The 121896-nt window shown below is 42.4% G+C and overlaps 1 protein-coding gene across 1 annotated transcript; it reads left to right on the top strand.

Annotated features, from left to right (window-relative positions):
- The first annotated feature begins 877 nt into the window (after positions 1–877).
- On the top strand, positions 878–97563 carry LOC137296575 (major facilitator superfamily domain-containing protein 4A-like). The gene is made up of 11 exons (XM_067828380.1): positions 878–1597; positions 68557–68752; positions 69429–69662; positions 84384–84480; positions 86560–86669; positions 87756–87851; positions 88732–88812; positions 89915–90062; positions 90704–90774; positions 91215–91332; positions 91748–97563. The coding sequence occupies exons 1-11, from the start codon at positions 1260–1262 to the stop codon at positions 91936–91938; spliced, it is 1680 nt and encodes a 559-aa protein (XP_067684481.1). The 5' UTR covers positions 878–1259; the 3' UTR covers positions 91939–97563.
- Positions 97564–121896: the final 24333 nt, after the last annotated feature.

The following is a 121896-nucleotide window of genomic DNA, read 5'->3' as shown; positions in this document are numbered from 1 at the left end:
ACTAAAGAATCAGACTGCCAACATAGTAAGAGACTGCTTAATTTCAGGAATACACAATCTCTTTCAGAGAACGGTCAAATCTGATTACATTTTCTACGTAAAGATTCTAGTGCTTATGAGTTCAGTTCCATCCGGGATTCGAACCCACACTGTTAGGATAAGGAACCGAATCCCTTGCAAACGAAGTCAGTGATCTAACTAACTCAGCCACCGTGACTCCTACAGGAATGGAATTCTGACAACTGGTAGTCTGTATCACGTACTTTGTCCGTATCTCTGCCGAATGCATATTGTCACGACTTCCACGAGAGAAACAATGATAACGCAGTCCCTTTACCAAAATGGTCTGATACAAAATATATTATATTTAGGATTACACATTCATAGTAAAGTAGAGATTCTAGAACTTTTGAGGGGTTAAGTACTATCCGGTATTCGAACGCACAGTCAGAATTAGACATCTAATAGCCAGCACAGAATTGTTATCGATCTAACTCACTGCGGTTAGATCGCTCGGTTTGCGTGCTGATCTTTCCGTTGACTTTCTGTCCGTCTATCCGAAACACCGTAGCGCCACTTTACACCATCATAAGTAATTAGAATAAGAACCAGATACAAGCTCTGCTTCAAACCTTTGCAAGGAACAATTCTGAACTGCATTTAGACAACCATTTTTTGTACTTGAGTTAACACACGTCAGGCTATCAACGTGTACGTAAGTATTTCAGGATGTGAGAATAACGTCTTGTTTACGATTTCCACTTGGCGGCTTCTTTCTCCATTTACAACTGAGTCCAGCAAATTACTTCTGCCTTTTTATATTGCCTAAAACCATTGACATACAGCTCTTCGCGTTATGACATCATTTTTCTTCATTACTGCTCTGCAATTTGTATACGAGAATTTGCCACTGAGAGAATTAAATGGAACTTCAAAAACGTCAGTCGAATGAAGCGCCAAGCGGCAGGTGAAGCCAAGTAGATAGCTTCTACTGTGTTGAGGTAGCTTGTAAAATCAATAGGACATGTCATTCCGTTACAGTTTCCGATCCAAGTTTTCATAGCCTCACGTGTTCAATAAGGCAGCCTATGCATTCATTGCGGCAGATTGTGTCGGCTGCTTCTGTAGTCAGCTGCTCGAGTGGATCACGCGGAATGTGGACATGCTCGCCGAGGCCGACGTGGTGAAGCAGACGAACAAAACCCATGCCAAGTAATACAAGCTAGAGCAGAAGGGAGGAGGGGACGATTTGAATAAAAATGGATGGAACGGACGAAAAGTGGGGTGAAACCGACAATAGTTTGAATCATTCAGCCTCTGTGGACGGAGCGCAATGGATAACCCACAACGAGCAGACGACAGCGGGAAAAGAAGAAAAAGTTTCTTTTTGGCGGTTGTTTATGGACAACCGGCTTCAGGTTGTCACCTACTGTCTTGTGTTCGGCAGTTTTGGAGTTTGTGTTGGATTTCTTGGTCCTACAGTGTTTGATTTGGGATGTCAAACTAATTCGGATCTGAAGGAAATGAATTGGGTGTTCTTTGTCCAACTCCTTATGACCCTAGTGGGATCGATAACGTCAGGCTGTATGGCAGACAGGTAAGTTGACATACTGTCTTAGAACGCAACACAGTTTTGCTGACGGCTGTTTGACAAATTAACGCCGTGCCCTTTACTCCAGGTACTTGCTGCGGTCGGTGCACGATGACCAGCACATGCTTCTCTGAAATGAACGGTCAATGCTGGCTTTTGTCAACCCGACAGCCATGTTTCACACATGTTGAGGAGTATTGATGTTATTGAAGCATTTAATTCATATATAGCGCATGAGCTGGGTCGTCCTAAGTATTGTAACAAGTCGATGCTGATGAAACTTGTTTGAAATGCTCTGTGCTTTTCTTGATGGACCTGGCAACAACACCCGCAATAACCAGCCTCGTTGATTTATCTTCTATGGAATAGCCAGAATTAAAGCATGATACAGATCCGTTGTAAATAGCCCGTCAAACATAACGCTGACATCATTTGTTTGAATTATCAATCGTCTAGTTTGCCTTTTATTCAGCTTGGTAACGATTTTGCACCCACTGTTCTGGTATTTTAGCATAATAACACATGTAGGCGTAGTGATGAATTTGGTAGGTAAACATGACATTCACACAGAACACGTCCCGTTACGGAAGTCTTAAACAGTTGGTCCGGTATCCCAGTCTGCCTTATGTGATTGGCGTGCCCTAATCGTGCATATGATTTCAGGTGACAACGGGTGACTACGAGGACCTTTAAATCCACTTCTTGTCTTTGCATAGATACTATTTAGATTCTCTTTTGAAGTCTATGAATGTCGTTTCACCATGGGCTAGTTTGACCGCGTTTCTTTTATTGAGCCTCAGCAATCTTCTCCTTTATAACGGCGCTCCCGGAACATGTTTGTATGACCACGTGCCATGTGTTTGTCCTGCGAACGATCTGATTCGAGGTGATGAACCTCAAGCTATGATGAGATGGATTTTTGGACGCCATTTGAGCACCCGAAAGATATGTATGTTTAGAGTTATTCTTACGACTGTGCTGACACAGTTAACCACACTGAACATTTTAGTTATGCCTTTCCTTGTATAAGGTTTGAGTATTATTTTATAACTCCGGCTAAACACTGGTTCTTTTCTGAGGCCTTCTCTTTTCCATTCTCTACGCATGACGGGAATGGACAGTTGTGTTTAATCCACAGTCCTCCCTGCTATTGACTGGTTCGTGAAACAGTTTCTTATGTCAGTGATGCGCCATTCAACCAATGAATGATTAAGTAGATAGTTCCCTCTAACAATGATTTGTTAGCTCCATCTGCAAGTGATTGGTTAAGAAAATACATGTGGTTCCTCTACCAATGATTGGTTAAACAGATAATCCCATCTGGCAGTGATTTGTTAAAGAAATGACTTCCCTGCCAATGATTGGTTAAATAGATAGTCCTATCTGGCAGTGATTTGTTAAAGAAATGATTTCCTCTGCCAATGATTGATTAAATAGATAGTCCCATCTGGCAGTGATTTGTTAAAGAAATGGCTCCGTCTGTCAATGATTGCTTAAATAGATAGTCCCATCTGAGAATGATTGATTAAGTGAATAATTCCCTCGGTTAATGATTTGTTGAAAAATAGTTCCTTGTACCAATGATTAGTTAAACATATATTTCCCTCTACTAATGACGGACTGGTGAATCATTCCCTCTTTCATTGATATATGAATCCCTCTATCAGCGATTTCTTTACTCAGTAATGTCCTCTACCGATGAGCAGGAAATGAAACGTATCCACATGTCAGTGGTTGAATAATTAAACAGTTCCCTATCTTAGTGACTGATTGATTACGTTTTTTCCGTCCTTGACATTCAAATGTTATAGGATAAATCATCCGGTTGCTAAAATAGACCCTCATCGCATCCTTTCGTGCCTCACAGGCAGACCGGAAGTTGCATGATAACGATTGTTATCATGATAACCATCGTCGGAAATATATAGCGACTCCAAGACAACGACCAGACAATCCAGTGATCAACAACATGCGCATCGATCTGCGTAACTGGGAACCGGTGACATGTGTACACAAGTCAGCGAGCCTGACCACCCGACCCCGTTAGTCGCCTTTTACGATAAGTAAATGTCGCCTTTTATGGCAAGCATGGGTTGCTGAAGGCCTATTCTACCCCGGACCTTCACGGGTACGCAAGCATATGTGGCATCTGACAATGAATTACATACACATGCATTCAAGGTAGTCTGGCTCTTGAGACAGATTTCATGAGACCCATGGAAAGGGTTTGTTGCTTTTATTTAGGCAGTCATATGGTTATATATACAGACAGAGGATCTCCACCTCAAGACAAAGGTCAAGGTAATAGGTATTTTAATAGCGTCAGTGGAATAGCGCCATGCAATAATCCTTTGTATGCCTATCTTCTCAAATCTGAAGTGTCATTTTCCCCTGTATTCACGCAAGACTATTGGACTGCTCAACGTATCTAGCTAGAATGGGTATAGATTGCAGACTGTAAATATTGGCTGATTGCCATAATGTATACAATATATACAGATCGCATTTGACAAAAACGTCACTGTATCTGAACTGTATAAACCAAAAAAAAAACAGTCGTCAAAACACTGCAAACATCAGGCAGAAAACACAACTATAATATCCTCATGGAATATATCGCCATTAATTATTTTAACATTTTCCCATTGGTGTCATCTGTTTTCCTCATCACATTTGGTGTATACTTTCTTTTTTCCGCTGGTTTACCCCTTAACATTTGAATCATCCAGCAAAGTGCTTGAACGATGGACAGTTCCGGTGAATATTTTACTTTGACTAAATTACGAAATAGCTAAAATAAGACGTCATGGTCATGGATCCCGGTCGACGCTTTCTCTTGTGGGCAATATGATCCTGATGACTTGGGACTGGCTCGCGAGCAGGATACCTTGTGCGTGATGTGCACAGAGGGATAGACACGCACCATGATTCCGTCTGACTCAGTATAGCGGCTGTAGCGACAAACCCTTCGTGTTGAGATTTGTCTCTGACCGCGGCTGTCCCTGTTGCTGGGTTTCCGAATTCAACAGGAAAACAAGTGAAAGTTGTCTTTTCGTGTGAAGTTAAAATCAAAATAAAGTTGGGATCAATTGGGTGTTTTTTTAACTAAACGTGTCTTGTCTCATACAATCTTGGTTAAAATGGTGAGTGAGTTGAGGTTAACGCCGCTTTAAGCAATATTCCAGCAATATCACGACAGGGAACGTCAGAAATGGCCGTCACACAGTCTGTATCTATGTGGAGAATCCAAGTGGGTCTTCGGCTTGACGAGCGGACGCAGGGTTACTCTCGTCTTCGGCTTGACGAGCGGACGCAGTGTTACTCCACTTGATAACGTCGATATTGCTTTCGGGTGTTACAACAGACCGCAGTTATCGTTAAAGTTACATTGTTTGAAGGTGTTTTTAAACAGATACATGCTTGGTTAACTCAACGATATGCAGCTTGTAAACATTTCTTTTTGTCCATGAACAACGTGAGTGTGTTTCTTCAGAGCTCCTAAAAACCCAGATGGTGGAAAGGAAGTATACCTTGTTACTGGAGTTATCAAAATGTCATTAGGTCGAAATCAGTCATCGATAACAAAAGGCCATTAACAAAGGTATCATATCCCTATAAAATGCATCACCATTCTTGTTTGTTTCGTTTCAGTCACTGTGAAATATACCTGTATGTTTTCATTTGCCCGACGGCAATTCTACAGTATTAAACAGGGGCCGAATAATTATTGTTAAATGTTATTGTTCATGTTAAAATGAACGCGATACAATTTCGTTGGATACACAGCTTTAATTAAACAAATATTTCTGTATTATCAAAAACATGTGGTTTGCGTATAATCAGTTTCTTTTGTCATGATAAAACGGCAGTCGTTGGGATGTTAGCATATGTCAGATTCGAAGCACATTCGTAACTACGAATGATTTGCAGCAATCCGATCAGTGATGTACGGAGCTTGTCGGTATTTCTAAACACCGCCCTGTGGTGCGATAACACGCCATATTGTCAGTGTCAACACCATCTGGCAGTGGCTAAATAACACAACCGCTGTCACCTCGGGCGCGTCTAGCAGTTCTGCGAAACCAACACTGGAATCAATACCTTGCAATGATATACTCGTTTACACTGATCTTCGTTGATAGGACTTTCGTCACGGTTAAGCCGAGGCATTATGTCCTTGCCTGATAAGCCGACGTATTGTTGTTCGACCGGAAGAGGACATCACGGGTGGAATGCACGTGCATGTGGCAAACATGATTAGATGCTCAAAAATGACCTGGGATTTTACTCAATATTTGACGTCAGTTTTATTATCTTCTCTTATTTATAAACTGTTATATATCTTTTTATAAACTGTTTAAACACTGATTCGTCAGTGAAGCGTAATATTAATATTAATATAATAACGTGTTCATAATACCCGTACAGTGACGGGTTAGAATTGATCTTCAGCAACCCATGCTTGTGTTAAGAGGCAGCAAAAGGGATCTGACTCGCCGACTTGGTTGACACTTGTCATCATATCCCAACTGCTTTAAATCGATAATCATGCTTTTAATCATTGGATTGTCTGGTCCAGACTCGATTATTCACAACAGACCGCCGTCATATAGATGGAATGTTGCTAAATGAATCTTTAAACAGAGAGACAAAGGAAAACGTGGTCAGAAAAATCAGTCGTGTAAGGTAAAGTCAACAGCATTGCCGCTCATGATCGATTCCAGAAGTTGTAGTGATCGATATGTTGTCGATATGTTGGGGATATTGAGGACAATTTGTCAACAAGGACACCAAGTCTGACCACCCACTCCTCGGACTCCCCTCATCATGTCCGCGATCTGTTTAGGTATCGCAATGTTCACGGTACTGTTACACGTTTCCTGCCAAACACTCATTACTATGGTTGGGAACTAGGTAACCATGCTCGGTTACCATGGATGAGATTGTTCTTTTGTTCGCTGCATGGTTTACCTCCCCTGTTAGAATCAGCATCTGCTGATCAGTGGTTCTGTGATTGCCTTCTATAACGATGAAGGGGCAGGGAGGTAGCCTAGTGGTGAAAGCGTTGATCTGTCACGCAGACAGATCGATTCCCCATATGGCTTCAATTTGTGAAGGCCATTTCTGGTGTCACAGGCCGTGATATTGCTGGAATATTACTAAAAACGGCGTAAAACTGTACTCACTCAGCCATTATAACGATGTTCTTTTCATCTGCACCGCACCTTCTACAACATCCTTTGAAGTTACGGCAGGATTCACTTGATTAAACATACCTTCCACAATATTACTAAACTTCAGTATAATTCCGAGTTACACAACAGCATTCCACCAATTCCACACGACCAGTTTTACTTGATACGCGTCATGAAATGAGACAGGGGACGACTCGGGATGAAATTGTTCGATATCATCACTTGTTTCTGACAGCTGACTGGTCGATACTGAGATGGAATGAGGCCATCTGGTTATGAACAGTCACAAAGGTTATATCACGCATCGTTACAAATCCTTCTCACTCCCCATTGTGACACAGCCATCTTTCATTTAAATCGAAAATGCTGAACTCGTAACCACACTCTGTTAAAACTGATGATCGACGGATACTGTTTATCACGGATACTGTTCATCACTTCAAACGATTGCTCTTTAAGTGAACTTAGTGTGTGTTTTTATTTTTTTTCTTTGAGTGTCGTGTTGTTTGATGTACCTAAACGACCTTACCCTCTTGATATGTGCAACTGGGTGTGGCTATTGAGGGGAGACAACTATTGCGATAGCGATAGTCTATAGCAATACTATTGCAGTATTTTGTTTCTCATTGAATCGTCTCATTTGAAGTCATTTATGAAATGAATATATGATTTATGTGAAACTAAAAACAAGCTGAAGTAGTTTCAGTCTCTTTTCATAACTGACAAGAAACTCGAAAGTAAACAGTCATGATTGTTGAATAGATAACAGGGAAGAATAACTCCAAATCAAAGTGAACGCATCTGGTACTTCCTGTATTGTGCGCTGCGCAGGTATTAATGGAAGTCACTAAACCTATGGATAGTCACACATACTATCGATGCATTGATAGCTTTTCGTTTTTGCCATCGATTCATTGCTATCGGCAACTCAACAATTGCATTCCATCGATAGTTCGACGCATCGATACAGCCCTGTATGCAATGTATGAAAATATTCAAATGCTTGTAAACCACAGATATAGTTGGCGGAGGATTGAAGGAGTCATAGTTGCAGGTCACTTCGGCGACTCTGCTGCCTGTCACTGTGAAAAACTGTGTCGTTGAAATTAAGTTAACAAACAAACACTGCTTCCCTTATGACTATTTAATAGTGTGCGCTGGAACATGTCAAAGTAAGCCATTGTCAGTCATTGTCACAAAGGATGGATTGTGCCCTGGAACTGTTGACGATTTACGCCAGTTGCTTGTTTGTTCTTTAACGCTGAATTACCAGTATTCCATCGACAGGACCAGACAATCCCGTGACTACATCCATACCTATAGAGTACGATGTCAAGCATCAACCATCTAACCATCCCATTCAAAAAGTCGCCTAAATTCCCACCCATATTTAAACAGTTTTTTCAGTTTTTCACAATTGTAGTGTAATATCTGGAACACTGGTTCCTGTAGTCTGTGTACAAATGTTATGCTCCTAGTATTTTCGGAATCAGTCTGATGTTTGTTTGGAAGTTGGAGAGATTACATGCAAAGGACGTCTAGGATCCTTCGACCTTGCGCTTAGTGATTTGACATAAGAGAAATGAATAAATACCACCACACAACTATACACTGCTCAATGACACAATGCGACGCACCTCAACTACACAACACTGTAGAAGACTACCACACTCCAAAACACTGTACAGAGCTACTACACAACACTGCCACACTCCAAAACACTGTACAGAACTACTACACAACACTGCCACACGACACAACACTGTATAACACTACAACACAACACTTCCACACCACATAACACTACTACACACCGCTGTATAACACTGCTCCATAACAGTGTATAACACTACTACATAACACTACCACACTACAGAACACTTGTACAACAGTACTACACACCACTGTATAGCACGATTACACAGCACTGTTTAGCACTTCTATACGACACTGTACAACACTGCTACTACAACACTCCAAGACACTGTGGCACAATACTATACAACACGGTCCGACAAAACACTTCACGAAACACAAAATGTTGGCACAATGCCACAGCAACAATACATTATAAAGCCTATAAGATACAGCAAGAATGAACACACAATTCTATATTGCCTTACACTGTACAATCATGAAGTACCACAGAAACTCTACGACTTCATGGTGCTTGATATTTCTTTAATATCACGTGACTCCAGACTGTTTATCACCTTGACAACCAAGAAACATCCACCTGGGCTCAAGTTGTTATTCCACATCCTGATATTCCTTTTCTTGCTATTGTGGTATGTGACGTCATTGTCGTACACGTGATACATATAGCTTAACGTTTACACCTGGCTGGTCTGAAAACAAGTCTTTACATTTAATTATTAATCACTTTCTGTCTATTTCGAAGAATTTTATATTACAGTAACATATCTTCCAATATAATCAGCGAATGTTCACAGTGCTATAATGTCAGGTCATTTTCTCAGCTGCAACCTGTACAGTTCAGATGGTGAATTTACTTGAGAGCATCAGGCTTACCCCTGGCTGTAGGTATTTCAGTGGGATATTGATCTCACGACCTCGCCCGTATGCTCTTACTCTGAATATATTTTATTAATGAATGACTTTCTTATTTACTTTCCATTGTTGGGTCATGTCACAATAGTTGATCCTTGAATGCAATTCTATTAATTCAAGAAATATTTACAGTGCACCAGCCTTGATCATCCTCGCTGAGGGTGGCTTATATTTCCTGAACTGTAAGGCCAGAGGGTGTGACAATTATTGGCGGCGCGTGGTCCTGTGTATTAGAGTGAAAGAGTGACCATGAGTGAGTGTGTGAGTGAGTACGTTGATGAGTATGGATTTAAGCTGCTTTTATCAAGATTTCAGGAATATTACGGCGGGGACAATAACTTGCGAAATAGCCACTACCTCGCTAAAACCGTGGCTAGTCAAAATCAGAGTCGAGCCAGTAACTCTCAGTCACTGGCTCGCCTGATTAGCAAATTTGGAAACTATTTCACATACTGGGCGCAAAGTAGATTATTAATATAAAAAAAACATATTTAACCTAAGTCGCTCGAACACCGCTTACAGGTGCATATACTCTCTCCGGAAGAAAAGGCACAGATATTTTCACGAATTTTATCTGCTTACTTTAAAGTGAGGTAACACATATAGCTCTGGATCAGTGGCAGTCACATGTCACAGAATAAAAGATCAAATGTCTGTTAACATGGATAGCGGCGCCCAATTATCGGAACCTTTTGAATCATTAAGACTTCGTCTCCTTACCGAAAAGCAGTTAGATTTCAGTGTGTAGGATATGTTCGCCCACATCATGACGCCCTCTCAACCATATCGGACATTTTCATCGACACAATTCTGGGCAAAAGTTTCATTTTGATGTCGATGGACGCGCACTCTTCCGTTACGGCACTAAACCTGAAATCGTGATTCACAGCTGAGTGAGTGAGTTTAGTTTTACGTGGATTTTAAGAACATTCCAGCAATATCACGTCTGAATTCATCACTTAACATACACCATGCCAGAATGGAAAGTTATTGCGCAAAGGACCGTCGACGTCGATGTAGTCGTCGCAGCACATATACAGGGCCAAAATAAGGTCTTATGGCGCGAAGTCCAGTGGGGTTGCACCGACACTGTCCTCAAACCACTCACTGCACTTGTAGTTGCTGTTGCTGCGACAGTTCGATTCCACAAGTGAAGTATCGGATATACCTGTCCTGTGCGGTAGTAGTAATCCAAGACCTACAACTTCGATACCGAGCTTTCATGGAGCTGGTTTGCTGATATCGGTTCCATATACGATGAACATTTCGAAAACGCAGCGATAGGCGGAGACTGTCCAGCCTTCAGACGCCCACCAGCAGAGCTTCGATTAACATCAGTTAGTCGTCATGCTGCCTTGAACTATACTGTTCGATCACGGCGTGTCTGCTTAATGTAGGATTACAACCCGAAATGATACAGGTCTTAGTTCATACCATTTGGGTCAAACCAACGAGCATAGATCTGGTGCTGACGAACCAAGACACATTACAGCACCTACGATGAAATGTTTTTGGGACGCCAAAGGGAGGCAACTCGAAGACGTAGGTGGTTGTGTAACGACGCCCCTACTACTCAGGGCTTGTAGGACGGTAACAAAGCCTTCTAATCTTAATGTCACACCCTGTCTAAATGCAAAGCCGATGCATGGCATGTCACGTTTAAATGTCAAATTTGCACCCAGACACAATGATCAGGGCATTATGACCTATGGTAAAATGACAACTCGTCATATACATGTATATCACCATTGCTGCAATTTCATCAGAATGTATTTGCTACGTTTGTTGTACCAGCATATGGCATCAAACGTTATATTGTCAGTCATAGATACACACTTACATTTGACACGAAATTCTTCCCGAATTAATCATATTTATGATTGCTATGGACATAAACTTAATTTTTCAATCAGTGGTGAACAGATGGATATACCATTATCAGCAATAGTATTAAGGCGAAAAGAGTCGCCCAGCAATCCAATAATTTCACATCGTCGTGTCAGTCTTATTAATCAGTGTAATTATTTATGTGTAATTTGAAATCTCTGTTTTGGCATTAAAACACTAGTACATCCGGAAATATCAATTTAATACATTGAATATTTTCAGACGTTCTAGTTTTATCAACCTCGAACATGAGATATTCCGAACAGTTTCAGTTACATCAACCTAGAGCATGAAGTATTCCGGACAGATGTTCTACTTATATACACCTAGAGCATGAAGTATTCCGGACAGATGTTCTACTTATATACACCTAGAGCATGAAGTATTCCGGACAGATGTTCTACTTATATACACCTAGAGCATGAAGTATTCCGGACAGATGTTCTACTTATATACACCTAGAGCATGAAGTATTCCGGACAGATGTTCTACTTATATACACCTAGAGCATGAAGTATTCCGGACAGATGTTCTACTTATATACACCTAGGGCATGAAGTATTCCGGACAGATGTTCTACTTATATACACCTAGGGCATGAAGTATTCCGGACAGATGTTCTACTTATATACACCTAGAGCATGAAGTATTCCGGACAGATGTTCTACTTATATACACCTAGAGCATGAGGTATTCCGGACAGATGTTCTACTTATATACACCTAGAGCATTAAGTATTCCGGACAGATGTTCTACTTATATACACCTAGAGCATGAAGTATTCCGGACAGATGTTCTACTTATATACACCTAGAGCATGAAATATTCCGGACAGATGTTCTACTTATATACACCTAGGGCATGAAGTATTCCGGACAGATGTTCTACTTATATACACCTCGGACATGAGATATTCCCGGAAAGACATTCTAGTTATATCAACCTCGGACATGAGATATTCCCGGACAAATATTCTAGTTATACCAACCCAGGGCGTGAGGTATTCTCGGAAACACATTCTAGTTGTATCAACCTAGGACATAAGGCACTCCTTTACCGACATTCTGCTTATATCAACACAAGACATGAGATATTCCCGGACAGACATTCTAGTTATATCAACCTCGGACACAAGATATTCCCGGAAAGACATTCTATATAGTTATATCAATCTAGGATGTGAGGTATTCTAGTTGTATCATCCGTTGAAATATGATATACCTGGACAGCCAGTCAGGTTACGCCAGGGGAGGCCGTGCAGTATTCACGGAACGTCCAGTAAAATATTTATTAATTTTTATATAGATCTACAATGTGGAGAGATCCAGTCATAATGTTTAGGCTGTATGGAAGCAGCTCATTATGTGCGTTTAAATCACAATAGTTTTTTGTATGGTGTATACTTGTGTATTCGTTTAAGATGAGAAACTGAAATTGACTTAGTATTTAAATCTAAAGTGTCATGGATGCGTTCACCTTCTAAACACATTACATATTGGACTTGGTATTCCCCCCCCCCCCCCCCCCCCCCACCCACACACACACACAGTTTGGCTTTATGTGCTTCGAACGTGATACACAACGCTAGTTAACATAGCATTACTCATGCTGAATTAACATGGAATATAAGACAGTTCCGGGCAAAAATAAATCTCTAGCAACAGATGCTTGTTAAACAAACGGCTTGTCTGGCTACTTACAATGTGTGATTTCCCTGGCTGTGTCATTTTGCACCTGCTCTGTCAACAACTACTTTGTCTGATATACCGAATTGGGATATTTAAGCGTGAGAGACAATGGGAACGGATGTTGTCCTACAATTGGATTCATATTTTGATAGTTTTGCTTGCAGGAACCCTTCCACATGACGTCAGACGCCAGTAGAAACAACATTGTTGTAGCTTCACATCCGTAGGAAACAGTGTTGAATAATTGACGAATGACGGCTTTAGGCATCGCTTCAAGCATGCCCGCTGTGAGGAAAGTGCTTCTATGTGGCCTAAATATTTATATTATGATTGGCTGGTTTAATTGCGGGTCTTGGCGTGCAGCCTGACACCAGCAAATATATGCAATTACTCCAGTTGCAAATGCCAGGTTGCCAGTCTTTCCTGTTAGTTGTTTAACGCCATCTCGGAGTGATAGCTGTGTATTGACAGCTTGTACATAATCGAGTGTTGAACGGATAATCTTGTGATCAATAGTGTGAGCAAGACCCACGGGGCTGCGATGGCGATTGTAAACAAGTCATTGACCTTTACCTTCCGATTCGTTTGGTCTCCAGTTCAGACCATCTTCGGTTGCCGCGACCTGCCTTAATCCTTACCCGAGATCGTCTTTAGCTCAGACCCATGAAGATCCGGGGTAGAATAGGTTTCAGCAACCTATGGTTGGCACAAAAGGCGACCATGCTTGTCGTAAGAGGCGACTAACGGGATCGGGTGGTCAAGCACACTGATTTGGTCGTCACATGTCATTGGATTGATCGATGATCACTGGATTGTCTGGTACAGACTCGATTATTTACAGATCCCTGGAATATTGCTGAGTGTGGCTCAAAATGCATGTTTGTATGCTGCGTCCAGTGCTGTCTGAACACTATGACCGGAAGTTTACTGCGCATGTCCACTGTACTAAGTCGTCATGTCCAGGGACCCATTCCAGTGCGATCGGCGTAAACCTAAGTTGATCCATGGGCCCCGTTCCACAAAGCATTAAGATGATCGTAACCCCCATACTTTAACATAGATTTACGATAGTCGTAACGCTACGATCACTCTGAAGAACGAAGCCCAGACTGCCGAGGTCCTGTAGTAACCGTTCATAGCATTTCAAAATAACTGTGTTTCATGATGTGTACCACATTGATCGTTATTTTCTACATATACATGAAACAAAAGAGAAATAATATTACAGATAAGAGCTGGTCGTCTCCCCTCCATAGGATAGGATCTTAGTCGTTTTCACTGTGCTTGACGTCACAACAGTTATACTCGAACCTCGTTATAACGCTGCAAATCGGTATTACCATTTTTACGCGCTAGAAACGCCTTTTAGAGGTGATTTTGTGTGTAAAGCAACAGCCTAACAGAGGTGGCTTATTTACGTTTTTAAACCGGCAGGGTGTGTCGAATCCACGTAGGTTTTATCCAGCGAAACATTAAACTCTGGAATCTGTCTGACCCCAATCCATGAAGTACCTGCTATAATATTTACGTTTCATATATAATCCTTCCACTCCATCTGAACTTCGTGGTCTACATATCCTTGTTGCCAAAAATATAGCGGAAGTTATGTCACGAGCTATATTTATCTTCCGGGGAATGAATTTTATTGTTTACCGCGATACGATGGAGTTCTCTCCTTCGGTAAATATTAATCGACTCCATTCGTCTAATTACTTTCACTGAAACACTACCAAAGCTAAAATAACAATGATTTCACAAATGTGTTGATTAAATGTCATGTTAATCGGATTTCACAATAAAAGAGGCCTCAATAAGCCTCAACTTCAGAATTTTCCAATCACGGATATGTCAAGTACCGCGGTACAACGAGATCGCAGGCTAAACATAAAAGTGAGTTTAGTTTTACGCCACTTTTAGCAATATTACAACAATATCACGGCGGGAGACATGAGAAATGAGCTTTACATAATGTACCCACGTGGGGACTCGAACCTGGGTCGAACGAGCGAAAGGTTTAACCACTAGGATACCATAAAGCCACCAAAGATAACAAGATATACCTCCCGATTTTCATGCTACCAAATATATCAACGGAGGTCGATGAAATTTAACGTTCCAACTCTTAGCATCCGAAATATTCTATCAATTGATTCACAGTCTCTGTAAACAGTAGTAGCCATTGTCTTGAGTGTAAAATATAGCAGGGATGCTAACGATGTCACTTGTTTATGTAGTCATGGTAACCGATGACGCAATGTTGTCTACGTAGCATTGTCGTGTAATTTCATTTCAGTAATATATTCCTAGATGATAAATTTGATTAATGACAGCAGCACTGCCACTGCATCCGACATCACGTCAAGAGTAGGATTATAAATACTCCTTGTAATTCCGGGCAAATATTCCAGTCAATAATTCCAACAATTTCAAAGAAAAAAACATATCAATTCACTCATGCCTCTGTTAGGGTATTGCACATTTGTTAATTAAACCCCGTGTCATGGAACTGGTGTTAAAATCACCATCTCTTTGATTGTGGAAGTATGCATGGTTGCAGCATTGCACTTGATTGATTTATAATGACGTTCCCGGCATAATCACTCTTCCAACACACACTCTCGCATGCCATACAAGGATAATAATGCCAGATCACTATAGGCCTGCTCAGGGTTCAAGGTGTTCGACATTTTTCTAGTGTGATAAAATCAAATGTCATTCACGCGCTGTGTTAATAGTTGTACGGATTATGTTGGTCAGCTTTGTGTCGTGGTTGTTCACTGAAAAATCCGTTGACATTTATCCCATTACATTTTAGTCTGATAATGTCCGTGCAGACTGAGGTGCAGTGTCAGCACTGTCATCACAATACCTCCGTCGGGATAGCAGAAAAGTGGTAGCACAGTGGATCAAGATTTCTCTGGTTTGAGTCCACATTATGCGAGGTCATTAAACCCATGTTCTGTTACTACTGATGATCACATCGATAGTTACGTCATGTAGCATGACGTCACACTGCAATGACGTCATAACAGTCTTATGTTTCCCTTGTTTCCGTGAGTAGAGATTTGTATTATCGTGAGATAATGCGCGTTGCAACTGATGCTAGCAGACTGCAACACCTCCATGATAGGAACTTGTTTCCTTTGTGGGTTGCACTATTTGATATTGCAACCGATGTGAATCGACGACATAGCGCGTCAAATGATGTCACCACGGAATCCACTTGACGTGCATATAGTTTATAAATACCCATAGAATTCTCATTCCCGTTATTCACAGGGCAGCGATGTCTTCCACAGACAACTTGGCTGTTTCAAGAACACATAGTTTGTATAGGGGATACCAATAGGAGATGTCTGTCGTCATCTTGTAATATTTCCAACCAGGGATAATAAGACTTACGAAGTTTCCTCTTAAGAGTAACTAATTTCCGATTGACAGCTGACGTGGGTGCGCCATCTTGATTGACATGAATAATAGCGCAACGTTACCATGGAGACCTACTGTCACGGGCATTAGGGTAGTGGAAGGTAATTTAAACTTGACGTCAAAACATTATGACGTAACACATAAACAGTTCTTCATCGTAGGACCAAGTACCGTCGCTGCCTTTGATCTTGGAAATAGACATTATATAACGTAGCTATGTTTAAAACCTGTATTACTTCGGGTTTTCCAAGTGCGGAGTTAAACAAGCCTACACACTTTTCGACGTAGTAAGCTGACACACTTAAATACTGTTATACCCAGCTCACTCACATGGTTTCGTTTGTTTGTTGTTTAACGTCCCACATAGGAATATTCCAGCTATGAGGTTTGTATGTAATCGGATCTAGGCCCGACAATCCAGTAATCAACAGCATGAGCATCGGTCTGCGCAAATGGGTTACGACATGTGTCAACGAGGTCCTCGATCCTGACCACCCGAGCCCGTTAGTCGCCTCTTATGACTGACATGAATTGCTGAAGACCGGATCTTTAAGAGTTAACTCTCTTGGTAAACTAACCCAGTGGCTGATGCCATGAGTCACCGAACCTTACCACCCGATCCACTTTGGTGGCATCTTTCGACAATGGTACGATACACTGCGAGTGGCGTGTGTACTGTCAGTGCCAAACAATATTCCAGCTGTACGATGGCAACATGGTAATGAGCGAGTGATCGATATAATGAGCACCATCTACCCACCGTGTGGGTATTTGGCTAGCAACCATGTCGCTGAACCCCATCCTCCATCAGGCACCTCTTACGACCAGACTATGGTATTAACCTCGAAATCCTCACGGTCAGGTGAGGATGCTTCTGGCATTAACTCATTTACTCGGTAACGTAGAGAAAACTGTGGAACCCTGACTTCTAGCATGTGTTCACCTTGGAGATAATATGACAGAATGGTCTGTAGGCGAATAATTTGCCCAATTTGCCGTATTTAGGCACGTGCTAATTGCCACTCTCTTTACTGGCAATCAATTATCATTTGTGACAGTAATGCAAAATGTAGTGCTATCATAAGCGGTTTGTTGTGCTCTGACGTCTGTGATATTGCTTCATATTTCATCTGAAATTCCCGAATATGAATCTGTATATATACGGAGATATCGTTTCCATCATTACTGTCAATGGGAAGTAGCATAAATAATAGAACAACTGTATCCTCCTTTTGAGATAGGGGCGGTGTGGTAGTCTAGTGGTTAAAGCGTTTGCTCGTCACGTCGAAGTCGTGAAGTCGATTTCTCACATGGGTACAATGTGCAAGTTCCATTTCTAGTTTCGTCGTGATATTGATGGAATAGTGCTAAAAGCGGTGTAAAACCCAACTCACTCACTCTTTTGTATTGGCCGGAGGCCTTTTGTACAATAAACCTCTTTTACTTTGAGAACGTAACAATGCTCTTTGCCTATAGGATGTGAACATCGGTCTTTAACAAATAAAAATAATCTCTCTCTCTCTCTCTCTTTCTCTCTCTCTCTCTCTCTCACTCACACACACACACACACACACACACACACACACACACACACACACACACACACACCACCTGCTAGAGTGTGGTAACCCCAGTTGACCTGTTGTGTTGACCAGGTCATTAAATGTTACTTATGTCGTGCTATGTAGTTGCAGTCGAGCAGTTCACTGCTGACTGCAGGTTCCCGTAATGCCTCATGGAGGTATTGCATAATACACGGCTGTTCGATGTTAACAATTCAGCGTTGAGTGGTTGTATATCACGCTGCTCTGTCCTGACACCAAGTTATGAAATATGATGATGTTTAGTTTGCTAGCAATCAATAAGCCTATCCTGGCAAAGAAGCTGTGCATAAGCTGAATGGAAATGGATTAAATGTTTAGCTCCAAGAGAAGCAGTCAAGCGATACAGGGTAATGGGCACGAAATGAGGCTGGAAAGTCGCAATTGTATCCAATACTTCAAACGGATGGGTATTTGAGGATCTCGGTTCACTATGGCAGATCTGAGCACTTTGACTATCGTAATTCTCTAGTTTAATGTCGGCTTACAACTATCGTTAAGCTGAGATTCCATATTGATGCTAGTTAATGGAGACAATATGGAACGGTATTATTGAAAGTATGCAATAAATATAGCGATAAGTTGATTATTGTTTCTATTGAAGTTCGTGTATAATGATTTGATTTTGCTGAGTTCACATGTAGTCGTTTGGTGTCTTGCAGAGGCGTTAACACATCTCTCACACAAACCAACCAGACAACCAACCAACCAGACACCCACCAGTCACACACACAGTGTTGCCTTGCCATCGTCCCGTCAAAGTGTCAGTATTACACGACTGTCCTGTACTCACCTGGATCAATGGGCATTGTTCGGGATGCTTTGTCAGTTATTTATTTACCCAATTTTCGCAATAATGTTCCATTTTGTCAACATCCACCTGACAGGCATGACAAGATGGATAGGCAGGATAAGAAATGGCGGCATTGGCAGGTCGAAGAGCTGCGTGGCAACGATTGGGGGGATATCATACTTAGAGGGACTTTATGAAACAACAAAAGACGGCTGAAGACAACAGGCTTCTGGATCATATCCAATCTGACAAGAATTAGGCTTCATTTGATGCACTGACGACAAGTTCAAATTAACAAAGCTGTATTTGAGCTGGTGCCAACTCAACAGTGACATGTGATAATGATAATTACCGTATCCTCCTAACGGGTGACGACTGGTCACTACGTGCGGTCGATGATTAAATTCATATAAGCTGAGTCAGCTGTTGGTACAGATCCCACAACCAATAGTGATGAGATTGAAACTGAGGTATCCACCATTTATTTTGAAAATCCTGGAGCAGTGCCTGAATAACAACTGGTAGTATGCATGTGTAGATAGATATACGATGTGGTTGCCATGGGCAACAGTAAGTCATCATTTACGGCTGTACCGCACTACTACTAATATCACACTGGCGCCAAGTGGTTGAGGCATGCCTCATCTCGCTGTAGATCTAGGTTCGATTCCCCACATAGGCACGATACATGAAGTCCACTTCTTGTCGTGATATTGATGGAATATTGCTAAATACGGCGCAACATTACACTCACTCACTCACTCCACTGACAAGGCTGGATGTGCACCTTGTGATTTGATGCCGTAACATAACACGGAAGTTCAAAATAACGCAGGGGAGGAGGGGTAGCCTAACGGGTAAGGCCCGGGTTCGATTGCCCAGATCGGTGCAATGCCTGAAGCCCATTTTTGTGAAGATCACATTCCACCGTCTGACGTCATCAGTCAAGCGTTAGCTTCTGATTAAAACAAAACAGGAAATTATTTGACAAAAACAATTTCCATTTAATATCTATAATATTTCAATGAAAACACGCTAGACATTCTTTAGGGATCGCACCGGCTTTCATATCCGGATGAAACGGAAATCAGTGTACAATACAGAATTCGTCTATTGCACGGCAGAATTGCTATGGTTAGGTTAGAAGGTGCACACTCCATTTTCACAAAGATTTCATTGGTCATTTAAGAAACTTTCAGGACAAAAGAGTGTGTGTGCGTGCGTGCGTGCGTTCGTGCTTGCGTGCGTGCGTGCGTGCGTGCGTTATGGATAACAACTTCTTTACATTATGGCAGCATAAGAGTGTGCTTCAAAGGGATTGACAACAATGGGTATTTATAATAATGCAGTAACTAAAGGGGGAAGCCAACACTTTAGGAGTTGGAGCAAAATTTACGCAGCGGGTTAGTGGTTAGTGAAATGAAACAAACAAAGATAATTATACTTTGTGATAATGTGTTTGACGCAGGTACGACAGTTATTATTTGTAACATGCAGTGTGTCGTCGGCTGTTTTCAGTCGTAATTTGTAATCGTTTGGCCAAATCCAGTTTTCAAGTTTATATACTTCATCTAATCAAAACTATACCAAACATGTACATATATATTGATAACAGTATATATCAGTGATGTGTGACATCCAATGGAATGGATATAGTTTGAATAAAAACGTCATTATTTTGCATGGTTAAGCTGTTGCATCTGTTTCACCGAGTTATATGCATGCATTGCCGACTTCAGTGTATGGAATTATGTAAATGTATGGATTATAGGAGATGTATTCTCCGTGTGCACCAGAGGGGACATAATACCCATAATTGGATATAACACCTGCGGGATTTTTTTCTTCACTCTTTACAGCATTGCTGTAGTTTATTTAGTTTATTTATTTGTGTATTTGTCTATTCATCTGTACATCATTCTACGAATATATAATTGTAGGTGTTAATAGACAGTCATGTCTTCCTGAAGAACATTATCATCTATCTCGAAGTTTGATGGGAATGCCTATGTTCAAGGTGTTCGCTTGTCAGGCCTAACGCAAGGGTTTGAATCCAGTCATTGGTGCAGCCCATTTCTTGTGTCCTTTTATCGTGATGGAGTTGAATATTGCTAATTTACTATATACTGTCTGAACTTTACATGATCAGTCTGGTGTCTTACTTCGCCGCAATTCGCATCGAAGTGTTACCTCCCTTTGCTGTGTCAGGTTCCTCTGATCAGGCTGTCGAGTTACCGTTCCTCCTACTTGGTTCTCGAGTTGACATTACAAGTTTGTTTGCCTCTCACGCTGACGTCGGTCTCTCACACATTCGTCAAATAAATGAGCGTTGGTATCTTCATACATAATTATGCCTAAAAGGTTTATGGAATGGTTGCATAAATGTTTCCCCAGATATCTCAACGTTGCCATGACGACTATGTAACCTGCTCGCACGTTGGTTTGAAGAAGACGTGACGGTGGATTATTGCGCCATTACATCTGGTACACCTCGATTTCTACATAATACGACCATTGCATGTATATACTATAAAATCGGTAGGAAAAGGGATAAATGTATAAATTTCATAATAAATTTGAGTTACGCATTCAGATGAAAGTGGAACCAACAATAACACGACGTTGCGGATCTTAACACTCGCATGCTGTTGCGAGATCGGCATCTTTACGAGGGACACAACGAAAGAGAACATCTATCATGCTTGAAGATTCTGTCTTTCTGTCAAGGACGCCATTTGTTCCTTATTATTATTTTATAGGTCCGTCTGGCTTTTGACGAAGAGTTTTATAATTACCCTCGGCATGTTTTCAGGAAGTCTGATGTTACAAAGGAGATCGAGCACTCTGTTTCTACAATCTGCTCTAAAACGTGATTAACTGATTTTCTTTCTTCATCTGGGGCTGGATTGGTAAATCCCAGCAGTGGAATACTACATGGCATGAATCCATCTACCTTCCAAATGGAAGCGCGGTGGTATATGTCGGAGAAGAAGAAATCCCTCAAGGTTCGTGTGGAACCGACATCACAGTAAGAGAATCCATTTTGTTTAGTGCTTGTATACACTTGTTTCCAAGGTTACAAGGTTACCCATGCGAGGACGCATGAATAAAACAAAATGGTTGTAATCCACAAGCTGGAATTGTCTCCCCTGGGAGCCGCTCACATTTTGTAGGAGGTGAGATCAGAATAACCCATGAGAAGGGTTAGTGACACAGATATTCAGTTGACCGCCATTATGTTACACGCTGATGCAAGGCATGAAAGTAATCAGTACACACGTACCTACCATCCGTCAAAGATCATACAACTTAAGTGATATTTAGTGACGACGTAAACAAACTTGACTTAAAGTATATTAAATAATTGCATTAACTTAATGGGAATTCAGTGCAAAAAGACATAATCAAATTACGTTTCTAAAGGCTAAAATTAGCAACAAATTTAAGTATTCAGTTCTTGATGCCGTACACAGGAGGAGAGAATGTATTAATTCAAACTTGAGAGAACGTTTGTACAACGGGATATATTAAAATATCTTAACTAGGGTTCGATTACTATATTGCATTTGTGTTATTAAACAAATTGGAGGATGAAGTAGCACTTAGAACGTCAATATTGAAAATGTTTTCATTCGTTAAAAGACGTTTGGTCACGATGGTTCAGTTTTCTACAAATCTTATTAAAATTAGAAAAAAGAATATTTTGGTGCAAGGTACCCCGTGTTACGGTTAAGAATTTACCGTGACAAACGATGTAAGAAACCCCTTGTGAACCAGCAAACTAGAACAAAGACAAGTGAAAAAAGACATTCAAAGTTCGTATTATTTGCAAAGAGAGGAAGTTATACAGAGTCACAAGTCAGTTTCACAATACTGGTTTCAAATGCAATACAAAATCTAAGGCAATGGGTCACAAAATATAATATAGCAAACTTACCAAAGTCTTAGTGCGAGAGAGAAACAGTTATGTAACACGGTGAGCGGTCTGACAGCAGTTTCAGTCGTTGGCGGATATTGATGATGTCAACTCCAGTGCATGAATGTGTGTCAGTCTCAACACAGCAACTAGCCTTTATATATATATATTCAGTCATTTCCCGAAAGTTCGGGCACATACGACCATCGCCAACACTGTCGAATGCTCAAGCAGAAAACCAAGGGCAGATAATTTACGGAAAACCTGCTGCCCAAATCCTAAAAATGCTGACCATCTATTATACGAAATGTGATCCATCATAATTATTATTCAAAACACTAAACGTTGTGACCCAATAATAATTATTACTTAATTAATAACAAAATATACAGAAAATACACACTTTCCGTAATGACGACATAGCGAGATACTTGCTGTTACCCTGACTAGCGATTTACCTTTAATATATGACAGAAAGGGTGACGGAATGAGTTTAGTTTTACGCATAAGGTGACATAAAATATGAGCCTCACACATTGTATCCATGTGGGAATCGAACCCGGGGAAGGACCATTCTAGACTTCAGCTGGACATGTTTTTCATTTATTCTCGAGGGTCTTGACACGGGTCATGTCAAGGTTGTATGTATCCAATGGCCTACTTGTTCCGGAGAACAGTATTGCTTATATCAACAGAACACGTCTCTGCTTAGAATGTTCTTGTTTTTATATAAAACACTGGGTAATCTGCGGTGAGCAGACATTCCAGAAACACCAGCCCATTACCACGAAGTAAGTACATGTATAAACAGATGAATGAAGTGCCCATGCGGTATAAGAGAAAGATATTTGCGCCCAAAGCTTGTTGTAATGCCTCAATATAATGTAGTAAAAAAGGCAGATCTGTGGTAGATGATCTTACACAAGGAATTGGTATAATATTAGTTCCACTTTCTGTGATTTTAATACTGGCATGTACGTTATGCATAAAGCACAGCTTCTGTGTTTGCAGTGCCGATATTCAAGCTGTAGCTCATAGCGTATTGAATGAGTGCTTGGGGATTTTTGCCCGTGTTCAGCAATATTTCCTCTACATCACTGCACATGGCACGACCCCTGCAGGACGCCATCTTAACGAATCTGTACCCTCGGACATTGGTATTGTTACGTTACTACAGATGACCGTTATCGTCGTCGGGTCTGGTCTGGTCTGACAGTTGCTATAGATCGTAGTTCGTGAACCCGTAGTGTGCCCCTTGGGATCTGAAAGGCTGTGACGTGGTTGACCTTAATCCATTTAATTGTATAACAAACGAGTCTCACGAGTGCCAGGAACAATTTGTCCATATCAGAGGAAGCTTCATCAGATATTCCTGTCGCCACGTGTGACCGTATTTATCTCCTTGCTGTGATTTGGGCAGAATGCCGATGCTGTTACATTTGGAAAGTAAATCCCGCCCTACAGAATCCCGCCCGTGTATTCCCTACTTTAAAAATCTGTATATATCATCATCATCTATTGCAACGTGCAATCACCTATATCCAGGTCTAGTAATACACTGTTATATGCAATCAGCTATATCCAGGTCCAGTAATACACTGCTATATGCAATCAGCTATATCCAGGTCCAGTAATACACTGTTATATGCAATCAGCTATATCCAGGTCTAGTAATACACTGTTATATGCAACCAGCTATATCCAGGTCCAGTAATACACTGTTATATGCAATCAACTATATCCAGATCCAGTAATACACTGTTATATACAACCAGCTATATCCAGGTCTAGTAATACACTGTTATATGCAACCAGCTATATCCAGGTCCAGTAATACACTGTTATATGCAATCAGCTATATCCAGGTCCAGTAATACACTGTTATATGCAATCAGCTATATCCAGGTCCAGTAATACACTGTTATATACAACCAGCTATATCCAGGTCTAGTAATACACTGTTATATGCAACCAGCTATATCCAGGTCCAGTAATACACTGTTATATGCAATCAGCTATATCCAGGTCCAGTAATACACTGTTATATGCAATCAGCTATATCCAGGTCCAGTAATACACTGTTATATGCAATCAACTATATCCAGGTCCAGTAATACACTGTTATATGCAACCAGCTATATCCAGGTCTAGTAATACACTGCTATATGCAATCAACTATATCCAGGTCCAGTAATACACTGTTATATGCAACCAGCTATATCCAGGTCCAGCAATACACTGTTATATGCAATCAGCTATATCCAGGTCCAGTAATACACTGTTATATGCAATCAGCTATATCCAGGTCCAGTAATACACTGTTATATGCAACCAGCTATATCCAGGTCCAGTAATACACTGTTATATGCAATCAGCTATATCCAGGTCTAGTAATACACTGTTATATGCAATCAGCTATATCCAGGTCCAGTAATACACTGTTATATGCAATCAGCTATATCCAGGTCCAGTAATACACTGTTATATGCAATCAGCTATATCCAGGTCCAGTAATACACTGTTATATGCAACCAGCTATATCCAGGTCTAGTAATACACTGCTATATGCAATCAACTATATCCAGGTCCAGTAATACACTGTTATATGCAATCAGCTATATCCAGGTCCAGTAATACACTGTTATATGCAATCAGCTATATCCAGGTCCAGTAATACACTGTTATATGCAACCAGCTATATCCAGGTCCAGTAATACACTGTTATATGCAACCAGCTATATCCAGGTCTAGTAATACACTGTTATATGCAACCAGCTATATCCAGGTCCAGTAATACACTGTTATATGCAATCAACTATATCCAGGTCCAGTAATACACTGTTATATACAACCAGCTATATCCAGGTCTAGTAATACACTGTTATATGCAACCAGCTATATCCAGGTCCAGTAATACACTGTTATATGCAATCAGCTATATCCAGGTCCAGTAATACACTGTTATATGCAATCAGCTATATCCAGGTCCAGTAATACACTGTTATATACAACCAGCTATATCCAGGTCTAGTAATACACTGTTATATGCAACCAGCTATATCCAGGTCCAGTAATACACTGTTATATGCAATCAGCTATATCCAGGTCCAGTAATACACTGTTATATGCAATCAGCTATATCCAGGTCCAGTAATACGCTGTTATATGCAATCAACTATATCCAGGTCCAGTAATACACTGTTATATGCAACCAGCTATATCCAGGTCTAGTAATACACTGCTATATGCAATCAACTATATCCAGGTCCAGTAATACACTGTTATATGCAACCAGCTATATCCAGGTCCAGTAATACACTGTTATATGCAATCAGCTATATCCAGGTCCAGTAATACACTGTTATATGCAATCAGCTATATCCAGGTCCAGTAATACACTGTTATATGCAACCAGCTATATCCAGGTCCAGTAATACACTGTTATATGCAATCAGCTATATCCAGGTCTAGTAATACACTGTTATATGCAATCAGCTATATCCAGGTCCAGTAATACACTGTTATATGCAATCAGCTATATCCAGGTCCAGTAATACACTGTTATATGCAATCAGCTATATCCAGGTCCAGTAATACACTGTTATATGCAACCAGCTATATCCAGGTCTAGTAATACACTGCTATATGCAATCAACTATATCCAGGTCCAGTAATACACTGTTATATGCAATCAGCTATATCCAGGTCCAGTAATACACTGTTATATGCAATCAGCTATATCCAGGTCCAGTAGTACACTGTTATATGCAACCAGCTATATCCAGGTCTAGTAATACACTGCTATATGCAATCAGCTATATCCAGGTCCAGTAATACACTGTTATATGCAACCAGCTATATCCAGGTCCAGTAATACACTGTTATATGCAATCAGCTATATCCAGGTCTAGTAATACACTGTTATATGCAATCAGCTATATCCAGGTCCAGTAATACACTGTTATATGCAATCTGCTATATCCAGGTCCAGTAATACACTGTTATATGCAATCAGCTATATCCAGGTCCAGTAATACACTGTTATATGCAACCAGCTATATCCAGGTCTAGTAATACACTGCTATATGCAATCAACTATATCCAGGTCCAGTAATACACTGTTATATGCAATCAGCTATATCCAGGTCCAGTAATACACTGTTATATGCAACCAGCTATATCCAGGTCCAGTAATACACTGTTATATGCAACCAGCTATATCCAGGTCTAGTAATACACTGCTATATGCAATCAGCTATATCCAGGTCCAGTAATACACTGTTATATGCAATCAGCTATATCCAGGTCCAGTAATACACTGTTATATGCAATCAGCTATATCCAGGTCCAGTAATACACTGTTATATGCAACCAGCTATATCCAGGTCCAGTAATACACTGTTATATGCAACCAGCTATATCCAGGTCTAGTAATACACTGCTATATGCAATCAGCTATATCCAGGTCCAGTAATACACTGTTATATGCAATCAGCTATATCCAGGTCCAGTAATACACTGTTATATGCAATCAGCTATATCCAGGTCCAGTAATACACTGTTATATGCAATCAGCTATATCCAGGTCCAGTAATACACTGTTATATGCAACCAGCTATATCCAGGTCTAGTAATACACTGCTATATGCAATCAGCTATATCCAGGTCCAGTAATACACTGTTATATGCAATCAGCTATATCCAGGTCCAGTAATACACTGTTATATGCAACCAGCTATTGCCACATGGTTGCTATATACCATGGTTACGAATTAGATATTATTGAGATCAAAAGCTTTTCATCTTCCTTTAAGCCTGAAAAATTATACACAGGCGAGTCTGCATTATTCAATAACAACAGTACACATTTCTAATACAATACAACTGGATCCCTAACCTAAAATATTGCGTCATAAATCTAAAGTTTTAACTCACTAAAGTATTGGTATTCCCTGTAAACAGAAGCATTAACTGAAGATTGTTGACAGCTGTGGAAACTTCAGGGTAGACGAGTCCTCTTTGAAAGAACGGAAACGCCTATGTTAGCGTAAATCCAAAGTAGTCCCACCATACAACTCATCAGCCATAAAAACACATCACACTATGACACCGCATTACTCACAGCATCCTATTGAAGACGGGAAGCAAACCAAAGGGGAAGCAACTCCTCAAAGCACACTTAACAAGTGAAAATACACAGCTTATATTCATGGTATGAGTTCAAATCTACACGCAGCGCTTTTGTGACCAATAACAACTAAACGTGAATCAGTGTGACACACATCATCATAACACTGTGCCTTATTTCCACCACTAACCAACTATTGCTTCATAATACCTACAGCCGCTACTAACTGTTGGTACATACAACGTGTTTCCATGTGCAACTATTGCTGAACACTAGTCCATCTGTTATAAACTATTACAACTTACAATTCCCACCAGCTCAAATAATTTAAACATACTATTTTCACCATCTACCAACTATTGCTACACACTATTTTCGCCAGCTACCAACTATTGCTACACACTATTTTCACCAGCTACTAACTATTGCTACACACTATTTTCACCAGCTACCAACTATTACTACACCACACTATTTTCACCAGCTACCAGCTATTGCTACACACTATTTTCACCAGCTACCAACTATTGCTACACCACACTGTTTTCACCAGCTACTAACTATTGCTACTCACTAAATTTGTTTCCACCAACTATTGCTACGGACTATTTCAATCTTCTACCAACTACTATTACATACTATGTGCATTGTTACATACTATTTATATCGTTACAGTGTAGATATATAATATGTCTTATCTCAAAATGCTATCAACTTTAGCTAATTATTATTGCCACCTATTATCCACGCTTTCTCCCACTTCCTCATATTAACACATTTGGCAACATTGACGTGCCGAGTTTGTTATATTGCTATGTTGGTGGTACAGGTGATTGGATTTTCTACATTGCGATTATTAGTCTGCATTTAGACACTACATCCTGATACTGCAGATTGGTTCAGCTCCACCACCCAAAGGAAGAGCTGATTGACCAGGCGTGATAACACGAGTACACAGTTATGGAAGTATATCCACCTCCTCGATAGTCACGACACAACACTCGCTGTTGCATGTTCTGATAGCCTTTGTCTATAGTAATGAACGCTTCATTTACTGATCAAGCATATCTGCTGTGAAATGTGCTGAATATTCTGACATAAATGAACAAGTTGGAACACTGTTTTGTTGACGTAATGGCATCGTGCGATGTATTGTTGAAGAACACAATGGTCTTTAGAGTATATACACGCATGAATACCTGCAATTGTTCATCTGGAAATTTTCTCATCCGTAACAAATTGAATTTATAAACGTTTCTACGATATGAATTGACAACAATTAAATTACAAAATTACAAACTCTAAAGGTGTTTCTAAAACTATTGAGTACACTAGCGAAATGCACTTCCTCGTGCCATCTCTCTGGAGTGGTAGTCAGTTCCCCGTACCATCTGTCTGGAGTTGTAGCTAGGTGCCCGTTCCATCTGGGTGGAGTGATGGTCTGTGGTCCGTACCATCTGTGAGAAGGGATATCTCGTTCCCCGTACCATCTGTCTGGAGTGATAGTCAGTTCCCCGTACCATCTGTCTGGAGTGATATCTAGTTCCCCGTACCATCTCTCTGGAGTTATATCAAGTTCCTCGTACAATCCTCCTGGTGTGGTAGCCAGTTCCCCGTACCATCAGTCTGTGCAAGGATTTGTTTGGGTGGTTAGGACAGACATAACAGAATCTTAAGCATACTTTAGCCAACCACATCCTCCCCTTCCCTGCTCCAACCCTGCACACCGACCAAACCTCATCTGTCCTGCTCGGACTGCGCAACGTCAGCGCATCATGCACTAATTTGCATTCCATATATTTCAAAGGCAGCCATTTCAGTATGAATCCAATGTATGCTATTAGCAATATCTCATTTTGGAGCAGGTGCGTAATACAATACAGCAATCCAGGAAGGACAGATGAATATACTGGAACACCAGATGACACAGGGACCTCGATACCTCACAATGAGGCATTCGCCTTCCTTTCTTAGCAGCAACGATGTAATGTGTTAACATGATATGCTTGACATTATTAGTCGTATGGAAATAGACAATTACAGGGTTTTCAGTTGCTCGTAAAATATATTTTTTTCTTTTTCGTGATTTAATTACAGTAATTTCTTTTAGAATACGAACTGCGTCATCGGTGAACGTATCATGTTAATCTCCCCAGCTGTTTAATCCCAATCAGAAAAAATATTATATCTATCGCTTAAATCAAGGTGTGTTTGTAAAGTTCAGCCGAAAATTAATATGATGGAAACAAAAATTCATAGAATGAAACAAGTAGCTTTGTCACATTATTAAACAGAATGTGTTTGACTTGGTGTTTACCAGTGTTACAGCACTATCAGTGCAGGGAACGCCAGACATGGGCTTCACACATTGCAACCATATGGTGATTCAAACCCGGAACTTCGAATGAAGGTTCGAACTGGGAAAGCTTCAACTTGCTATGCTACCCCACCGCCCCGAAATACAATAGTGAGTGAGTTTTACGCCGCACCCAGGAATAGTCCAGCTATTGTAGAGACGGTCTGTACATGATCGAGTCTTGACGAGACAATCCAGTGATCAACAGAATGAGAATCGATCAAATAACTGAGAACGGATGACATGTGTCAACCAAGTCAGCGAGTCTGACCACCCGATCTCGCTAGTCGCCTCTTACGACAAGCATGGGTTACTGACGATCACAGGTATTTCACAAGTTCGAAATACCATAGATTCATTGACCGAGGTAACGTTATTTACCTGTGAGTGCAGTCGTATTAGTTCATGAGCTTTATATATGATATTAAACAATGTTTTTACAAGAGCCTATGTTATTACGACAGTAGGAAAACATCTCTGTTTTTGACGACCCTGCCTCAATGTAATCCCATAATAGGTGGGCACTCGCCGCCAAAGATACTTATATATCACGACATCATTACAGCGAACAGGTTGTGCTGTGTAATCTATTTCCGTGGTAGACAGTCTCCCAGCCTAGGGCGATATCGAACGTATACCACTCAACTTATGATAGAGATAACCTGGGCATCTAAAGAAGCAAAAGTGACTGATTACTTGGAATCGTTGTCATGTGAATAGTATCTGGTAATGCTATGCAATTATTCAGTATATGACACACACGTGACATGGAATGGCAAGTGTTTACAAGACACGAATAGCTGAAACATTGCTTAAAACATACTATTTTCACCAGCTACCAACTATTGCTACACACTATTTTCACCACCTGAATAAATACACCTGGACACTTCCTTCTCCACCCGTTTGATTCAGACTAAATGACAAATGTGTCAACGAATCACGATTAAATCGTGATGACTCTAGGTGATCGTGAAGCAATGCCAGTGTCACACTTGTAACATGTCACAAACACACGCAATGTCAAGTCAATGGCTCACCTGGCATAATACAGGCATATCATCCATGCCAAATGAGGCAGCTGCACGGACATATTTTTCAGCAATGCGTCAATTCAGCAAATGAATATTGTAACCTTGATTTTTAAAAAAAGGCAAGAATCGTGACTGGCAACTTTGAAAAGAACTTTACCCATAAGAAGTATCACATTAGTACAACGTCTACGCCAAGTGAAGGCTGCAGCATGTTGATTCAGATAAATACACCTTCCAAGTCCTTGTCTCGTGAATGCTTCTGTATTTATCAAAGCAAAATGAAGACCATCAATCCAATACTTTGAAGAACTGGAAGAGTGCACTGAAATATCATGTTTTGATCGATCACATGAAGACAGAAATAGCATTCAGACTTGAACACACAATGGTGAAAATTTCACTCCAGACCTATGTGTAATTTGATTGTCTCATGATGAGAACGCAAGGTTCCGAGAATGAAATAATGTTCTTGTGGCGTTAATACCTTCACCCTCAACGCCGATGGAACTGAAATACCGACGGGCGCGACTACAGGTCCGCTAAATCCTCTACTGCTGCCGATCAGAATCACTTGTTCACAGCGCTAGTTTCGTAAGCTTCTGGCCAGATAGAGACATGTGATCGCATGGAATAATATTGTGTGAGACATTTTATTTTTTTAAACGTCTATTCAGAATTCAAACTGGCCAAATTTTCAAGTATTTAGTGTTGTCTTGTTTAACATGATGATATCTGCTGAATGTGTGTACAGATATTGTCAAGTAGGTGACATTTGGTGCGAAACTGAGAAGATGTTGTTTAGCTTCCTTCGAGCTGACTAAGCTTGTGTTTTTTTATTGCAGTTTTAAAGACAGACTGTATCTATATATACACATAATTGCAATTCACACCCTGGATAATTATAAAATATGTATGTAACGTTAATATAGAAGTCTGTGGGAAACATGGCTTTGTGGATCGCAAACAAGAATGTTACTTCCGTTACTTCCGGTTGACTTTGTAAGGACAGTAACCAGGGAAACCAAGTAAAGTGCATTCTGTGTCTGTTATCCATATTTAGACTTATAAATGAATAAAATTTAAAGTTGTATCCATTTGATGTTAGAACCAGAAGCGTGTTTGAATATACCAATATGTATGTGTTTTGAAATATATGGTAAAGGCAGAACCGTTTGCACTGTTCAGGTAGTACCAGAAGCATGTGTTTGTGATAACCGTCAGTCATTGATGACACCAGGTGTTTGCGATTTGGCATATCGTGTGAAATTTGTGTCTTCCGTCACAAACACTCGCAAAGCCACGTCAACTGTTCAGCTGAAAACCATTGGAACGATGTCAAAATATTAAATTTTGTTTGAAATAACAGTAAAAGAACATTGTTTTCACCGACACATTAAACTTGGAAATGTCCTCCACATGCTTTGCATACATGTTTTGAAAATATTTAGAGGATCTTAACGCAACTTTGCAACACTTAAACATAATATGCCCATGCAGCCCGTCCATCTTTGCCTCATTTTATTGTGTAGACACAGTGGAGTAGTCAAGTGGTTAATGTGGTAGCTTGAATCGATGCTTTTTATGAGCTTATTGCTTGTGTTTGAAGAGTCACCATGCCTACCCATTGCACCCGCTATGGTCCGAGTCAGAATTGGTTTTCAGCAACTGTAGCTTGTCTACCCTTGAAGACTCGGGTTAGAATTGGTTTTCATCAAACCATTCTTGTCGTAATATCAGATGGTCAGGCTCGCTCACTTGGTTAACACATATCATCGTATCCTAAGTGATCCTAGATTGATGCTCATGCAAATGTTCACTGGATTGTCTGGTCCAGACAGACCACTGTCATATAGCTTTAATATTGTTCAGTGCAGCTTTAAACAACAAGCAAATATATTCATTGGCAACAGTTGTGTATTGCTTTCCTTACTTGATACATCCTTGTCATTAGTTGAGCTGTATATTAGTCTCCGTCTACGTCACATACGTGGACAACATCCTCGACAGCTTGGAGACCGGTAACCCAGGGTCGTTAATGATGACGCCCCTGGCGGGATGGCGGCTCTTGAGCCATTATGGCGCTGATGGCTGTTTCCCTGCGCTCCTTGGAACTTTCCGAAGGTAGCTGTTGTCTGAAGTCTGTATATAGGAACATCCCTCAGTAATACGTGCCAGGAAGTGTAGACTGGGTAACTGAAAAACAGTAAGGGAGATAACTGACTACTTGTATGTGGAAGAACATAATTTATGCTCACTTGCAATTACGATGTTAGAAACAGATGAATTCCACTATATATTAATGTTTGCATATCATGAATTATGAGAAAAATATATTAACAGGTAAGTTTCTGGAAATACCCCACCCCCAAAGTACAAATGATGGTCAATTTGGGGCTCTCATCAATGAACATGTTCCTTAAACACCGTATTTTCTCACATTACTTATAGTATAACCTTCTGGAACACAGGGAATTAGTGAGCTGTTATAGCCGCTGTGTCTCGGTATTTGTGTATCTGTGAAGGGATTCACGGCATAATAGAATTTAAGAATAGCATATGTATAAAATGCAATAAAATGGAATTCGTTTTCCGTGTAACAATAAATATATGTAACTGATAGTTTAGAATATATAGGAACTCTGAAATAGACATGGATCGTTTGTGGTATTCTAGTATGAACGGACATTTGCTTGAATTCATACTTTCGGCAGTGTAGGAATGCATTCTCTATCAAATATGATCTTGAAAATAACAGACAAGCGGAACTTATGTAAAATGAAAGAAAACGTGTATTACCGCCTTTGACCAAATGAAAAATGCTTTAATTAAATGTACCCCACCCACCCCAACTCTTAAATCCAAATGTCTCACCTCAGAACATATTCTAATATCCTATCAGAAGTCGTCTAATCGTTCATACACAGACGGACAACAACTATTCTGTAAGCGAGCATTGATTTATTGAGCGAGTAACATGTTGCGTTTATTGAGTAGTTGAGCATTATCAGGTGACCTTTTGCGGGCAGATATGGAATACCGCTTCCATGCATGCCACTATGGGCGATTAGGCTTGAAGGCAAAGCAAGGCATTACAAGCACCATATGTCTAAGTATAGAACACGTATATATGACGGGGTACAGGTACTGTCCTGGTTGATACTGTAACAGTAATACCGAGCCTGAGGCACCTGTAATTCGTATCAAATAGTGCTGGAACATTAGTCAATGGAGCGAGAATAAACGTGGCTTATGAAGCAATTAAAGAGGCCAATAACAATATTTGTTGGTAGATTCATTTGTCCCGAGGAACTATATGAACCAGTAATTTACACATCCTAGTTCTAGGTGAAGTTTCAGTATATGGGAATATTTATGATGCTGTGATGGCCTTCACCTTTCCGTAGCTTGTACCATATGTTGGCGAAAGTGACAATGATCTGTATTACAGCGCTTGATGTATTCCGAAGATCGTCCAGGAGTGATAATTTAAAATGGTATTGTCAAACCTGATGGATGATTACTGTAACGTTTTCTTCTATTTAATTATATGGAATTCATGTATATTATGATATTATGATATCGCTATGGTTTTTCTTTAATTTGTATAAGTGAGTGAGTGTGGTTTTTACGCCGCAGTATCACGGCAGAATGGGCTTCACACATTGTACCCTTGTAGGGAATCGAACCCAGGTCTTCTGCGTGACGGGCAAACGTCCCAATGTGTATGAGGCTTCACTGAATAGGATACAGTAAATGAATTTGGTTTTATGTCACTCTGAAACGTATCTGTGTCAGCCATACAACGGCGGTTTTGGCTTGATGCGGCGAAAAGGACGTTCTGACGCAGCAGGTGGAGACATTTCCACGTTGATGAAACACGTGTGTGAGCACGGCGCTGATAGTTTGAGAATAATCTTCAAGGCAGATTAAGGATCCTGGAAAAACGAAATGCAGTGCCCCAGACGATGTGACAACACGTACGTATTAGAAACACATCGGAAATGGAATTAGTAGTAAGTATATGCTTTACAAACAGTAGACGGAAACCAGTCACACAGTGCAAACGCAAACTGTATGGGATGACCACATCAAATACGTCATCAAGACCATTCCCACTAGTCTCAGTCGAACACTGATATGATCTTTCTATTCGTGGCAATGTAACTATATTTAATTATGCCAATAGAAATCGGGTCTAGAGTCTAGAAAACTAGTGCTAGTCGGACGATGCGTTAAAGCCATTGTCTGCCTCTCATATTCAGTCTCGGTATGTTTGCGAATATGTTGTCGTATGTGATACTCATTCTGTGTAATAAGGGAACCAGAGACTTCTGGATTCATGTATTTCCTAATAGCTGCAAACAAATACCGTGCTGGCTCAAATTAACCTCGATAGTACCAATCAACCTTTCCAAGCTCCTCTTTTAAGGCAAAAGAAGGTTCCTTTCTTACTCAATTTGCGCGTTGTCAATCTTGTATCGTGATCGCCATCTTGCTTGTCAGACATAGTTACTGTCCTGTGCTGGTCGCCAGATTCCGTCGTTGATTGTATTTGACATCATGTATTAGACAAATGTCCGTCTAGACAGGTTTTATCAATGCTTACAGGCACGGCGGTGGCATCAACACCTTAACGCCAGTGACGTCGTCAATGCTGGTGAAATCCGCTCTGAGTCTCTGTAAGCCTGTCGACATTTTAGTTGAAGAAGGCAATACAAATAGTAGAGTGTCGTAGAAGATGGAACATCAAAAGATTTTCCTGTCTGTCTCTCTCGAATTGGCACTATCGCTTTGACGTACAGAAAGCAGTACTAGCAGTTCCCATATTGGGAGAAACAGCACCAAGAAGGAGTACCGCTTGTTGAACATCCTTAGAGCAATGAACGTAGGGATCAGCATTGAAGGATGTTATCTAACTCAATAGCCTCTCGGAACGCGAGAGTATACTGTCTTCTGTGTCAGATAGTGTGATAGGTTTACTGTGGTAAGGTAAAACCCTGTCAAGTGATTAGCGGCCCCTGGGAAATGTGTGTTCATGTGAAGACCTGTTTACTTAATGTGGACCGGAAGTTCACCGTATTTACCTATACCTCACCAGCATTAGATATTGTCCATCACTTTGCCGAATCTAGGAATTCCTACTCGCGACGATCCTGAGGCAACAAATGGCTGTACGTCCTACTCTCTCAGCTAGCGTCGGTGACAGCATCTCTGTGTTAGTCTTTGCATCTCGTTGCGCACACTAGAGTAGATTCCCTATCGAAATTTCAAGTCACTTTAGGGGCTTGTCACGCCGAAAGCCCGGGTTCGATTCCACACAATGATACATTGTGTGAAGTCCATTTCTGGTGTCCCTCGTACTGATATTGTGAGAAAATTGATAAAAAGCAGCATAATGCTTAACTGAGTTATATAACGGCATATGCTCTCGTACAGTCACCTAACGACAAGACTAACATAATTCACATCCTGATCTGCCTTCAAAAAGGAGATTTTTCTCTCCGTTACGCGATATGTACATAGACATCAATAGCATAACTGCACCAAAATGAAAGGTTTTGCATACATTCTAACGACAAAGGACGAGTATAATATACTAAAGCTAACACTATGTATTAAACGTGCGAGGGGTAAAAGAAATAAATCGTCTATACAACGGTCATCCGTGCAACTGTCATAACTTTGTTCTTATATACAAAACTCTTTTGTGTATGGTCCGGAGGCCTTTTGTACAATAAACCTCTTTTACTTTGATGATATACCTAAAACAATTTGAGCCTAACATTCAGGAGACTCGTGGTGGAAACAGGCAATTTTATTGAAAATGTCCCAATTGGATACATTTTAGAAACATAATACTACTGTTGATATTAGAAACCAACACAACAATATTAAAATAGTTTCCATCAGATCTGACAATGGGTAACATCTGCTGGCATATAAATCTTACAGACTGCTTAAGAATTCTACGTTGGGAACAAGCTTCAATACTGTGATCCAGCGACAGCAAATTCCAAAGAAATCTTGTTGACCAGTATCGCCATCAGCACCCACTCCAGGTATTCTGTCGTGTTTTATAAGTTGACAAGGAAATGACTGTTTGGCCTTGGCTGACTTGCGTGGCCATAAATAAACCGGTCGGCATGTTAGCAAACGTCGTTAAATAATAGTCGCGGTGACCTTTTCAGTAAACACGGTGACCTTTTCAATAAACACGGTGACCTTTTAGTACAGCTTCAGCGTCTTCGGTACTGTCGCCATTGTATTTTCTTGAGAGTTATCTACAATTACACCAATACTAATTGTTTGATTCGGTTGATGAGTCAAACAGTCTTTCAGCTGTGTTCGACACATGCACTGCCCCGTCGGTCCGAGTCTAGTCATATTTCTCAAAGACCACTTGATTAGCTTATACAGTGATTTCAGATCGGGAGATATTTCAGAAGGCTTTATAATGTTCTCCAAAATCAAAACATGGAGAAAACTTTGAAACGATAATCGCTCATTGGTTAGAACCATTAAATACCTGATTTTTTCTCAGCAACATTTCTTCTATATTATCACGGTCTGTAAATAAATGAATCTAGACCAGGTTGATGCTCATGTTGTTGATCACACGATTGTCTGGTCCAGACTTAATTATTTACAGATCGCCACTATACAGCTGGGATATTGATGAGTGCGGCGTTAAATAGCAAATAAACAATTCATGATAACACTATTGAAATTCATCGTGTGACAGGCTGTATAAAGTTACAGATTGATCAATCTTCTGACTGTCGCAAAACCATTGTTCTGGTCAGACCAGCTAGTTATTGGCTCTTGGGATTAAGCTAACAGTCAGACGTCAATTTTTTTTACTTTCAATTTGTTGTATGATATCAAAAACTCCTTGACTAGTGAACATAAACAATGTGTTTCAAATTTTAATTCAAAACCTTAAATTTTAAAATTTAACTTTTTGTGTGGGAGAAATTCAATGAGAATTATTTGAATCTTTAATTCAGCTCAAGGCAGTGTGAACCCTCAGAGAAAAGTATTAAGTTTTGAGTGATTGTGCTACTGAAACCTTTCTTAAAAAACATGACTACGGTCTTACTTATGCCCTTGAGTAAATGTCTCTGCTATCCATGATACTAGCTACAAAGATGTCTGAGTTAGAGGAATGTGTGACACGCGTGCCTTTGGCTGGAGCTTTAGTTGTCGTTAGAGAGACAGATGTTTCTAACGGTACCTTTGTGAAGTCAGCGTCTATAAAGGTTACGTCTAGTTGATCCATATCCGATACTTGCAGTCCGTCCACTCAGCACAACGCCGCGTGGAGACACCTGCTGAGTCAGCATTATGCAGAGGTAGTCCGTGTTGATGCATACATACACCTGATTTACAACTCTACACAGCGAATATACTGACTCACGGGGTGTTATTGTAGGTTATGTTGTCATAACTGATTTGTTGCCCTTTAGACAGATCGCTCTCACAGAGCAACGTGTTCGAATCCCATACACGTGTACATGGCGTAAACCGTTTCTGTTATCCCCGTAGTGATATTTCTGGAATATTCCTAAAAGCGGCATGACGCCACTCTCAGTCTCCCTTCACCCCTCTCGGTCACTCACTCACTCACTCACGCACTCACTCAACTCACTCAACTCACTCACTCACTCAACGCACTCAACTCAACTCACTCACTCACTCTCTCAACTCATTCACTCACTCACTCAACTCACCTCACTCAGCTCACTCTCACTCACTCACTCACTCACTCCACTCACTCACCTCACCTCACCTCACCTCATCTCACCTCACCTCACCTCACCTCACTCACTCACTCACTCACTCACTCAACTCATTCACCTCACCTCACCTCACCTCATCTCACCTCACCTCACCTCACCTCACCTCACTCACTCACTCACTCAACTCACTCAACTCACTCACTCACTCACTCAACTGCGTTATCGTATTACTGTTGGACATTTTTCACGTCAGATCAATGAATTTAAAATGTAGTCCAAAAGTAGTCAGAAATTCTTAAAGAACACTTTCACTGGTGTACGTGACTGTATTTCCCCCACCTTATAGCCAGCATCATCTACAACGCTCCATCATTCTATGAAGACCAATTCATTGTCACGCAATATGCTCAGCGAATGAAAATCTATTTTGGACTTGGTTTCTACATTAACAACTGTAGTGATTACACCACGAACATGTATCATGTGTTTTATAAAGGACATGTCAGTATGACTGATGCTGATTCCCCAAGTCCAGCGTGGGCAGATCGGTCTTTGCCAGCACCGTGGCCGTGGAATGCTTTAGGTGGAGTCGGATGGCACATGTGTCAAATCTGTGTCCATTTGGGTGTCATTTGTCTGGAGCAAGTCATCAACCTGCATCCGCTTGTCTTGGAAAAAATGAGAATTAGGAAATATCAGAACCTTCAGAAAGTAGATTAACAATGTGGATTGATAAATATGGCTCAACCGTGGCCGTATATTACTGGCTTTTATTCATAGAGGTACGCAAGGCGGAACTGACTTCTCATTATGGGATCCGTAGAATAGGACATGGCGTGCCACTGTGTAGAGTTGTGTCCCTTTTTCATGACAGGATATGCTAGTCTTGGGTTAAAAATTACGACGACCTATTGGTTGAAGGGTTTTGTCAGTACGATGGAATATATTTTTGGAATGTCTACTTAAATCATGAATTGAGAAAGTACTCTATTCCGATTGGTCAGTAGTAGGTTTCAAATACTAGTAATTACCTCTGATAGAAACAGATGGATAACCTATACACCGCGGAAACTGATCTTTGTGCATGGCACAGTCCATTGATTTTGAAAGAATGGAGTGTACAATTTCAAATGATGATCATATATTTAAAGTATGTTGAATGGCCACCACTATAAACATGGCATCTTCAAATGTTGAGTATTTTTTTGTATCACATTGTCATATCCTTTGCGTCATATGTCATAATAATGACTTACCATGTAGACCTACTTTTTGCAAGTTTCGTTTTGAGATGACACCTGTATGTTAAATGCAGCTATGCCTTAAACACATGTAAATACAGTATAGTGATACAAAAAAGAATTGATAAGCCTCTAGTATCTCTGTGTATCAGTTCTCTGTGTCGTTGGAGTGGTAGGGTAGCCTGGTGGTTAAAGCGTTCGCCCGTGACGCTGAAGACCCGGGTTCAATACCCAACAGTGGTGCCCTGTCTGAAGCCCATCACTGGTGTACCCCGCCGTGATTTTGCTAGAATATGGCTAAAAGCGACGTAAAACGTAAGCCACTCTTTGCGCGTCGTAGGAAAAAGCGCTCACTGCTACAGTCTAATGGTGTGTGAAAGAGCGGGAATTACGATCACATGAAGTCGTTTTGTGTCCTGATGGAAACCCCACGTTAACCGCTTCAGTCTTCCATTAGTCTCCTTCACAATTATATTAATGACAGCAAACTTCATAAAGTCATAACTGCTTTTTCGTGAGCAAGGTGGTTAGAAAATAAAGAGTGAGCAACTATCGCACTTGTACGCTTCTTGGTGCATTGTTAGAGTTTTCAGCATTGTTGACGTCATCTAAATTTAATTGTGACGCGGTTGTGACCTCACGCTCAATCAACGTCATTGCTGAAGATTTTTGACATGATTCTTCAATACTTTTCTGGGACGGAGGTTGTGACCACTGGCTCTTTTCCAAAGAGGAAAGGGTAATAAACATATAGGTTTACAATATGCTATTTGACCACATATTCTGGTTTACTTGTTCTTGTGCTCTTGTTAGATTACCATTGTGTATATAGGATAGGGAACCAGTTTAAACATATACTATTTAATATCATCCAAATCTGTATTCCACAGGAGATACCGCTTGTGTGAGATCAGACGATATCGCTTAGGAGATATCGCTTTGACAGTAGATTTTGCACAATGCCCTGACAAAGCTATGACGTCATGAACTTGATGACGTATAGAATCTCACCCAAGTGTCTACTGATATCATTTATAACAACACTCGTTGATAAAGGTAACTTTATCAACTCGTGTTGATATATTTGATGTCAGTAGACACTACTTTGTGAGATTCTCTGTGTATTCTCACCTTAATACAATTTTAATATTCGGCGCGCATGTTGTAGTAATGAATTGCAGAGGATATAGCATCGACGTGTTTACGTTTCAGTGATTTAAATATTAATGCGTTAATTCAATTTGTATGTATTCATCTAATTCAGTCATGAAAGAAATTAATTAACAGTGATAGAACCTGTTCAATTTCAACGTGACCATTTCCTAATTATATTATGTATTTCCGAATACGTCAACAGAAAATATTTAATTCCAAGAGTTCATGGTAATGGCATTTCTCATTCCATTTTATGCAGAAAAAAACTCCTCCATGGACTCAGTGTAGTGCGTTAGTGTTCTTGAATGCTGAGATGTAGTGGTGATGTGCAACTATCAAAAAGTGACTGTAAATGAAAACGAAATTCTTTTAAAATTATGTGTGCGTATCATTATTTTCAACGGAGAATATTTCTTACCAAGCTAAATATCCGGGTAATAGACTGTTGCTTGTAGTTGTATCAGGTTGGGTGTTACACTCTTTCGTTGGTATTGCTTTTCTAAACTTTGCTCATATTACCTAAATGGTTTCGAAACATTTCCCTTAAAACCTTTTCCGCATTACTTATTGAATTGACTCTTACCTTGTTTTTCCCCATTCCAAAATAAGGTGGCTCGCCCCTCTATATTTATTTGTTTCTTCTTTCAAGCCTGAATTCAATCGAGTCTGGACCAGACAATCCATTGATGAAGACCATGATCATCTGTCTTCTCAACTGGGATACGATGACATGTTTCAACCCAGACAGCGAGCATGACAACCCGATCCAGTTTGACGTCATGCATGCGCTATTGAAGATCCGGATCTTCAATGCTTTCGCTCTTATGTCAGCATAATGACTCACTAAACTGTATTTCAGCTCTATACGAATGTCTGCAAATAACTGAGACATGTCCACATAATCCAGTGATTGACACCAAGAGCATCGTTCTACGCAACACGATGAAATGCAGCAGACAGCAATCGAGGTCGCTTCTTACGCCAGTTGTAACATGGATCATGGCTTTTAGACGATCCTTTGTAACCCGCATGTAACCAGGATGTGATGGTTGATGATGTCATGAGGGTGTGTAATACGTCGGTATGTTGCTTTTCGACTAGTCTGGACACTGGTCTGTATAGAATATCACACACACGATTGATTAACAACATCAGTTATCTCACAATGCTAGCGTACGTAGACAACACGGTCTGTGTTTGTTCGTGAAGAAAGATAGGCGCTGACCTCACCATTTGGCCGGAGTTGTTTGCGGAAAGCCGGGGAACCCACCGGCAGATGGTACTGTGTAATTAACATGGCATAAACCTCCACATGTGATGGGGGTGGGGGTAGGGGGTCCTTGGAGATGAGGAGGATCTTGATCTGACTATAAGAGCAACAGAACTTCTTGGCAGAGTTATCCAGCTTTAGAAATCGCGGATTGTTGTTGCTGTTTGTTGAAATCTGTTTGTTTATATCTATGTATATCTTACCTTGTATGTACACACACGCGCGCACGCACTATGCAGAGAGAGAGAGAGAGTGTGTGTCTACGCGCGCGCGCGTGTGTGTGTGTGTGTGTGTGTTAAATACATATGGAGTCCATCATTTCAAAAATTCCTATTTGTTGTTTTCTCGCTGACCAGTCAGCAGTAACGGTTCAGTATTTCTTTAATATCAATCTGTGATAATATTATTTCAAAATGAGATTCCCCTTTTTCTTGAGAGATTGATATTCGCAGGGTAAACCTATTTACAGTATACAGCTATGCGTATTTCGTGGACACTCGCCGCCATATTATGTAGATACGATCGAAACACATGCGCACAAACCAAACCCCAAACAAGCAGATTACATTACACGTGGTATCCAATCTCACAGTGAAAACGTACAGCTCGGAGCTGTTCAACCCACATCGAAACTTTGTGTTGAGCTCACTTTTGGTGATATTGCAGGAATATTGTTAAATATGGCACTGAAACCAGACACCGACTCCTTTAGCTATTAACAAATCCTCTAAAGTCATTAGGAAGATGTTTCATTCCTTGGTTCTGACCTTTTGTCTTTGCGGTACCTCATAACATTACAATCACTGTTCACCACATGTCCAAGCACGTTTATTAAACCTAGCTGTTTGTTTGCTATGATGAAAGTACCAAACACTAAAGTTTAATCTGAGCAGTGACGCAGATTATGCGTCGTTCTCAGCTGCATCCAACTCAAAGAATAGTCTGTAACGACGCATGCGCAGACCGTGAAGCAATCAGCGTCAATTTCCCCTTAATGTAATTACCCTGAAATACAAAGAGCGCTGCACCAGTGTCTTCAGCTAGAGACAGTACAAGAATTACTCTGAAGCATCGATGAGCCATCTGAAACACAGTACCCGTCCGGAAAATATTCATTTGCACTTTTTGACCCTGGCACAAGCTCTCAGGCACATTAGAATCGCCATTAAACACTCCTGCCTCATCTAGTTTCGTTTACTGAAGGTCTAGATGTAGACTGATCGGTCGATTTTCGATTATTGAACATGATGCTTCCCGGGAACCTCTACATTAATGGCGTTACTGTCGTCGTCTTTCGTCGTATTGTATTGTGTGGATATGACAGTGTGACTGCTGTAGACAAAGGTTGTATAAACTGCACCCCGTCAAATAAATCGCTCAACAAAACTTTCACAAAAGAATCGGTTTCTGTGTCAGTGTGTCGTGTTTTGAATATCCAAACAGGAACCAAAACCATTCTATGTCCAACTACTGAGTTTTTCATTATAATCGTTGGAAGCTAGTGTAGGCTTCAGGGGTTCCAAAATTCCATCGCCCGACGGCCGAGACAAGTCAGTTTTATTTCGGGCAATCAAATAATGGTATCTTGTTTGTCCGTGGACTACTAGATAATTTCCACTTATGATTTCAAACTGCAAATAAACTTGGATTTCATTTCATATCTGCTCATAATGTAGCTATTACATTTCGCAATAATATAATTTAGGGCTATCGTTCTTTGAGTATTTCATGGCAATTTTTCAGAGCTAACAAACTCAATGCTAGTATTTCATGACAATCTTCAGAGCTGAGCTACTGAATACAGGTATTTCATGACAATCCTTCAGAGCTGAGCTACTGAATACAGGTATTTCATGACAATCCTTCAGAGCTGAGCTACTGAATACATGTATTTCATGACAATCTTCAGAGCTGACCTACTGAATACAGGTATTTCATGACAATCCTTCAGAGCTGAGCTACTGAATACATGTATTTCATGACAATCTTCAGAGGTGAGCTACTGAATACAGGTATTTCGTGACAATCCTTCAGAGCTGAGCTACTGAATACAGGTATTTCATGACAATCAGTAACCAATTTGCTTGCTGATGTGAACACATTCCGAAACTGACATCAGAAGAATATATTTTTCTTTGAAGATTAATCGCTTACTAGTTCTATTTTCAGCAGGTATAGGTGAGCAAGTGGTGAAGGTGTTCGATATTGTTGAGATTATCCATGTTTGGGTAGCGTGACCACTGCTGCACAGAAATATTTCGAAAGTCTTTGGTGTCCATTTTAAACCTGATTTCGGAGCCGTGGGGATAGTCAAGTGGCTATAGCTCAACCCTGTCCCAAAGATGGACCGGGTTCGATTCCCGGATGTGTGTGCATTGTGAAGTCTATTTCTGGTGTTGTCTCAAGTCATGAAGTAACTACAACGTTATTAAAACAGCAGAAGGCTCCTCTTGCTCGGACCAACTCTTCCTGTTCCAACTATATCCTGACCACCTGGATTAGCATCAACAATGAAAGGAAACCTCCCACCGATTGGTTCTCTGTCTCAGGCCCAATCACAATGTCATCTTTGCTGATTGGCTAATCCTTTGCTTATGTTAAAGGTCAACAGAAATAAAATGGCTCTGTCTTTTAATCGTGTGTTGGCTGTGAGGAGAGAGACGTGGGCGACCGAGACGTGAGTGACGACCATCATTAATCATAACATCCACTCTCCACACCTTCCATCTCATTACTACAAGAGAAGCGGCATCTCGGAACTCCAGCGGGCAATCTAACTAATTAACGTCACCACATGAGACCTGTTGCTGTCCCGTTCCGTTTGATCTCGGAAGACGTGACTTAACGTGGGCTAACTGTATTTAATAAGCATTGGAAACTTGTTTGAAAATAAACCAAACGCCTCGAAGGGTTCGATGTATCCAGAGGCGCTTTTAACTATTACATAGGCTAGGTGGGTAGCCTAGTGTTCGCTTGTCACGCCGAAGACTTGGGTTCGATGCCCTAAATGGGTACCTGGTTTGAAGGCCATTTCCGGTGTGATGTGCTGGAATATTTCTACAACGGCGTAAAACTATACTCACTCACTGTTAGATTTGTCGTACATTTCAGTTAATACTGCTTTATCCGACTTACCTTTGCCACTGGGCCCTCATACCCGAAAAGTCGTATTTGTCTGAGATGTGGTTATAAGGTACTTCCTAACTCTTCATCTTATTTATCCTAACTGTCATCTCATCCATATTCATCATAATCACAGTGGCACAAGAGTTAGTGAGTTTACTCTTGCGACGATCATCCATAGCGCGATCTGTCCTATTAACAATCGCGACAATAACCACCATTCCATAATCAGTCTTTTGAACATTTAGACTGAATGAGTGAGTTACGTTTTACGCCGCTTTTAGCAATATTCCAGCAATATCATGACGGGGACACCAGAAATGAGCTTCGCACATGTGACACAAGAGACAGTTTATCGGCTCAAGCATGTTAACCCTAATCCGTGCGAGAGGACAGGAGGCTATATTGCCGTGCTGAACTGAAATATATCAGAAATATGAACAGTAGTTTCCTAGCCATTCCGCCTGCTGATGTGAAAAAATTCCGATGCAGGATGTGTGTTCCGATGACTGTAGATTCTACGATCTTTATTACCGTTGACTGGGGGATTTTAAATGTTCTGGTCCAATTGCACCAAAGTGTACCAACACACAGCGTCATGTGGTCCGATGTGTTTTCTGTGTTGCCTACGTACAAATAGACGTCACGTCGTAAAAATCCGCCTTACGTTAAAGTGAGGCATTACTGTCGCCGCTACCGTCATTTCCTCTCTCGTGTCGTGCACGTATAATTTACTAAATCTGCATAGTTGTTAGGAAAATATTAGCTTCTCCATAGCGGAAGTTGTGCGGCACGTTTTTAGCACCCTGTGGATGGAAAGTGACAAAAAACATTAATACGATGGCATGCATGATTCAATTAAGACGGTCGTCGAAGATGGCATTGTAAAGGTCGTAGAGAGCCAGGGGAAATCTCACAGACGTTTTGTGGTTTCCTTTATATCTTGCACGGTATCCTGTCAGCTCTCAGGGCTTCTCATCATTGCAAATGACTGGATTCACTGCAAAATATTTGTTCATATAATTGGAATACCTTTAAAAATATACGACTTTCCGGAGAAGCTGGAAATATGTTGTGAGGGTATTAATTGATCCCTCTGACTTGAGCTGAAATGTTCACTTAGCGTGTATTTCACACTGGATGGAATGTCGTGGTGGAAATTCAGTTTTATATGTAAGGGATTTGCATCTTTCTTTCGAATTCTTCAGAAATTACTTAAGACGTTCACGCCATGTTCAGTAAATGACTGAATGACACCTCTAATGGCCTTGTCCACCGCTGTATTATTTCAGTGGTAATGACGTTAGTTTGGTGTTTTGTTTTGTCAAGGTACTTTAACATTTGGTTTTACTTCCTCAACTACGCTTGAATACTTGGATATTTCACGGGTTCTTGTTTAGCAAAAGGAATTTGTGAACTTTATTGACGTGGAAAACACTGTTGAATGAAGTTAACACTATTGAGATGGTGAACACTATCACGGTGGTGAACACTATTTGCGTAAACGCTGTTGAGGTGATAAACACAATAACAGTGGTGAACACTATTGAGATGGTGAACACTAACATAGTGAACACTAATCCAGTGGTTTTTGCAGTCGTGAAAACTATTTGAGTAGGTGAACACTATATGATAGTAACATTAGCAGTGGTGAAAACTATTTGAGTCGCTATTGTGAAAATAAAGAAGTTGATCATCCATAACATTTGTTCCGTCACCTTCAGCCCAGCAACTTCTAAAATGCCTCTAAAACAGCTTTTTTGAGTAGGTGAACAGTATATGATAATAACATTAGCAGTGGTGAAAACTATTTGAGTTGAACACTATAAGATAATAATGGTAGTAGTGGTAAACTCAGTTGCAGTGGTATCTAAAGATGCCATAAATATTTGCGTGCATGACCCAAGTAAACATGAGCATAGAAAAACAACACAGTCTGAGCCATTGGTCCTCATTCACTCAGATGATTTGATGAACCTTTAAATGAACCTCTTTGGGTTTAGATTTCACTATTAATGTAGTGCTGTCCCATTATTTGGTTTGAGGAAGTATGTATCTTCCTTCACAGTAACACAATCCCTGATTCGCCAGCACCCTGTCTTGTTCGTGGGCCTCAGCTAGCTGTCAACCCAGTGTGAGGTATTCTTGAACCGTATTAGGGCGTTTCAGCAGGGCTGTTATGTGCACTAGGGGAGCACGTCACAGGGCGGTATGTCTACACGGTGAGACGGCGTCAGCTGAAGCAGGCTTTTTCTATGGAACATTTCCTATTATTGGAGTTATTGATAAAAAACACTCTCCCTTGCTGTTCGATTACTTTTAGTACTTTTAACTTCGGCAGATTTGCTTCGGGGGAAGAATGATACAGAGTGAAAAGCGATGTATTGATCGCAGACTATGAAGAATTAAGATGTACTGTTCATGAATTGTCTTCTATGTCCTCTCTTAGGTCGTGAGAGGGAATACATTCTGATGAAAATTTTAAACTTATCTCCTCGCAATTCGCTTATTACAAACGTTGTCCCAGACATGAACAGCTCCGTGCCAGGTCGTCTTGTGGTGATTGACAGATACCACTGTGGCTATATTGCACGCCCTTGTTCACACGAAGACGTGACGGTACCACATGTGATCGTGCATCTTGGTGACTATTAGACCTCGTGCTTTTGTCTACCCGTGACTGCACTTATTGGGGTTTTCTGTACACATAGTTATGACCGTGTACATGCGACTGCGTTTATGACTTTTTGTACACGTGACTAGGTACGGGCTTCTGTACAAGAGACATTGGTTATGACTTTCCGTACATTTGATTGGTTATGGCCTTCCGTAAAGTTGACTGGTTATGGTTTTCCGTACATTTAAATGATCATGACTTTCAGTACAATTGATTGGTTATGACTTTCCATACAATTGTTTGGTTATGGCTTTCCGTACAATTGATTGGTAATGAATTATCGTACGCTTGATTGGTTATGACTTTTGATTGGTTATGACTTTCCGAACACTTTATTGGTCATGGCTTTCTGTACAATTGATTGGTTATGACTTTGTGTACATGTAACTGGTTGTAACATTCCGTACAACTGACGTATGATCATTTCTTTGTATAAACGTCACTAATTAGGGGATAACTGTACTGTGTTGAACGAACTGGGCACGTATACGCGTATTGTTATACCGGCGACGCCTTTCTAATTTTTGGTGTTGATAAACGTCTTCGGAACATCATTTATATTTCACATCGCATCGCTTTACTCGTTACACACAAAACAAAGCTTCTGTTGAATGCTTCAGTCCGATAACGGTGCAAACACTACCGCCTTTTAACCATGATTAGTCAACCAGGTCCCCAAGGATAGACGGGAATGAATTAAGAATTAATGTTTCAAATATAGAATCTGTATGCAGTAGAGAGAAGGCAATGACGTGAGAATCCCAAGGGATGAGGAGGTTGAATGGGATTCCTAGCAACATGAGGGAAGTCATCCATAGTGTGATATGTCCTGTAAACAATCGCGACAACAACCATTCCATTATCAAGCTGCTGAGCATGTAGAGTGAGTGAGTTTCCTTTTACGCTTTTATGTTAATGTACGGCTCTTACGCTAAGAGGGCTTCGAAAATCCAGGCCCTGGATATTTAGAAGTTGGCGGAATATGAATATATATGGATAGAATACAACTTCATTTTGTTCTTTACACAGCGTTTCAGATCTAATTATTGTTCCTTCATCAGGTGAAGCATGTTATCATAAAACATGTCATTTATTCATATTATAATCACAAGAAACATCTACGCAATGCCGCTTTCATTATACCAGCGTGATTATTCTATGAACATCTGTTTGTGAATCTGCTGAAAGTGACACCAGGTGTTCGCCAAGGTGAACACATCCTGCCCCGCTATTGACATATATGAATAATGTGGTTTTAAGCTGACCGTGTGTCATATGATGGCCATTGCTATTGATATGCATCTAAATGATCATCTGTAATGATGATATTTTCAGTAGATATCGATCCAGGGGGCAGTCACAGCCTGTTCGTTCAGGTATGACTCATCACCAGATTTACAGTATATATTTAACCTTAACCTTTGTTCGTTAATGAATCGTCAAGGTAGCTGATTGGCTTGTAGACGCGTTGATAAAAATAATGGTAAAAACTTAAAGCCATTTGACGGATCTGGAAGGACGTGATGACATCATCAATTCGGTTGCCCGTCCGTTGCCTGTCCCTTCATACTGACAATCAGTTCGTTTGTCCGGTTATGTGTTGAGTAACGCGATCTTATATCACTATATGTTGGTAATGCTTTTATAGGCACTACTCGACAGGGTTTGTTTCAGCAAAGGCACTTAGTGACCTGGCTGTTCCGTGCATTCACACTCATATACCCAGACTCTGGATTCGCCACTGCCATGAGAACATACGTTCAGAGTGAAAACAAAGGCCCTGCGTGTATGGGAGTCACGTACAGATCCGGGTTAGAACTGGTCTTCATTAACCCATGTTTGTCGTAAGCGGAGACTAACGGGATCGTGGTCATTACCTTTGCTGACACATCCCATCGCATCCCGATTGCGTAGATCGATGCTCTTGCTGCTGATCACTGGATTGTCTGGCCCAGACTGGATTATTTACAGACCGCCGCCATGTAGCTGTAACATAAGCTTATGCTGGAGAATCTAGTATCTGAAAGAGAAAGCAGCACAAATGTGACATTCCAACATCCTTTTTATTAGATATGTTTTCTGTAATTCTAGATTTCATATCATCAATGGTTACATCTGAAATCCATTTGAGATTTTCAGTCCGGTCTGTTGTGAAGAAATTCCGATTCTTAAATGTAACCCTAATTACATAAAATAGTACCAGCCTTCACAAGTCGTGTTTTATGAAGCAAAATTATCACGTGAAACGCCGATAATGGTGAACAAATATTATTCCCCAATAGAGTAAGGATGTCGGAGTCCATAACCCGGTGATTATGGCGATTGTTTCTGAGTTGACCAGGGCATGGTGTTAATACAAGGTTATTGTACTGATGTAATGTCATCAGCAACCGGCACCAGGCACCATTCCTTATAATGAGACGCTATCTCTGCAATTGACTTCAGATGAATTTGATGCGTCCACCTGACCCACGGGAAAATAGGGTATCGATTTCTTGTTATAGGAAACTCTCAGTCTTTTATCTAATCTATTAGAACCCTTGTTACAGGGAGGGCGCCTGATTCGTGGACACTGAAGCCTTTTTAAAACGTCATTCTATTAACTCTCTCCATCTCGTTTGGAGTCCTCTTTATCAATTACAGTCGCCATTTTCTGGTTGCCAGGTCGCAGGTCTTCGTTTAAGGCCGGAAGTGTTGTGTTCTGGCGCGTCGCTTGCATATCAAATCCAGTAACAGCTGTTTTTGCGAGCCATCTTTACTGCTCAGTAATATGTTCCTGTGTTCGCCTCCCAGCATTAAGTCAATGAAGACTTCAATACACTCTTTAGCATTAAATTGGATACTTGGTTGAATAAACGGACCAAAGAGCAGTCTTATATGACATAACAGCAGAAGGTTTGCGCCTTGTTGCCGCTGAAAACTCTACCATTATGTTAATGTCGCTGGACGTTTACCGTCAAACATCTCTGTCATGTTTTTCTATTTTACGCCTCTGTTAAAAATATTCCAGCAATAAAACACGCAAGGGAAACGAGAAATGGCTTCATATGTGTATTCATATTAAACTGGTTCTGAAGTTCAGACGTTTAAACTCGATTCTACCCCATTTCCACTGCAATACAGGTAACCCTTAAGTTATAGCAGAATTAGGACGAGTTTTATCTGGATGAATGTCTTTGTGTCCCGGTGGTGAAGACTGGTGCTCATACTATAACCCACTGGTTGATCTAGGCAAGGTTCGATGATCTATGAGATAGGACTGGTCTTCAGAAACGTATGCTTCTCGCTTGAGACGACTAAGGGGGGTCACGCTCACTGACTTGGTTGCCACGTCATCGTATTGTGTAGTACGATGATTATGCTGTTGATCACTGGATTGTCTAGCCCAGATTCGATTATTTACAGACCGCCGCCATACAGCTTGAATAGTTGTTTCTGAGTGGGGCGTTAAACAACAACCGGCCGTCGTTTACATGTCGTGTCGGCATAGAACAAATGTGTCTAATTAAAGGAACAAATAGTAATAAGATTGACTGTTTGGTGAGTGCAATGTTAGTCGGGAACGTTTGACCATCACAGTAACACAGACATGCATGTACCAGCGGTCGGGAATATTATACGCCTGAAAAACTGGATTCAGCGAAAGTAGTATATACGTCATTAGACGTTCCAACCTGGAAACAACCTTTGACTTCATAACAAGATCACAGGTTCAAACCTCAGCCATGACAATCATGTCACAGTCACATACATCACCACTGAGCAACGACGTTTTGTGCGTTTCACTGTTTACCACCATTAACACTGTGTTTTTCTAGCCCAGCAGTTAACGCTCGTGTGAGCTGGATGTAGTTTTAACGCTAAGATGGGGAATAATTGATTCGATTTTAAGTTCTCCATCAAATTATGTAACTAAGCGGCGTCATGGAGCAAAGTAACCATAGTAACGCTTCATACGTAATCGAATATTGCAAAAACGGAGTGTGTAATTATTTTAAGCCCCTGAGATCTACATCAAACTCAACCCAACCCTCTATCACATACGACATGCCCAAATTGTTAAGTTTTTAAATACGACAACGGTTGGCGTCGCTTAAACGTAACCCGAGAAAGCGGAGGCCGATGTAGAGGTTTTGAACTAAATAAACAGCTGTGACAGAGATTGTACAAAGGACACAGGGCTGATCACATGCGGATTTACTTGAGTTTGCCATGTCGGGAACGGAAACACTAGCCCATCTGTTCCACCGAACAGACAGCCTAAACCACAGATGATAATGGAAGCTTAGACATAGCGAAGATAATTCTTGCTTGGAGCTAAGCGTATTATATAAAAGCTTTTCTCCTTGACCATGTTTGACAAGATATGAGGGCTATATTTAGTTTTGATAAAAACACTTACCTTCAAGCCAATGAAAATGTGAGGCCTGGTACATGTCGTCTTACCCATTAATCAATGTATAGTAAACAAATATGAGCATACCTAGGTCTAACAGGCGTCGTGGAGAGTAGGGAGTGGTTGGCATCGTGTCATAGCAGCCCTGAAGAAACTTCCGAATGCTTGATTTCCGAATGTTTTCAGTTAAATACAATGCGTTATTTTACTCGTTGTGTCTGGTTCAGATCCGGTACTATATCTACCTGATTCAATTCAAATGTTGTTTTTTGTATGAAAAAACTAAGGCTATAATAATTCATCGAACTATCGATGGATAGCAGTTGTTGAGTATTCGATAGCAATTAATCGATGGTAGAAACGGAAAGCCATCAATGCATCGATAGCACGTGTGACCATCGATAGTTTAGCAGTTGACTTAAGTTGATAAATACGTAGTGCAAAATATAGGATGTTTGGGTGCAGCTTCGTTGCGTTTGTTTGAACTGTTTGCTTGATCTGAATTTCAAGTTTCTTGTCAGCGTCTTCAACTTGTTTTTGTTTCATATAAAGTGTACATTCAAACTGCACAAGGAGAAAAGTACCGTTGCAATAGTATTGCAATAGTTGGTCGCAACTGACTATCGCTATCTAATACTATGTTGCAACTGGTTGTTTCCCTCAGTCGTCACCATAATGAAAAACCATTGACCATAGCAGTTTTCATTTTCCATTTAGTTAATGAGTAAATAAATGGAAAAATGACATCGGCTCGTCGTAACTCTCAAGACCATCAGAATCATACCAGGGCCCCGTTTCACAAAGCTCTCGTAAGCTTAAGACCTCGTAAGTTTTCTCGTAGCCATTGTGCCTCCTATACTGTAACACAGGAGCTACGGATGCTACGAGATCTTAGGCTTACGAGAGCTTTGTGAAACGGAGCCCTGGATTGTTTCGAAAGGGTGTGGCATGGTTTATCTCGTATGACGCTCATATCCGGGTACACTACCCGCTGACGGCGTCACGTACATTACTATCCTCGGTCATGGGATACCATCGTACTATCCCATACTTTTTCAACTCCCTAGGGATCATACAGGCATGCAGCCTGTTAGGCGTAATGAACTAATCACTCACATTGCCAGTACATCCTTACGGGTACCCATTTTACAGATGGGTGAACTGAGACTAGGTGGATTAAGTACCTTGTCCATGTATACCTTGGGATCCGAATCCGGGCCTTCAGGGTGATAGGCAGACGCCTTACCACTGCACTGTTGTGCTCCACAAATAGTCACGTTATCCAAACGGTTTTAGTGGCTCATGGCTTGCTGTGTAGGTATTGTATGGTGATGTGGAAATTGTTTGGAAGAAGCATATAGGAAGTTTGATGAACTACTACTTGTAGACCCGTGAAGATCCAAGTTAGAATTGGTCTTTAGGAATCCATCCTTGTCTGCCTGTGACGGTCCGGGTTAGAAGTGACCTTCGGGAACTCTTGCCTGTAGAAGGCGACTAACGAGATCGGGGTGTCAGGATTGCTGACTTACTTGACACAGGTCATCGTGTCCCAGTAGTGCTGATCAGTGCTCATGCTGTTGAGCACTGGATTGTCTGACTTGATTACTGACTCCGATATAGGTCTATTGGATACCTGCGGTATTGAGCGCAGTCTGTGAACGTGGACCAACATACGATGACAGTCGGTGACATTAAAGTGTGCATGTCGTTTGCGGTTTATTTCTCTCTACATGACGGCAGCGTAGTTGCTGAGGAAATAGCATAATAGTTCTCAATACACTGTAGTTTTAATGCCTGCCTCCATGCCATTGAACATCGTGTATAATTATCATGGACTGTAACAGATGCCTGTGACACGCATGGCTTTAGTGGTTTACGAAGTGTACTTGAAAGAGACAAATGCATATGTACAAATGGGAGTACATGAGAGACATGTGTAAATGAGATTGTATTTTTCTGCCGCTTTCAGAAATATTGCTGCAATATCTCTCACTGTACCCATGTATGAAATCGAACCCCATTTCTTCAGTGTGACGAGCGAACGCTTTAAGCATTGCGTTACCCGACCGCATCTTGTGGATAAGAAAGTAACATTTTGACAAATATGTGTTTATGAAAGAAGTGTTATGTTCAGTGCATATGTGTACATTAAAGTGGCATGTGTGACAAATATGTGGGCATGAAAGTGGAATATGTCGACAGTCGTCTTTACGTGGAGTAATTGTCGTTCACATGCGCATTGTTGCTTCATATCGAGCACATCATGTTGAATACCACTTCTCCGAACATCTGTTGTCAACGCTGATTTTATAGATCTTCATATTTACATATTTTACCCTTAACGCCCATATGCATACGGCATGCATATGTGCATGTGTTTTATTTTACACCTAAAGTTCACCCAGTATCACTACCCGACTTACGTTGAAAGCTTGAAGTATGGTATCAGGTTTAATATATTAATAATATTATTTTCTTGAATGGTGTAGTAGTCAAAGACCCTGAACTCCGTGATTTTAAAATTCACGTTATTCAACGTGAACCTGATAATCATCTTATCAGTGGCTATCAGACCGTCATCTGTGGGTTCTTACGTTACCGGAGTTGGTTAAAAAGTTGTTAACCCAACCTTACTTGACCATTTATCCCCTGTCGAAATCAGGCGTGTTCTGCAGCGCTGCATAGTTGCGATCTTGGAGACTTTGGCACAAATGTCAGATGTGGAACCTCCTTGGTGGCAACCATTAAGTGCCCTGCAATTAACTCCCCGACAGAGAGTGAAATGTAGGATTTATAGATCACGGTTGAGACTTTGTGACAGATATATCGGGGGCGTGCATGTTTGTAATCAATACAGATGTGGCTGATCATTACAGGGACATAAACCGATCGTTAGTTCGGAGACAGAGTACATTAACATATTTAGTTTATTTTGTTACTTTGTAACTATCCTGACGAGACAAGGTTTATTCTATCTGTGGTATACGTACATTGCATATAACGTTACATCGAATTAAAACAAGCTGTCATCTCAGCAAAATGTGTTATGTAAATCGTTCGATTTTACTGAACGGTTCATCGATTCGACGTTGAACGAAGTGGTTTTTTTTATATTCGTCAGATGTAACGTTTTCGTAATTGGTCTGGCTTTCACATTGTTTAACAAGCATTCGTTTTACGCCTGCTGATGTTAGATGTCTACGTTTTTGCTGTTGGTAAATGTCATCTAGTTGAGCAGGGCATGCTGTTTGTTACGAACGTGAGCATCAATACAGCCCAGGAGACAGCTGTAGAAAAATCGAATCTCAGTTTGACCAAGTTACACAGTGTTGTGAAACTATTCTGGACCAGACACAGTGAATAGCTTCTTTCCAGATTCGAACTTGTAATTCAGCTGACAAAATAGTTAACCACACGACTACATGACCACCCCCATCAATCAGGCAAGGCCATGGAAACGTAAAGTTGGGCTTGTCGGACAGGTTTTCTGTGAGGTACATAGAATGGCATTTCAGACCGCAGTCTTCAATGGAAACCCCATAAACACATCTAGTCTACCGGTGCTTTTTCTAGCTCTAATACTGAACACCAGGCTCGGAAACAATAAGTACCGTTTGAGGTTATTTTGGGCACGGTGCAGATCGTACTGCCGAACTTTCACTGTCAGACTCGGCTCCAAACGACAGTCATGTATTTTACTTGCACACTTTCCACAGAGCAGGTGAAGATCTTGTGATTAAAATTTTAGGCTTTTTTGGTTTCCATGGATACTTAGGTTTATGTAATAAGTTATTCATGGACATGATTACGTAGTGTCCGATCACCACCACCTTCAGATCACCACCATTGCTAATCTTATACTGTGTAATCGTTTTCATGAATAACTTATTACACGAACATGCCCAAATCCACTTGCACGGCCAAGAAGAATGATTGATCCCAACACGTCTTATTTTTTCCCACTTGCGTGAAGCATTATTTAACAGAGGCTTTCACACGGTTTATTTTGGCAATAAAGTTTGTTTGTGAAAAAGTTTAACGATATAATGTTGTATTGTATTACACAAGGGACACGTGTTCGGGGCCATGAAAACTGATTAGCAGTTCTCGGAATGGAATTCTTTATGCATGGGCAGACGAATCTCTGGTCTAAACTGTTTTATCCGACTTCTCATGATTCACTACGAGGTGTGCAACTTCGGCGTGAATCGTCTTTTTGCAAGCTGTTTGATTTATCGAATCAGTCGTATGGACAGCATTACAGCAGGATATCGTTTTCCGTGTTGCCACTACTTTGAGCCGCGGTACTTTCGCAGTTCGGGTTATACCCGAGTGTTGGAAACTGCAAGCTAAAATCGATGCAAATTTGATATCGACTCTTCCTTTCTCCTCCATAAACTCTTATTTACAATTTTCAAGATGGAATGTAGACAAGACTGCTTTGAACCACCTGTAGGATAATCTATCTTAGATGCTAAATCCGTGGAGACGATAAAAGGATGGGGAATTAGTGACAATCCTTGTCGGAGACCTATGATATATTGTAATATCACACGCTCAGTGGTCATGGAAAAAACGGTGTGTTTAAACGATTTGAAAGAGCCCTTAGAGATCCATCAAATTCGGGTTGAACGAAAGAATGTTTCCTTCATGATTGATTATTTATTGTTTAGGACTGTTATTTATGCGGGATTATATGCTGTGAAAAATGTAGTTAAGGATTCTGTTTTTATGTAGGATTATATGCAGTGACACTTATTCATATGTAGGATATCTATTTATGTAGAATAATGTGACGTGAAGAAAAACATATTCAGTCTTTTAATACGTATTATTTAGGATTATGCAAATGATTATTTGCCATGAAGGATTAAGTGTTAACATGGTTTTGTTTCGTGTAGTATTATGTGTTATGTAGGATTATTTCGGATGTGTGTTGTGTAGATTTATGTGTTGGATAGAATTATGCGCATAAATGAATATATGTAGGATTATTGTGGCATGGGGTTATGTTTATTGAATGAACATGTATTGGTTTCTATGGTATTTACCATATCGTTTTTATCGTGTAGGATTGCGGGTGATCAAGGCTCACACAGTATTCATTACACTATACATGTTACATGATATGTCAATATTTCATGAGGGATTATCTTGGATTGTGATTAATATATGAGGGCGCGTGATTTAGGATTATACATGCAAGTATTTGCGCCACCCATTCTAGGGACCATGTCACAACAGTAATGTCGTTATTAAAACTGGCATCATGATGACCGAAGACTGCAGAGACGTGCCCTGCAGACTAGAACCTTAGTCTGTTCACTTTTAGTATGCATGGCACTCGACTGAAACACTCTAAGGAAGATGGTATCTGTAGATCGGCTTCCAGGAGATATTATTCACCACCCTAGCTTGTCACATCATGAAAGTACTGCAATTTCCGGTCACCGATGTGTACTTCGGATCGCGTCTATTGGCCAGTGGTCGTTAATAAGGGATGACAAGCAGCTTTTCATTACGCGATAAGAGTCCGGATTCATTTAGATGAGGCATGCAAGCGCCATAGTGGAATACATAGCGTGCTATTCTCACGCCCTGTCGCCGTACTGGGACGACCATGGATCAGCTCCGTTGAATACATCCTTACCATTGAAGACGTTCTCGTCCGCATTCTGTTCACAGTCAGTCCACATCACCAGGCCTAGATTTTCGAAGCTGTGTTAGCGAAAAGATAGTCGTAAGTCAATGTTAATGATTATCTTAGCGCTAAGAGAGCTTCGAAAATCTAGGCCCTGGCATGTATGTGTTGTTATTGCGTGGAGGTTATATTGTATTAAGCTGCAGCATACAGATATTACGTCTCTATTAGACTGTCACCCGTGAAGATCCGAGATAAGACTGATCTTCAAAAACCAACGCTTGTCGCCAGAGGTGACTAAAGGAATCTTGCGGACAGGCTCACCGACTCGGCTGACCTGTCATCGTTTCCCAATTGCACATATCGATGCTCATACTATGAATCACTGGATTGTATGGTCCAGACTCGATTATTTACACACCGCCGCCATATAGAGGGAATGCTTCTGAGAGCTGCGTTAAACAGCAACCAAACGAATCCAAATATAATACTGCATGTAATCCTGAAGCTGACTATTGGAATGTTGAAGTGACGCGTAAACTAAACTCTCTCTATCTTACCACTACCTGCAACCTCGATTATCCAGTGGTATATATTTCCATTTTCATGTTTAGTGACGTCATTTTGTTAGAACGTCATGGCAAAGATGGTAGACAATGTGCTTGGATTCAATTTCCTATTGTAGTATCTCAAAGGATGATCTCTTCACGGGGACAGTTTTGAATGAAAATTCCACGTCATGGAGTATACGGTTCTAGAAGCTTCCTAAACACAATGGTGTACTATTCCACGAGTTTGCGGCTGAGCAGTGATGAATGGGGACATCAGGTGTACTAACGCTTGGTTTCCTAGTTTTTACACAGCAGCACCTTAACGTGAAGCTGAATTCATCGATTAGGGCATGAACCGTATAGATATTGATGGGGAAAGACCCTATCAGTGTGATCGTCACAGTTCTTTAGTGATTGGACGACGGATTTGTTCAGGGCACCTGCATAAAATAAACACCTGCAACTATTTGACATGCTGGAATATACTGTTCAATGTTTCAGCATTAGGAATTTGGTTCTTTCAACCGTATAACTATAACCCTCAGTCGCTTATCAGCTTTAAACCATGGCTCTCCCAGTGCTTTATTGATCAGGATGCTGGTATAAAGCCTGTTCGAACTGATCGGATCAATTATGCGCCGTGTCAATAAAAGCAAATAAAAGTATGAAATAATAGCTTGGTTTTTGCAATCAAAGCGTATGCCTGTCATTCACTAGCTCACCCTAACATACAATCGATACGGTCAATGGGGTGGTTAGATGAACTGAAAATATTCTGATCGAAGAACCGGTCAAGTGTCAAATGGTCATCGGAAAGGACATGTGTTTTGCAAACATCCATATTGCTCTCTAAACAGTTGAAGTCAAGAAGTACTAAAGGATACTTTTTATGCTGTATTTTTTATCCAGATCCCCAAATAGAAGAAGTGTTGCGCTAACGCAGTCGCCTGAAGTGTGGTTCCTTTTCGTCAAACCTTTTCATCCAATCGCGATTAAGCATTTATCATGCTGTGTCAGTTCAACTGACCCGGAAACTGGCAAAGTAAGAATTTGATTAGGGAACGCAAACTTGAAGGCTGAACTTCCTCTCCAATGTTTAACCCGTTACAAAGATCGTGTGTCTGTTTCCTAATCAATCCAAACAACATTACGCCCTGAGCTATACTGCCTGCTGACTCCTAAATCAGACATAGTCCATGGCAATTTCAGGAAATCTTTTCAATGAAAACATTAAACACAATTCTGATTGAAAACGTAGGACCCTCGAACAATATTTCATAAAAAAATCATTCCGCCCACGTGGATCGAGGATACATTTGTTACACTGTTGGGAGAGCGTTACGATATGATTGCTGGGTTAAGTATCTCAGGGCAAGATTGATGATGGGGGATGGCGCTTTGAGGGATGGATGTTAAGAGCGGGATGGGTGGGATGGAGGGTAAAGGGGTTTCCGAAGGGGTGCGCGAACCTCTGGTGTCATCTCTCGCTGTAATGATTCAGAATCACATGTTCATGATATTACAGGAATCGCACAATTGGTGAGTGACACCAGAAATGGGCTTCACACACTGTACCCATACGGTAATCGAACCCGAGTCTACAGCGTGACAATCAACGCTTTAACCACCTGACTACCCCATTGCCCCTTACAACTGGTACTTCGTATAGTTTTCGAAATGTTAATGACACATATATTATTGTTATAATGATGATTTAACTCTAAATATGTAATATTCGAAAGATGAAAATGAACGCTTTGAGTGGGGTTTAAACTGTATCTATCATTGCACAGAACACTGGATATGCCGCTTCTGTTATTATTCGTATACTGGTGCATGGACATGAATATACAGGAATATTAAACATGACATTATAAAATCAATAAACATTAACATACTCTACATTATCATCCTAGACATTGGGAGCTGTGTGTATGAGGGTCAGAATCCTAGATTTGGCCTGATAATGATCTCTAACTCCAACACCAAAGCCATGGTGGATTCACCATCTTCGGGCCGTCCGCCCATCTTGCAGACGCGGCGATGTAGTGGGACAATTGTCAGACCCGTTCAGTCAGATTAATACCAGAGGACTCACTAACGGGAAAATCTCTGCACCAGGTTCTCATCAGAAATGCAAACATTAAAAAGGTCTTGGATATTAGATATCTTTGGATTGGCCAGACATTTCAAAATTCCATTTGGAGGTTATCCCTTCAGCGTTAACGTCGTCTTGTAACCAACTGATCGTGCAGCAACGTGGACGTGATAACAGCCACCAAGGTTGTAGTCGCTGGAGATGCCCCTGTTCCAATCAAATCAATAATAATTGGATCTGTTCTTAATGGTACGTGCCGGTCTGCGAGCTGGGGACAATCCTTGGCAACAGTCTACAAATTTCATTACCTGAATGCTTAGTCTAAGAATACCGATCTGTCTCTGGTCACCGAACCATTGTTACAGTCAGAAGAGCCACGGTAATTAATACCCCACCCAGCAGAATACTGGCACCCTGGACATACCAGTATTATAATTTTTGCGTGATCTAATTAGTCTTTGTTCTGTAATTATATTTCAACTGAAGTGTTTTGTGGCGTCAGGAATTGGTTTGTGTCTCTTTGGTAGGTGCCTGTATATGGTTACAGTTCCCCTATGGGTGAGGGTTTAGTGCTGTAGGACCCCCAGGGCACTGGTGTACAGGGGTGATGGGAAGATCATACCGCGATGTAGTAATGGTAACATGCAGCAATGGTAATTGCCCTCTGGGTAGAACAACACGGGCTTACTTTAACTGGTGTATCGGGCTTCCTCTTGTATGGACTCGCTGTGTTTACAAGCCAATAGAATGATTAATTTGATGATGAAAGGTGCCCTTTAACTCGCAGCTGCAATATGATACCATCACCTTTAGGGAAAGGAATATAATGTATGTAACACTTCACTGACATTACCGGTGTTCCTATGGGAACAGAACCATTCCATCACACAACTTGTAATCGTGGAATTCCTTTCCTGTATGTCTTTGAAAGTACTAGCATGAGAGTGGCATCTTCTTAGCGAATTATGCCTTTTGGGTGTCATCCAAACATTCAAAATGGGCATCACAAGGACGTATATATTGAAAATAATCTTTTTTTAATCTACACGAGTTAGTGGAATGTAAATGTGTGCGAATCTAAACGGGTGAATATATTGTAAGTAAAATGTCTTAACATTTTACACAGAATCCACATACATTGCGTGTGGTATAATTAAAATGTATTGATGATAACAAATGTATATATTCTATAACTTAAAGGTAAACCTAGAAAGAAAAATATACTATTAATATGACAAGACGTTACAGCTATTTCGTCAGTAAATCTAATTCCTCTGTCTAGAAACCGAAGGTGTCACATGAGACCACGACGAGCAGTGGTAATTAGGAAAATGTGAGTATAGAAGCCCTCTAATCTGAGGCAGACAAGGCGAGGGCGCCACAGCTGAGATCGTCAATAGTAATCAGCGGTTTGACACTCGTTTCCCGATGTCAAAGTAATTTATTCAGTGGGTTATTTTGTTCACTTTTTGGCATTGTCATATATCTATTAAGGTTGCCTTTTCTACAAGCACTACATCGGAATGTGAATTAACGAAACATTTTGCCGTGTTTAAATACCAAAAATGATTTTCCGGTCAACACATTGTCAAAATACGGCTGTGTATTGCGATGTTAATTGTATATTCTAGAGCACTGTTCATATCATAACGATAAATTGGTGCCCTTTATTCATAACCACAATTTATAAACTTTATTCAAGTCAAATACCTGCGTGGTTTTCAAACGATCAGCAATAACGGATTTAAATGAACTCAGCCATGCAGGTTAATTTGATGGTTGCATATGTCATGTTGCCTGGTCATGGATTAACATCGCATCTCTGGACGCCAACAGGCATACAACAGAGGCTGATCAACGAGGTCATGACCATTTATGACCTATTTCCTGTAAGCCGAAAGCATGGATTTGCAACACTGCCCTTGAGGTCAACGAGAGTCATGACATGGCGTCCAGACGTCCGTGTGAACTCATCATGTCTCTGGCTGGGTAGAGAACCTTGCCCTGATTTCTCGAAACAAACTTAAGTCTGAGTTTTGACTCAAGTTAGGGTTTTAATCAAATTGGATAAAATGCAGGAAAATGCATTTCCCAGAATGAACTGAAATCGATATTAACGGCAAACATACTTGACAATGTATATTAGGTAGAAATAGTACTTAATTTGCTTGGACTTTTTTATTTGAAATATGCAGCTGAGTTAATAATGCAACTGTTTCAAATTGTCAAACTCAGTTTGAAATTTGAGAAAAACCTTAAGTTTATTTTCCAGAAATCGGGGCCTTCTGTTCTGTTAATTCCAGATAACATACAGCTTAGAGGTGTGTTTGTGTGTGTAGTGTTGTGTAGTGTGCGTTGCTGGTAGACACCTGTAACTGATTTATGTTAGACAGCTGCAACAGTCACAGACTACACAAAGACTAGCAAGCACCTCACTGAATCAACCAGATAATGTAATACAGTCTGCAGGCGTCGGTGACAAACTTTGTTAGTTCACTGAAGATTTTTATCTGTTTATACACTTGGAGGTTCACTTGGTGTTGAGGCAGAGCACTGAATGCATATTACTGCAGAATTTCTGTAAAATGATTGTTGTGGCTGGTGAGTATTATTCGTTGACAACGACACGCACGTTATCGGATATCTCTTTTATTATTGCATGCTAATAAATAAGTGAATGAATGAATAAAAACAAAAAAACAACAAACAACTCCCCAACACACATTTTTTATAGTTATTTAAAATAAACAAAAAGTGATATTTGACTGGGCGTCATTTGATGCTAGCATCACAGTTGTGTTTTGGACTTCAGGGGGCTATGAGGTTGTCTAGTGGGTCAAGCGTTCGCTCGTCACGCCGAAGATCCGGATTCGAATCCCTACTTTGGTAAAATGTGTGTAGCCCATTTCTGATGTCCTTCACCTTGATATTGCTGGAATATTGCTAAAAACGGTGTGAAAACCAACTCACTCATTCACTCTGGACTCTGACAAGATAGCAGCGTTCCGTAGAATTGAAAACGTTCTCCGAAACTGCGAGCACAACATAGTGACTAAGGCGTCTTTAGTGTGTCAGTTTATATGTAGTAAATGTACTTTGGACCATCTCCCGTACAGCACTAAACCTGCTGTAGCTTTTTCGGTGGAAAAAAAATATCTAAATCATATACATTCCATGCCCTCTTTCGTAATGGAGATGTAATTCAATCGCTGTCAGGTGCACGTGCCGCCATGGCAACTTACTGGTGTTCTTGCTGACTAACCAGCAGAGCCTATCCTAGGGCCGGGATGTGAGCCATAGAAGTGAAACCCAATTACTTTTGTCCAACCTCCGGGTGATTAACTACACAAGTGGGTAATTACACTCTGTCATTGTAAGATTTCGGGTCATCTGGAGTTATTTAGGGGAAAGAAGTGGAGTTCTAGAGGGACTCGGTTTGATGTCCTTCTGACAGGATATGGAACGCAGGAGTAGCTAGGATACAGACCAGATGGGCGAATACGTCGAGGAAAGGCTTAACTGGAGACCTGGCAGTGTTTTTCCTGTGGAAATGTCACGGAGCTTGGCATTAGGGCTTCTCTCGTACGACGAAAAAGAGTTTTTTTGGTCTGTGATTGGTACTTGGTACGTGTCTGTAGATGGTGCATTTGCTCTTTAGGACTTGTTAAGGATTATTCTCTGTGGTAGAAGATAAGATGAGTTTATCCTAATGGCATGGTAGCAATTTCTTACATTCCATTAGAACAGCGCTTCCAGATATATCAAGGGGTGGATGGGGTGGGGAAAGGGTGGGTGGGGTGGGATGGGGTTAGCCTAGTGGTTAAAGCGTTTTCTCGTCATTATGTAAGGCCGGGTTCGATTTCCATTGGCACTATGTGTGAAGCCAATTTCTGGTGTCTCACGCTGCGATATTGTTTGAATATTGTAAAAGCGGCAACAACAACGGTACAGTCTCACGCTGCGATATTGTTTGAATATTGTAAAAGCGGCGTAAGACCATACTCACTCGACTTTCCACCCGCATTAAGTCGGTTCACTTGTATTCAATGTTAATGCCACAGCTCACTGGAAGTCATCATCTGACAGCACATCTAGCGTGCCAAATGTCACAGAGAATTTAAAGGCGCTATAACCATCACCATATGCACTGTCAGCATATGTTCGCTTAGAGGTGGGCATATCAAGCGCTACCTGGTTCACCCGTTACAAACACATGCGTGGGCAAGTCAATTCCACAACCATTCCCCATACACATACTACCAAAAAACATTACCAGTTTAGAATGGACCATATTCAATAACTGTATAAAGCGGATTTACTACCACATCCCAAGGTACAGAAGTCATTGGATACCTTGATACCTAGATACATGGATACCTTGATACCTAGATGCATGGATACCTTGATACCTAGATACATGGATACCTTGACAACTGGATACTGTTTCCATATTATGGTGACTGTACCGTTGTTGTTGCCGGTCAATAGCGCCATTTGCATGCTGCATCGTTGAGTAATAGTCAGATATTGGTTGGTGTGGCCCAGCTGTTGTAAGTGTGCCTGTGATATATTGCTTGTTATTACATAAGTATAACGTGTTTACATGTGACAATGTGGCTGAAATGTTATCGTCGCAAATCAACAATAACACCGTCTTCCTAAATGACTTGAAAACATGCTCACTCAAACAAGTTCTCACTCATAAGTTCCCTCCCTTAGGCAGCGAGTCAGACATTGATTCACTCACTCAACTACTCATTGACCAACATATCCAAATGGATTCACCAAAATATATACCAGCTTTCTCGGTCAGCGATGCAGAAAAAGTTTAAGTCCATAGTAGAACTGCCGGAGTCCATTATAGATATGAATACATATAAATACATGAAATCTGATATAAATGGTAATTTCTATTATCAAATTTGATCATGAATTTTCAAAGTATCATTTGCGCATATTGCTTTTATCGCTGCTAATTTAATGCGCCATGTATTGCGTCAAGGGACACCTATCATATGAGAGGCAATTGTGGAGCTCAACACTGATAGGAAATTAATTATCTTGAGAAAGGGTGGTGCATTCGTTATTTCACTGGAGGATATCTATGAATATATCATCGGCGAACGTTACAATAAAATATAACTGGATTAAGTGACTGAACTAGGAGTATACCATCAAAGTATACTTGACTGTATTAGTAGAGTATATCAGAGAGTGATGTCATCGAATATGGCTTCATTTGAGTGCATCACTATGTATGCCAAGGCATATATAGGATAGGATATTTATATAGCGCTCATATCCACGCAACTAGTACGATCTCACGCTGCTTGAGTGTCCGCTTAATCAACGGATGTCTTTTTTTTTCTGGCATTCTTGTAACCAAATCAACTCCCTGGGGAGTATTCAACTCATGCATCCTTCTAGGCGCAGCGAGTTATCACACAGCCTCATTCACACGAGGTACAGATTTGCAGGTGGGTGAACTGGGACCCATAGTTACAGAATGTTGTCCACTGATACTGCACGTTACTATACCCGCAGCTAGGTGACTGCACGTGCTCGTGTGTCCACCATCTGGTCACCTACCATCGTATCAGTGGGTTCATTAAAGTGCACATGGTTGTATACTGCACACTAGGGGTAGTGACAACCCACAGTGCTGAATATCACTACAGTATCTCAGAAGAATCTATTACTGAAATATGTATATATCACTACAGTGCAGCACTCGTGTGTATCACAGGAAGAGATCACTGGAGTGTATTGCTAGGTAGGATATATAGGTAGATCTGTTAATAACAGCAGGGAGCCTATATAGACACTATTGTAGATTATCCATGGTAACAGCAATACATCATCAATATATCGCTGCATAAGTACAGACTTAGCATACAATGTATTATATCATTGGGATGTGCCTCTCATACTCAACTAGAATAACTGAACTAGTTATTTTAACTGTTACCATATTGTAATCTTTAGAATCCACAATAATTGGATTCAAAACAGCATTTAGTCAGAAAAAGGACTCATGTCTTCTCGTAAAGTAGTCGACATAATGACTGGTTCGAATCTGGCAGAATCAATCCCCCTACCTATCTGTAGAGCCTACTAACTGGATGGAATGACCAGACTGGCAGAGTTGGTGCATGATATCGTATGTAAACATAAGATCGAAGTTCACAATGCTAGTAAAGGTCACATCGCGAAATGACAACGCAAGGATATATTTTTATCAAACTAATTTGTTTTTCACCTATATTGACCATTGGGTGTGTTTTAGGAAGCATGTGTTTTCCCGTCACATAAATCAGAAGTAGAATATGAAGGGTCACATAAGCAAGAATAAAGCCGTTTTGAATCCTTTGATCTTTCCCAAAAGAGAATCCATCACCGCCTCCCCTTTGAAGAGAGAACTTGAGCTGAAAGTAATTATCTCCGATTGTGTGAAGTATCGTTGTGATCAATAAGAACCCCATTCATGAAATCTTATACCTATTACGGGAATTTTGCAGTTGAAAGATGGAATGTACAAATTAAGATAACATTTTTATTTATATTTAAGTTTTTCTGTTTCAAAGAGAGTATCTTAATTTCAATTTCATTTCGAATCAAGGCCCACTTATAAGACTGATCTCAGTTAATGTATCAAAGCTCTTTGGGTTGAAACGTATCAGTATTAGGAACTTGTCAGCTGGGAGCAGTTATTCTCAATTACCTAATGCCTTGTATCTTCATTTACTGGGACCCTATTCACCGAGAGATTTCTTTCGTGTATGAGTTAGTAGTGCTCCAGCCCAGAGAAGGGAAGTATGGTGTTTCTCTCCCCGGCTGTGTGATACAGGTGCTTAAAGATGGTACTTATTGTTTGCCTGCCTGGTGAACGACGGACAACGTCCGTCCTTGTTAAAATGTACAATTTCTCATCAAAAACGTAGTTGGGGAGCGCTGTAAAACAGAGATGAATCTTGGTAAAAAGAATCATCTCCACGCACACGCACACGCACGGACACACAGACATGTGGGGATATACATGAAATATATTACTTACGTATGTTTCACTGTCTAACCCTACACATTAACTATCATTAACCCCCAAACCTACGTATACTTCACTAACCTTACACACTAACTATTATTAACCCCCAAACCTATGTATATTTATAGTACACGTTCAGTTCCAGACCCACGTGTTTTTGGGTCTGTTTGCTCTTAGACCTACGTTTATACATTGGGCCTGTTTACTCTTAGACCAAAGTCTACTTGTGTTTATAGTGCTTGTATACTTCCAGACCTACGTGTATTTATAGTGTCTGTTTACTCCCAGATATACTTTTCTTTATTGTGTCTGTCTACTCTCAGATTAATAATGTCTATTATTTGCAGGGTTTGTTTACTCCCAGATCTACGTATATTGTCGGTACCTGATTACTCTCAGACCAATGTATATTTATTGTGCCTGTTTATTTCCAGGGTCCAGAATAATATCCTCCTTCTCGTTGGGGCCGCCGGCGTCTCATTCTCCATGGTCCTCATCCCCGCCTGTGACACCCTCGGCGGCCTCATCGTGGTGCTGATGATCATGGGCTGGTGTATGGGCTGCATCGACACCATCGCCAACTTGCGCATGATCACCCTCTTCGGCAAGAACGTCGGTCCGTTTCTACAGGTGAGCTGTCGCCTAAGAGATGATGTCATGACCTTGAGAGCAGTATCTATGCGGATGGTGCATAAGTACAAAATACAGCTAGGTCAAGGGAGCTGCTATCCGTACTTCTCAAAATATATTAAGATATATATTTTCCGAATATTTTCATATGACTGTAGTTAAGGTGTTATGGGTGGCCCTGCATTTTCGCAGTTCTCTGTGCAGCGAATCCTTGATTCGAAGTGGTTTTATGTGAAGGTTAGTCGGCGCCTGGCCTCATACCAAAGTGAAGGGTGACCAAAGCACGACAGCATTACTTCGGGCTTTCATCCCACGTCATGCTGACACGCCTTGATGGCGGTGGGGTAGAATTGTGGTTAAAGCGTTTCCTCATCACGCCGGAGATCTGGGTTCGATTCCCCACATGGGTACAATGTGTAAAGAACATCCCTGGTGTCCCCGCCGTAATATTGGTGGAATATTGCTAAAAGTAACGTAAAACTGTACTCACTCACTGACACGTTTTGATATAACAGACATTGGCGTTCAAAAATCATGTTCAGTCATAGGATTTCCCTTTTGTTACCGGGGGTCGTTTGTGTGAGGGCCATTTCTGGTATCTCCTGTCGTGATATTGATAGAGTACTGCGTACTTCACTCACTCACTCACTCACTGTTTCCGTGTTCATGTCTACAGGCGATGCACTGCTGTTACGGTCTTGGGGCGTTCGTCAGTCCAATGATAGCCTCAGCGTTCCTCCTCAACATGGACTGCACCCCCTTCGTGGACGGTTACACCGTCGAACCCCACACCTCTGTCGAGAGGAAGGAAAATGTCTCCGTCGAAATCCCCCCTCAGCCGCGGAAGGTCTTCCGTTACCGGAACATGAGCCACGTTCCTATAGCATTCTACATACTGGGAGGGCTGCAGGTAAGTGGCTTGTAGTCAAACATAGCGAGAGGTGTAGTGAAACACGGACAGGTGGCTTATAGTCAAACATAGGGACAGGTTGCTTGTAGTGAAACAGCGTCAGGTGGCTTGTGGTCAGTCGTATGTGACAGGTGGCTTGTAGGCAAACGAAGCGAGAAAGACACCTGGAAAAATGTTAAGCAACTTTCGTCATGTGCTCCTGAACTCATATGATTAAACACATATTTGACGTGCTCAGATAATTCTAAATGGATCTATTATTTAGCATGGAACTCTTTGTCTCAGCTAAATTTGCAGGCAGAGAAGTGTAATCTTATGTTTGATATTCGATAGATCTGATGTTACGGTTAAGAATTAACCGTGACAAACTATGTAAGACATCCCCTGCAAAACAGAACAAAGACAAGTCGTAAACGTTCAACTTCTGTATTAATTGGGCAAAGAGAGCAAGTTATACAAAGTCAATTTCACAATACAGATTTCAAATACAATACAAATGCGACAAAATCTAAGACAATGGGTCACAAAATATAATATAGCAAACTCACCAAAGTCTCAGTACGAGGGAGAAACAGCGATATAGAATGTAAACACAGCGAGCGGTCTGACGGCGGCTAATGTAGATTCAGGCGTTGACGGATTGTTGGCGATGATGTACATCCTCCAGTAAATATGAATGGGAGTCTGTGAATCTGTGTCGTTCACAACACGGCAGCTACCATTTATATATATACTCAGTAATTTCCCGAAAGTTCGAGCCATCGCCAACACTGTAGAATGCCCTCGAAACAATGTCTCCCGTAAGTACACAAACAGGAAGTCAAGGGCAGATAATTCCCGGAAAACCAGAATCCTAAAAATGCGGATCATCTATCATACGAAATCCGAACTACCATATTTATTATTCAAAACGCTAAACATTGTGACCCAATAATAATTATTACTTAATTAACAACAAAATATACAGAAAATACACACTCGTAACACTGAAACAAGGAAGAAATGATTATTTGACGGTGACGTTTTTAATGGGGGCATCACAATTGTGTTTTGGAGCTTGCGTTTGGTGTGCTACAGCAAATGTTTTCGTACAGTGTGTATGGCAGTCGCCGGGATCAGGTGGTCAGGCTTGTTAACTTGGTTGACACGTCATCATATACGAGTGGCATACACTGATGCTCAAAATGTTACTCACTGGATTGTCTGGTCCAGACATCATTTACAGACCGCCGCCATACAGCTGGAATATGGCTGAGTGCAGCGTAAAGCTCACTCACTCAGCCACCTCACGGCCATCTGTAGGAACACACAGTGATCTTGTTTTCACTGTTTGTTGGCATGGCTATAGACGTAAGGAGACATGAAACCTAATATATTGTCACCTTGTTGCATCAGACAAAAGAGGTAGCACCTGCTGCTCAATATAAAATTATCTGTAATGTTTACACTTTGCTACTGATGATTTAGAGCAACAGTATAACAGGCATATTGTGGATTGGATAAGATTTTATCTTGCTTCATAACATTTCTGGAATGTATGGAAATGAAAATGACTAGTGTTGAACATGTTTCAACGTTTTTGTGCTCGTAAATATTAAACTTGTTTGTCAGCAACATATGCTGGCCGTTATATAGACACAATGTAAAAGGTCGGGTTTTCTGGCTCGATAACGTAGTCTATAGCCAGTCATTTTACTCCTTCAGTGCTGATAGTTGACAATGTGAATCAGCTGATTGTCTGGTCCACACTTGGTCACATACAGGCCGCGTCACATAGATGTACTGTTGCTGAGTACGATTCATGTAGCTGTAATGTTGGTGGGTGCAATTTATATAGTTGTAATGTTTCTGAGTGTTGTCCATATAGACGTAATGTTGCCGAGTGTTGTCCATATAGCTGTAATGTTGCTGTTTACAGTTCATATAGCTTTAATGTTGCTGTGTGCGGTTTGAAGCAAAGCACACATGTACACATACACGCGGTCACGCACGCGCGCTCACATTAATTTGTGTTTGTGTACATACCTGTGGCTTCATGATCACATCTGTTATGCTCACACATTGATTATATTTCTAGAGTTCATGGTGAGTTTAGCCTGATGTTAACACGCAAGCTTTAGCAATCAAGCAGCTTAACCTAACATCAGTTTATAGTAGAAATTGCTAGATAAGAATCACAGGGTCCAATATCTATGGTTCGTGTGGACTCACGTGTGATTATATACCGTAATATGTAATAAATGAATTATTCAAGCGAAACGTTTGATCAAAGAGTCGTTTAAAACAGCTGCCGCAACGTACAAAACGACTCAATCAAACTGTAACACTAATCCAACTGTTTATCACATATTAAAATCACACCTGTTGGCATTTGCATATGTAGTGCCTGACTGCAGGGACGACATAACTGAATTATGGTTTGTGTTTGTAGACAATCACAAATGCATACAAGTCGAATCACCCCATAGTTTTCATGGTTTCAATATGCAGACATTAACCACAACATAGAAACTGAAAGAGAACATTATTTGATCCAAGGATTAATCCAATATCAAATCTAAACACAAGACAAAGAAAACTGTAGTTTATTCATAGAAACAATTATGGCAAAACAGTGACTCATTTTCTAGTGGGGTCAGACTCGCTTGGTTAACACATGTCATCGGTTCCCAGTCGCGGTGCCCGTGACGTAGATCATTGGGTCGTCTTGTCTAGACTCCATTATGTACAGATCGCCGTCACATAACTTGAATATTGCTGGGTGCGGCGTAAAAATAAACTCACTCTTTCCCTAGTGTCATTCGAGCTATCAAGGTCATACTCCAGATTTTGGCACACAATTCTCAATAATAACAGAACACAATGTCAATATTGAAAATGCAGTAGTTTATTATTATCAGTTTGATATCGTAGATGCGTTCGAGTGGATCCTTGTAGAAAATCAAATAGTGTTCTTGGGATATTTTCTGCTACAACCATTGGTGCATCACTTAAGATATCAGTGACTTTTGCCCTAGGCTGTACCTACTGGGTGAGTACATTACAGTATAACTGAATCTGTGAGTGTTAAACCCTCTGTAAGATAAAGGATCAGTATGGCCCTATGTGCAAATCTTTGGCTGGATAGTTTTTAACTTAGACCGTAGCAGTCTTAGAAGCAGTTTTATCAAGATTGAAAAGACATGACTTCAAATTATGAAAAAAATACCACCTGAGGTATCAGTGTAAAGTGCATCGAAATTTTAATAAGTGTGACAGTCAATTTGAATAATTTCTAATTGTTACGAATATCAGAACCTACAATGTTAGGACGACTATTCATCAATATCAGGGTTATTTACATAAATTGATGTGAATGCATTTGTGTTCAAGAACGTTATGCCGATTGATTCAAAACAGCTGTGTTGACAAAGGTACTGTGTCGCATGCAATAAAATGATAACATCAGACCATTGCTGCAACAGAGTCGATACTGATGTGAGATCGTTCTCTTGTGTCATCGGAGATGTTTAATATTGCTGTTGCTGTGTGTGCGTGTGTTTGGAGGAGGGAATGTTAGATATCGCTGTTGCTGTGTGTTCGTGTGTTGGGAGGAGGGAATGTTAGATATTGCTGTTGCTGTGTGTGCGTGTGTTTGGAGGAGGGAATGTTAGATATTGCTGTTGCTGTGTGTGCGTGTGTTTGGAGGAGGGAATGTTAGATATTGCTGTTGCTGTGTGTGCGTGTGTTTGGAGGAGGGAATGTTAGATATTGCTGTTGCTGTGTGTGCGTGTGTTTGGAGGAGTGAATGTTAGATATTGCTGTTGCTGTGTGTGCGTGTGTTGGGAGGAGGGAATGTTAGATATTGCTGTTGCTGTGTGTGCGTGTGTTTGGAGGAGTGAATGTTAGATATTGCTGTTGCTGTGTGTGCGTGTGTTTGGAGTAGGGAATGTTAGATATTTCTGTTGCTGTGTGTGCGTGTGTTGGGAGGAGGGAATGTTTGATATTGCTGTTGCTGTGTGTGCGTGTGTTTGGAGGAGGGAATGTTAGATATTGCTGTTGCTGTGTGTGCGTGTGTTGGGAGGAGGGAATGTTAGATATTTCTGTTGCTGTGTGTGCGTGTGTTGGGAGGAGGGAATGTTAGATATTGCTGTTGCAGTGTGTGCGTGTGTTGGGAGGAGGGAACGTTCAATATTTCTGTTGCAGTGTGTGCGTGTGTTGGGAGGAGGGAACGTTCAATATTCTGTTGCTGTGTGTGCGTGTGTTGGAGGAGGGAACGTTCAATATTTCTGTTGCAGTATGTGCGTGTGTTGGAGGAGGGAACGTTCAATATTTCTGTTGCAGTGTGTGCGTGTGTTTGAAGGAGGGAACGTTCAATATTTCTGTTGCTGTGTGTGCGTGTGTTGGGAGGAGGGAACGTTCAATATTTCTGTTGCTGTGTGTGCGTGTGTTGGGAGGAGGGAACGTTCAATATTTCTGTTGCTGTGTGTGCGTGTGTTGGGAGGAGGGAACGTTCAATATTTCTGTTGCTGTGTGTGCGTGTGTTTAAAGGAGGGAATGTTAGATAGTGCTTTTGCAGTGTGTGCGTGTGTTTGGAGGAGGGAACATTCAATTTTTCTGTTGCAGTGTGTACGTGTGTTGGGAGGAGGGAACGTTCAATATTTCTGTTGCTGTGTGTACGTGTGTTGGGAGGAGGGAACGTTCAATATTTCTGTTGCAGTGTGTGCGTGTGTTGGAGGAGGGAACGTTCAATATTTCTGTTGCTGTGTGTACGTGTGTTCGGAGGAGGGAACGTTCAATATTTCTGTTGCTGTGTGTGCGTGTGTTTGAAGGAGGGAATGTTAGATAGTGCTTTTGCAGTGTGTGCGTGTGTTGGGAGGAGGGAACGTTCAATATTTCTGTTGCAGTGTGTGCGTGTGTTGGGAGGAGGGAATGTTAGATAGAGCTTTTGCAGTGTGTGCGTGTGTTTGGATGAGGGAACGTTCAATATTTCTGTTGCAGTGTGTGCGTGTGTTGGGAGGAGGGAACGTTCAATATTTCTGTTGCTGTGTGTGCATGTGTTGGGAGGAGGGAACGTTCAATATTTCTATTGCAGTGTGTACGTGTGTTGGAGGAGGGAACGTTCAGTATTTCTGTTGCAGTGTGTGCGTGTGTTTGAAGGAGGGAATGTTAGATAGTGCTTTTGCAGTGTGTGCGTGTGTTGGGAGGAGGGAACGTTCAATATTTCTGTTGCAGTGTGTGCGTGTGTTTGAAGGAGGGAATGTTAGATAGTGCTTTTGCAGTGTGTGCGTGTGTTTGGAGGAGGGAACGTTCAATATTTCTGTTGCTGTGTGTGCGTGTGTTGGGAGGAGGGAACGTTCAATATTTCTGTTGCAGTGTGTGCGTGTGTTTGGAGGAGGGAACGTTCAATATTTCTGTTGCAGTGTGTGCGTGTGTTGGAGGACGGAACGTTCAATATTTCTGTTGCTGTGTGTGCGTGTGTTGGGAGGAGGGAACGTTCAATGTTTCTGTTGCTGTGTGTGCGTGTGTTTGAAAGAGGGAATGTTAGATAGTGCTTTTGCAGTGTGTGCGTGTGTTTGAAGGAGGGAACGTTCAATATTTCTGTTGCTGTGTGTGCGTGTGTTGGGAGGAGGGAACGTTCAATATTTCTGTTGCTGTGTGTGTGTGTGTTGGGAGGAGGGAACGTTCAATATTTCTGTTGCTGTGTGTGCGTGTGTTGGGAGGAGGGAACGTTCAATATTTCTGTTGCTGTGTGTGCGTGTGTTTGAAGGAGGGAATGTTTAATATTACCGTTGCTGTGTGTGCGTGTGTTGGGAGGAGAGAATGTTCAATTTTGCTGTTGCTGCGTGTGCGTGTGTTGTGAGGAGGGAATGTTTAATATTACTGTTGCTGTGTGTGCGTGTGTTGGGAGGAGAGAATGTTCAATTTTGCTGTTGCTGTTTGTTCATGTGTTTAGAGGATTGATTGTTTAATATTGCTGTTGCTGTGTGCGTGTGTTGGGAGGAGGGAACGTTCAATATTTCTGTTGCAGTGTGTGCGTGTGTTGGAGGAGGTAACGTTCAATATTTCTGTTGCTGTGTGTGCGTGTGTTGGGAGGAGGGAACGTTCAATATTTCTGTTGCAGTGTGTGCGTGTGTTTGAAGGAGGGAATGTTAGATAGTGCTTTTGCTGTGTGTACGTGTGTTGGGAGGAGGGAACGTTCAATATTTCTGTTGCAGTGTGTGCGTGTGTTGGAGGAGGGAACGTTCAATATATCTGTTGCTGTGTGTGCGTGTGTTGGGAGGAGGGAACGTTCAATATTTCTGTTGCAGTGTGTGCGTGTGTTGGAGGACGGAACGTTCAATATTTCTGTTGCTGTGTGTGCGTGTGTTGGGAGGAGGGAATGTTCAATATTTCTGTTGCTGTGTGTGCGTGTGTTTGAAGGAGGGAATGTTAGATAGTGCTTTTGCAGTGTGTGCGTGTGTTTGGAGGAGGGAACGTTCAATGTTTCTGTTGCTGTGTGTGCGTGTGTTTGAAGGAGGGAATGTTAGATAGTGCTTTTGCAGTGTGTGCGTTTGTTTGAAGGAGGGAACGTTCAATATTTCTGTTGCTGTGTGTGCGTGTGTTGGGAGGAGGGAACGTTCAATATTTCTGTTGCTGTGTGTGTGTGTGTTGGGAGGAGGGAACGTTCAATATTTCTGTTGCAGTGTGTGCGTGTGTTTGAAGGAGGGAATGTTAGATAGTGCTTTTGCTGTGTGTACGTGTGTTGGGAGGAGGGAACGTTCAATATTTCTGTTGCAGTGTGTGCGTGTGTTGGAGGAGGGAACGTTCAATATTTCTGTTGCTGTGTGTGCGTGTGTTTGAAGGAGGGAATGTTAGATAGTGCTTTTGCAGTGTGTGCGTGTGTTTGAAGGAGGGAACGTTCAATATTTCTGTTGCTGTGTGTGCGTGTGTTGGGAGGAGGGAACGTTCAATATTTCTGTTGCTGTGTGTGTGTGTGTTGGGAGGAGGGAATGTTTAATATTTCTGTTGCTGTGTGTGCGTGTGTTTGAAGGAGGGAATGTTTAATATTACTGTTGCTGTGTGTGCGTGTGTTGGGAGGAGAGAATGTTCAATTTTGCTGTTGCTGCGTGTGCGTGTGTTGGGAGGAGGGAATGTTTAATATTACTGTTGCTGTGTGTGCGTGTGTTGGGAGGAGAGAATGTTCAATTTTGCTGTTGCTGCGTGTGCGTGTGTTGGGAGGAGGGAATGTTTAATATTTCTGTTGCTGTTTGTTCATGTGTTTAGAGGATTGATTGTTTAATATTACTGTTGCTGTGTGCGTGTGTTGGGAAGAAGGAATGTTCAATGTCTCTGTTGCTGTGTGTGCGTGTGTTTGGGAGAGGGAATGTTAGATATTGATGTTGCTCATTCGTATTTATTCATTTTGTATTCATATATTTATTTAGTGAAGTAATTATTTTAATGGTGTAATTTGGTGGGCAAAATGTTTAATAGTTTAATATTGGTCGGGCTAGTTGCTGTATGTCGATTATCACGCTTTACGAAAGCAAGCGAAACAATCCACCTGGTAGCCACTTCCTGCTATTAAATCCCCGACGTCGACTACGATGGGTCATTTTGCGGATCAATTCCCAACGTCAGTGTCATTATTCGGACCTATATATTCAGCGTTAAATGGGAACGCTTGATCCAAAATATGGTGTTCCAAAAACACTATGACTATAGCTAATAAGGCATGACTGGTGGGCATAGCAACACAGCCTTCAAATTGTGGATGTTCTTACCTTTGTTTCAGTAGTATACATGCCCCATAACGTAAGATTCCCAAGTAACTAATATTTAATCTGTGGGTCAGGGAGACGCATCACCCCCACCCCCACCCTCCACCCACCCCGATCAGGTGAGTTAACTACACCCACCCTCCTGTCAACAGCGCGGAGACGACGGAGAGGCGGGCTGAGCAGCACTTAGTCTGTTCGTAAAGCAATGCCACGCAGAGTTAAAGAGCAACCCAGTCTTTCTTCAACGATTCCGTTTACTTGTCAAGACTTGAGAAAAATAAATCGATGCATCAAGTTGCAAGATCAGGAGATTGTTTCCGAGTCTTGTCTCCGTTATCAGCTAATATAACGGCACTGTGATGTCAGATGGCCCTTAATGAAGCCCGAGGGTGGTGGAGCATGTAGGCAGGTGGAGAACGCTGGGGGTAATAGCTCCTCTCCTGCGCCTAGTGGTCTGTAGTAGGTCTCATGTCCCAATTTTACATGTTCAGACTTGTGGAGTAGGACTGGTTGCAGTTATGAGCCCACCTGGCTTCTTGTTGTTTATGGCCACAGCTTCATACCCACCCATATCCGACCGACCCCGCATCGGCACCCCCACCATCCCCACCCTCAGGCATGCCATTCCCACCCCTACCCTCACCCATTCTGTCATATCACCCCCATAAAACCCATAACCCACACTAATATCAAGTCCCCCGTGCCATTCAAGCACCTGCTCCAAAAAACCATCAATCCTCATCTCTCAACACCTCATCCGCAACCCTCCTACCCCAACCTACCCCATTCAACACGCCCCACCCAACCTCCCACCCCAACCGTTACAACCACCTACACCAGCACTCCACCCATTGAGCAATCAATCTCCCTTCATTGTAAAGTGTTCCAAGCACGTGTATTTCAATGCCAGTTGCTGCTATTTAATGAATAATCATACAAGTAAAGAACACGAACATGTGTGAAGATTAGCTAGACTAAGTTATTTTGGTTCGCAAATGTTGCGTCCTTCATTCCCTCAGAGGAAAGCACGAGGAACCTTCCAAGATATCCCCTGAAAACCCTACTTGACCTTGTATACCACGTGACCCCCACGTATCCGGTTCTGCAAGTGACAGTTTACTCTTGTCTTGAGCAAGCTAATCATGGCAATGCGTGTGTTGAATATTGTGTACAAATGATGGCTTGTTCGGACTGAAGTCAGAACCCATCGCCGACAGCAACGTGTTGGATCTTGTCAACCACTTGTAACAAAGAAAATCAGACTGCATCACTCAAAAAGTTGATTATATGTAAAAACTAGATCCACGAGGGATCTGCTTTAAAGACAAACAGAATATTCGGCATATGGAAGTAAAAATGTGCATGAAATTCAAATAACTAAATTCCAGGCTTAATACATTTTGCTTTGGCTTACAGATTCGCAGAGCTTAAATGTCGAACATTAGGAAGAAAGCAATATGATCAATGAATTACTTGTGTACCGTCAGTGGTTGAGACCGCTTTGAATATGGTGAGGAAATACCGCTGTCAGATGCGAGATGTAGATTTGTTGAACGGAATTATTAAAAGTGGTTTTATCACTTACCATCCAAGGAAGACTTTAAGATGATGGAGGGAACCGTTACAGTGGATTTATTATTACTTTTGTCAACCTCACGACAAAGCTTTTCACAATGAAGCTCAACAAAACTAACCCGAAATAAATGCGTCCCCAACAGAACCATGTATTACAAGTGGTTTAAGGGCACAATCGTGAACAGAATGACCAAACAGGTTTTGAGAACTATAGGTGTTGGTCACGTGAAACAGTGCTGACTCAAGAATTAATACACATTAGGATATATAGTGTATACTCTCGACACGTGCGAACCGCAATTGCTCACTAAACTAAATACAAGACGTCACCGTTATAGAACAGTCTTGGTGCTCACAGAAACAGATTCCCCTTGACGCAAACTGCAAAATAGCAGTGAAAACCACTTGGACGGATTACTGAAAATCAGATAGAACACCAGGTGTTCACGAAACGGGTAAGTTTGTCCTGCTTAGGAGCAACGCCTCTCGCACAGACGCTTTTATCACCACGACTAGTACTAAGTACAGCCACAAATCAGAATAATGCCCTTTCCAAGTGTGCCATTATCTATCCACTGACCCGCTAAAGAACCGGACAGTGATGAAAATAAAAGAGAAATTGGACAAAGTGATAAGCAATTAAATGGCCAAACTCGGAACGTAAATTGTATTTAGAAAAATCAAGATAAACGATGACGTGTTAAGAGTGTGATGTAATTTGAAGTGGACCTGGTCCGTGTTCCACGTGGTGCTGTCAGTACGTATTGAACACTCCCGTTACTCACGAGCCGTGTAACGGTTCCCTAGCCTTTGATGTGCCGCATTTGCCGTTCGGCGGTTTTGGTTGATGAGCAGGAACAGTCACGTGTGAACAGTCAAGGCCACGTGCTGTTTGCTGTTATGATCATGTGACACGGCGTAACTGATAGTCATCTGGCATTTGCAGAGACGGCAGGGTAGCCTTGTAGTTACAGCGCCCGCTCTTCACTCCGAAGGTCGGGTTTATTTCCTCACATGGGTACGATGTGTGCAGATTATCTCTGGAGCGGACATTGATGGAATGTTGTTAAAAATAGAGAAAACCCAACCCAGTCACTCTGGCATTCGCGGGATATATTTTTATACCACACTTCTGATAATTCAGATATATATACAGATGATGAGTGAGTTTGGTTTTAAGCTGTTTTTAAGCATTATGTGAACAATTTCACGTCGAGGACTCCAGAAATAGGCTTCACACATTGGACCTATGCAGGGAATCAAAACCGGGTTCGCGGCGTGACAAGCAAACGCGTTAAAGGGCAGGGCTCAGCACGTATACGCAGACGACACCCAGATTATCTAGCATTCAGACCTTCAGAAAACTCATCAAGGACATCAACATGTGCCCATTTGGAGCATTGTGTAGATGGCATCAGAAAATGGAAGTCGAGCAATTTTCTCATACCTAACTATAACAAAACTGAAATGCTAGTTTTCACAACCTCACGTGTCCTAACACAGTATTAACGCTTTTGAGTGGTTCTACTAGATCCTAGCGCTCTACAAATATTTGATAGCTAGCTAGCTAGATCATACACAGTGTGTCCCTACTTCCCTGAAATAATCTAGAAATACAGTTACCTACTTTTATAAGAAACATGTTTATACCGAACTGACGGATATAAGAAGGTTTTATTCCCCAGCAGTCTGCTGTATGTTATACCGAGTGAGTTCAGTTTTACGTCTCATCTAGCAATATTCATATAATATCAAGGTGGGGAGCACCAGAAATGGCTTCATACATTGTCTCCCATATGGAGAATGAAACCCGGGTCTAGCAGAGTGACGAGCGAACACTTTAACCGCTGAGCTACCCCACCGCCACGCGGCATATTCCTTTAAGTTCGCATATGTCTTAATATACAACCGAACATTCTTAGCATTGATTTCGTGACCCCAAGCAGCTGTAACAACGTTGTCAACGTCCACGCAGCAACCACGACACCGATAAGTGTTTACTCATAATTGTAAGACACCAATGAGAGCCTAATTGCACCCTTGGGACAATGTCACCGTGCTTACATAACGCATTACTGTCTAAATGTTTGGCAGCGAGCTATTTCAGTACCTGTCACCTGTCAATTAGCGGGCGCCGATCGATACACTGATTACATAGAGATGTTATATCACTAGTGGTGATTAAGTAGTCACATTGCTTCTCACGGGCGGAGACGTGTCGTTGCGTCAGTCCACTATTCACTTCACCCTTAATGAAGAACACTCGCGTCGGGTGTACCATTGTGTGGAATTGGCGTTTATTCTATAGAATTGCTGGGCTACAGATCCGCTAGTCAGTCTTCGGGCCGTGGAGGGTGAAGTGCAAACATTGTGACGTCACAGACGTTGACGTTTTTATTAATGGTGCCACACGCTCGGAAGGACTGCGTCATTTTAATGACAGCTTGCTTCCATGGTATTCGGAGCAGTTGACAAGAACGTTCCTGTTTAAACGTGAATCAATTAACAGGTTTTTTCGCAAATAAGGTTTCAAATGTCAGTTCAGCCGCTGAAGACGTAATATATTGTGTTGTAGTATGACAAACTCTCATGATGTAGATGACTCAGCGGAAAACATGTCGAGGTATAAGATCTCGTAAAATGGTTTTATGTTTGGATGGGCTAGTTCGCTGACTTTGTGAGCTGGCGGCTCGGTTGCTAACTCAGAGAGTGTAGGTTCGGATTCCGGAAGAGACTCAACCTAACAACAGTACTTGATTCTGTACCTTCTAAGAAAATGTAATCCCAAACATAACTTGCATTATAAACGAGACATACTTCATGAATAAATGTATGGAATTTCTTATTTCTGAATAGCATGAAAGACCAATATATGCAATCCATGTCCCTTGATTTCAGAATTTACAAATTCACCAAAATATGTAACCCTTCTAAAGATATATATATAAATGTTCTTTGGACAAATAACCATGTAGTGCAGTCAGTTAGCCTAGTTTGTAAAGTGTTTGCTGGTCACGGCGATGTCACGGGTCACGCCTATTTCCCGTGAGCACGATGTTTGATGCCCATTTCCCCAACCGTGATGTTGCTAGAATATTGATAAAAGCGACGTAAACTCATACTCACTCACTCACAGTTAAGCACGTGGAAGTTGAGAAGATGATGATCGTCATTGAGAAACTGTAATGTGTTGTCTTTGAAACGAGTGTAAAGCTTTATCATCATAAGTTGTTATTGTATCGGGCCGGCTGTTCCAAACATTTGCAGACCCTTGTGACCTTCGGTAAGTTATCTTTTTTTAAGTGGTAGTCTTTTCCATGTTTTTTTCTTTATCAGCGTTCGGGAACCATCCACAATCCATTATGTTACGCTAATAAACTAGCGGTCAAAAGAAACGCCACCAAAATGAAAAAGACAGTAAATTGTCCAAATGATTGTCAGTCTTTTTGAAAATAGCTAAAAACACATGTCTTGATTACATCGTGTCTGTTTCCAGTAAACATTTGCTCTTACATTCCGTATTTTGCGGAAAAAAATCCGAATTTACACGAATAAAACGGAAACTGTGCACAAAGTTACCCGTATCAAATTACGGTATAAAAACTAACCGGGATTATTCTCTTACATCATTTTTATCGATTGACAACCAGGAACGTGCCTCGATTAGCACTGTAGCAGAGGGAGAGAGTAATCGGTACGTTACAAAGAGAACAGACACAAGAGCATGTGGCTAGGATTAGGACCGTAGCTGAGGGAGAGAGCAATTGGTACGTTACAAAGGGAACAGGCACAAAAGCATGTGGCTAGGATTAGGACCGTAGCTGAGGGAGAGAGCAATTGGTACGTTACAAAGGGAACAGGCACAAAAGCATGTGGCTAGGATCATGGGATGTTGCAAATTCAGCATCGGAAGACTTGTCACCCGTCTACGACAGACTGGTAGTACTGCAGACAGGCCAAAGTGTGATACACTGAAGGTCTCTACCCAACATGAAGACCTACATCTACGGGTGTTGCATTTGAAGAACTAATACGTCATTGTGACGTCATCAAGCGCCAAAACTATTGGACATCCAGTCAGCAGACAGAGTGTGGCCAGACGACTCGGCATTCATGGTCTCTGTGAAAATCGACCTTTCAAGGGCAAGGACCTTTCAGCAGCAAAACTGGCAAAGAGTGAACTGGTGACGAAAGCAAGTTCCAGCTCTTCATGATCCCTCCCCACGTAAGCATCTTTGGGAATGACTTGGCCGTCGTATTCGGGAACGCCAAAAAAAAAAAAAAAAAAAGCCATTGACGCTTTGGCAGCTGCTCTGCGAAAGGAAAGGCGTCGGATCCCTAATCAAGACGGCAGAAGACTCAGTTTGACGCTGGGTTCGGGCCTGCATCAGTGCTAGAGGTGACCACATCCGGGATTGAACAATATGTGCAGCCCAGAAAGTTGAGAAAGCTCCCAGTCGATTGTGCATTGGTGAGGGAATACTGGATATTGCACCCCAGAGTCATTCATGTGATAATAGATCACGAGCTTCGTCGTTTTTCTTCTTGTTATCCATTAAATACTGTTGCTGAATGATTGATTGACAATGTTACCATATTTAGCTTGGCTAATGTTGGCGTTTCTTTTGGGCGTTAGTTTAGTTTCACTTTCTGGTATTTAAGCGCTTTGCGTATTGGAATGTCAGCACCAGTCTACAACAAATCAATAAGAATATATGATATAAACTTTGCGAAACAGGCATCGCTAATTGATTTTGTAGAAACAGTGTGAAACTGTACAGTGTAGTCTATTTAGGTTTGACTGCGACAAATTGGGCCTGCAGATTTCATTCAGGGCCTGTGGATTTTAAAGCCTCACGTGTGTCATTTATCACTTGTTCAAGAATATGCTTTCATTTGCAATGCAGTTTAGGAACTGTCTTTACCTGTAAGTGAATTATACGTGATATTGAAGCGAGAATGTTTGATATTGAATCAATACAATGTAATAGTATATGGCGTTCATACTCACACACGTTGCCCGCTCACGGAACTACGTACATTAGTATGTAATAGGACACAATCTAGACTAACTGAATCTCTGAATATATAATTTTGATTGCAACAAATAAACCCATCAAAAGGAGCCCAAAGAAGGTCAGAGATTCAGAACCTGAGGAAATCTAGACTTGCTTCATTTAGAAATTTAGCATTGCAAAGAGGGCTAGGCAGTTGGAAAAATAATGTGGTTCAAGGACTCTGAGACGGACTAAACACTATCGTACATTCCGATACTTTTTTAACTCCCTAGAGTGAAACCATTTCTCAGTTCTATGACTAATCGCGATAAAGTATATGTCTCCAGTTGTATATCTATAAATGAACACTAATAATAACAATAATAATTATTATTGTGGTGTTGTAGTTGCTGGTAGCGTTAGAGGTGGCACTGGTCATCTTGAGGGAGAGGATGCGGGGACCTGTGAAGAACCCGGCGGGGCCACAGACTGCTGGAGAAGGGGGTGAGTCTATCTGTGTTAGTTCAAGGGCCTCCATTATTTGGTTGAAATTCTGCTTTCTGTAGCGTTGGATTACTCTCATTTGCTGTAAAAGCCCATATGTTTTGTGAGTAGAGCGTCTGATCAGGAGTTTGATCCCTGTACCAGAAGACGATGCAGAATGGTAGTTGTTGTTGCCTAGCCTGGTTCGTGGTTGTACTGGGTTGTTAGTTGTTTAACGCAACAATATTCAACCGATATGACGGCGGTGTGGAAATAGTCTGGACCAGACAATCCAGTGATCAGCACGAGCAATGACATGATGAGTAAAGCTAGGGAGTGTGACGTGTCTAAATGATCGATCCTTACCAATCCTTGTCAGTGGTCAGGATATGTTAAGTCGGCTTCATCGGGCTGGTTGGTGTGTTGTCTAACACCGCACTCAGCAATATTCCAGTTTGTGGCGGCAGTCTGTTAATAATCTAATTTGGATCAACCAGTGATCAACAGCATGAGCACCGATCTACGCAACTGGGCTATGATGACATGTGTCAACCAAGTCAGCAAACCTGACCACCCGATCTCGTTAGTTGCATTAGCATGAGTTTCTAAAGACCAATTCTAAGCCGGATCCTCACGGGATGGCTTTAGTCATGGAGACAAGCTAACACGTCATCACAATAATCCTAAATGCAATGATCGTGAACGATAAACCCCATTTCATCTCACCTCCAATATTTAGGTTGTAACTTTATTGTACACCACCGTGTTGATGGAGATAAACAATGGTGGGGAAAGACAGACCTAAATCTCCTTCAAACGAACACTCACTTTGATGACGTCTTTGAAAGCTGGTTTAGTTAAAACATGCTGCAGATTAAAATAAGACGCCTTTCTTTTCTCGCTGTCTCAAAGGAACCTTCTAATAGTTCCATCGGTTGCTGTGGGATTCCAGGGACTGGAATCGGTTTACAATGGCTCGGCGTGACAAGGTTGTCCCCAGGGACAATCAATTGTCTCAGTGTTCAAACAGGGTGGCGGAGATTGTGTGAACAAGAAATTGGGTTTCTTTGACAGCCTCTTGTCTGGCGGTAGATAGTGTCACTTGTGGCTTTCATCTACGTTTTAAGGCTGACGAATGGATCTTATAATTAGATTTATCTGAATTTGTGTTGATGTAAAATTATTTTCTTAAGTGATGAGCTTACGCTAGGTAGTTAAAGGGAAACACTTTAGCTGGCTGGATTACACAATGTAATGGATGGCTTGTCAGTTGATGATGGTATTCTGCGCTTGTAGGTCGGCTAACTAAATCTGGTCCAAGGATTGGTGAGCAGTATGATTTATGACGTTTTTAAGAATATTTCAGCTTTTATTCTAGGATATCTGTGTTTGGCTGTACGCTCTACCAATTTTGAAAAAAGAACATGCATGACAAATAACAAGCAAATAATAATATTGAGGACGTTTACTCTAAGATGGCTGATTGTCTTTGTAGCTATGACTGAAGCTTGACTTGGTAATGTTGTACTGCCTGTGTTGTGGTTGGTGGGTTTAACTGTAGGGACGGTCTGTAGGTCGAGCTGTAGGTCTAACACGGTCCCCTTGTATTGCAGGTGTAGGTAAAGATGGGGTTGCCCGTAGATCGAAGTGTAGGTCTAACATATCTCCTTGCATTGCATGCGTAGGCCGAGCTGTAGTCGTAACAGGGTCTCCTTGTATTGCAGGCGTAGGTAAAGATGGGGTTGCCTGTAGATCGAAGTGTAGGTCTAACGTGGTCTCCTTGTATTGCAGGTGTAGGTAAAGATGGGGTTGCCTGTAGATCGAAGTGTAGGTCTAACATATCTCCTTGCATTGCATGCGTAGGCTGAGCTGTAGTCGTAACATGGTCTCCTTGTATTGCAGGCGTAGGTAAAGATGGGGTTGCCTGTAGATCGAAGTGTAAGTCTAACATGGTCCCCTTGTATTGCAGGTGTAGGTAAAGATGGGGTTGCCTGTAGATCGAATTGTAGGTTTAACATGGTCCCTTGTCCGCAGGTGTAGATGGAGATGTGATGGCCAGCAGGTCCAGCTGAAGGTCTAACATCGTCCCTTGTATTGCAGGTGTGGGTGGTTTGGGGTGGATCAGGAAGTGCTGCGCCACAAGTCCGAGGGATGTGTTCCTGATAACTCTCCTTGCCGCCATCTCCGTCTTCCTCTTTGATGGTCTGCAGGTGAGTTGTGTACCCGGCGTTAAAACCGCTCTGAACATCAAATTCAGTACAAATATTTCCGCGTGTCAGTTCCATGTCAAAGGCAAGAGAGGGGCCATGTTCCCAGTGTCTGTGTACTACTTTGCTGTGTCAACGTGGTTCAGATGTATCGAGATTCATAAAATCAGCTCGAATCTGGGATCCTGACACGCGGAAGGGAGGCAACTTTGCCAAGCTGAACATCACGGGAGCCTTGTCATCAGAGGCAAGGGCGACAGTTAGAGCCCCAACTGTATATTATTATGTGAATATCATTATCGTATATGGTGCTTTTAAGGAGACAACAGATTCACAATTGCAGTGTGTTTACTCTAGTGTAGAGTACGGAGAATTTGTCCGGTAAGTTTGAGATGCCTGTATACAACAGACAATGCGGTACAACAGGCAATGAGCATGACTGGGCGAAGTGTTTGTGAGTCGGTGCTTTTACTCTCTCTACCACTGTATCGAAAGGCGAACATTTTACGAAACTGTATCAAGAGGCGAACATTTTACGACCTTAGTCATGCATTTGGAACATTGCTGAGTGTGGTGTTCGAAACGTCTCTCTTTCCCCCACCCGCACCTCCAAAAGGATATTATAAAATAAATGAAAGTAAAATTAGTTTAATAATTGAAACTAATTGGCACCACAGTATTGGATTTTGGTCTGCTGGGACTCAGATCCTGTTTTCAAAATTTGTTTCACTGAGGTTTTGGTGGTTTTGATTATTGACCTGGTTGACTTACTCCCAAGGAGTAGATAACGTATTTCTTCTTCTTTCTCGACCCGTGAAGACTGATCTTCAGTAATCCATGCTTGTCGTAAGAGGCGACTAACGAGATCGGATGGTCAGGCTCGCTGACGTGGTTGACACATGTCATCGGTTCCCAATTCCGTAGATTAATGTTCCTGTTGTTGATCACTAAATTGTCTGGTCGAAATCCGACTATTTACAGACCGCCTCCATATAGCTGGAATATTGCTCAGTGCGGCTTAAAACTAAACTCACTCACTCTTCCTTCTCCATATCTCTGTCTCCTCAACGTCTCCGTCTCCCTCTTCAGTCCACATATGCCAACTACATCTACACGTACGCCCACGAAGCCAGCGTCAAGTCTCTACAGAAATACGAAGGTGCTATTCTGGACGCCTGTTTCTGGGTGAGTATGCCACCCATACAGAGAAACCCACTTAGGCTGCACACTAATGAATTGTGCTTTGGAGATTTAAACTGCTCGTCGATATTAAATATATGCTGTTCTATCATTTGTTGTCAAATAAAGGGTGACATATAATAGCAGGAGAGCCCCGCGAATGATTTGGTAAAATGGGTCTATTTTATCAACGCTCTATTGTGATGTACGCCTTTCTAGGGTTCATGTTAAATGTTATTTTAATATCTATAAAACACGCACTCTTAGAAGTTCTCTTGTGGGAGTGATCTTAGCTGTATGACAGGTTTGCTTTATCCTTTTGTACAAATATTTGCAGGGACGTATGTGTTGATATCATGTATTGAACATTTACTGTAGAGGTATTTTACACTACCTATATCAGGCATATTTATGAAGTAAACAATACTGAATACGATTAAAGTGTTTTTATGACTTGTCATTTTTCACATTTGCGAAATCAAGAATAAACAGTATGAAATATGCAATTGTATGAGATTAGCCTTGAACTTTTTAAATGGCAGTGTGTATTCGAGAACCATATAATCTGTCAATTGTGTTCAGTGTTATAGATATGGCTAATGTATATTTTATAATATGTATCCCATCGATAAGTTATACGGTTGAGTAAAATTCTAGCTTCCTTTCATCACATCAATCTGCCGAGTACCACCAGTGCAAGTCTATATTTTATGCTGACAAGGCAATCATGACATTAGACACGATTTGGTTCAACTGAAGACAATACAAATTAATGTGAGAATAACATGCGATACAGTTTGCGTCTATTCCGAAGACATAATTAGATAAATTAACCTCGCTGGAGTTTCAGATGAATTGTCATTTTACACCACCGTATATTTTGCAGGGTATGTTTGCATTCGGGCGACTAATATCGGTTCCCGCAGCCGCCAAGTTCACCCCGGGCTTCATGCTGTTGTGCAGTATTGTAAGTACGCTATATATCTCCTTGTCGACATCCCACCCAGATCGATTCCACCACATGCAATACAATGCAGCAGATAGGAAGCTAATGATTTGTTGTTTTCAGGACACAGTATTCTCGCGTTCATTTGGAACATCTGGACGCCATAAAAGCTTTAGTGAAATAAAAAAATCCATAAAATATATAATGTTATTGACAAGGGAACGAGCTATACGACTCGTGGATACAGAATGAGAGGATTTTCCTATCGTAAAATGAAAATTTACACCGAGCTTTGGTCAAGGCACTGTGATTTGTTGTGTTTCTACACAGGGTATACGTAAAGTACACGTGTACTCGTTAACCCTCCATAACGCACAAAGATCTCTCGGACGGACATACGCGATTCGTCATCTTATTGGACTGACCCCATATGTACATAAATTAAGCATGTATCGTAAAATAGTGAACTGAATGTACATGATTTAAGATGCAATGCAAAACGTACCGAAGAAAAAAGACAGCGTTTCTATCTCAATATTATGGACAAAACGTTCATATCTGACCATACCGTATCCTTACATAAATGGGTTAACCTACGTGCCCTAATCTAAAGAACATGACTTACGTGTCGTAATGTAAAGGGAAGCGGTTTTTGTCAGTGTTTATCAATCATTAATGAGTCAGCAGCCATGGGTACGAAGCGACGCTAAAATTATCATCCCCACTCACTACATGTAAGATAAAAAAAATACGTTAGCCTCAAATATTTTGGAGGAATGGTAAATATATGGATATGAAGGAGGACTCAGTTTCATGGTGTAGTACTCATTTTCGTGCAAAGTCTTGACGTTTAATGTAGTGATTTTAGAGATACGACATCATATATTAGTGGTATTTGTTTACCCTATATTTCCATGGTGAACATGAAGTGAGGACTAAACAATTTGTTTGCACATGCAAGTGTTTGTGATGTGTGCAAACGGTGGGTCTGCATTTGTTCACGTCATCAAGAACACCTTGTATCATCTGTTTTTGACAGTGTTTCAAAAGAGCAGTATTTTTGTCGCCAGGACTGCCTTTGTGCTGAGCGCAGTCCGCCTTTAACGATGTTCCCCTGTTCCAGGTTGGCTGTAGCCTCGCCCTAGTGTTCACCCTCATCTTCAGATTCAGCCACGTCACCATCTACATCGGCACGTGCTTCGTTGGGTTGTTTGTCAGCAGCATGTCGCCGTCGGCGCTGTCGCTCACAGAGCAGTTCATTGACATGAATTGTTAGTACCGTTAATACGACATATTTTTTATCATATCACACTGATATTACTTCGATGCAGATATACAAACATGCCTTCTCAAAATTAGGGTTTTCAGTGTTAAAAATCTTTATCGAAGCTCTGGTAACATACATATTTAATTCGCTTCATCATATTTTCTACTTTTATACCACATGAATCCTTAAAGATCCGGATCAGAATTGATCTTCAGCAACCAGTGCTTGTCAAGAGTGCAACCAGTGCAACTGACAGGATCGGGTGGTCAGGCACGCTGACTTGGATGACTCATGGCATTGTAGCCCAGTTGCGTAGATCGATGCTCACTGTGTTGCTCACTGGACTGTAGGGTCCCCATTCGGTTATTTACAGATCTAAGCCACGTAGCTGGGATATAGCCGGGTCTTAAATAACAAACAAACAAACAAACAAACAAAGTTAGAGTTACAACTATGGATACAACAATCAAGAAACCTCAGGTCCGTCTGAACTCTTGGAACAAACAAAAGGTACCTTGGTATGGTGGCCATCTTGTGAGTTAATATCAACTGTACGGGTATCATTGATTTGAGGCGCCCTTAGTTTCCTTCATGTAAACACCGTTAGAGCTTTTTAATTACGTGTCCTTGACCTTCGTCTTGCAGCATCCATCACGACGTGCCTGGTGGTGATGGCTGCACTGGGAGAGGCGCTTTGTCCAATCATCGTCGGGAATGTGAGTATCTATGTTTACACACAGACTGTGATTATTTTAACCCCGAGCTTAATGCCCACTGCAGAACTGTGGGTCCTTGGTTCAATACCGACAGCAAGAAGTTACCAAACGCGAAAACATGGAACTTGTTGTTACCCTGCCTGGCGCTCTTCGTGGTAATAGTACGATTCTCGACCACCACTTTTTACAGGGCGGTGGGGTAGCCTAATGGTTAAAGCGTCCATTCGCCATGCCGAAGACCCAGGTTCGATTCCCAGTCTGGGTACAATGTGTGAATGGTGCTAATATGATTTGATATACACTGATATACGATGGTTGGCCTATAAATGTTTATGTCACTCTCAACATGAGATCTCACACAAATCTATGTGGATCGGTTTTACATTCCTTGAAGTGTCTTTACAGTAAAGTTAAGCATGTCCTTGTGGCTTTACCTTCAGCTGGTGGTGTCTCTTGGGGCGACAAGTTTTCTGGCCTTCTGCTTTACAATAGTCCTGGTGACTCTCGTGCTGTACTGGGCTCTCTACATGGCCGGGAAACAAATGGCAAAATATCAAGGTGAGTTCTAGATGCCCTGTACTGTAAGCCAAATATCAAGGTGAGTTCTAGATGCCCTGTACTGTAAGCCAAGTATCAAGGTGAGTTCTAGATGCCCTGTACTGTACTTGAGTCCATACTACTGTATCTTGTGTCATTATGGGTTTCACAGATTCAAATATCAAGATGACTTTTTGACACCATGTACCTAACTGTAACCCTAGTGTTCCTCCTTGTGTACTGGGCTCTCTACTGGATAACTAAGGTGTTATATAATTAAGTTGCTACAACCGCTTATATGATCCGACAGTCAGGTAGATACCCCAAGCGTCTAACTTCACAAATGTAGTGTCAAGTACATTCACTTTCAGTATCTGTATTGAATTAAGCTCTTGTTTTGTATATTAGAAAAAAATTGTTATCTGTATATTTTCAGTTGCCAGTGCAAGATCGTTCGTGTGGCTGAGCAGCAATCCCGTGGCTGCTGCAGGGGAGAGCACTCTGATAGACCCGTCAAGTGTGAAGTATTACTCGCGCATGCCGGAAAGCGATAGTAACGTGGAGATGGCCGCCATTGAACCCCAACAACCAAATAACGCTGAGCATCGACAACCATATGAATCCTAGTTTAACAAATCTGACAAATATCTATTTTATATTTCATTGTTGCGTTAATGAACATAATGTTATTGCAATACCACGTACACGCAATACCCCGTGTAATAATCGGTATTCGTTGATATATTGTTATATATGATAAATCTGTATGTGATGTGTTAAGTCTTTTGAAGTTTAAAAATTAAATGTGTAACCATGTATTAGAAAGGAATATGTTAAATTTTGTGGGGAGTGACCATTTCATATTTTGGAGGCGGGGTGTGGTGGTGGGGGGAAGAGGTGGGGTGGACAGAAGTTTTGGGGTGGATGCATGGGGTATTCTGCGGAGATACTGAGATTTTATATACGGGATATATAAATAACACCATAAACCAGTGCCTATGGCTTTCGTTTAAGTAAATTTAAAAATGAACATTCAGGATAAATATATCCCACCCCCGCCAGCCAAGAAGAACAAGTGGTCGGCTCTCTGTACACTGTTTTGATCGAATTTATGAATTCAGTCATTGCAGCATTAACAAATGCTTGTTTTTAGTGAATATGAGCAGCGCATGGGTTAAACGCCCTTCATCAAATCAACTGAGCTTTATGTGCTAAAATATCCCCTCAATCAACCAACCCTACCCCTCATTTCTTGTTATACCCCCTCTTCTGGCACATTGTGATATGGTTCACTGCCTTACACACTATCTAATTCCCGTGTGTACATAAATGTTTCAGTAATCGTTGACAGTTGAGAGGTTGACTCCGCGATATTTCATATTGGCCGGTATCTGTGAGTCCAGACTACTGTGTTGTGATTGGATGGAAATATAATGGGTTGGGCTTGTATTGCATTATTGCATGGAATACTGTCCCACTTTACATGTTGTCTTTTCTTGTTAAAGCAGTCAGAGAAGTTTTTTTTAGGTGTAAATGAAAAAAAGCGTTTCCACGATAAACACGAACAATTTTGAAGTCATTTAATAAAAGTTTGATTGGCGGACGTTATTAAACTGTAAAATCTGCACTGATCCGTAAAGAGAACTCTTTTTAGGTTGGGTACAACCCGTGATTCGAAACCCCGCTGTCAGAGTCAGATACCTAATCGCCAGCATACAAAACCGGCCCTCTAACCCACTCAGCCACCGCGGGTATCGCTAAACTATGAAGCAGGTCCTGTTGTAGAAGCTGGTATTGACTGTCGGCATTCGGTATTTGAGAGGCACGGGAAAAGTGGTATAACTACCAACTATCACCGCTACTCGTGCAAGCTACGTCACTCACAGTATACCCTCTTTCCCACCTGCATTCCTCCTCCCATCCCACCCCGACCCTCACCCGCGCCAAACATGAACGCAGCCCTCCCACGCCAAGTTTAGGCCCGCCCATTACTTACCTGGGCTCCGTTCCTCAAAGCAATCATAGCTACAACTGCTGTAAGTCTATGTTAAACCATGGGAGTTACGATCAACTTATTGCTACGATCGATTTGTGGAACGGGGTCCAGGTCGCCTGTCCTCCCCTTCTGAGACCACACCCATACCTTACCCCATCGCTTCCCACCTTCTTCCACTGATTCTAACCCCACGTGTTCATCGCCAGTGTTATGTCGCGTCTGTCACGACCTGATGACGTCAACATTGTTGTGATATGTATCTGTGTGTGTTTATATGTTTGTGTATATGGATATATCTGTTTATACTGTTGATGACAGAAGTTACGTATAATGTTGTTATTTACCACGTTGGTGTGCGGTACGTTCACAGCACTATGTAAACAGTTTCGCTCGCCATTGTTAACCCGTCATCGCATTCTTGCCTATAGTATATGGTATATTCAGTCTCAGTTTAATGAATTGGGAAAAATATTCAAATTTAAAAATCGGTTAAATGTAAAAGATACGTTACAAGAGGCTAAAAACTTATTTCCACAAAACAGAATCAGAATTGGTACTATAAAACCAAAACCTTGCGTTTGATACGCTTGGAATTAGGAACTGAATGTGACGTTGTTTATGTTTGTGTTCAATGCGGCTACAACAGATGTGACTGTGATACAGTTTTCAAGGATGTAATTCCTAGTATGCTATTTGGCAATAGGACAGTCGAGTTTAACAGACACCAAAGGCCAGTACTGTAGGGGATTTTGACCTGTGTAAAGCTTTGATGACGCTGTAGATGAAACGAACGTATTTGATCAACTCAGTATCATCGCAGGCAAACTGTAGCGCAAATGGAGTTGCGTAGCATAGAGAATATGACCAGTCTTCTTGTATGCAAGCGAAGCGAGCAAAGGTTGACAACGTACCTCCCTCGCTTCGGTTCGAGAAATATATTTCATGTCAAGATAAAATATCGCCACAATCAAAGGTATGCACCCATTTCTTCACTGGGTTGTGCTCTCAGATGTCCAACCCCATGTTGAATAATTACTCACGTGAAATATATTTTATTCAAACATTTTAAGGGCAACTCGTGGTATAGCTGATAACTTACCGTAGTTACTATAAGTACGAACTGTGCGACTCTGTCCGAACAGTCTTCACTAAGCAAAAAGATCATTCTGCCAATGATATGTGTGATACACGCAAATACTAGGGATTTTATGGTAGATAATGGGTTATGGCTTATCAATATATCATAGTATCGCGCTCGAGCCTCAGATTATGACGTCACACTGGATTAGAATGCACTGGTCCTTGTATGTTTGTTCAATACATACCATAATCACCACCTTATAATTGTTGTATAATCTGTTTGAGAAGCATTTTACGGTCTGTTTCATTTATTGGAGCCAGTTGTTTTCATTACATTGAATTTCAAAGCGTGTACATGTGATATTGTAACTTTGTGTTATATGGAGAACCACTACCCTTATTGTAACATGTTGTTATACATCACACAACAACGCTTGTAAAATAGAAGGTGAACTACACGTGGTCTAGTTGTTTCAGCTGATTGCTAGAAAAATGTTTGCTCTTCAATCAAGAATTCACAAAATCTCATATGATCAAATACCCAGATCGTGGCTGTTTAGTATCTGATGTCTCTCTCGTCCGTTTGAATAAATAACAGTATTATATTGACAATATGGGCATGTTGACTCGACATGTATGTATTTCCAAGCTAAATACACAAAACGAAATTCAAGATTTTATGAGAAAGGTTAAATATACTGTAATACCGCAACTTAAATATAATTATTGCTTCGGGTCATTCAAAGTCCACCGCCATCATTTCAAGTGCCCAACGAATGCATGCTTCTGATATGAGATTGCTAGCTTGAGGTAGGTATGTTCTGAAAGCACTCGGCAAGATAGTAATAAACACTAGTAGGGTATGTTTGCGCATGTCAAAACGTTTACATGATTCGATGATGCTTGATAAACACTAACCATTTAGGTGACTTGGGTGGCATGGCGTAGGGTTTGCTGAATTGTGTATATAAACAAAAGTGTTATTCTTATGCTCAATGAGTGTATGTATATATAACCTGTGGTTCTCGCCCTGTCTGGCGGTGTCGTGTATATTCTGTATAACCATGTTTGATATTGTTAGTCTGTGATATTTGTTGTTATTGTGACGTGTGTAGATGATGATGATGATGATGATGATGATGATGGGGTGAGACGACGCACGTGATGATGACGTCATATGCCATCACGCTAGATACCACTGTTCACACTTCACGATACGCATCGATACTTATACTTTACGATACGCATCGACATTTATACTTTATGATACGCATAACGCTTTATTATTCAGAATACCTATCGTGAAATACTTTCATTACAAGCATTACGATTTACACTTAACGATACACACCAGGATGTATACTTTACTTTACGCATCACGATTTATATATTACGATACGCATCGCTATTCATACGCTACGATACGCATCGCGATTTATGCTACTAGGGTAGCCTGTTGGTTAAGGCGTTCACTCTTCTTACCAAAGTCCCCGGTCGACTGGGTACAATGTGTGAAGCACATTTCTCGTGCGCCCCGAGGTGATAATGCTGTAACATTGCTAAAAGCGGCATAATACCGCATGCTCATTCACTCTCTGGCTTGGAATTGAAGTGTGGTGTATCGTTCGCCGCGAACAGCTGCAAAATTGCTGACGGCGTAAAGCAATACTCACTCACTGGTATATCGCGAATGTATGTATGGTAATGTTTACGTTCACCAGTGGCTCGTCTCATCCATAACAGAACTGACCGGGCAAAATGACGATGTCATGTTTGTAGAACCAAAGTAACACCCAGGTATAAAGAACCGAAATAACACCCAGGTATAAAGAGCCGAAATGACACCCAGATATAAAGAACCGAAATAACACACAAGTATAAAACAGACTGTAGATATTTTTCCTATATCAGTATCTGTTTATCAGGTGTGCAATAAAGGTATCTGTTCCTGTCTGTTTATCACGCGGTGGATTCAACCAAACAGTTCAAAGACCACGTGGCCAATGAGCAGTGACTGAACCCTCAGTTTGGAGGTGTTGGTTAGATTCTTTCCAAGCAATACTTTATACATTGTTGATGTTACCACCGCAACTGGACCAGTTCCCTGACAACCGCTATCAGCAATAATAACAACGGGGTAACTGTTCTATCGCCAGTTCTTCATATTCGGTATGCTTTCAAACGATCATAATGCTTACTTGAATATATATCCTCAGACTGTTTGGGTCCGTCGTAGAACCAGTATACTTTCTGTATTGTATGCTTGTATTAGTGAAGGTGGACCTCAGATGACATGTCGTTATGTAGATGTACTGTAAATCATGAAACCTGTGCGTCATCAAAATAATGTGAGCGTTGACACTCTGGTCTAAAATGTGTTATGAAGTTAATACGAGTAGCCTAAATCTTGAACAGTATCAAGGGACAGAAAACGACAAGATTAACTCTTCAGACTTGAGTGAGTGAGTGATTGATGATTTTGTCTATATTGTTCTAAATGTATTGTAGGGTGATAACAATCCAATTTAAGAACGCAATCGGTTAACTTAACAAACGTAACTCTGACATGAAATCAAAACAGAATATTCCTGAAGCGGATATTCAAATGAAATAGGTCAGATCTCCGAGTTTGTACAGGTTTCAACAGTTGTTACACAAGCTTAATGACGGGAGTTAACATTCAGCACGACTGTTCTACAATACATGTACACTGTAAGTGACCAGGGTCATCATATTCATGACATCAACGGACACTAGTATCCGTACAGGATTCATGATTTACAGTCCCCTGTAATGGCTAGTACGCTGTTTTTGGCATATCTCCATATTTACACTTTGTTTATTTAGAATGCTTTGTAGATAAAAGTGTTATACTGATACAGATGTTATCGGCCCGGGCCGCACCTCACTAAATGCACTAGTGTTGCGACTGTCGGGTGCCTCTGTTTCATGTACGACAGTGGTATATCTGGGTTTCGTGGAAGTGTCTTGAACTGAGCAAGTCACCATGCCGGCGATTAGATATTTTAGCGTCGCTTCAAGTACAAGGCATCGTCAAAATGGTGTTGAGTTGTTGACGCCGGTCACTGTTCCGGTCATCGGCGGTTAAGACGATGTGAATGTTAGCCTTTAGACGTTGAACACTGGTAATATATATCACCAGAAATAAACGTTAACACACATGTGGTCTTGTGTTTTGACAAAGAATCTTCAGAGTAGTGGAGGGACGTGATCCTGCACGTCGAGCTCAGGTGACAAAATCCGTGGATCAGTGACCTTGTTTAATAACTCGACTCCTAGTTTCAAATCACTAATATAGCTTTGCATTACAAGGGGGTAAACGCAGGAACAGTGAAGCAAATGATGACCGTAACCTAGACCAACCCAACTTTTTCTCGGTGTTTCATTTAACGTGCATATACCCTTGCAATACAAGCATATTAAGAGACTTGAAATTATGATCGTTTGTTAAACAACCTTTATCGTAAGTTGAATAAAATTCAGAAATTCTCCACTGACAACGTAAAATTATGAAGATAAGCAGTCTGAATTACTTTTCATTTTGCTCGATTTACCTTTTCGTTTTAAGGGAAATTTGTCGGTACATTTTCACTGCCAACAGACTGTAGTATACCGGATCTGTCAATACAATATGAAGAGTCCTATAAATGTTTATGTGTGGGTATATTTTAATGCATTTTTCACTTTTGAAAAGATGTGTGTAAAGGGTAATCAAGTGATAGTTTCCGATTATGCAGCACGTGATAGGTTGGTCAGTCTTCATGAGAGTAGTCCATGGCTTATTAAGTTGATGTGGGGACCCAGGAAGATCCGAATAAGAATTGCTTATCGCAATAAGCGATCAACGGGATCAGGTGGTCAATTTCGCTGACGTTGTGGACGGATTTCAAAGTATCCCAACTGTGTAGATCGATGCTTATAATATCGATCACTGGATTGTCTGTTTCAGACTCAATTATTTACTGACCGCCGCCATACAGCTGGAATATTGCTGAGTGTGGTATTAAATAACAACAATAATATCCACTATCTGGCATGATACTACTACTACTACTACTACTACTACTACTACTACTACTACTACTACTACTACCAGCCTGCACCCTTTGTCATCAGCCTCCCATACTGCGGAAGTGTCAGCTACAAGGTTCAGAGACAACTACAAAAACAGGCCCGTGTAGATGTCACCTTCAAAAGAAACAACAATACCATCCTGTACAACCATCAAGGCGAGTGGCAAACCACCTACCAGCCAGAAACAACAATCACTGGGAACAGTTTACCACATCCCATGCGATTGTTGACAAACCTCGTAAGTAGAAGAAACATCAAGACCCCTCAAAACCCGAATTGAAGAACACCAAACCTCAGTATTTAAACTTGACTCAAAATCATCCCTATCAGATCACATTAAAAACAATTATGACCACAGAATGCAGTGGGACAGAACCCAAACCCTAGTAACCAGCCTCAAAAACTTTAAGCTCAGGAAACTACAAGAAGCATCCACATCAAAAGCCATCAATCATCCGTGACCAAGGTTCTTGCGCACCTGCCTACTATCAGCTCATTAAAGTTCCTCATTATTGACAATCCCCCGCTTAGGTAAACCACAGGTTTCACTACCCCCTTTTAGTGTCTTGCAGACTTAATTTGTCACGCTCCAATCAAAACCCATGTATTGTTATTGTGTCTGGCTTCATTTCCCAGTCAAACTGTACGAACATATCCTTTAACTCATACTCGTCATCTGTTGCTTCATAACGGTATTAGAACCTACCCCGAAACGTCACTCTCATAGCAATAAAGAAATTGTTCATCCATATATTGTCATCCTTCCAGACAGACAGACCAAACAGAGACAGACAGACACGACAGACACATATAGACACACCAGCATCTTATGTAAAATCACGGGGCACGGGTTGGTGCTGACAAACCCAGAAATATATTAATCAGACTGAACAGAGATTCAAACCCATTGTTGGTTGGCTGGCTATTAGGCGTATTGGCTGGGTTACCTCCCTTCCTTCACTACAGGCGGGTCCTGAAAGTTTAGGAAACTTACACTCCCTGGAACATAAAGCTTGCCATAATAAATCCAATGCTTAATTAGGAAAACGAGACTTGCCTAATTATTCTGAACATTCTGAAATCATTCTGAACTAATCGGTTCATGTGTTCTTTCGGGTCAGATATTCATTCCAAATTGCATTGTGCTTACATTCACCTCAAAGACTTGGGAGTGTAATGCAATGCGGTGCAATGTTCTGTAGTCATTTTGAATAAGTCTACACTCCCTGTTCATGCCCAGTGGCGATATGGAGCGGTAGGGGAGCCTAGTGATTAAAGTGTTCACTCGTCATGCCGAAGGCCCGGGTTAGATTGCCCATTTCTGACTGTAAAAGCTCACGTACCTAGTGACGATATCAGACAACTCTAATCTAAACATATGTTTAGTGAGGACTACATACAGGTCTAAACAGGTGTTAAGTGAGGACTACACACTGATCCAAACATATGGTTACTGGGGATTACACAATGATCTAAACATATGTTTGATGAGGACTACACACTAATCTAACCATATCTTTATTGAGGACTAGACGCTGATCGAAACACGATTATAGTGAGGACTACACAGATGTCTTCTAAACACATGTGTAGTCAGGACTACACTCAGGCCAAAAGATATATTTAGCGAGGACTACACACTGATCCAAATGCGTGTTTTGTGAGGATTACACACTGATCTAAACATATGTTTATTGAGGACTACAAACTCGTCCAAACACGTGTTTTTGTGAGGATTACACGATGATCTAAAAACATGTTTAATGAGGACTACACACTTATCTAAACACGTGCTTAGTGAGGACTACTTTTGTCTTCTAAACACACGTGAAGTTAGGACTACACACTGTTCCAGACACGTGTTTGGTGAAGACTACACGTTGATCTGCGCACATGTTAAGGAAGGACTACACACTGTTCCAGACACGTGTTTGGTGAAGACTACACGTTGATCTGCGCACATGTTAAGGAAGGACTACACCCTGTTCCAGACACATGTTTGGTGAAAACTACACGTTGATCTGCGCACATGTTAAGGAAGGACTACACACTGATATAAACACGTGCTATGTGAGTATTACATACATAATCAGTGAGAATCTCAAATCATACGTCTCTGAAACGTGACTTCGCTTCAAGTATGGACTGACGTGCAAATCATATGCCGCTTACGTCAGTCAGCTATCGAAAATAACATTCATTTTACTTTTGTACGTCCTATGTATTTTGATCTAAGAAATTCTTGCATACCAGATAAGATATCGAATAGCCAAAATATCCTGTAACAGGTTTTATTTGAATTCACTCTTCCAATAATGTAGCTGTTATATAAAAACCGACGTTATGTATACGTTACAAATACAGTATATATCACAAACGGTTAAAGATTAGTATATATCTGAATATGTATCTTACTCTTTTGTTTATTAGCGGTAGGCCGTACATGCAATACACATGTTTGAATATATGTTACATATGTATAGCACTCAACATTATTTACTGGAACTGTCGACATACTGACGTCCTTGTCTGACCAGCTGCGACTTGACTGGCTTGGGATTGGCTTGTGAGGATCTAGCGACTTTCCTTTTTTCTAAAATATGATCTTTCATATCACGATTTGTCTATTTGACATTTCAGCTGTTAAAAACATACTGCGATTTACAAACACATTGACAAAACCAGATTTTGTCGTGTATGATATTATTAACACTTTGTCCCGTTACTATGCCAACCTTAAACCAGTAAAGTGTTGATGAAAACGTTGTCTCTCGAAACACACGCTGATTTTCATTGTAGTGTATATAGACAAGTATGTATGGACGGGATGATATTCTGGTTTGGCTGGTCACACTCGATAAAGGGTGCCGCCATATAGATGGAATATTGCTGAGGGCAGTGTTTAACAACAAACCAACCAAGAATAAAATAGTCTTGTGTGATGATGTGGCACCTGCAGACCATGGTTCGATTCCCAACACGAATCCATTCTCCGTATTTTTGAATATTTCTGAATCGCACGCACCCACTCGTTGTAGTCGGGGACAAGTACAGTACATTCTAATCGATAAATCGGCCTTGTACTTATCATAACAACTAATATCCGACAAGAAAGAGGAAACAGATTATGTTACAGCGTGGTTTGTGTCACTTATGGCCATGGAAGCCCGTCACCTCTTCAGTATCCTGTCCAATCTCCGGCCAGACACAACAAAGAGGATGTACATTAAACGCCTTTATTACTCGTCACCCACAACAACAGGATACGCTTTTCAGTTAACAAGACTTGAATTTGAAAACGTTCTAACCGGATGTAATTTCCATTGCGTAGTTTGTGTTGGTAGTTAAGTATAAAATTCTGCTATTTACGTTCGTGTTAGGTCGCTGCGGGAATTCGGAATGAGAAAGAAACGAAAAATGATTCTTTAAAAAAACATTCTCTGAAACTGCACATCTGCTTGTGTGTTGTTTGACGCCACGATCTGCATTATTCTAGTATGTATGAAGTTTGTATTTGTTGTACGGGACGGTCGAACGGATGGGGCCTATGTGGGTACGGTATTTTATGGTAAGTCAGTAATTTTATCAGAGACGATACATGGAGCGTGGAGTTATGGATGGTTGAGGGAATGGATAGTGCTGAGGGTGATGGTGTGTGCGTCCGTGTGTCCTTGTGTGTGTGTGTGTGTGTGTGTGTGTGCGCGCATGCGTGCCCATGAGCGTAGTTGGCGTGAATCTAGGTGTTTAAGGCAGAGCGAGGGTTATGGGGGAAGGTTTTGTTACAGGGAAAGTTTAGTGGAGGGGTGGAAGAAGACGGTGCGAGGCGGATATTGCTAGGGTATGATACTTGTGTTGGTTGTGGCCTTCATCATAATTGGCATCGCTTTAACAACTGCAAAAAGGACACGCGATCTCCCCCGGCGCCACCAATCACTCTGATTGATTCCGGAAGTCATTTCCGGTCGTTTGACTTTGCGTTTTGACAGAGAACAAATACATCTGTGACAGTCGCTCGTCACTTGCTGTCTGAACATACGAAACCTCTGACCTAAGCGGAAGAGCTCGAGGTGAGCGGAGTGGTTTGACTCGGGCTTGGTTATCAAAGCAATTATTTTAAGCTTCTCATCTCTCTGTCAGAGAGATCAACAGGTGTGGCGTCAAACCTTTAACTTTATATACAGACGGAGGTGATAGCGGCAAAGAGGGTCGCAGGTGATATTGTGTCATGGTTTGGTTGTTTCTAAGGGAGGTATTTCCAAGTGAGCTTCGTCTGAGGGAGAGATCCATGCGGGTGTCATCTGAGGGAGGTATCCATTCGGGGGTCGTCTGAGGGAGGATCCATGCAGGTATCGTCTGAGGTATCCACACGGGTGTCGTCTGAGGGAGGAATCCTCGTGGGTGTCATCTGAGGGAGGTATCCACACGGGTGTCGTCTGAGGGACGTATCCATGTGGGTGTCGTCTGAGGGAGGTATCCACACGGGTGTCGTCTGAGGGAGGTATCCATGCGGGTATCATCTGAGGTATCAATAAATGTGTCGTCTGAGGGAGGTATCCATGTGGGTGTCGTCTGAGGGATATATCCATGCAGGTGTCGTCTGAGGAATGCATCCACACGGGTGTCGTCTGAGGGATGCATCCATGAAGGTGTCGTCTGAGGGATGTATCAATAAAAGTGTAATCAGAGGGATGTATTCAAGTGGGTTTCATCTGAGGGATGTATTCACGTGGGTTTCATCTGAGGGATGTATTCACGTGGGTGTCTTCTGAGGGAGGTATCCACACGGGTGTCGTCTGAGGGAGGTATCCACACGGGTGTCGTCTGAGGGAGGTATCCATACGGATGTCGTCTGAGGGATATATCCATACGGATGTCGTCTGAGGGACGTATTAATAGATAAGATAAGATATTTATTGTATTGCATTCCATTAATGAACAGCAGCAATTGTCTATAAACGACATATATAAACATAATAGGTACAAAGATAGAATTACATATAAATGATCCTTATCATAACAATTAGATGCTAGATGCTACATAATATAAGCAGGGTATATAGTGAATCACAGTAACAAGACACATAGTATGATGTGCATAATAATGGCACAATCAAGAAGTCTTCTATATTTGTTTGAAGTTATACATTTGGTAACGCACTGTTTCTATACTATTTGGTTGATTATATTTAAACATAAGGCTGGATGTTTCGGTTGAAGTAGCATTTTAAAATGTATTATTTTGAGATGAAAGGGACTTAAACAAGTAGCACGTTAGTTCTCAGTATTCAGTACAAAACATGAAATAGTGCTCTTTATCTTCAAGGACTGAGTATTGACTACAGAGACGGTCTTCCAAAGGTGTCGGTGGTACTGTTCTCCTACTGTTCAATTTGGAGCCTGTGGAGGTGGGGTTTTTTATCTTGCAGTGTTCAAGGTATGGTTCAAATTTAATTTCTGATTTAAATTTTCTGTATGTTCTAAGTTTGTTGTATCTTGAACAGAGGAGTATAACATGTCTGTAAATTTTAATTGGAGGCCCTCCAAAACAGAGGAAGAAGGTTGATTACTTTCCTTGATGTTAAACTTAGTATCATCCAGTTTTATGTTTGGCGATTTTATTGATTCCTTGAAAGTATGTTTCTAAATGGTATTTGGAAACTGTAAAATGTGTCTGTAGAATTGAACAATGGATTTAATTTCTCTGAATAGTACAGGGTACAAACCAAGCTCTGCTCTGCATGCACGGTTGTGCGTTTGCGGAGAAACACCCACAGTACGTTTGCAGAATTTTGTAGTTTTTCAAGAGAAACTGTATCTAAAGGCTTCAACAAAGTCAATTCCCCAAACTTCACTGTTACACAGAATAGCGGGTTCAACAATTGCCTTGAAGATTTTGCAGCATATCGATGGACCTAAGTTATCTCCAAACAAAATAGTAATATACTCTTTAACCCTTTTTACAAGTGATTCCACACAATGTTTAAATTTAGAATTTTGATGAAAGGTAACATATCAGTAATTATATCTGTCTCAGACATTAATATTGTGCCCTGCCACTGACCATTTGAATGTTGGATGGTGGGTTTTTGTGCCAATTAGTTTTTTCGATTTAGAACTGTCAGTAATAGTTTTTAGTGTGATGATATTGTCAGATGTTCTGAATCCCTTTCTAAATCCTGCTTGAAATTTATCAAATATTTCATTGTTTTCACAGTATTTAGTTATTCGCTCATTATGTATATTGGAGTCGTCTGGGGAGGTATCCATGTGGGTGTCGTCTGAGGGAGGCATCCATGTGGGTGTCTTCTGATGATGGTATCCATGTGGGTGTCGTCTGGGGAGGTATCCATGTGGGTGTCGTCTGAGGGAGATATCCATGTGGGTGTCGTCTGAGGGAGGTATCCATGTGGGTGTCCTCTGATGGAGGTATCCATGTGGGTGTCGTCTGAGGGAGGTATCCATGTGGGTGTCGTCTGAGGGAGGTATCCATGTGGTTGTCGTCTGAGGGAGGTACCCATGTGGGTGTCGTCTGAGGGAGGTATCCATGTGGGTGTCGTCTGATGGTGGTATCCATGTGGGTGTCGTCTGAGGGAGGTATCCACGTGGGTGTCGTCTGAGGGAGGTATCCATGTGGGTGTCGTCTGAGGGAGGTATCCATGTGGGTGTCGTCTGAGGGAGGTATCCACGTGGGTGTCGTCTGAGGGAGGTATCCGTGTGGAGGAGGTGGAGTGTGCGTGTGAATGAGATATCGATGTGGGTGTGTCATGGAGGAGGTATGTGTGCGTGTAAGTGAGATATCGATGTACGTGTCTCCTGGAGGAGGTTTATATGCGTGTGAGTGAGATATCGATGTGGGTGTCTCCTGGAGGAGGTATATATGCGTGTGAGTGAGACATCTATATGGGTGTCTCCTGGAGGAGGTATGTGTGCGTGTGAGTGAGATATCGATGTGGGTGTCTCCTGGAGGAGGTATGTGTGCGTGTGAGTGAGATATCGATGTGAGTGCCTCCTGGAGGAGGTTTATATGCGTGTGAGTGAGACAATGATTTGGGTGTCTCCTGGAGGAAGTTTATATGCGTGTGAGTGAGATATCGATGTGGGTGTCTCATGGAGGTGGTTTATATGAGTGTGAGTGAGATATCGATGTGGGTGTCTCCTGGAGAAGGTATGTGTACGTGTGGGTGAGATATCGATGTGGGTGTCTCCTGGAGGAGGTATGTGTGCGTGTGAGTGAGATATTGGTGGGTGTCTCATGGAGGAGGTATATATGCGTGTGAATGAGATATGGATGTGGGTGTCTCCTGGAGGAGGTAAGTGTGCGTGTGAGTGAGGTATCGATGTGGGTGTCTCCTGGAGGAGGTATGTATGCGTGTGAGTGAGATATCGATGTGGGTGTCTCCTGGAGGAGGTTTATATGCGTGGGAGTGAGATATCGATGTGGGTGTCTCCTGGAGGAGGTATGTATGCGTGTGAATGAGATATCGATGTGGGTGTCTCCTGGAGGAGGTATGTGTACGTGTGAGTGAGATATCGATGTGGGTGTCTTCTTGAGGAGGTATGTGTGCGTGTGAATAAGACATCGATGTGGGTGTCTCGTGGAGGAGGTATGTGTACGTGTGAGTGAGATATCTATGTGGGTGTCTCCTGGAGGAGGTATGTGTGCGTGTGAGTGAGATATCGATGTGGGTGTCTCCTGGAGGAGGTATGTGTGCGTGTGAGTGAGATATCGATGTGGGTGTCTCCTGGAGGAGGTATGTATGCGTGTGAGTGAGATATCGATGTGGGTGTCTCATGGAGGAGGTATGTGTGCGTGTGAGTGAGACATCGATGTGGGTGTCTCATGGAGGAGGTGTGTGTGCGTGTGAATGAGATATCGATGTGGGTGTCTCCTGGACGAGGTATGTGTACATGTGAGTGAGATATCGATGTGGGTGTCCCATGGAGGAGGTATATATGTGTGTGAGTGAGATATCGATGTGAGTGTCTCCTGGAGCAGGTATGTGTACGTGTGAGTGAGATATCGATGTGGGTGTCTCATGGAGGAGGTTTATATGCGTGTGAGTGAGATATCGATGTGGGTGTCTCCTGGAGGAGGTATATATGCGTGTGAGTGAGATATCGATGTGGGTGTCTCCTGGAGGAGGTATGTGTGCGTGTGAGTGAGATATCGATGTGGGTGTCTCCTGGACGAGGTATATGTGCGTGTGAGTGAGATATCGATGTGGGTGTCTCATGGAGGTGGTTTATATGAGTGTGAGTGAGATATGGATGTGGGTGTCTCCTGGACGAGGTATGTGTGCGTGTGAGTGAGATATCGATGTGGGTGTGTCATGGAGGAGGTATATATGCGTGTAAGTGAGATATCGATGTAGGTGTCTCCTGGAGGAGGTATGTATGCGTGTGAGTGAGATATCGATGTGGGTGTCTCCTGGAGGAGGTATATATGCGTGTGAGTGAGATATCTATGTGGGTGTCTCCTGGAGGAGGTATGTGTCCGTGTGAGTGAGATATCGATGTGGGTGTCTCCTGGAGGAGGTATGTGTGCGTGTGAGTGAGATATCGATGTGAGTGCTTCCTGGAGGAGGTTTATATGCGTGTGAGTGAGATATTGATTTGGGTGTCTCCTGGAGGAAGTTTATATGCGTGTGAGTGAGATATGGATGTGGGTGTCTCATGGAGGTGGTTTATATGAGTGTGAGTGAGATATCGATGTGGGTGTCTCCTGGAGGAGGTATGTGTACGTGTGGGTGAGATATCGATGTGGGTGTCTCCTGGAGGAGGTATGTGTGCGTGTGAGTGAGATATTGGTGTGGGTGTCTCATGGAGGAGGTATATATGCGTGAATGAGATATGGATGTGGGTGTCTCCTGGAGGAGGTAAGTGTGCGTGTGAGTGAGGTATCGATGTGGGTGTCTCCTGGAGGAGGCATGTATGCGTGTGAGTGAGATATCGATGTGGGTGTCTCCTGGAGGAGGTTCATATGCGTGGGAGTGAGATATCGATGTGGGTGTCTCCTGGAGGAGGTATGTATGCGTGTGAATGAGATATCGATGTGGGTGTCTCCTGGAGGAGGTATGTGTACGTGTGAGTGAGATATCGATGTGGGTGTCTTCTTGAGGAGGTATGTGTGCGTGTGAATGAGATATCGATGTGGGTGTCTCGTGGAGGAGGTATGTGTGCGTGTGAGTGAGATATCTATGTGGGTGTCTCCTGGAGGAGGCATGTGTGCGTGTTACTAAGATATCGATGTGGGTGTCCCATGGAGGGGGTAAATATGCGTGTGAGTGAGATATCGATGTGGGTGTCTCCGGGAGGAGGTATGTGTGTGTGTGAATGAGATATCGATGTGGGTGTCTCCTGGAGGAGGTATGTGTACGTGTGAGTGAGATATCGATGTGGGTGTCTCCTGGAGGAGGTATGTGTACGTGTGAGTGAGATATCGATGTGGGTGTCTTCTGGAAGAGGTATGTGTGCGTGTTACTGAGATATCGATGTGGGTGTCTCCTGGAGGAGGTATGTGTGCGTGTGAGTGAGATATCTATGTGGGTGTCTCCTGGAGGAGGTATGTGTGCGTGTGAGTGAGATATCGATGTGGGTGTCCCATGGAGGAGGTACATATGCGTGTGAGTGAGATATCGATGTGGGTGTCTCCTGGAGGAGGTTTATATGCGTGGGAGTGAGATATCGATGTGGGTGTCTCCTGGAGGAGGTATGCGTGCGTGTGAATGAGATATCGATGTGGGTGTCTCATGGAGGAGGTTCATATGCGTGTGAGTGAGATATCGATGTGGGTGTCTCCGGGAGGAGGTATGTGTGTGTGTGAGTGAGATATCGATGTGGGTGTCTCCTGGAAGAGGTATGTGTGCGTGTTACTGAGATATCGATGTGGGTGTCTCCTGGAGGAGGTATGTGTGCGTGTGAGTGAGACATCGATGTGGGTGTCTCCTGGAGGAGGTATGTGTGCGTGTGAGTGAGATATCGATGTGAGTGCTTCCTGGAGGAGGTTTATATGCGTGTGAGTGAGACAATGATTTGGGTGTCTCCTGGAGGAAGTTTATATGCGTGTGAGTGAGATATCGATGTGGGTGTCTCATGGAGGTGGTTTATATGAGTGTGAGTGAGATATCGATGTGGGTGTCTCCTGGAGGAGGTATGTGTACGTGTGGGTGAGATATCGATGTGGGTGTCTCCTGGAGGAGGTATGTGTGCGTGTGAGTGAGATATTGGTGGGTGTCTCATGGAGGAGGTATATATGCGTGTGAATGAGATATGGATGTGGGTGTCTCCTGGAGGAGGTAAGTGTGCGTGTGAGTGAGGTATCGATGTGGGTGTCTCCTGGAGGAGGTATGTATGCGTGTGAGTGAAATATCGATGTGGGTGTCTCCTGGAGGAGGTTTATATGCGTGGGAGTGAGATGTCGATGTGGGTGTCTCCTGGAGGAGGTATGTATGCGTGTGAATGAGATATCGATGTGGGTGTCTCCTGGAGGAGGTATGTGTACGTGTGAGTGAGATATCGATGTGGGTGTCTTCTTGAGGAGGTATGTGTGCGTGTGAATGAGACATCGATGTGGGTGTCTCGTGGAGGAGGTATGTGTACGTGTGAGTGAGATATCGATGTGGGTGTCTTCTTGAGGAGGTATGTGTGCGTGTGAGTGAGACATCGATGTGGGTGTCTCCTGGAGGAGGTATGTGTGCGTGTGAGTGAGATATCGATGTGGGTGTCTCCTGGAGGAGGTATGTGTGCGTGTGAGTGAGATATCGATGTGGGTGTCTCCTGGAGGAGTTATATATGCGTGTGAGTGAGATATCGATGTGGGTGTCTCCTGGAGGAGGTATGTGTGCGTGTGAGTGAGAAATCGATGTGGGTGTCTCCTGGAGGAGGTATGTGTGCGTGTGAGTGAGATATCGATGTGGGTGTCTCATGGAGGAGGTGTCTGTGCGTGTGAATGAGATTTCGATGTGGGTGTCTCGTGGAGGAGGTATGTGTGCGTGTGAGTGAGATATCTATGTGGGTGTCTCCTGGAGGAGGTATGTGTGCGTGTGAGTGAGATATCGATGTGGGTGTCTCCTGGAGGAGGTATGTGTGCGTGTGAGTGAGATATCGATGTGGGTGTCTCCTGGAGGAGGTATGTGTGCGTGTGAGTGAGATATCGATGTGGGTGTCTCCTGGAGGAGGTATGTGTGCGTGTTACTGAGATATCGATGTGGGTGTCTCATGGAGGAGGTGTGTGTGCGTGTGAATGAGATATCGATGTGGGTGTCTCCTGGAGGAGGTATGTGTACATGTGAGTGAGATTTCGATGTGGGTGTCCCATGGAGGAGGTATATATGTGTGTGAGTGAGATATCGATGTGAGTGTCTCCTGGAGGAGGTATGTGTACGTGTGAGTGAGATATCGATGTGGGTGTCTCATGGAGGAGGTTTATATGCGTGTGAGTGAGATGTCGATGTGGGTGTCTCCTGGAGGAGGTGTATATGCGTGTGAGTGAGATATCGATGTGGGTGTCTCCTGGAGGAGGTATGTGTGCGTGTGAGTGAGATATCGATGTGGGTGTCACCTGGAGGAGTTATATATGCGTGTGAGTGAGATATCGATGTGGGAGTCTCCTGGAGGAGGTATGTGTGCGTGTGAGTGAGATATCGATGTGGGTGTCTCCTGGACGAGGTATATGTGCGTGTGAGTGAGATATCGATGTGGGTGTCTCCTGGAGGAGGTATGTGTGCGTGTGAGTGAGATATCGATGTGGGTGTCTCCTGGAGGAGGTATGTGTGCGTGTTACTGAGATATCGATGTGGGTGTCTCATGGAGGAGGTGTGTGTGCGTGTGAGTGAGATATCGATGTGAGTGTCTCCTGGAGGAGGTATGTGTACGTGTGAGTGAGATATCGATGTGGGTGTCTCATGGAGGAGGTGTATATGCGTGTGAGTGAGATATCGATGTGGGTGTCTCCTGGAGGAGGTATATATGCGTGTGAGTGAGATACCTATGTGGGTGTCTCCTGGAGGAGGTATGTGTGCGTGTGAGTGAGATATCGATGTGGGTGTCTCCTGGAGGAGGTATGTGTGCGTGTGAGTGAGATATCGATGTGAGTGCTTCCTGGAGGAGGTTTATATGCGTGTGAGTGAGATATTGATTTGGGTGTCTCCTGGAGGAAGTTTATATGCGTGTGAGTGAGATATCGATGTGGGTGTCTCATGGAGGTGGTTTACATGAGTGTGAGTGAGATATCGATGTGGGTGTCTCCTGGAGGAGGTATGTGTACGTGTGGGTGAGATATCGATGTGGGTGTCTCCTGGAGGAGGTATGTGTGCGTGTGAGTGAGATATTGGTGTGGGTGTCTCATGGAGGAGGTATATATGCGTGAATGAGATATGGATGTGGGTGTCTCCTGGAGGAGGTAAGTGTGCGTGTGAGTGAGGTATCGATGTGGGTGTCTCCTGGAGGAGGTATGTATGCGTGTGAGTGAGATATCGATGTGGGTGTCTCCTGGAGGAGGTTTATATGCGTGTGAATGAGATATCGATGTGGGTGTCTCCTGGAGGAGGTATGTATGCGTGTGAATGAGATATCGATGTGGGTGTCTCCTGGAGGAGGTATGTGTACGTGTGAGTGAGATATCGATGTGGGTGTCTTCTTGAGGAGGTATGTGTGCGTGTGAATGAGATATCGATGTGGGTGTCTCGTGGAGGAGGTATGTGTGCGTGTGAGTGAGATATCTATGTGGGTGTCTCCTGGAGGAGGCATGTGTGCGTGTTACTGAGATATCGATGTGGGTGTCCCATGGAGGGGGTAAATATGCGTGTGAGTGAGATATCGATGTGGGTGTCTCCGGGAGGAGGTATGTGTGTGTGTGAATGAGATATCGATGTGGGTGTCTCCTGGAGGAGGTATGTGTGCGTGTGAGTGAGATATCGATGTGGGTGTCACCTGGAGGAGTTATATATGCGTGTGAGTGAGATATCGTTGTGGGAGTCTCCTGGAGGAGGTATGTGTGCGTGTGAGTGAGATATCGATGTGGGTGTCTCCTGGACGAGGTATATGTGCGTGTGAGTGAGATATCGATGTGGGTGTCTCATGGAGGTGGTTCATATGAGTGTGAGTGAGATATGGATGTGGGTGTCTCCTGGACGAGGTATGTGTGCGTGTGAGTGAGATATCGATGTGGGTGTCTCCTGGACGAGGTATGTGTGCGTGTGAGTGAGATATCGATGTGGGTGTCTCCTGGAGGAGGTATATATGCGTGTGAGTGAGATATCTATGTGGGTGTCTCCTGGAGGAGGTATGTGTGCGTGTGAGTGAGATATCGATGTGGGTGTCTCCTGGAGGAGGTATGTGTGCGTGTGAGTGAGATATCGATGTGAGTGCTTCCTGGAGGAGGTTTATATGCGTGTGAGTGAGATATTGATTTGGGTGTCTCCTGGAGGAAGTTTATATGCGTGTGAGTGAGATATCGATGTGGGTGTCTCATGGAGGTGGTTTATATGAGTGTGAGTAAGATATCGATGTGGGTGTCTCCTGGAGGAGGTATGTGTACGTGTGGGTGAGATATCGATGTGGGTGTCTCCTGGAGGAGGTATGTGTGCGTGTGAGTGAGATATTGGTGTGGGTGTTTCATGGAGGAGGTATATATGCGTGAATGAGATATGGATGTGGGTGTCTCCTGGAGGAGGTAAGTGTGCGTGTGAGTGAGGTATCGATGTGGGTGTCTCCTGGAGGAGGTATGTGTGCGTGTGAGTGAGATATCGATGTGGGTGTCTCATGGAGGAGGTGTGTGTGCGTGTGAATGAGATTTCGATGTGGGTGTCTCGTGGAGGAGGTATGTGTGCGTGTGAGTGAGATATCTATGTGGGTGTCTCCTGGAGGAGGTATGTGTGCGTGTGAGTGAGATATCGATGTGGGTGTCTCCTGGAGGAGGTATGTGTGCGTGTGAGTGAGATATCGATGTGGGTGTCTCCTGGAGGAGGTATGTGTGCGTGTGAGTGAGATATCGATGTGGGTGTCTCCTGGAGGAGGTATGTGTGCGTGTGAGTGAGATATCGATGTGGGTGTCTCATGGAGGAGGTGTGTGTGCGTGTGAATGAGATATCGATGTGGGTGTCTCCTGGAGGAGGTATGTGTACATGTGAGTGAGATTTCGATGTGGGTGTCCCATGGAGGAGGTATATATGTGTGTGAGTGAGATATCGATGTGAGTGTCTCCTGGAGGAGGTATGTGTACGTGTGAGTGAGATATCGATGTGGGTGTCTCATGGAGGAGGTTTATATGCGTGTGAGTGAGATATCGATGTGGGTGTCTCCTGGAGGAGGTGTATATGCGTGTGAGTGAGATATCGATGTGGGTGTCTCCTGGAGGAGGTATGTGTGCGTGTGAGTGAGATATCGATGTGGGTGTCACCTGGAGGAGTTATATATGCGTGTGAGTGAGATATCGATGTGGGAGTCTCCTGGAGGAGGTATGTGTGCGTGTGAGTGAGATATCGATGTGGGTGTCTCCTGGACGAGGTATATGTGCGTGTGAGTGAGATATCGATGTGGGTGTCTCATGGAGGTGGTTTATATGAGTGTGAGTGAGATATGGATGTGGGTGTCTCCTGGACGAGGTATGTGTGCGTGTGAGTGAGATATCGATGTGGGTGTGTCATGGAGGAGGTATATATGCGTGTGAGTGAGATATCGATGTAGGTGTCTCCTGGAGGAGGTATATATGCGTGTGAGTGAGATATCGATGTGGGTGTCTCCTGGAGGAGGTATATATGCGTGTGAGTGAGATACCTATGTGGGTGTCTCCTGGAGGAGGTATGTGTGCGTGTGAGTGAGATATCGATGTGGGTGTCTCCTGGAGGAGGTATGTGTGCGTGTGAGTGAGATATCGATGTGAGTGCTTCCTGGAGGAGGTTTATATGCGTGTGAGTGAGATATTGATTTGGGTGTCTCCTGGAGGAAGTTTATATGCGTGTGAGTGAGATATCGATGTGGGTGTCTCATGGAGGTGGTTTACATGAGTGTGAGTGAGATATCGATGTGGGTGTCTCCTGGAGGAGGTATGTGTACGTTTGGGTGAGATATCGATGTGGGTGTCTCCTGGAGGAGGTATGTGTGCGTGTGAGTGAGATATTGGTGTGGGTGTCTCATGGAGGAGGTATATATGCGTGAATGAGATATGGATGTGGGTGTCTCCTGGAGGAGGTAAGTGTGCGTGTGAGTGAGGTATCGATGTGGGTGTCTCCTGGAGGAGGTATGTATGCGTGTGAGTGAGATATCGATGTGGGTGTCTCCTGGAGGAGGTTTATATGCGTGTGAATGAGATATCGATGTGGGTGTCTCCTGGAGGAGGTATGTATGCGTGTGAATGAGATATCGATGTGGGTGTCTCCTGGAGGAGGTATGTGTACGTGTGAGTGAGATATCGATGTGGGTGTCTTCTTGAGGAGGTATGTGTGCGTGTGAATGAGATATCGATGTGGGTGTCTCGTGGAGGAGGTATGTGTGCGTGTGAGTGAGATATCTATGTGGGTGTCTCCTGGAGGAGGCATGTGTGCGTGTTACTGAGATATCGATGTGGGTGTCCCATGGAGGGGGTAAATATGCGTGTGAGTGAGATATCGATGTGGGTGTCTCCGGGAGGAGGTATGTGTGTGTGTGAATGAGATATCGATGTGGGTGTCTCCTGGAGGAGGTATGTGTGCGTGTGAGTGAGATATCGATGTGGGTGTCACCTGGAGGAGTTATATATGCGTGTGAGTGAGATATCGTTGTGGGAGTCTCCTGGAGGAGGTATGTGTGCGTGTGAGTGAGATATCGATGTGGGTGTCTCCTGGACGAGGTATATGTGCGTGTGAGTGAGATATCGATGTGGGTGTCTCATGGAGGTGGTTTATATGAGTGTGAGTGAGATATGGATGTGGGTGTCTCCTGGACGAGGTATGTGTGCGTGTGAGTGAGATATCGATGTGGGTGTCTCCTGGACGAGGTATGTGTGCGTGTGAGTGAGATATCGATGTGGGTGTCTCCTGGAGGAGGTATATATGCGTGTGAGTGAGATATCTATGTGGGTGTCTCCTGGAGGAGGTATGTGTGCGTGTGAGTGAGATATCGATGTGGGTGTCTCCTGGAGGAGGTATGTGTGCGTGTGAGTGAGATATCGATGTGAGTGCTTCCTGGAGGAGGTTTATATGCGTGTGAGTGAGATATTGATTTGGGTGTCTCCTGGAGGAAGTTTTTATGCGTGTGAGTGAGATATCGATGTGGGTGTCTCATGGAGGTGGTTTATATGAGTGTGAGTGAGATATCGATGTGGGTGTCTCCTGGAGGAGGTATGTGTACGTGTGGGTGAGATATCGATGTGGGTGTCTCCTGGAGGAGGTATGTGTGCGTGTGAGTGAGATATTGGTGTGGGTGTTTCATGGAGGAGGTATATATGCGTGAATGAGATATGGATGTGGGTGTCTCCTGGAGGAGGTAAGTGTGCGTGTGAGTGAGGTATCGATGTGGGTGTCTCCTGGAGGAGGTATGTATGCGTGTGAGTGAGATATCGATGTGGGTGTCTCCTGGAGGAGGTATGCGTGCGTGTGAATGAGATATCGATGTGGGTGTCTCGTGGAGGAGGTATGTATGCGTGTGAATGAGATATCGATGTGGGTGTCTCCTGGAGGAGGTATGTGTACGTGTGAGTGAGATATCGATGTGGGTGTCTTCTTGAGGAGGTATGTGTGCGTGTGAATGAGATATCGATGTGGGTGTCTCCTGGAGGAGGTATGTGTGCGTGTGAGTGAGATATCTATGTGGGTGTCTCCTGGAGGAGGCATGTGTGCGTGTTACTGAGATGTGTGCGTGTGAGTGAGATATTGGTGTGGGTGTCTCATGGAGGAGGTTTATATGCGTGTGAATGAGATATGGATGTGGGTGTCTCCTGGAGGAGGCATGTGTGCGTGTTACTGAGATGTGTGCGTGTGAGTGAGATATTGGTGTGGGTGTCTCATGGAGGAGGTTTATATGCGTGTGAATGAGATATGGATGTGGGTGTCTCCTGGAGGAGGTATGTGTGCGTGTGAGTGAGGTATCGATGTGGGTGTCTCCTGGAGGAGGTATGTATGCGTGTGAGTGAGATATCGATGTGGGTGTCTCCTGGAGGAGGTATGTGTACGTGTGAGTGAGATATCGATGTGGGTGTCTCCTGGAAGAGGTATGTGTGCGTGTTACTGAGATATCGATGTGGGTGTCTCCTAGAGGAGGTATGTGTGCGTGTGAGTGAGATGTCTATGTGGGTGTCTCCTGGAGGAGGTATGTGTGCGTGTGAGTGAGATATCGATGTGGGTGTCCCATGGAGGAGGTATATATGCGTGTGAGTGAGATGTCGATGTGGGTGTCTCCTGGAGGAGGTTTATATGCGTGGGAGTGAGATATCGATGTGGGTGTCTCCTGGAGGAGGTATGCGTGCGTGTGAATGAGATATCGATGTGGGTGTCTCATGGAGGAGGTTTATATGCGTGGGAGTGAGATATCGATGTGGGTGTCTCATGGAGGTGGTTTATATGAGTGTGAGTGAGATATCTATGTGGGTGTCTCCTGGAGGAGGTATGTGTGCGTGTGAGTGAGATATTGGTGTGGGTGTCTCATGGAGGAGGTATATATGCGTGTGAATGAGATATGGATGTGGGTGTCTCCTGGAGGAGGTAAGTGTGCGTGTGAGTGAGGTATCGATGTGGGTGTCTCCTGGAGGAGGTATGTATGGGTGTGAGTGAGATATCGATGTGGGTGTCTCCTGGAAGAGGTTTATATGCGTGGGAGTGAGGTATCGATGTGGGTGTCTCCTGGAGGAGGTATGTATGCGTGTGAGTGAGATATCGATGTGGGTGTCTCCTGGAGGAGGTTTATATGCGTGGGAGTGAGATATCGATGTGGGTGTCTCGTGGAGGAGGTATGTATGCGTGTGAATGAGATATCGATGTGGGTGTCTCCTGGAGGAGGTATGTGTACGTGTGAGTGAGATATCGATGTGGGTGTCTTCTTGAGGAGGTATGTGTGCGTGTGAATGAGACATCGATGTGGGTGTCTCGTGGAGGAGGTATGTGTGCGTGTGAGTGAGATATCTATGTGGGTGTCTCCTGGAGGAGGTATGTGTGCGTGTGAGTGAGATATCGATGTGGGTGTCTCCTGGAGGAGGTATGTGTGCGTGTGAGTGAGATATCGATGTGGGTGTCTCCTGGAGGAGGTATGTGTGCGTGTGAGTGAGATATCGATGTGGGTGTCTCCTGGAGGAGGTATGTGTGCGTGTGAGTGAGATATCGATGTGGGTGTCTCATGGAGGTGGTATATATGAGTGTGAGTGAGATATGGATGTGGGTGTCTCCTGGACGAGGTATGTGTGCGTGTGAGTGAGATATCGATGTGGGTGTGTCATGGAGGAGGTATGTGTGCGTGTGAGTGAGATATCGATGTAGGTGTCTCCTGGAGGAGGTATATATGCGTGTGAGTGAGATATCGATGTGGGTGTGTCATGGAGGAGGTATATATGCGTGTGAGTGAGATATCTATGTGGGTGTCTCCTGGAGGAGGTGTGTGTGCGTGTGAGTGAGATATCGATGTGGGTGTCTCCTGGAGGAGGTATGTGTGCGTGTGAGTGAGATATCGATGTGAGTGCTTCCTGGAGGAGGTTTATATGCGTGTGAGTGAGATATTGATTTGGGTGTCTCCTGGAGGAAGTTTATATGCGTGTGAGTGAGATATCGATGTGGGTGTCTCATGGAGGTGGTTTATATGAGTGTGAGTGAGATATCGATGTGGGTGTCTCCTGGAGGAGGTATGTGTACGTGTGGGTGAGATATCGATGTGGGTGTCTCCTGGAGGAGGTATGTGTGCGTGTGAGTGAGATATTGGTGTGGGTGTCTCATGGAGGAGGTATATATGAGTGAATGAGATATCGATGTGGGTGTCTCCTGGAGGAGGTAAGTGTGCGTGTGAGTGAGGTATCGATGTGGGTGTCTCCTGGAGGAGGTATGTATGCGTGTGAGTGAGATATCGATGTGGGTGTCTCCTGGAGGAGGTTTATATGCGTGTGAGTGAGATATCGATGTGGGTGTCTCCTGGAGGAGGTATGTATGCGTGTGAATGAGATATCGATGTGGGTGTCTCCTGGAGGAGGTATGTGTACGTGTGAGTGAGATATCGATGTGGGTGTCTTCTTGAGGAGGTATGTGTGCGTGTGAATGAGATATCGATGTGGGTGTCTCGTGGAGGAGGTATGTGTGCGTGTGAGTGAGATATCTATGTGGGTGTCTCCTGGAGGAGGCATGTGTGCGTGTTACTGAGATATCGATGTGGGTGTCCCATGGAGGGGGTAAATATGCGTGTGAGTGAGATATCGATGTGGGTGTCTCCGGGAGGAGGTATGTGTGTGTGTGAATGAGACATCGATGTGGGTGTCTCCTGGAGGAGGTATGTGTGCGTGTGAGTGAGATATCGATGTTGGTGTCACCTGGAGGAGGTATATATGCGTGTGAGTGAGATATCGATGTGGGAGTCTCCTGGAGGAGGTATGTGTGCGTGTGAGTGAGATATCGATGTGGGTGTCTCCTGGACGAGGTATATGTGCGTGTGAGTGAGATATCGATGTGGGTGTCTCATGGAGGTGGTTTATATGAGTGTGAGTGAGATATGGATGTGGGTGTCTCCTGGACGAGGTATGTGTACGTGTGAGTGAGATATCGATGTGGGTGTGTCATGTAGGAGGTATATATGCGTGTAAGTGAGATTTCGATGTGGGTGTCTCCTGGAGGAGGTATATATGCGTGTGAGTGAGATATCGATGTGGGTGTCTCCTGGAGGATTTATGTGTGCGTGTGAGTGAGATATCGATGTGGGTGTCTCCTGGAGGAGGTATGTGTGCGTGTGAGTGAGATATCGATGTGAGTGCTTCCTGGAGGAGATTTATACGCGTGTGAGTAAGATATTGATTTGGGTGTCTCCTGGAGGAAGTTTATATGCGTGTGAGTGAGATATCGATGTGGGTGTCTCATGGAGGTGGTTTATATGAGTGTGAGTGAGACATCGATGTTGGTGTCTCCTGGAGGAGGTATGTGTACGTGTGGGTGAGATATCGATGTGGGTGTCTCCTGGAGGAGGTATGTGTGCGTGTGAGTGAGATATTGGTGTGGGTGTCTCATGGAGGAGGTATATATGCGTGAATGAGATATGGATGTGGGTGTCTCCTGGAGGAGGTAAGTGTGCGTGTGAGTGAGGTATCGATGTGGGTGTCTCCTGGAGGAGGTATGTATGCGTGTGAGTGAGATATCGATGTGGGTGTCTCCTGGAGGAGGTTTATATGCGTGTGAATGAGATATCGATGTGGGTGTCTCCTGGAGGAGGTATGTATGCGTGTGAATGAGATATCGATGTGGGTGTCTCCTGGAGGAGGTATGTGTGCGTGTGAGTGAGATATTGGTGTGGGTGTCTCATGGAGGAGGTATATATGCGTGAATGAGATGTGGATGTGGGTGTCTCCTGGAGGAGGTAAGTGTGCGTGTGAGTGAGGTATCGATGTGGGTGTCTCCTGGAGGAGGTATGTATGCGTGTGAGTGAGATATCGATGTGGGTGTCTCCTGGAGGAGGTTTATATGCGTATGAATGAGATATCGATGTGGGTGTCTCCTGGAGGAGGTATGTATGCGTGTGAATGAGATATCGATGTGGGTGTCTCCTGGAGGAGGTATGTGTACGTGTGAGTGAGATATCGATGTGGGTGTCTTCTTGAGGAGGTATGTGTGCGTGTGAATGAGATATCGATGTGGGTGTCTCGTGGAGGAGGTATGTGTGCGTGTGAGTGAGATATCTATGTGGGTGTCTCCTGGAGGAGGCATGTGTGCGTGTTACTGAGATATCGATGTGGGTGTCCCATGGAGGGGGTAAATATGCGTGTGAGTGAGATATCGATGTGGGTGTCTCCGGGAGGAGGTATGTGTGTGTGTGAATGAGATATCGATGTGGGTGTCTCCTGGAGGAGGTATGTGTACGTGTGAGTGAGATATCGATGTGGGTGTCTCCTGGAGGAGGTATGTGTACGTGTGAGTGAGATATCGATGTGGGTGTCTCCTGGAGTAGGTATGTGTACGTGTGAGTGAGATATCTATGTGGGTGTCTCCTGGAGGAGGTATGTGTGCGTGTGAGTGAGATATCGATGTGGGTGTCCCATGGAGGAGGTATATATGCGTGTGAGTGAGATATCGATGTGGGTGTCTCCTGGAGGAGGTTTATATGCGTGGGAGTGAGATATCGATGTGGGTGTCTCCTGGAGGAGGTATGCGTGCGTGTGAATGAGATATCGATGTGGGTGTCTCATGGAGGAGGTTTATATGCGTGGGAGTGAGATATCGATGTGGGTGTCTCCTGGAGGTGGTTTATATGAGTGTGAGTGAGATATCGATGTGGGTGTCTCCTGGAGGAGGTATGTGTACGTGTGGGTGAGATATCGATGTGGGTGTCTCCTGGAGGAGGTATGTGTGCGTGTGAGTGAGATATTGGTGTTGGTGTCTCATGGAGGAGGTTTATATGCGTGTGAATGAGATATGGATGTGGGTGTCTCCTGGAGGAGGTATGTGTGCGTGTGAGTGAGGTATCGATGTGGGTGTCTCCTGGAGGAGGTATGTATGCGTGTGAGTGAGATATCGATGTGGGTGTCTCCTGGAGGAGGTATGTGTACGTGTGAGTGAGATATCGATGTGGGTGTCTCCTGGAAGAGGTATGTGTGCGTGTTACTGAGATATCGATGTGGGTGTCTCCTGGAGGAGGTATGTGTGCGTGTGAGTGAGATATCTATGTGGGTGTCTCCTGGAGGAGGTATGTGTGCGTGTGAGTGAGATATCGATGTGGGTGTCCCATGGAGGAGGTATATATGCGTGTGAGTGAGATGTCGATGTGGGTGTCTCCTGGAGGAGGTTTATATGCGTGGGAGTGAGATATCGATGTGGGTGTCTCCTGGAGGAGGTATGCGTGCGTGTGAATGAGATATCGATGTGGGTGTCTCATGGAGGAGTTATGTGTGCGTGTGAGTGAGATATTGGTGTGGGTGTCTCATGGAGGAGGTATATATGCGTGTGAATGAGATATGGATGTGGGTGTCTCCTGGAGGAGGTAAGTGTGCGTGTGAGTGAGGAATCGATGTGGGTGTCTCCTGGAGGAGGTATGTATGCGTGTGAGTGAGATATCGATGTGGGTGTCTCCTGGAAGAGGTTTATATGCGTGGGAGTGAGATATCGATGTGGGTGTCTCCTGGAGGAGGTATGTATGCGTGTGAATGAGATATCGATGTGGGTGTCTCCTGGAGGAGGTATGTGTACGTGTGAGTGAGATATCGATGTGGGTGTCTTCTTGAGGAGGTATGTGTGCGTGTGAATGAGATGTGGATGTGGGTGTCTCGTGGAGGAGGTATGTGTGCGTGTGAGTGAGATATCGATGTGGGTGTCTCCTGGAGGAGGTATGTGTGCGTGTGAGTGAGATGTCGATGTGGGTGTCCCATGGAGGGGGCATATATGCGTGTGAGTGAGATATCGATGTGGGTGTCTCCGGGAGGAGGTATGTGTGCGTGTGAATGAGATATGGATGTGGGTGTCTCCTGGAGGAGGTATGTGTACGTGTGAGTGAGATATCGATGTGGGTGTCTCCTGGAGGAGGTATGTGTACGTGTGAGTGAGATATCGATGTGGGTGTCTCCTGGAGGAGGTATGTGTGCGTGTTACTGAGATATCGATGTGGGTGTCTCCTGGAGGAGGTATGTGTGCGTGTGAGTGAGATATGGATGTGGGTGTCTCCTGGAGAAGGTATGTGTGCGTGTGAGTGAGATATCGATGTGGGTGTCTCCTGGAGGAGGTATATATGCGTGTGAGTGAGATATCGATGTGGGTGTCTCCTGGAGGAGGTTTATATGCGTGGGAGTTAGATATCGATGTGGGTGTCTCCGGGAGGAGGTATATATGCGTGTGAATGAGATATGGATGTGGGTGTCTCATGGAGGAGGTTTATATGCGTGGGAGTGAGATATCGATGTGGGTGTCTCCTGGAGGAGGTTTATATGCGTGGGAGTGAGATATCGATGTGGGTGTCTCCTGGAGGAGGTTTGTGTGCGTGTGAGTGAGATATCGATGTGGGTGTCTCCTGGAGGAGGTTTATATGCGTGTGAGTGAGATATCGATGTGGGTGTCTCCTGGAGGAGGTATGTGTGCGTGTGAATGAGATATGGATGTGGGTGTCTCCTGGAGGAGGTATGTGTGCGTGTGAGTGAGATATGGATGTGGGTGTCTCCTGGAGGATGTATATATATATATGTCGTCTGAGGTATGTACCTATGAGAGAGTTTCAATTTGACCAGTTATACTTTTAAATAGGCGTAATATGAACAGATGCAATAGGAGTAGCTTCAT

This window comes from Haliotis asinina, chromosome 9 (assembly GCF_037392515.1).
Source record: "Haliotis asinina isolate JCU_RB_2024 chromosome 9, JCU_Hal_asi_v2, whole genome shotgun sequence".
NCBI lineage: Eukaryota > Metazoa > Mollusca > Gastropoda > Lepetellida > Haliotidae > Haliotis > Haliotis asinina.
Note: the sequence above shows the minus strand (reverse complement) of the source record. Positions and strands in the feature narration are given on the sequence as shown.

Excerpts from the sequence above, each read along its gene's own strand:
- LOC137296575 (XM_067828380.1), top strand. The coding sequence starts at position 1,260 with ATGGATGGAACGGACGAAAAGTGGGGTGAAACCGACAATAGTTTGAAT. Across the intron at positions 69,663-84,383 it reads ACATACTGGGAGGGCTGCAG|TTGCTGGTAGCGTTAGAGGT; the intron begins GTAAGTGGCTTG and ends GTGGTGTTGTAG. Across the intron at positions 91,333-91,747 it reads ACAAATGGCAAAATATCAAG|TTGCCAGTGCAAGATCGTTC; the intron begins GTGAGTTCTAGA and ends GTATATTTTCAG.